Raw genomic sequence first — 144,179 nt, forward strand, 5'->3', positions numbered from 1 at the left:
AAGCTGCCACATTACCATCCATAGGGCTGTGTTCAGACTGTAGTGTTAGCTATAAGCTGCCACATTACCATCCATAGGGCTGTGTTCAGACTGTAGGGTTGGCTATGAGCTGCCACATTATGATCCATAGGGCTGTGTTCAGACTGTAGTGTTAGCTATAAGCTGCCACATTACCATCCATAGGGCTGTGTTCAGACTGTAGTGTTAGCTATAAGCTGCCACATTACCATCCATAGGGCTGTGTTCAGACTGTAGGGTTGGCTATGAGCTGCCACATTACCATCCATAGGGATGTGTTCAGTCAGTAGTGTTAGCTATAAGCTGCCACATTACCATCCATAGGGCTGTGTTCAGACTGTAGGGTTGGCTATGAGCTGCCACATTACCATCCATAGGGCTGTGTTCAGACTGTAGTGTTAGCTTGGAGCTGCCACATTACGATCCATAGGGATGTGTTCAGTCAGTAGTGTTAGCTATGAGCTGCCACATTACGATCCATAGGGATGTGTTCAGTCAGTAGTGTTAGCTATGAGCTGCCACATTACGATCCATAGGGATGTGTTCAGTCAGTAGTGTTAGCTATGAGCTGCCACATTACCATCCATAGGGATGTGTTCAGTCAGTAGTGTTAGCTATGAGCTGCCACATTACCATCCATAGGGATGTGTTCAGTCAGTAGTGTTAGCTATGAGCTGCCACATTACCATCCATAGGGATGTGTTCAGTCAGTAGTGTTAGCTATGAGCTGCCACATTACCATCCATAGGGATGTGTTCAGTCAGTAGTGTTAGCTATGAGCTGCCACATTAGGATCCATAGGGATGTGTTCAGTCAGTAGTGTTAGCTAGCAGGTTGTGATCCATGGGGCTGTGTTCAGTCAGTAGTGTTAGCTAGCAGGTTGTGATCCATGGGGCTGTGGGCAGGGGAGCTGAGTCCTGCTGACAGATTTTACTCACGGATCAAAGATCTGTTAGCCTGGTCTCTGGCTCAGGGCTCATCCCTCCACACTGGGCAGAGCAGGGACTGCTCATATTTCCCTCCTCTCCTCTCCACTTTGATTCTCAGTAGCAGCTATCAGCTCCTATCAATGTCCCCAGCTATCAGCTCATATCAATGTTCATTCTTAGACAAATCACAATTACTTTCCTGCTGATTTCACTTCTTCCCTCAACTATTTATTTGAACTCTAGATCAGAGATGGGCTACTTTTGAAAGCGCTCGGATCACCCTCCCCCCAGTGTTTTTATTGTATTCTACTATTCTTCTAGTATTGTACTTTTTTTAAATAGTGGAATACACAAGGAGCAATTTCAAAGTTTGGTTGTGCATCAGCAGTTTTTCTCTTGTTATGTCAGTCAATTAGACCATGTCAGCTAACATTTTTTTTAGATTGCTAAGTTTGTTTAGCAGCCAGCTATCTAAGCTTGTTATTATGGTCGAATTACCGGCTGGGGGCCCCATTGATTTTGTTAGTCAGTCTCACTCAGATATCATATTAAAAACTGCAAACATTTCTCTCCGCCCCATGGCAAAATGTGTAGAATTGCACGAAATGAACACTAAAACTAATTATATCTGCTGTCAAAAGGAGGGGACACTAAAATATTTTGCAATTGTGGCCCCTCATGATGAGTTCAGATTTTTCGTGGCCCCTACCCCAATCAAAGTTGCCGATCCCTGCTCTAGATGATGAGTTTTATATTACAGCATAGAAGTATTACATATGCTGTGCTAGTGGCTATAGACATGTCCATTAGTCTGGAAACATATAGAAACTGCAGGATCTCGCCTACTCATCCTCTATCAGTGCAGAGCTCGCTCGCTCGCTCTCTCTCAATTCAATTTCAATTAAATTCAAGAGCTTTATTGGCATGGGAAACATATGTTAACATTGTCAAAGCAAGTGAAGTAGATAATAAACAAAAGTGAAATAAACAATAATAATTAACAGTAAACATTACACTCACATAAGTTCCAAAAGAATAATGACATTTCAAATGTCATATTATGTATATATACAGTGTTGTAACGATGTGCAAATAGTTCAAGTACAAAAGGAAAATACATAAACATGTATGGGTTGTATTTACAATGGTGTTTGTTCTTCACTGGTTGCCCTTTTCTTGTGGCAACAAATCTTGGCACAAATCTTGCTGCTGTGATGGCACACTGTGGTTTTTCACCCAGTAGATACGGGAGTTCATCAAAATTGGGTTTGTTTTCGAATTCTTTGTGGATCTGTGTAATCTGAGGGAAATATGTGTCTCTAATATGGTCATACATTTGGCAGGAGGTTAGAAAGTGCAGCTCAGTTTCCATCTAATTTTGTGGGTCGTGTGTACATAGCCTGTCTTCTCTGGAGAGCCAGGTCTGCCTACGGCTGCCTTTCTCAATAGCAAGGCTATGCTCATTGAGTCTGTACATAGTCAAAGCTTTCCTTAAGTTTGGGTCAGTCCCAGTGGTCAGGTATTCTGCCACTGTGTGCTCTCTGTTTAGGGCCAAATAGCATTCTAGGTTGCTCAGTTTTTTTTGTTAAATCTTTCCAATGTGTCAAGTAATTATCTTTTTGTTTTCTCATGATTTGGTTGGATCTAATTGTGTTGCTGTCCTTGGGCTCTGTGGGGTCTGTTTGTGTTTGTGAACAGATGCCCAGGACCAGCTTGCTTAGGGGCCTCTTCTCCAGGTTCATCTCTCAGTAGGTGATGGCTTTGTTATGTAAGGTTTGGGATTTGTTTCCTTTTAGGTGGTTGTAGAATTGAACGTTTCTTTTCTGGATTTTGATAATTAGCGAGTATCGGCCTAATACTGCTCTGCGTGCATTATTTGGTGTTTTACGTTGTACACAAAGGTTATTTTTGCATAATTCTGCATGCAGAGTATCAATTTGGTGTTTGTCCCATTTTGTGAATTCTTGGTTGGTGAGCGGACCCCAGGCCTCACAACCATAAAGGGCAATGGGTTCTATAACTGATTCAAGTATTTTTAGCCAGATCCTAATTGGTATGTCGAATTTTATGTTCTTTTTTATGGCATAGAAGGCTCTTCTTGCCTTGTCTCTCAGCTCGTTCACAGCTTTGTGGAAGTTACCTGTGGCGCTGATGTTTAGGCCGAGGTATGTATTGTTTTTTGTTTGCTCTAGGGCAACGGTGTCTAGATGCAAATTGTATTTGTGGTCCTGGCAACTGGACCTTTTTGGAACACCATTATTTTTGTCTTACTGAGACACTGTCAGTGTCCAGGTCTGATAGAATCTATGCAGAAGATCTAGATGCTGCTGTAGGCACTCCTTGTTTGGGGACAGAAGCACCAGATCATCAGCAAACAGTAGACATTTGACTTCAGAATCTAGTAGGGTGAGGCTGGATGCTGCAGACTGTTCTAGTGTCCTACCAATTTGTTGATATATATGATGAAGAGGGTGGGGCTCAAGCTGCATACCTGTTTCACCCCATGTTCCCGTGGAAAGAAATGTGTGTGTTTTTTGCCAATTTTAACCGCACACTTTTGTACATGGATTTTATAATGTCGTATGTTTTTCCCCCAACACCACTTTCCATCAATTTGTATAGCAGACCCTCAACCCAAGTTGAGTCAAAAGCTTTTTGGAAATCAACAAAGCATGAAAAGATTTAGCCTTTGTTTTGGTTTGTTTGTTTGTCAATTAGGGTGTGCAGGGGGAATATGTGGTCAGTCATACTGTAATTTGGTAAAAAGCCAATTTGACATTTGCTCAGCACATTGTTTTCACTGAGGAAATGTACAAGCCTACTGTTAATGATAATGGAGAGGATTTTCCCAAGGTTGCTGTTGACGCATATCAGACGGTAGTTATTGGGGTCAAATTTGTTTCCACTTTTGTGGATTTGAGTGATCAGTCCTTGGTTCCAAATATTGGGGAAGATGCCAGAGCTGAAGATGATGTTAAAGAGTTTAAGTATAGCCAATTGGAATTTGTGGTCTGTATATTTCATAATTTAATTTACAATACCATCAACACAACAGGCCTTTTTGGGTTAGAGGGTTTGTATTTTGTCCTGTAGTTCATTCAATGTAATTGGAGAATCCACTGGGTTCTGGTAGTCTTTAGTAATTGATTCTAAGATTTGTATTTGAGCATGTATATGTTTTTGCTGTTTGTTCTTTGTTATAGAGCCAAAAAGATTAGAGAAGTGGTTTATCCATCTCCATTTTGGATAGATAACTCTTCCTGTTTTTGTTTGTTTAGTGTGTTCCAATTTTCCCAAAAGTGGTAGATTCTATGGATTCTTCAATTACATTGAACTGATTTCTGATGTGCTGTTCCTTCTTTTTCCGTAGTGTATTTCTGTATTGTTTTAGTGATTAACCATAGCGAAGGCTCAGGTTTTATGGGTCTCTATGTTTTTGGTTGGATAGGCTTCTAAATGTCTTTCTTAGGTTTTGCATTCTTCATCAAACCATTTGCCATTGTTATACATTTTCTTAGGTTTCTTAAGATGTCTGTTTGAAAATTTTCGATTTAACAGGGAAGCTGAGAGGTCAAAAATACTGTTTAGGTTTTCTAGTGCAAAGTTTACACCTTCACTATTAGTGAAACGTTTGTCCAGGAAGTTGTCTAAAAGGGATTGAATTTGTTGTTCCCTAATTGTTTTTTGGTAGGTTTACACACGACTTTCCATCTATAGCATTTCTTAATATTATTCAGTGCCTTTGGCTTTGATGCCTCATGATTGAGCATTGCTCTGTTCAAGTAGACTGTGATTTTGCTGTGGTCTGTTAGGGTTGTCAGTGGGCTGACTGTGAACGCTCTGAGAGACTCTGGGTTAAGGTCAGTCTACAGTTCTACTGCCACTAATTAGCTATACTGTATGCGTATCTACCATAGGACTCCCCTCGAAGCCTACCATTGACTATGTACATACCCAGCATGAAAGAGCTGCAGGAGTTGTGACCCGCTTTTGTTGGTTATGTTGATGTAGCTGTGTCTAGGGCGGCATATTGAGGAGGGAATGCGGTCCCCTCCAGGTAGGTGTTTGTCCCCCTGTGTGCTGAGGGTGTCATTTCTCTCTGTTGATCATTTCCTTTTGAATTTCTAGCCAAATGTAAAATGTTCCTGTTTTTATTCATTTAATAGAGGTAGTTAGGTCTGCTCTATACCAAATTAGTATACCCCCTGAGTCCCTTCCCTGTAGTTTGGTGGATGGGACTACCAGCTCTCTGTAACCTGGAGGGAAACCAGTGGGTGCATCTCCTCTATACCATTCTTGTAGGATGACAATGTCTGTATTTCTGATTTCTTTGGTGAAGTCCAGGTTCCTGCTCTTCAGGCCAAAGGCAGACAACCTCAGGCCTTGGATATTCAAGGAGGAGATAGTGAAGGCTTTGTGTTTCATAAAGTGACCAATGTTGTTAGTCATGTGGTTTTGCCTAAGAACAGTGAGTGTGAACAGACCCTGCTGAGCATCTGATACATGTGTCCCAATCTCTCTCTCTCTTTCTCTCTCAGCTCTGAGGCCTTTCATCCAGCTCCATTCTGCTCTTCATCTCTGATCACATCAAAGGGCTGCTCTCCTTTAAGTCTCTCTGAGCCTGAGCCATCACCTGACATCATCTCGTCCAGCCCAGCTTTCAGCCATGAGCACACTGCTCCCCTCGCCTGCAGCTTCGACACATGACTACCCTGGTTCTCTCTTCTAGAGACCAACCCCTCTCCCTCTGTCTTTCTCTCCCTCTCTCTCTGGTCTATCCCTCTAGTCTCCCTCTCTCGATATCTTGTTCTCTCATTCTATCATTCATTAATTCTTTGTCTCTCTGATCTCTCCCTCTCTGTTCTCATTCAGCCAACATCTATCGCTCTTATTTTCTCTTTCTCTCCCTCCATCCTCTCACCTTCTGTAGACTACTGTAGCCATGATCACGTGCCTCCTTTCATGTTCCCTTCTCTTAAGTCTCCTGTTATATAAACCCTCAACCTCCTTTCCCTCTCTCTTCTTCTTCTTCTCTCTCCAACATTTCAATGTATCCCTTCCTCCCCACCACACAACTCTCATCCTCTCTCCAATCCCTGCCTCTCTCTTCCACTGCCTGGCTTCGATCCCCCTCTCCTTAGCCTTCTACCACACATGCTCTCCTGCTGTTGCTCCAGATATTAAAACAAATCAGCCGTGAAATAAGCTCCTTCCTCCATCCTTAGTCTAGCTGTCGGAGCTCATTCCCGTCCACATCAGAAACATGTACCCACCCACCTCTCTGGATCAGCCTCCTCCCATCTCCCGCTCCCTCCCTGGGCTAACTTTCCCTCACAGTCTCTCCCCCAACAGAGCACAGACTTGTGTAATGCTGCAGCGCCGGGTCAAAGCCTCACCTTTTTCATTATCGGGATTCATCGTTATACGTCAAGTACTGTATGTTATTTGTACACCTGCCTATACTGCACATACAGTATAGCTCGATGTTCACTTCACAATCACACAGCTCTGAACTAAACATATTTGAACAGAACATCTTGTCCCACCTGGGCTTATATCCAATTAAGAACACGTCAATCATTTTAATTAAGAACCTGTCCATCATTGGACTTGGTATTTAGTAGAAATTAGAGTGTGGAGGGATGAGAGAAGGAAAGAGAAGAGAGGGTGGTGTTGGAGGGGAACATATTTTACGGTGATGGTTGGCTGGACCCGTGTGCAATGGTTTGTATATCCTGGAGTGAATGATTTGTGATGCCAGCAGCGGCTAAATGTCATACTTTGGAGCACGTCTTTGTGATTTGTTACAGCTCAGTGTACCTCAGGGGATGTACTCTTACACAAAATTTCCATTAAACAAATCCTCCGTGGGGACATCATGGCCTAGCCTGAAGTGTCTGCTCCAATTCTTTTGGATGGGGGAACAACAGCGGCCAGGGGGCTCTGCCTCAGATTTACATTTTCCTCTAAGGGAATGGAAAAATACATTGTGAACCATCAGGGTGTATGTACGTCTTTATTTACTGTCGATTTATTCTGGACAGTCAGATGTCACAAGCTATGGTAGGTATTGTTGTATTTACACTACCGTTCAAAAGTTTGGGGTCACTTAGAAATGTCCTTGTTTTTTTAATTGTTTAAAAAAAAAAAATATTATAAATTTTATCCCATTTTCTCCCCAATTTTCGTGGTATCCAATCGCTAGTAATTACTATCTTGTCTCATCGCTACAACTCCCGTACGGGCTCGGGAGAGACGAAGGTCGAAAGCCATGCGTCCTCCGAAGCACAACCCAACCAAGCCGCACTGCTTCTTAACACAGCGCGCCTCCAACCCGGAAGCCAGCCGCACCAATGTGTCGGAGGAAACACCGTGTACCTGGCCCCCTTGGTTAGCGCGCACTGCGCCCGGCCCGCCACAGGAGTCGCTGGAGCGCGATGAGACAAGGATATCCCTACCGGCAAAACCCTCCCTAACCCGGACGACGCTATGCCAATTGTGCGTCGCCCCACGGACCTCCCGGTCGCGGCCGGCTGCGACAGAGCCTGGGCGCGAACCCAGAGACTCTGGTGGCGCAGTTAGCACTGCGATGCAGTGCCCTAGACCACTGCGCCACCCGGGAGGCCCTCGAAATGTCCTTGTTTTTGAAAGAAAATCACTTTTTGTTGGTCCATTAAAATAACATCAAATTGATCAGAAATACAGTGTAGACATTGGTAATGTTATAAATGACTATTGTAGCTGGAAACGGCTGATTTTTAATGGAATATCTACATAGGCCCATTATCAGCAACCATCACTCCTGTGTTCCAATGGCACGTTGTGCTAGCTAATCCAAGTTGATCATTTTAAAAGGCTAATTGATCATTAGAAAACCATTTTGCGATTATGTTAGCACAGCTGAAAACGGTTGTACTCATTAAAGAAGCAATAAAACTGTCCTTCTTTAGACTAGTTGAGTATCTGGAGCATCAGCATTTGTGGATTCGATTACAGGCTCAAAATGGGCAGAAACAAAGAACTTTCTTCTGAAACTCGTCAGTCTATTCTTGTTCTGAGAAATGAAGGCTTTTCCATGCGAGAAATTGCCAAGAAACTGAAGATCTCGTACAACGCTGTGTACTACGCCCTTCACTGAACAGCACAAGGTGGCTCTAACCAGAATAGAAAGAGGAGTGGGAGGCCCCGGTGCACAACTGAGCAAGAGGACAAGTACATTAGAGTGTCTAGTTTGAGAAACAGACGCCTCACAAGCTTCATTAAATAGTACCCGCAAAACTCCGGAACTTTCATTACGCACACCTGTCCTCTATTCCCACTGATTAGTACCTGTATAAGTGTGCCCTTTGGTTTGCATTGGGCTGTCCACAAATGTTACAATGTCCGTTGGTGCGTGTGAGTACCTGTGCTGTGTATTTTGGGATTTCGTGCCCTTGTGGATTGCGCAGATGATTACAGGTCTCATCCCGTGTGTTAATCATTGTGCGCATGTGTTATATATTTATGGTACTCCTCGCTCTTTTGTTTGGGTTTCAACCCTGTGTTTTTGTTATGTGTTTGTTTGGTCTTCGTCCCCGTGCCTTTACACGGCACTCCATAATTTGGGTACAATTTAAAACCCTATTATGCATTCCTGCGTCTGTCTCCCAAATCATTCATGCCAGCATGACATGTTGAGACTGGTGTTTTCCGGGTACTCTTTAATGAAGCTGCCAGTTGAGGACTTGAGGCGTCTGTTTCTAAAACTAGACACTAATGTACTTGTCCTCTTGCTCAGTTGTGCACCGGGGCCTCCCACTCCTCTTTCTGTTCTGGTTAGAGCCACCTTGCGACTTTTCTAAGTGACCCCAAACTTTTGAACACTAGTGTGTTTAAAAAAAATAGCTGTCTATTTTTCATGATAAGACTATATACAGTACTATTTCAGCTCAAAGCCCCCATTTACCTTTCTTTCTTTCTTTTAAACATAAGTCTTGAAATTATTATTTTTTCCATCCATGGCTGCCTCCGCTCTCCAATCTAGATGCATTGACCCTTTATGTAATAGTCTAATCCTTTGGTGCCAAACTGCATGTCTTTCAAATGGCTCCTTAGATGCGTAACAACTACCTCAAGCACCTCTGTCCAAAGCCATTGTCTGAGACTGCCCTATTTAACGAGGGCTTGAGCCACATCCCTGCCCTGCACTCAATAGGTATGCCTTGGGGGCGGGATTTGGAAACCATGGTGTAGGAGAATGGAGCTGTATCCCTCCCCATGAACTTTGCCTTTCAGGGGACCCATGGCTGCTCTGGGAATGTGAGGCCTGATAGGGGAACAAAGGCCTCCACTGTCTCCCAGGAGGAGGCTGGCCACTAGGTCCGAGCTACCAGCCAGCCCCTGGCCCTAGACAACAGTCCCGCTGGGCATACTTATGAGAGAGGACTACAACAAGAGAGCTATGCTACTAGGAGTGGGGAGCTGTGAAGGAGAGAGTGCATGGCCCATTGCCGTGGATGGGAAATGCCCGGCTGTCAGAGGAGAAGGAGGAGTCAAAGGACTCCAGGCAAGACGTCAGCTTGATAATAATGGGGAGAGCCTGGGCCTGGTCGTACTGACGAAGCTTGGCGTGCTGTGGTGGGATGGCCATGGGAGGGGATCTAATGATGAAAAATATGAACATTGTAAGACGACAAAAATGAACGGGATCATGCTAGAGACAAGAATGCTCTCTCTTCTCTTTTCTGGGGGGAAAGTCCAGCCAGGACCGACTCAGTGGCACCGCCAGTCTAGCCTTGAAGAGACAGGGAGCACAGACAGAATGAGACCACTGTGCACAGCAGTAGGGCGAGAAGAAAGTGTGGTGGTAATTGTTGTCTGGTTGAGGTGGAAAGAGAATAGTACAGTAAGAAAGAGATAGAAGTGAACATGACCCTTCCTGCAGCAGCCTGTGGCCAATTAAGCAATAAGGCCAGAGGGAGTGTGGTATATGGCCAATATACCACGGCTAAGGGCTGTTCTTAAGCACGACGCAAGACGGAGTGCTAGGACACAGCCCTTAGTCGTGGTATATTGGCCATATATCACAAACACCCAACGTGCCTTATTACTATTATAAACTGGTTACCAATGTAATTAGAGCAGTAAAAATCTATGTTTTGTCATACCCATGGTATACGGTCTAATATACAACGTCTTTCAGCTAATCAGCATTCAGGGCTCGAACCCGAACACACAGCAGTTTATAATACCTGACATATGTTGGTTCCAAGAAAACATTTCTAAAATGTATGGCACCTTGCTGACTAGTCATTTCACCATCTACCTCCAGCTACTGTCATTCCTGTGGCTCCCAATCCGAACAGCATGCTTCGCGTTCCCCCTCATCTCAGGGCTGCAAGGCAGGCAGGGAATGTGCATTTGCATAATATCTTTATTAATCAGAAAATTCCTCCTGCCTCCCCGCATTAAATGTTGTGGCACTGAGACGGAGCAGGGGGAAGGAACATGCCTGGGAGATGAGTGCTCAGACCCGATCGATATGACATCTCATGGCACAACTGTGTCACTCAACCTGGCAAATGTAAGAGGCAGAGGAAACTGGTATGGCCGGCAGTTTCAAAGAAAGAGAAAAGCTATATTAGCTGGATGAGTAATAGTACTTAAATTGAACTACCTCATAATCCTTACAACTGCCAGTATACCAGTCAATCACACAGATAGCTAGGTTGCAAGAATACCTTTTTCTAGGCCTACCACTACTATTATTACTACTACTAGTACTAGTAGTAGTAGTAGTTGTTGTAGTAGTAGCACTACCACCTCTGCTACTTCTTCTTGAAATAGTACAAAATATCCCAGATGAAACTAAGAGATTAAAACACTCCCAGCGTGGCATTAACATGTATGTTTTTAGGGAAGCCATTTTGGAAAATGAAGTGTTCTGCCTTGTGGGAGAAAGCCTTTCATGTAGGCAGATTGAATGAATGCTAGTACTATGCATGATTTCCATAGCCTATTCAAGTCTTATCTGTGGATTAAGTTGGGATCTGATCCCTTTTAAAAAGGCAAAAACATTTCATAATCGTCAATACTAATTGCCTTCTTTATGGCCAGGAGAAGGAGCCTGTAGAGACAGCACCACTGCAGTCCTTTGTGACACAAATAAATGGCCACAATACATACAATTAATGTAAGTTAAACTGAGCAAGGACTAATTTCTGTCTCCTCACCCCCCCCAAACGCTATTTCTGCGAAAAGAGAACTTTCTGGCAATTACCACTCGGTTACCATGGTTATTACAGATAATTCCAGGTTATTTATGCTCAAAGTGCCAATCACATCGAAGCTTCACCCGTTCATTATCTTAGCCAGGTTATTTTCTCCAACAGCAGAGTGATTTAGCCTTGCATGACTGTAATCACAATTTAGAGCCTGCAGTTCATGGTAACATGGAACTGTCTCTTTTGGGAGGGTAGATAGAAACACTGGCTTATCAGAGAGAGAGACTGGGGCACAACAGCCTCTGTCTGTCTGACATTGTCATCATGGACATCTAGCCTTATGTGAGCCTATAGCAAAATTATCTGTCTGTCCGTCACCAGTGGATCTGTACTGGCTGAGGCAGAGGATACAGGGCAGACATGGAACCCCATTTAGGACAGACAAAAGTGGGTGTAGGCTATTTGGATGTCAATCTTCCTCTACTAATATCAAGCTGGCAAGATGGAGGAGCAGAGAACCAATCATGACAGCATAATGAAGCAGTCAATCAGGTTTGCTTGTCTGCAAAGACAATGGGAGATTGCAGGCATATTGCAGCGCTCACTGTACAGCTAGTCTGCCTGCCCAAATGGCACCGCTGCTTGATATTTCAGTCTAATTTCCCAAGCATACAAGTATTTGATTGCGTTGATGTAACTTTTGGCAAGTGAATCTTCCCATTAACTTCAGAACAATATCTACCTTGGAGAGGGCTACAGTCAAAGCCAACCTGGATTTGACTGCAGCCATCAGTCTCCTGGAGCATTTTGATCAGTCGTAAGAGCTTTTTTCAAGGCCTCCCCAATGCAGCTTTAGTCTGGCAAATTGATTTTTACAATGTTTACCTTTCCCCATCTTATTAATTAACCCATACATTAGGGATTGCTTGCTTTTAAGTTCCTCTGAGGTGCTGTGGAAATTAGCTGGTTAATTAACTTATTGTGCCTTTGGCTAGGAGCCATGGATTAGGAAAATATTGCTGCGGAGGCTGAGAGAAGACAAACAACTGGTCTGTCTGATTTGTAGGGAGCCCCTGGTGACATCTCCAGTGGTCTCTCAGGTATTTATTCCCACAGCGATGAGAGGGATTGATTTCTGATCACCCAGGGTATTGGTGAGCCAGTGATTCACGGAGATTCTTGGAAGGTTATGATGCAGTGGGAGGACCATAGGGCTGGGTAGACATAAATGTGATGGAAAGGCAGAGAAAGAGAGAGTGGCAAGGCAGGGAAGGTGAGACAATTAAATACTGCATAAATACTCTCTCTTTCTCTTTGTTGGCCAACAGTATAACAAATTCAAAAGGTTTTAATGGAGTATTCCTCGAGGGGTGCATGGCCGACAGAATGACCATGATTCATTGAGCAGAGCTGCAGAATATGATGATAATTACAGCCCAACAGAGGGTTGGTATGGTCACACTGACTAGCTCCTGTGTTCGCCTTCCTTCCCAGAGTTCAGCTCACCCTGAGGGGGAACCGGCACCCCCATCCTACCCCCATTCTGCATGCTTGGAAATCTCTGAAATGTTTGAGTCTCCCCCTCTCTCCGAGGCTACATTCTTCAGAGGCCTCCAGAGCTCCCAGCATTGATATTGCACCATGTAGAAGTTGTGACACTGTAGCAACATGATAACATCACTGTGCCGTTCCCGAAACCATTCCTGACATTTCTTCCAAGCCCACAGTAATGCATGACACAGAGACAGACGTGTATAGGTAGCTTGGAGAAAAACAGCAATTTGAGAAGCATGGAGTGCGTCCTAAATGACACCACATACAGTTCCAGTCAAAAGGTTGGACACACCTACTCATTATAGAGTTTTTCTTTATTTTTTTTACTATTTTCTACATTGTAGAATATCAAAACTATGAAATAACACATATGGAATCATGTAGTATTTGAGATTCTTCAAAGTAGCCACCCTTTGCCTTGATGACAGCTTGGCATTCTCTCAACCAGCTTCATGAGGTAGTCACCTGGAATGCATTTCAATTAACAGGTGTGTTTTGATAAAAGTTAATTTGTGGAATTTATTTCCTTCTTAATGCGTTTGAGACAATAGTTATGTTGTGACAAGGTAGGGGTGGTATACAGAAGATAGCCCTATTTGGTAAAAGACCAAGCCTTAGAAAATGCAGCCCAAATAAACACTTAACAGAGTTCAAGTAAAAGACACATCTCAACATCAAATGTTCAAAGGAGACTGTGTGAATCAGGCCTTCAGGGTCGAATTGCTGCAAAGAAACCACTACTAAAGGACACCAATAATAAGAAGGGACTCGCTTGGGCCGAGAAACACGAGCAATGGACATTAGACCAGTGGAAATTTGTCCATTGGTCTGATGAGTCCACATTTTGGTTCAAACCACTGTGTCTTTGTGAGACGCAGAGTAGGTGAATGGATGATCTCCGCATGTGTGGTATCCACCATGAAGCATGGGAGAGGAGGTGTGGTGCTTTGCTGGTGACACGGTCTCTGATTTATTTAGAATTCATGGCACACTTAAGCAGCATGGGTACCACAGCATTCAGCAGCGATATGACATCCCATCTGGTTTGCACTTAGTGGGACTATCATTTGTTTTTCAACAGGACAATGACCCAACACACCTCCAGGCTGTGTAAGGGCCATTTGACCAAGAAGGAGAGGAATGGAGTGCTGCATCAGATGACCTGGCCTCCACAATCACCCAACCTCAACCCAATTGAGATGGTTTGGGATGAGTTTGATCGCAGAGTGAAGGAAAAGCAGCCAACAAGTGCTCAGCATATGTGGGAACTCCTTCAAGGCTGTTGGAAAAGCATTCCAGGTGAAGCTGGTTGAGAGAATGCCAAGAGTGTGCCAAGCTGTCCATCAGGGCAAAGGGAGGCTATTTTGAATAATCTAAAATCTATTTTGATTTGTTCAAACACTTTTTTGATTACTACATGATTCCATATGTGTTATTTCATAGTTTTGATGTATTCACTATTATTCTACAATGTAGAAAATAGTAAAAAAGTAGTAGGTGTGTCCAAACTTTTAACTGGTACTGTATGGACCGTGGTCAAAAGTAGTACACATAGGGAACAGGGTGCCATTTGGGACATAGACATGGTTGTATGGGCAGCAATGAGACACAGAGGGAGGCTTGTGCTGCGGCAATGCATTACAGTCTTTTTCCTCTGACTGGAGACTGTTATTAATGGCTCAGGCCAGATCGTTTTCCATCGCTCCTCCTCCCCATGAAGAAACCCTGTGCTTCCTGTATCCTGCATCTCTCTGCTGGTGTCTAGTGGGGAAAGGTCAGGCTGTGATGCAGTATTTACGTCCCAAATGGCACCTTATTCCCTATATAGTGCACTGCTGTTGACCAATGCCCATAGGGCTACGGTCAAAAGTAGTGCACTATATAGGGAATAGGGAGCCATTTGGGAAGTAGACAGTAATGGTCAGCTGATAGTGTGTCTGTGATGGTCATGCAGCAGAGCAGTACATACCCCACAGTGTATGTGAGGACAAATGAGGAGACTGGTCTTGGTTGACCAAAACACACAGCAGGTTCTGTCTTTCTTCTCCTGTCTTGTCTTGAGTAGGTGGAGGGGATGGAGGTTGGAGCCTTCATCCAATCAGCCTGCTACCCGGCCCGCTTCCCCTTCCCCCTTAAGCCGCTCCCTGTCCTAAGAAGAATGTTTTCTTGTAAAAAAGTAGCTGGAGATGGAAGAAAGATTCTCAAGACAGATTTTATTTTCTTGCGAGCGAATCATAAAAAAGGATTTGCTGGAGAAATTAAAAAGAGCCCTTGATATGCAGATCAGCACCCATTAATCAAAGAAACGAGATTAGGATTCCAAATTGAGATGAAAAAAGGCTCATTATCTTGGTTGAGTGTCATGTTTAATAACGTGGAACGGCTGTGTAATTCACTGGCATGGCAGGCTGAGGAGCGGGCTGAGGAGAACACATTGCGCATAACGGGTCCTTGGCGGAGTTATTTTAAGTGCTAGGTGACCCAGGGAGCAGTGGAACAGGGGGCTAGAGCAAGCAGGGGGCTGGGGGAGAACCACTCAGCAGAGAGTAGAGGGAGAGGGGGGAAGAGAATCAAAAGAACGCGCTCCTACGGGAGCCAGGCGACCATGTGTGCTGGCTTTGATGATAAAGTGTCTTGCCGTGTTGCGGGGAGTGGGGTCTCCACAACGCATGAATAATGGTTTGTATAAATGTTGCCACTGCAGTACACTCTGACTGCACTCACGCACCAGACTCTGCTGCCATCTTTCTGTTCTGTTTTGGCCTGGGGATGGAACTGGTAATACAACAGAAACACACACGTAAACCAAGACAAACTTCAACAAAAACACAACAGACTGTAGCATCATATTTTAATAATCCCCCACATATGAGCAAAAGTGCATTTGTGAAATGTAATTCAAAAAATTCTGCTGTTTCTGGGGCGTCTCAGAATTGATTTTGACAATCTCCTTGCCTTTGGGAAAAATACTGAAGTCACTGATGACTACACGGTTGTACTCTCGTGCTCCTTGGGACTCGAGAGCCTGCGAAATTATGCTGGCATTAATATTTAATATTACGAGGGGCTGGGGAGAAACACGTGCCAGATCCTTTGTCTTTGTGTCAATGAAATGTGCTTGGATGCAGGCCGAAAATCATTTGAAATGGAAGACATGGGAAATGAGCTGCACCTTGGTGTTGTGTCTCTGAATAATGCAGAGAGAAGGCCAGCCGAAGCTGGGCGGTGGAGTGAGGAGGTAGACAAAGAGGGCCAGTTTAACAATCTGCCCTACAACCACAGAGGCCAACTGAACACTCACTGTTTATGTATGATGAAATATGCAATAACCTTTGGCATGGATTGACGTGAATACATCAAAGGGTGAATCTGCAAAAGCAAAGTAGGCTATGTTCATGTGTAAGTACAAATAGTAAGTTACAGCCCGTTTCTCTGTCCATGAATGAAATCCTTATATCTATTCTTAGTATCACTTCAAACATACTAGCAGGTAATCAACAGATCATTTGATGGTTAAATGGTTACTGGATAGTGGAAATATAAGTGCCTATTTCAGACGTCCAATCACAACTAATGTCATGTGGTCAGTGTCAGTTAAGCCTTCTCAGATCTATCACACATAAGAGGGTCAGGGACCTCCACTAACTGACTGTGTGATCCCACTGAAAATGAAGGTCACAGGGACCAGGCACAGAACTTAGTCCTCTGGATATGTCATGTTAGGCTATCAAGCCTTCAGACTGACCTTAGAATTACCTTGTGATGAAGGACACAGAGATAGTATTCCCCTCAGAGTATGTTGTAAAATAATGATTTGATGTACAATCACAATGTTATGGTTGAGTTTATAGGACTAGTTTATAGGCAGGTATAGACCACTAGTGCCATTCAAATGAGCTTGGTATGGGCTGATCTCACTAGAGGGCAGTGACGAGATGCATTTGACGAACATATCTGAACCCCGTAAAGTGTTTATATCAAATAAGGCCCACTGTGTCTGTGGCGTGAGGCTCTGCATCACGGTGGGTGTGACAATAACACCACGAAGGAGCTGTGTCTGTTTGATGGTGATTTGGTAAGGCTACAGGGTACATAAAGGACCACTTTAAGAACTACGCGTGTGTGTGTATGTATGTGGCGTGTGTTATGTGCGCCTGTGTATGTGTGTTCCTGTTTGTGTGTGGGTGTGTATGTGAGTGTGTGTGTTTGGGGGAGTGTATGTGGCAGGCAAGCTGTCTGCACATTGGAATTGAACCTGACAGCACAGCTGCTGATGAAAATTTGAACACAGAGGGATGCCAGGCTGTGGACAGCATTAGAGCACAACTGATAAAGGTCAACTCATCTCTAATTGTCCATCAGACCCCCCCATAAAAGGTACAACCTGACACCTACATAGTGTATTAACACAAATGTTGATAAGGAAAAAACAAAACCCATAAATGAAGCTTGTTGGTACTTCCTAGGTTTATAATGGGGTGGGGTGGGCGGGGGGTGCTTGAAACAGATGATGCTTCTCTTTTTACAAACAAAGGGTCAACCCCAAACACAATTCAAGTGCATGTCCAGTGAGATATAATGCAAGCAATGAATGAGTGATAAGCTTCCAAATGTCACACCACATCAGCTTGAGCATGACTTATCAGAACATTCAATTGCCAACCCTTTAATAGCAGGGGGAAAGTTTGTGAGTAAAATGTTCTATCACAGTCACATCGACCCAAGCCAGAGTAGTGAGAATGATCCACACCTGTTTTAAATTCAGTGTTGTGATTACAAACAGGAAAGAGTTAAGATGGAGCGAATATGCCTCTCAGGTCTGCCAAGTCTGTCTGTGTGTGTGGGATGTTGTATTCAGACTGGTGCTCTCCTCTCCCAGACACATGAAACATGCCTTAAACGATGACTGCAGCATCCCCAGTGTGTGCCTTTCAGCTTTCACATACAGAGAGACTGACTCATCCGCGTGTGTGCGCGCGCGTATTTGTGTGTGTAGGGATATCCATCTTAATCCACTTCCAGTAGGAACCAAAAAGTCTTGTTTCAACAAAACAATTTCCATCCTTTCCTTCCATGTCTATATGGATCTCTTCAGCACGCTCATACATACCTTATGCCCTGTACTGACCCCTTTTACGAGTGCTAGCTGGTTGGCTGGCTGAAACAAGAAGCTGAAATGAATGCACTAGCTAAGATTTCTCACCCTCTTGTTAACCCTCTTTGTCTGAAACCAGTCGCTCACCTCAAGCACCATCATCAGCTGCTCGTTCTCCAGCCCCTCTCACTGACTTTATGATTACTGGCTGGCCCGGCTAAGGAGGGCTCACCCCCACTTTAAGTGATTACTAATTACAGTGTACAGACAAGATGCTACTTGGTGTTACTGGGGAGACTACCAAACTAACTTACAAGTGCCTCTACATCATCACTTTTCCTTGCTGTCAGTGGTTGTTTTTCCCCTCTCATCGTCGTAAGTGGTGTACGTTTGTTGATCTGTGAGTAATTTTATTCAAAAGATAATGTCGCCATGTCTAGATGCGAGAGAGACTTGTGAATATGAGTTCTTATCTTGTTTGAGATTTAGGCTTTTAGCTTGTGCAACAAATACGACTTTTTCGGTGCATAGTGGAATGCATTTTTAGTAGACAAACATATTTGAGCAAATATAATGAATGTTGTTTTTGAAATGTGAAGCGTAGTTATGTTTGTTTTACAGTATACCTACAGTGCCTTCAGAAAGTATTCAAACCCCTTGACTTATTTCACATTTCATTGTGTTACAGTCTGAATTCAAAATGTATTAAATCAATATTTTGGAGTGCCATAGCAAAGGGGTGTGAATAAATGAGATATTTCTGTATTTCATTTCATTTTCAATAAATATGCAAAAAAAACTTCTAGAAACGTGTTCACTTTGTCATTATGGGGTATTGTGTGACGATGGATGAGACATTTCTAAAATTTTATTTAATGCATTTTGAACTCAGACTGTAACACAACAAAATGAGGAATATGTCAAGGGGTATGAATACTTTCCGAAGGCACTGTACATGTAGACCAGCATAGAGTAGCTGAGGACAGCACACACATTTTTCAAATGACCCCCTTCTCAATCACAAATCATTTGGCACCAGCCACTGAAGGTAAGATGTCTCCCTTAATATGTCACAACCGTCACATGCTAAACTAAAGAAATGGCCAAACAAAGAGAGGGAGAAACAGAGGAGGGACTTAGGGGAGAAATTCTCATTCCGTCCAACCTCTCTCCATCACAAAGTAATGTGCTTTCATCCGCTTTCAATTCCCCTTATCAATCGGCAGCAGGAGAGGAAGCCGTCAATACTTAAAGTGACAGTGGCATTAAAGGATGGCCTTCATCTCCCGTCTCACGGGGAAAGTGACATTTAACTGCACACCCAGGAACCTGTCACTTGTTTATTGCACAAGACAGTCAGTGGATGAACGTTAAGGAGGGGTGGCCTCTGCTGTAAATCACTGCGGCTGTAGACCACTGCATTCTCCCAGACGAGTCACATTAAAAGACAAGTTCCAAGAGGACATCTTGTCAGATAATATGTAACAGGCTTAGGGAGCCAAGGAGGAGTGTCGGCTGTGTCAAACTGATTAAAATGAGAGTGGTGGAAAGTACTAGCTATCATGTATCTACCATTTGCGTCAACACAATGCACAGACAGACAATGTGTTGTAAGGAGACTCAAGGGTTTGTTTTCAGACTGTAAACTCAGTGGCACCAGCACAGCCATGGGCATGTGGTGTTGGATGGCTGGGATTGAAGACCGACAGCAATATATTGCTCCTCTCAAATATCTCTGGGAGAGGACACATGCCCCCAGAGCAATACTACAGAGCTGATTCCAGTGACAAAACATGTCCAAATGTGCTTCTGGCAATCAGCTGTGGGGTATGAGATGTGACACTCATACTTGCGGGGAAAACAACGGTCATCTCACCAGCAGCATATGGTCTGTAAATCTACACAGCTGTATCTATGAGAGACATTTACAACTGGCTACTTTACATGGGGCCACTAAGCCCCTCTGTCCTTGGTCGTGACACGTGTCACAAAGACATCACAGTGCCTGTGCGATTGTCCTCGCAGTGAATGCTGTTGAGCTGCTTTTTAAGACATCTGGCATGCAATTCAAAACAACAGACTGAGCACTGAGCTACGTCGTTTTCCAGCATCCATGAATGGTGATAGAATGAGAGTTACACACCCAGGTTCAGGGACGGCCCGGGAGTTTTTTAGTGGGTGGGGGTTCAGTCAGGGTCTCAGCTTACTGTTGAGAGTTAGAATAGTAGAACACAAGGTGCAGTTTCGATATGTGGTTGTGCATTAGCAGTTTTCCTCCTGTTGTGTCAGTCACTGACAGTCAATTATCCAATTTCAGCTAACATTTTTTAGATTATAGTCTAGTGTTTCCCAACAGCACTCATTTTTGTTGTAGCCCTGGACAAAAACACCTGATTTGACTTGTCTAGGGCTTGATTTTAATAATATATTTTTTATTTATTTAACTAGGCAAGTCAGTTAAGAACAAATTCTAACAAAAGGCAAAAGGCCACCTGCGGGGACGGGGGATGGGATTAAACATATAGGACAAAACACACATCACGACAAGAGAGACACCACAACACTACATAAAGAGAGAACTAAGACAACAAGGCGGTGAAGCCAATTGATGAGCATGTCACGCCCTGATCTGTTTCACCTGTCCTTGTGATTGTCTCCGCCCCCTCCAAGTGTCGCTTATTTCCCCCAGTGTATTTATCCCTGTGTTTCCTGTCTCTCTGTGCCAGTTCGTCTTGTATGTTTGTCAAGTCAACCAGCGTGTTATTCTCATTCTCCTTTGCTATTCTCTTTTTGATAGTCTTCCCGGTTTTGACCCCTTCCTGACTATGGACTACTTTCCTGCCTGCCTGATCATCCTGCCTGCCCTGACCTTGATTCTGCTTGCCCTTAGGTACCTTTTGGACTGAACTGTTTTTGACCCTTTTGCCTGTCCAAGACCATTCTCTTGCCTTATCCTATTGGATTATTAAATATTGTAAGACTCCCAACTATCTGCCTCTTGTGTCTGCATCTGGGTCTCGCCTTGTGTCATGATAGAGCATCTAATATTGGGTCCCTGGTGTACTGTCGTGAATGTTGGGGGAACGGGAGGGCGGATGGGACAGGGGGTGATGGGTGAGGAAGGGGGGTTACTGGGAATCCTAACAGAACAGAGACCGGGAGGGAGTGGCTCAGGGTGGCAGTTGCAGGCTGCCTGCTGACTGGCGATTGGCTAACCTCCCAGCCAATGACTCCTAAAACAAATTAAGTGCCACAGGAGGCCTGCTCGGGTTTATTTCAATTTGGCAGAGTCACCAGTGAGATTTCATTCCTAATGACCAAAAGGGGTCTGGGAGGGAATGGGAGAGGGCTTGCTCTGGGTGTCTGTGTGTGTTTGTTATCCCACAGCTGGGAGGGAACGGGAGAGGGCTTGATCTGGGTGTCTGTGTGTGTTTGTTATCCCACAGCTGGGAGGGAATGGGAGAGGGCTTGCTCTGGGTGTCTGTGTGTTTGTTATCCCACAGCTGGGAGGGAACGGGAGAGGGCTTGCTCTGGGTGTCTGTGTGTTTGTTATCCCACAGCTGGGAGGGAATGGGAGAGGGCTTGCTCTGGGTGTCTGTGTGTGTTTGTTATCCCACAGCTGGGAGGGAAAAGGAGAGGGCTTGATCTGGGTGTCTGTGTGTGTTTGTTATCCCACAGCTGGGAGGGAACGGGAGAGGGCTTGCTCTGGGTGTCTGTCTGTGTTTGTTATCCCACAGCTGGGAGGGAACGGGAGAGGGCTTGCTCTGGGTGTCTGTCTGTGTTTGTTATCCCACAGCTGGGAGGGAACGGGAGAGGGCTTGCTCTGGGTGTCTGTGTTTGTTTGTTATCCCACAGCTGGGAGGGAACGGGAGAGGGCTTGCTCTGGGTGTCTGTGTGTGTTTGTTATCCCACAGCTGGGAGGGAACGGGAGAGGGCTTGCTCTGGGTGTCTGTGTGTGTTTGTTATCCCACAGCTGGGAGGGAACGGGAGAGGGCTTGCTCTGGGTGTCTGTGTGTGTTTGTTATCCCACAGCTGGGAGGGAACGGGAGAGGGCTTGCTCTGGGTGTCTGTGTGTGTTTGTTATCCCACAGCTGGGAGGGAACGGGAGAGGGCTTGCTCTGGGTGTCTGTGTGTGTTTGTTATCCCACAGCTGGGAGGGAACGGGAGAGGGCTTGCTCTGGGTGTCTGTGTGTGTTTGTTATCCCACAGCTGGGAGGGAACGGGAGAGGGCTTGCTCTGGGTGTCTGTGTGTGTTTGTTATCCCACAGCTGGGAGGGAACGGGAGAGGGCTTGCTCTGGGTGTCTGTGTGTGTTTGTTATCCCACAGCTGGGAGGGAAAAGGAGAGGGCTTGCTCTGGGTGTCTGTGTGTTTGTTATCCCACAGCTGGGAGGGAAGGTTGGAACAGAAACATAGGCCAGCAGATAGAGACCTGCTTTACTTGAACATGATTGGTCAATAAATAGATCAATATTTTTTACAAAATACAGTATTAATTACATAAAATGTGTAACATTTGCCTCTGCATTCCTTTCAAGTCTGTTTGCTGTTCTTGGTGAGCTAGCTCTGGTAGAGGTTTTGCAGTCAGTGAACAGGTTGGTGCTGGTGTAGATGGTCACTATGAGGAAGTGGAGCTGGGGTCATAGAGGGTCAACATAACCAGTGTCAATAAGAAGAAATCTTAGTTGTGGAACTTCTAGTGTGACTACATTGAAACTATACAGTTGTAGAGCCCATAGAAAGAGTACAATAAACCACATCAGGACCAAATGAGGAAACTAACAAGCAAAGAATGAGTTGGCACTAATGCTCAATAAATATTATCGTATTGTCTTGGTACACCAATAATACACTGGCCACTAGATTTCAGCCTGTTTTGGTGGGAGGGAGTTGTGGCCTTGCATGGTGACATCAACATGCTGTAAAATTAGTTAATAGACCAATAAGAAAGAGTTCAAATCCTCATGTTCAGTGTTCCCCACCCAACTCAAACCACTGACAGTCGTAGCAAAACTCTTGCTTGAGAAATAGCTCTTTGCTAAGAAGGCGTACTTAATTGTTGCCCAGAAATGATTTGATATTGCGATAAAAATGGCTGCATTGGACCTTTAACAAGGCTTCTTCCAATGACCAGATCATCCACAGGCTAATTAGCCCAGCATCCTGACAACACTGAAGGTTAATGCACTTTAAGGCGCGAGGAGAGGGTTGGAAAACCCTGCTTTTACATGATATACAATAAATGTAAATTAGTAGGGCAAAATTTGTGCTCTAAAATAGGTTACAGGGTGCCATTTGGGATGTAGACATACTGTAGCAGAGGCTCTGCATCAAGGCCACTCTACTCACCAGCTGCAGGAAGGTGAGGTAGCGCTACCACCACAGATATCTCTGCATGTGAGGCCCTAGAGCTGCTAGCCCGTAGTACAGATACTTTTGGCCATGTAGTGTATGTGGACACCCCTTCAAATTAGTGGATTTGGCTATTTCAGCCACACCCGTTGCTAACAGGTGTATAAAATTGAGCATACAGCCATGCAATCTCCATAGACAAACATTGGCAGTAGAATGGCATGTACTGAAGAGCTCAGTGACTTTTAATGTGGCACCTTCATAGGATGCCACCTTTCCAACAAGTCAGTTCGTCAAATTTCTTCCCTGCTAGTGCTGCCGCGGAAACTGTAAATGCTGTTATTGTGAAGTGGAAACGTCTACGAGCAACAACGGCTCAGCTGCGAAGTGGTAGGCCACACAAGCTCACAAAACAGGACCGCCGAGTGCTGAAGCGCGTAGCGAGTAAAAATCGCCTGTCCTCGGTTGCAACACTCACTACCGAGTTGCAAACTGCCTCTGGAAGCAACGTCAGCACAAGAACTGTTCGTCTGGAGCTTCATGAAATGGGTTTTGATGGCCGATGCAGCCGCACACAAGCCTAAGATCACCATGCGCAATGCCAAACGTTGGCTGGAGTGGTGTAAAGCTCACTGTCATTGGACTCTTGAGCAGTGGATACGCGTTCTGGAGTGATGAATCATGCTTCACTATCTGGCAGTCCGACAGACAAATCTGGGTTTGGCGGATTCCAGGAGAACTCTACCTGCCAACAGTAAAGTTTGGTGGAGGAGGAATAATGGTCTGGGGCTGATTTTCATGGTTTGGGTGAGGCCCCTTAGTTCCAGTGAAGGGAAATCTTAACGCTATAGCATACAATGACATTCTAGACGATTCTGTGCTTTCAACTTTGTGGCAACAGTTTGGGTAAGGGCCTTTCCCTAAACAGCATGACAAAGTCAGATCCATACAGAAATGGTTTGTCGAGATCGGTGTGGAAGAACCTGACTGGCCTGAATAGAGCCTGACCTCAACCCAATCGAACCCCTTTGGGATGAATTGGAACGGCGACTGTGAGCCAGGCCCAACATCAGTGCCCAATCTCACTAATGCTCTTGTGGCTGAATGGAAGCAAGTCCCTGCAGCAGCCTTCCCAGAAGAGTGGAGGCTGTTATAGCAGCAAATGGCAGACCAACTCCATATTAATGCCCATGAGCATGTGTCCACATACTTTTGGCCATGTAGTCTATATCACCACATGCACCAATGAGTTGATAAGGCCTATAAGGAAGCCTGGAGGGAGGAAGACACAAAATACCCAGAGAATTTGCTATTCCTTCCGTGGTATGTTTATAGTTATTCACTGTTTTAATACAAGGTCAGTTGTGTTTAACTTGTTTCTAAAGCTGGGTTCTTTAATTGAATAGCAACATCTTGATTTAATCTCAAAGTGTGACTAACCGCACATCTGTCTGTCTTAGGACATGCGATGTGAAATAAAATAGCCAGGCTGTGTTTACTATCTTTAAACCAAAAGGAGGGCAAATGCTGCACTAAGATGCACCGCCAGCTGTTTTCTGCAAACTCACTGCCATTTTAAACAAATTATAGAGCATCTCAGTGCCAAAAGCTTGTCTTAATCTTTGCCATTCTGTTCCAATCCTTGCTAGTCTAGTTTGATCACCGCTGCTTTCACCGTGGCAAATGTATTTTTCAAATAGCAGGGGTATGAAACAGTTCCAAGGACACTGTGGGTATCGTTGCATGTGTTCCAGACTCATTGAAATGTCAGGTGCATTTCAGTGCGTGGGTGTGTGCACTGTATATCTCCAGAAGAACAAGTATGAAAAGCATAATCATTCTTTCAACCAAGACCGAGCAGGAAGCAGATACAAGAAATAGATTGTGCAGTGTCATACTGTTACAGACAGGAGACTATTGTCTGTGTCTAATACCGGGTAAATTAAACACTGGCCCTGCTGTAGTGATGTGAATGGGACGTACTCCTGCCATGTACTTGACCCTAGCCCACCAGTTGAAGATCATGGTGCCGTGGCGGTAGACATGTAGGAAGGTCAAGTGACTGTTCTTCCTCAGGATGAAGAACACCAGGAAGAGACATGTCATATTTGTGTAATTAACATGACCGTTATACAAGAATATGACAAGAAATACCGAAAACAAATCCTCAGGAGTTAGATAGATTTACAGACATTAGTCACATAGACAGCACATAAAATGTATTAAAAGAAGAGATGTAAATATAGTCCAAGTGGTGCGGCTTACACCGTTTTTGCTTCAACCTGGGATAGTAGAATCGCCAACGTGTACTTACAATATCACTGAGCTCGATGACTTGAGGAGTAAAACCACCAGCAGACCTTGGCCATCTGTTCAGAACACAGAGAGGAGACATTTCAGCAGTAGGTTTAGGTTAGAAATCATTTAGATCTGTATATCAAGGCAATTGCAATGCACTGCAGTGGATGATATGAGAGAAACTTTGTTACCCGCATTTAAAAAAAAATGTATTTCATCTTTATTTAACCAGGTAGGCTAGTGGAGAACCAGCTCACTGGCATTGCCAGTGCTGTAGTGCTGTAGTCCACAGGCTGACATAATAAACTATAGTTTGCCAACCAGGATGACGCTGTGAACTGAGGAAGAATGAAAATATGTTTATCTTTTGAGTTAAAGCCTATGTGTACATGTTTTATAAACGTATAATTTTAATTGGATAATGTACCTGTAACCCCCCCCCAACCCAAAGAATTACTGAACAAATACATATTTGCTCAACAACAACAAAAATAAAGAAGACTTTTATGTCCTGAGCATCCAGATAAGACTGTTCCCTGTGAAGAGGGTGAGAAATGTACAATCCATAGCACAGTTATGATTTCAATTACGTGATTCATTGGCGAAGGGCACAGTACAAATCTAATTATAGGCTACTTTTCTGAGCAGTTTCCGTGGAAAACATTGCCAAAATCTTGAAACACCATGCTGTAGGCAGCAATATTAAGTAACCTTGTTGCAACTGTTGAACAAGAAGCTATAATATGACTGTTAAACAGCCATCACTAACACAGAGAGACTGCTGCCTACATAGACTTGAAATCATTGGCCACTTTAATAAATGGATCACTAGTCACTTTAATAATGTTTACATATCTTGCATTACTCATCTCATATGTATATACTGTATTTTATACCATCTATTGCATCTTGCCTATGCCGCTCGATCATCGCTCATCCACATATGTATATATTCTTATTCCATCCCTTTAGATTTGTGTGTATTAGGTAGTTGTTGTGAAATTGTTAGATTACTTGTTAGATATTACTGCACTGTCGGAACTAAAAGCCCAAGCATTTCGCTACACTCGCAAAAACATCTGCTAACCATGTGTATGTGACCATTAAAATGAGATTTGATTTATAATATTATTTGTGAATCTGTGAATAAATAAACAATCCAATTATAAAATAAAAAAAGGAAGAAAAACATGTTAAAATACTATACGTTTACAGGTAGAGAAATGGATAATCATCATCACATATTTGCACATAGAGTATATAACAAGGATATAGATAGGTACTGTGTACAACAGATCTAAAGCATTCAAGATGGGTAAAATAGCTACAAGTTGTCCATGCGTTCCCCTGTTTCCATACCTCATAGAACATGCAGGCAGACATGCAGACCATGGCAAAATTGTAAACGATGAGCACAGGCTGAGGTTGACTGGCTGTCTGAGCCATCAGCTTGGGGCCCACCCTTATGAGGAGCAGGTAGCACATGAGGATGCAGGTGATTGGCACAGGTGAAGGACATAGAGACAGCATTACTATAGTTTAAGAAATTGGTATTGTACTGAGAACTTCAGTGAGCACTGTGTCTGGTTTTAGAAGCACAGAAGACTTAGTTACCTCCATTCTCTAGCACTCATTGGTAGAACAGTTGGATTTTCTGCCATGTTGTGGCCATACCTAAACGCTAAACGCTGTGATTAAATACCTAAACGCTGTGATTCGTTATATTCAGTTACCAATTTACATTATATAAAGTCAATCCTGACTAATGAAACTACAATAAATGACTCCTAGAAGTTTACCCCATTTCACCACTCATATACCATTCCTCATATGGAAATGTTTATGAACACGACAGTACTGCCATCTAACGTCAGATTGGTACATTATGGAATGGGACACAATTGTAAAACCTGCACAGAAATATCTGACAGCTACTTATAAAAGATCCACTGAAGCATGGCAGCCGTTTTGTTGATAGTCTACTCAAGTCAGTTGGCCAGCTGGATTAGCTTCTTGCTTCAGGAGGATTTAGAAAATCCCTTACACAACCACACTTATTCAACATCCAACCTTTTCTGTTTTAATTCCCTGTCGCCTACAAAAGATTTAACATACACTTTCTATGAAGATTTCTTTCACAGAAGAGTAACACAGCCCTAAATCAAATAACAAGGTGTTGTTGGCATAAATAGTAGTGATGATGAAGGCATTTCCCTTGGCTATACCACTAGAGTCTAGACTAGCGGGGCATTCATTTTAACACAACTTTAGAAATGACAAATGATTTTGTCATACGACAGTAATTTATAATAGGCTCTAATAGTCTATATTCCGGTGCAAACTGAATAGAACGTACTTCGTAGCCTGCACTCATCGACCGGTTTGCACAAATTGCTGATCTGAAGGTCGCAGACCACCGAACCATGGCATGGAGATTGTTGAATTTGTCTGCCGTCCAGCGCGCCATTTTCCCAGTGTTGACGATGATATCTGACCTGAGTTATCGCGTACCATCACCCCGCGCGGCAATAAAGTAATCTGCTGCGCATGGTGTTTTAGCCTATCTATTTAATGCCTTGCCCACTTGTGAGCGCTTATTTAACTTGAAAACAATTAAGGGTTTTAAAGAATGGTGAATAGATTAGATATAGGCCTAGGCCCAAACATGAACATTAATATTGTCCTATTATTTGGGAAATTCATTAGTTGACAAAAGTGAAACACTACTGACACTGAGATGTAGCCCTGCTGCTAATTTATAATATATGGCTCACAGATCATTAGGAGCAAGGTAAAACTAATTCAACTGGGAATGCAGGTCACCAACCTCTCTTCTCTGGCACATCAGTAATAGAGCAGCTGAGTTGTTCCTCAGTTTGAGGTCAGACTAGACCCATATTCTCAAAACAACATTTGGAATTCCCTACTTCTGGCTGCCCCCTCCCCACTGTCCTTGATGCCTGTCTTATGTCACTTTATTCTGGTGATGTATTCATATTCGGTTTCCTCACTGTATCCACTGACAGTAACTGAAGACAAGCAAAATAAGTCCACCCTTTATGAACACAACATATTGAACTTATTTTGATTACATTCATACATCATCATAATCATACTTTTAATTGTGCATTTAGATTAGTTATATAGAATATAGTAGGCTTAGGCTACATGCTTGTGAATAACCAGTATCTGACCATGGAACAACCAGCAACCTGGAACCTACATTTTGGATGCCTAAGTATACCCTGAAGTCCAGGACACTGCCCTGCATGGGTTCAGTGACTGTCAGTCCCGTTTTCCTCAGGACAGCATCTGTCTACAGACACCTCAGTAAGGTTTGCCCTACAGACTTCATAGCAGAGAGTAGAACATGTCACCTGACCACATGTAGGGAAGACATACTGTATTCCAAGGGCCAAATGACTCCAGTTTACTGTACAGGTTTACTTTATCAGATACAATTGACAGGCACAGACAAAATCGAACTGAATTCATACAAAACTATTTATCAGACAGTCAAGTCACTGACACAAGCCCCCACCACCATGCTAACTAACTATTACTCGTCTCAGCAACTACACAGACGGTGTTAATTGGAGTCCTGTTTATCTGTCTGACCCATGGTTGTGGTGGTGCTGCTGCTGCTGATGTATGTTTGGCATGTTACCACCCCCCCTCAGACAACATCTGGAACTGGGTTGCTTCAATCTGCCACTGTACTGTCTGTCTCGTTAACAGCCATTCCTGCGCTGCTCAGAGACTCGTTTCGCTGTCTGCTATTCCACCCAGCTGAGTAACTCCATTTGGATTCCTGCATAACAGTAGAACGCACTAAAGTTAACAAAATAGGTACGAGCTAAAAAGACATCACCTGGGAGAGCCACAGAGCGATCTCATTATTATTCAGAATCAGTTCCCATTATAGGTAGGGTGTGTTCCTGTTCTAGACATTCTATTCCAATGGGGCACTACAGCAGACAGTAGTGTTTTCTAATGACGAGCCAAACAGAAATGAAATGTCTGTCATTCCCTTTAGAAGTGTGCTTTCACTCATGGTGCAGTTGCCATAGATGTCCTTGTGGTAAGTGGCTCTGACAGCTGCATCTATATAGGGTAGTGGAGGAAGCTGTAGGGCAGAACTATGTGGCACGTCAGTCTCCCACATCTGTCAGCGAGAAGAGAGAGATCCATGGCCACATGAATAAGGTGTCACACCAATTACAAAGATCTCTGTAGATAGAAAATATCTAATTTAAACCTGACAGATACTTCATACCATTAAAGTCAAAGAGCAGTGGTAAGCTTTAGATTAGTGCTGACATGTTGCCTTCAATCAATACAATCCCATTCCTTATTCATGGAACATTTATAATTCTGAGAAATAATATGGACTTGGGCTGTCCCACAGAAGGACCCCTCTGTGATGGCTCTTACCTGTCGTATTGAAGTGAAGAGGTTATTCAGCAACTCTTGGAGGACAGTGGAAGTTGATAAAAGTGCTTCTTTATTGTTTGAAGTAAAACCAAGGCATTTCGGCCCTAAGCCTTCATCAGGGTTTTTGCTCCTCAATCCCTGCACCTTGGTTGGAGAGCGATGTAGTGGCAGTGTTTCATTCCCTTCTTACCTGTCATATACCAGGAAGTCGTCCATGTTTTCATATAGGGCCTCCCAGACGTCATCCTGTAGGTAGACAGGGATACCCGGGGGGGCCCTCCTCTTCCGTTCCCAGTACATGGCTTCGGACTGGACCTCCCACTCATTCACAATGAGGAAAGACATGTCTGTCAGGTTGCTGCGGAGCAGCTTGTCATGCAGGCCTTCTAGTCTACTCAGCGGGACAAAGATAGGGCAAACGTGATACAGATGGCGATATTTACTCCTCCCCATTCTATCATCATTTGAATATTGTATATTTGGGTAGGCTGCTCTTAACAACTTTCTGAAATGGATCACCGGCAGCATTTCATCAACATCAATTTGTTTGAAAATACATTACCACATCATTAGGATTTCCCCCCCAAATCTTTCCACAGTGGTATAATAACAGTATGTTATAGTAGGCCCACAGTAATTATGCCAGGCAGATTCTGAAGACTTCTCTCTTACTTGGAGGCCTGTGTGAGGCAGAAGTGTCAGCTGGCTTTCAGTAGAGCCAGAACGACTACATTTCCAAGCGGCCCCTTCATGGGGGTCCCATGGCCCTTGATCTCCCAGCGCGGTGCCGGCTTGCAGATCTTGGAGGCATCATTGTCCCATTCTACTAACAGAGGCGATGCCCATAGGAGCCCTGGCAGAGCAGCAAACAGCCTCAGAGTAAAGAGACCCTGCATCATCTTCTCCCAACCTCACCTAAAAAGAGTTCCAGGAGAGAGAGGGCAATGTCAGAAGTTCATTTTCAGATTTGATTCTCATTGCAAATCTTCAAATGCATCTCTAGCAAGGAAAATAGCTATTGTCTCTGCTAAGTACAGTACTCAATTAAAATAAACGACTGAACGACATAACTGGACTGACACAACTAACCAAAAATGTTACACTGCTGTTTTTAAGCTTTCGAGTCTCATAGCAAAGGGTCTGAATATTTTAAATAAGTTATTTTGTTTAATTATTTATAGATTTGCAAACATTTCTAAAAATCTGTTTTCGCTTTGTCATTATGGGGTATTGATGAGGAAAATGTTTTATTTTATGAATTTTAGAACAAGGCTGTAACGTAACAAAATGTGGAAAAAGTGAAGGAGTCTGAATACTTTCCAAATGCACTGTAGTTCCTGTAACATGAATCAGTTTGATAGAATCTAGTCATTACAGTTCTATGAGTAAGGTATTGTCTCCTATGCAAAATAATGTTACACCCTTTATTGGAGTGATACATGTGAATGCTTCAACACCCCCAAAAAATAAAGTCACAAGCAGCCTACTTAAAATATAGATTTATTCTTCTTCTACAGTACCATTGTTTTGATCAATCAGGGTATGCTCGCCTGCCCCTTTAGTATGTTGTCTACAAACCTCCTCCCACCAAGAGGTGCTGCTTTCTAGCAAACATCCCATTAGTGATTGTAACAAAATAAGCCTCAGGTTATTCAGCCTGAGTTCAGGGGACGCAGCCAGTATATAATGCAGGTACCACAGTTCTCCAAAGGCTGTATACTGCACTGCAGTTTCCAAATGCAGCTAAACTGATTCCCATGACAAAATATAACCTACTCCTCCAATTTGTCCACTTAACATAAGTGACAATGGGGGGGGCAAATAAAAACTCTGGAAACAGTGGTTAGAATTCTGCTCTTCCTTAGTATTTGTCAAACATTCTCAGCAATAAAATAAATGGCCATCTGCAGTACAGCAAATGATTAGCTTCTGAATTATGGCCCCATATTGAGCACAGAAAGGTGGCTTGATATTGCAGCTTTAAAGCATTAGGCAGACTGCTGCTCTTTATAGTTTTGATGGAGCTTATGTTTCCTTCACCAAAATAAACACCACATTTTTTAGCATAAGTAAACCATTCTGAAAACCACTTATGTGAAACCAAGTCCAAAACCAAGAATGCCAAAATCCTGAAGTATCCCTTTAAAGCAATGAGGCCCTTTATCTATTTCCCCATTGTCAGATGAACTTGTGGATACCATTTGTATGTCTTCGTGTCCTGAAGTATCCCTTCAAAACGTGTTCTTGGTTTCTCATTTTGTCCTGGGAGCCACATCTGGTCTTCATCATGGCCTGGTGGGCCACGCTGAAAATTTGATAACATAGTCCTCAATCCATAATTTTTGGAATTTTCAATGCTCCCTAACTATCTAGCTTTTATTTGTTGTTTTTTTATTAGCGAGCTAGACAGTCATAAAACTGTATGAATGTAAAGGTCCTTTATAATAATTTAAAATTGGTTTTAGTCATTTTAAAGTATATTTAGTTTGTTACCCCCCAACAATTTAAAAAAGATATACTTATTTTTCCTCAAACCCCCCGGGCCGTATGTTTGACACCTCTGCATTAACACACACATCTCCCATTGTGCATATGCTTCCACATTTTCTTCACCACATAGGCCTACTAGCTGTCATACAGTCAGTCTTTGCTATATTGTCCTGTAAAATGAAACACACACTGAAATAAATTAATTTAAAATCTCTCTTTCATGAGATCACTCCAATGAAAGCCTCATCGTCCCCATCTCCCTCTGGACTATCACATGTGGATATGATTCCTAGACCTAGCTCTGCCAGCTCATCACACCCCATGGCTGTTGTCAACATGATTTTGTTATCCAGGCGGTTGCATAAAGTTCTATAAGAGGGCAGGGGGTAGCCAAACTCCCGGAGGAATTCATAACCTTTGCCACCGACCGCACATCGGATCTTACGGGCCTTCAGCACTGTCTCGTGGGACCACACAGCTCTCCGGGAACGCTTGGTCAGTGTCAGGGCGCGGACCTGGTCTTCATACAGAAATGTCTGGAGGCCCCTCTCTATTCTGTCCAGTCTGAACATTCGCTTTTTCATTTCCTCTACCTACACAAAAGAAGAGAACATACATGTTGAAGTGTTGTCTTTTCAAAGATTTTCCCAAAACGTTGTTGTTCTTACCTGTAAAATCATTCTAATAACTGAAAGATTGAAGGGTCCATTGCATAATTGCGCGTAACAATAACTTCCACTGAAAAAGTTTGAATGGAGAAAGTTGTTTCATCTAATATGAGGCAATATTTTGAAATTGTTGAGAAAAAGGAGCTAGCACCACACCTCTTTCTGTAATCTGGCTGTGTGTTGCATTTCTTGTTCCAGCAGTGTTCTGTAATGTTGACAATGGATGCAGGGACGTTCCTCTGCCTTGTGTAGTTCATCAGCATCATCTTCCTCCATGCCCAGAGTTGTTTGCCGTCGTGCGTAGCCATGATCCCCCACATTGAGATCCCTCTCCACTAGATAGACAGAGCATTAACAACACATTTGACTCAGTCATTTGATCCACTGTTACGATCAGGAATGAACAGTTGTGTGTTAGATCAACAGGACCAGCATTTGCATTAGGCTTCTATCTGACAATTGTGTGCTATCTGGTAATCTATCAATATTTAATTTCACATATGTTAATGTGATTGAGAAATAAATAAAAAGTTAAGTTACCTGGCTCTGGCTTGAGTGGTAGCACTATCTGTGGGGTTACGGGATAAGGTGGATCTCGCACATTGAAAAGAGTGGGGATGGCATTTGGTTTCAGCTTCTTTCCCCCTGCTGGCGACCTGGCGATTTCTTCAAACTGACTCAGCTCAAAATGGTTCTGCAAGACATAGCTGTATGATTAACGTTAGCTGGCTACATATTGATGTATTTTCTCTTGGTGCATTATATTGCACTACAATTAACTAATAACGTTATGGTATTAAATGTGTAGGCAAACTTGTCAACGTGTTTTGTCCTAATTTGGAGTTAGGAAACTGTTCACTGATGGACCTAGCTAGCTAGCCAGTAATGTTAGCCACCCATAATAAACTTGCCTGACACAGTCTGGAATGTGGAGTTGGTAGAAAATTACGCCGGCAGTTTACAAGCCATTTCTTCTTACGTATAGGCTCTTTTGGAAAACGAAACAGTTGCTTCCCAATGGTTGTTGAGTTTGAGCAATTTGGAGCGGAGCACCCACCCATATCTAGCGAGCTAACAAGTCAAAACAGCTAAATGTAGCTAACAAGCTAACCATCAGCCAGTGTTGTTGGCGATGCAATCGAACGACACAGCTAACTAGCATGTAGCTTGGTGAGGCTAATGCTACCAGAACGTTACACTTGTTCTCATAGGAAACAAAACACTAAATACAGAATGTGGTGAAACATGATCTCATCCCAACAATTAACAAAAATATTAAGCGATGTTCGCAGCATGCCAAAAAAATATGAAATTGCAAAGAAAGTAAATTCTGACTGTTTGAGCCAAAATGGCGCACCTGCCCCAACGGTTGTTTGCTGGCGTCACCGGTATGCGCTATCCAAGTAACTGCCTGCTTCAAATATTTATTCAAGAGAAGTAAATACAACATCTCACGCATTAAAATTCGATTTATGGGGACTAAGAAAAGACACCATATATATTTAGTCGAAATTGTCCCCATATTGAAAATTAAGTGATTACAGAAAGGTAAAACAAATATTTTCAACAACAAAAACGGTCCACGCCTACTGTGGTCCTTTGTGTATTGACGGAAAATCTGAGAGGGCCTATTCAGACCACGTTAGAATATTTGCAGGTTAAGTTACGCTTCATATTCTCCATTAATTTGGATCTTTCCAACTGGGACATCGTGAAGAATATCGCATACTAGTGAACAGAACGCTTTCATTGGACAACCGAAAACACCATGCAATGAGCTCCCCGGCCATTCAATAAGTCTAGTTACTCGATCCCACTGTCTTTAGCTAGCTAGTTAGCTAACATTAGGCTACAGACGTTGAACATTTTGGTTGTGCTCAAATATTAACCAGGTAGCTATGACATCCTCCATGGTGGTCCCTGTTATTGATGTGCAGAATGATAATTTCAAAGAACTGTGGCCTACTATGGTCCTTGCAATCAAGGCGGCCTCCTTCATTGCACTGGATACGGTAAGTGTCGCATCAAGCTACAGCGAGTTTAGTAGACAGAAATAGCTAGCTACGTACATTGGCTTCTATATGTAATTATATGGGCCCAACAACCGTTATGTAGGTCTGTTGACACTAATAATGTCATTCTGTCTGTCTGCATGTTTTGTTTCAGGAATTGAGTGGCCTTGGAAATAGAAAAGCTTTGCTGGCAGAGTGAGTATGGCTGTTTATTAATTGAAGTTTAATATGTTTTTTTCTCATTATGTATTGTACTTTCACCATGGTATCTCAATCTCAAGTGTTGCATTGGATCTATCTCTGTTTTAATTTTTAAGATGCATAGAGGACCGTTACAAAGCCATATGCAATGCAGCTCGCACACGCTCCATTCTCTCCCTTGGGTTTGCTTGTTATAAGAAACTTGAAAACAAGGTAAAGGTCTCCTTTGCACATTGACATTCAGAAAGCTAAATATACAGTTTGACATTAATTGATGTCTGATCTCTTTCCAGGATGATGATGATACGTACCTTGTGCAGGTGTACAACCTGACATTGCTCTGCAGTGAGGAGTACGTAATTGAACCACAGTCCGTGCAGTTCCTGGTGCAACATGGATTTGACTTCAACAAACAATATGCTGAAGGTGTCCCTTATCTCAGGGGCAATGACAGGGTGAGATCAAGATTTTGTTGTTAATCCCTCAGATCCACAGAGACAAATGCACAGGTTTAAACGATACTAGGCTGCAGCTTTTATTTTGTGGACTATTCCTAATTGTTACCTTTAAGTGGTGAAGTGATCCAGTGTTCTATTCCTTTCTTGTATCCAGGGAGTGGATGCCCATGGAATGAACATGAGGATGCTGTTTGTGGAACTCCTACGGGCTCGCAAGCCTTTGGTGCTGCACAATGGCTTGATTGACATAGTGTTCCTTTATCAGTGCTTCTATGCCCAACTGCCAGATAAACTAGGAACTTTCACTGCTGACTTGTCCCAGATGTTCCCTGCTGGGATCTATGACACCAAGTATGCTACAGAGTATGAGCTGCGCTTTGCTGCCTCTTACCTGGAGTATGCCTACAAGAAGTGGTTAGTATAGTAAATACTAATATATTCAGGGCTCAATTCAATCACATCCACATAGCGATTGTTTTGACATGTCGGAAGTGAAAATGCATTGGAGCGCACAAATCCACAAGTGGCTCCCGGCATTATACCTAAAGCGGACATTGCCATTGGCTGCACGTAGTCGCATTAACAAAAATCCCCATGCAGCCTTGTTTATAAGTTTGAACGCTGGAAGTTGATATGTAATATACACCTAGATTAGGCTGATAGAAATCTGTATTATTTACTGATTTTTCAATTAGATTGTAATTATTTCTATATAGCCTATACTTTCTCGTGCTGAACTTCTAACGGGAGTGGGGCGGGTGTGGCTTTGAGACAATGACTGCAAGAGTAGCTGCTCACAGATTTTGACTGAGCCAATGCAGTTCCACCTCTGACAACGCCAAGACATCCGCTATGCAGGTGTCTGCTATTGCCAGTTAATGCTTGATCTGATAGACTAAGGCCTAAATTCAATCTGACCGTAAAGCTGTGGTAGTATATCAGTGCTGTTTGCCACAACATTTTTATAAGTACAGTGCATTCTGAAAGTATTCCCGACCCCTTGACTTCTTCCACATTTTGTTACATTACAGCCTTATTCTAGAATGGATTCCCATAATGACAAAGTGAAAACAGGTTTTTAGAAATGTTTGCAAATGTATTAAAAATAGATATCTTATTTCCATAAACATTCAGATCCTTTGCTATGAGACTCAAAATTGAGCTCATGTGTGTTTCCATTGATTATTCTTGAGATGTTTCTACAACTTGGAGTCCACCTTTTGGTAAATTCAATTGATTGGACATGATATGGAAAGGCACACACCTGACTATATAAGGAGGTCCCACGGTAAGGTCTACACTGGTTGTATTCGGTGCATGTGACAAAATTTGATTTGACACTGCATGTCAGAGCAAAAACCAAGCCATGATGTCAAAGGAATTGTCCATAGAGCTCCGAGACAGGATTGTGTCGAGGCACAGATCTGGGGAAGGGTACCAAAACATTTCTGCAGTATTGAAGGTCCCCAAGAACAGTGGCCTCCATCATTCTTAAATGGAAGAAGTTTGGAAACTCCAAGACTCTTCCTAGAGCTGGCCGCCCGGCCAAACTGAGCAATCGGGGAGAAGGGCCTTGTTCCGAGAGGTGACCAAGAACCCGATTGCCATTCTTTTTTTTCTCTTTTCTTTTTTAAATAAATTTTATCCCATTTTCTCCCCAATTTCGTGGTATCCAATCGCTAGTAATTACTATCTTGTCTCATCGCTACAACTCCCGTACGGGCTCGGGAGAGACGAAGGTCGAAAGCCATGCGTCCTCCGAAGCACAACCCAACCAAGCCGCACTGCTTCTTTAACACAGCGCCTCCAACCCGGAAGCCAGCCGCACCAATGTGTCAGAGGAAACACCATGTACCTGGCCCCCTTGGTTAGCGCGCACTGCGCCCGGCCCGCCACAGGAGTCGCTGGAGCGCGATGAGACAAGGATATCCCTACCGGCCAAACCCTCCCTAACCCGGACGACGCTATGCCAATTGTGCGTCGCCCCACGGACCTGCGACAGAGCCTGGCTGCGACAGGCTCTGCCGGCTGCGACAGAGCCTGGGCGCGAACCCAGAGACTCTGGTGGCGCAGCTAGCACTGCGATGCAGTGCCCTAGACAACTGCGCCACCCGGGAGGCCCTCCGATTGCCATTCTGACAGAGCTCCAGAGTTCCTCTGTGGAGATGGGAGAACCTTTCAGAAGGACAACCATTTTTACAGCACTCCACCAATCAGGCCTTTATGGTTGACTGGCCAGATGGAAGCCACTCCTCAGTAAAAGGCACATGACAGCCCGCTTAGTTTGCAAAAAGGCACCTGACCATGAAAAATAAGATTCTCTGGTCTGATGAAAACAAGATTGAACTCTGGCCTGAATGCCAAGTGTCACGTCTGGAGGAAACCAGGCACAATCCCTATGGTGAAGCATGGTGGTGGCAGCATCACGCTGTGGGAATGTTTTTCAGCGGCAGGGACTCGGAGACTAGTCAGGCTATGGGTAAAATGAAGAGTAACCTAACAAAATGTGGAAAAAGTCAAGGGTTCTGAATACTTTATGCACCACATTTCAAGAGGTAGTTAAGTTATTTGTGGTGGTCATTTTTGTCACAGCAAACTGGACAACAGCAAGTCGATTGAGGCTGGTGGTGGACGCCATCTGTTCCTGGAGTTCTGCAAATACTCAGGCCCCCTGAGCAACTATGTGGACTATAGGCCCTGTCTGGCTGGGTTTAGCCCGGATGGACTTCTCAATGTTTGCCAGCGCTTCTCTGTAAGTAGTAGTACATCACTTCTCATAAACCAGGTTCTGTTTTAAAGGATCCCTAAAATGTCTGTGCCAGGATTTTTCATATACTATTTTTATAATGGTAATGCAGTAATCAGTACCATGTTTACCACTGAGCTTGTGTTTTCTGTATTTGCCAGGCTTATGGTTGGTGCCCCAATGGGTCACAGTGTCCCTTGTCACATGACACTGACCTCATCATCCAGCACAATGAAAAGAAAAAGAAACGGAAGAGGAAAAGAAAGAACTCTTCTCAGGGGAAAGTTGAAGGTGCCCCCATGAGCAAGCAGCCCCATATGGAGCTAAAGCAGGACCAGGTAATCCCTGACAAAGACACCAAACCTCCCCCTCTCACAGAGCTGGTAGATGGGGCTCAGGCACAGGGGCCAGAGAGCGACGAGAAGTTGAAGACTAAGGTGGAGGAAGGCAACGGAGTCAGAGAGCCACAGGCTGTGTCTCCAGATGAGGAAATGAAGACACAGGCTGTGTCTCCAGATGAGGAAATGAAGACAGACAAAGAGGTGGAAAGAAATGGAGTATCAGAGCCACAGCCTCTGGCCACACCGGATGCAGAGAAGAAAGAAGAGTCCAAGAGGAAGAAGCTGGAGGGAGGTACCCACCGGGCAGGGTTTGACGCATTCATGACGGGCTACATTTTCTCCTATGCTGCCACTTTGACAGAGAGAGTAGGTAAGCCACCGAGCTCAGAGTCCTGGCTCCCTGAGTGTCTGAACAAGGTTTACCTCAGTGGCAAGTCTGTCCCGATGCATATCGTTAAGAGCACATTCTCCAAGTCCTTCAAGGCTCACTTGCACAAGATGGATGTCGTGTGGGGGAAGGGTGTGGTTAGCAAAGTAGAGGGAACAGTATAAACATTAAATGGAACCAAACCTATTCCTTGTTTATAAAAGCCTTTTTTAGTTAATGTACTTTGTTGTACATTTTAGTTTAATTTCATTCAGTATTTTGATTGCAGTATTGTTTCAATAAAGGCTTTTCCTTGGTTATGACAAACATGGTGATTTGTGTCCTGAAAACCACTTGATGTTAGGCAGGCAAGCCCTTATTTCTGATGAGTAAAGTATGACTACGTTTAGAGTCACCGAAAGAAGCAAAAGTTAAACATTTATTTAAGCGATTGGGAACACGTTCCTTAAACAATGTACAACAAACCAGATTTGGATTAAAACAAGCTTTTTGCTAATACATGTTCATAAATCAGCCAAGACTGGGGGGGAATAACAAAATAAAGAATTCGAACAATAAATATCACAACATTGCATCCAGACAAACAGCACACAAAGCAGTAAGATGTCAAATTGATCTTTTTATAAATATCAAAATAGATCCCTCTATGCAAAACAATCCTGACACAGTTTACATTTATTGCATAAAAATGTAGTGATAAACAAGAGAAGGTTAACGCATTAACATTGTTCTTTTCAAGTGCAATTTCCTATTAAAGTAGTTACTGCCTGGAGTATTTCAGTATATTAAAACAGGTGCCAAGGGAGTCATGAACCAAAGCACGAGTGAGAGCCATCCACACAGCTTATACCCAACAGAGCTGCTGACCAAAATAGGACCCACTGACAAAAGTGTGGTGGATCACACATTCAAGCCCCACTTGAAATATTCAACACATTCCTCTATACATAGCTATACATTTTTCATGATGGAGGACAGACATACTAGTTAAAACCAAAAATGTGATACTTTGGTAGATTCTGAACCAGTTTCTCTCTAAACAATCCTTAAACATTTTCACACCAACATATAGACCTGCCAAACATTTCAAAATGTTAAAGGTACGTACAAACGATCACATTTCCAGTGAGAGTGTACATTTAAACAAACTATTGTTTTACTGGTAAGTTCACTGTTTAAGTAAGTGCTCTGTAATGTACATTTTTATTAGTCTCCATAAGAAACCTCAGTAGTCTGGTAAACCACTCATTAACTAGCCCTTTAATAAAAATGGTAAGGATCTATTCCCTACACCTTGGCTTGGACTCGTTCTTCTGAAACGCACAATCGTCTAGTACAAAAATACTACCAGTCACAATGAATCTTAAGGCAGGGATCTCAATGTTGGGAAGGCAGTGAGTATGCCGTTTTCCCATTCAGACCACAACCCTTTCCCCATGTTAAGAGTGTTAGATGTCTTACTTTCATATCATGTACAGTTGAAGTCGGAAGTTTACATACACTTAGGTTGGAGTCATTAAAACTCGTTTTTCAACCACTCCACAAATTTCTTGTTAACAAACTATAGTTTTGGCAAGTCGGTTAGGACATCTACTTTGTGCATGACAAGTAATTTTTCCAACAATTGTTTACAGACAGATTGTTTCACTCCCACTGTATCACAATTCCAGTGGGTCAGAAGTTTACATACACTAAGTTGACTGTGCCTTTAAACAGCTTGGAAAATTCCAGATGCTTCTAAAGCCATGGAATTTTCTGATAGCCTAATTGACAATTATTTTTATTTTTTTATTTTATCCCCTTTTCTCCCCAATTTTCGTGGTATCCAATCGCTAGTAATTACTATCTTGTCTCATCGCTACAACTCCCGTACGGGCTCGGGAGAGACGAAGGTCGAAAGCCATGCGTCCTCCGAAGCACAACCCAACCAAGCCGCACTGCTTCTTTAACACAGCGCGCCTCCAACCCGGAAGCCAGCCGCACCAATGTGTCGGAGGAAACACCGTGCACCTGGCCCCCTTGGTTAGCGCGCACTGCGCCCGGCCCGCCACAGGAGTCGCTGGAGCGCGATGAGACAAGGATATCCCTACCGGCCAACCCCTCCCTAACCCGGACGACGCTAGCCCAATTGTGCGTCGCCCCACGGACCTCCCGGTCGCGGCCGGCTGCGACAGAGCCTGGGCGCGAACCCAGAGACTCTGGTGGCGCAGTGCCCTAGACCACTGCGCCACCCGGGAGGCCCTAATTGACAACATTTGAGTCAATTGTAGGTGTACCTGTGGATGTATTTCAAGGCCTACCTTCAAACTCAGTGCCTCTTTGCTTGACATCATGGGAAAATCAAAAGAAATCAGCCAAGACCTCAGAAAAGAAAATGGTAGACCTCAAGTAGTCTGGTTCATCCTTGGAGCAATTTCCAAACGCCTGAAGCTATCACGTTCATCTGTACAAACAATAGTACGCAAGTATAAACACCATGGGCCCACGCAGCCGTCATACCGCTCAGGAAGGAGACGCTGTCTGTCTCCTAGAGATGAACGTACTTTGATGCGGAAAGTGCAAATCAATACCAGAACCTTGTGAAGATGCTGGAGGAAACAGTTACAAAAGTATATATATCCACAGTAAAACGAGTCCTATATCGACAACCTGAAAGGCCACTCAGCAAGGAAGAAGACACTGCTCCAAAACCTCCATAAAAAAGCCAGACTACGGTTTGCAACTGCACATGGAGACAAAGATCGCACTTTTTGGAGAAATGTCCTCTGGTCTGATGAAACAAAAATAGAACTGTTTGCCCATAATGACCATCGTTATATTAGGAGGAAAAAGGGGGAGCCTTGCAAGCCGAAGAACACCATCCCCCAACCGTGAAGCACGGGGTGGTAGCATCATGTTGTGGGGTGCTTTGCTGCAGGAGGGCCTGGTGCACTCACAAAATAGATGGCACCATGATGACAGAAAATTGTGGATATATTGAAGCAACATCTCAAGACATCAGCCAGGAAGTTAAAGCTTGGTCGCAAATGGGTCTTCCAAATGGACAATGACCCCAAGCATACTTCCAAAGTTGTGGCAAAATGGCTTACGGACAACAAAGTCAAGGTATTGAAGTGGCCATCACAAAGCCCTGACCTGAATCCTATAGAAAATTTGTGGGCAGAACTGAAAAGGCGTGTGTGAGCAAGGAGGCCTACAAACCTGACTCAGTTACACCAGCTCTGTCAGGAGGAATGGGCCAAAATGTACCCAACTTATTGTGGAAAGCTTGTGGAGGGCTACCCAAAACGTTTGACCCAAGTTAAACAATTTAAAGGCAATGCTGCCAAATACTAATTGAGTGCATGTAAACTTCTGACCCACTGGGAATGTGATGAAAGAAATAAAAGCTGAAATAGATATCTGCTTTTATTCTGACATTTCACATTCTTAAAATAAAGTAGTGATCCTAAGACAGGGAATTTTTACAAGGATTAAATGTCAGGAATTGTGAAAGACTGAGTTTAAATGTATTTGGCTAAGGTGTATGTAAACATCCGACTTCAACTGTACATGTACTCCCATGCATTTCCCTATGGGGCAGAATATAATCACAATAAAACATTAAGGAGTAGGCAGTGATTTAAAACCAGCATACACACAAATAACCTCAAGGAATTAGAAGACCCCTGGTTTAGGGACACCTTTAAGAAAAAAAGACTTTTCAGTATATTAAATAAAAACAAGCTTGAAAAAATAACCTCTATCTGCAAAGCATCGATTACGATGATCTGAGGGTCTCTCTGAGGAGTGTCTCTCTCAACGCGCCTTTTCTCCATGACCTGTTTTAGTCCTAGATGTCACACTTAAGATGGCAGTTCTGTGGAGGCGTGTATGGCCGTACATGGCACCAGTACAATGGGACTCAGATGGCCTCCGTTTGTGGCTGGGCTGAGGGTGACAGTGGAACAGGAGGTCTGTTGCTGCTGCTGCATGCCCTCCTGGTCCTCAGCCTCCATCTCCTCACACATAGACACTACGCCCCTACTGTCCTCCACTGGGCCTCCATTCTGGGCCTGCATGGGGTAGAAGAAGTGTTTGTCCTTGTCCTCCACTGGGCTCCCTTGGCTGCTGGAGCAGTCCATAGCCTCTGCACTGTCACTGGGCATGGGAGAGGGAAACCAGCTCTCATCTACTCTGTTCTCCTCCTCTTTCTTTACAGTTTCTTGACCTCCATGGTATGGCGGGATCTCCATCACAGCATATTTCCTGGCCCAGGCGCTGAACACCTTCTGCCTGACCTCTTGGCCCAGCTGGGCCGGGTCACACTTGTAGACAGTGGCAGAGAGGGTACAAGAGGCTGGGGGGCAGGAGCCATCTGAGAGGGCCAGCTGCGGGGAGGCGGGCAGAGAGCGGCACTGCCTGCCAGTGAACCAGGTCTCCTGCCACATGCCCGGGTGGACGGGGGCTCCAGAGTGGGTTTGGGTCCCAGAGGAAAACACGCTGTCCTGGAGAGAGTGCAAGTCGAACATCAGGGAGAACACTGACTTGCTTGGCACGTCAAAGAACTTGATTTTGCCTCCGCACAGGTCCTCACGGGCATTGAAGGGGTTGATCTTGCGGGCCCCTGGCATGGCCCTGGGGCCCGGGTTGTAGTAAGGGTCATGGACATTGACTTTCCTGCCTGGCTTGCGGGAGAAGATGTCTGACTGGCTGCGGGAGAGCCAGATGTTGCGACGAGGACGCGGCGATTTGGGAGGGATCTTGTCGTCCTGCAGACCCAACGAGTTTAACCTCTTAATCCCCTGGACCTTTTCACCTGGACCTGGAGAGAGAGGGAGAGAGAAGCAACAGTCAAACATCTCTTCCTCACAACACATGGGATTGTTATGAAGTGTAAGTTCCCAATGTAAACACCAGGGGGCAATATAAACCAAGAACAACAGTACAGGCAAGAGAAAAACAAGGCACAGTCAAATTTTTACATTGAAGTAAATTGCATAGGTGGAAACATATGCAAATCATTTATAAGATATAATGTAGAAATACTAAAATGGACTGGGAAGCCGAAGGTAAATAAACAGTGAAGAGGGAGTGACTGGCCGAGGAAGGATAACTAGCTAAACAAAAGCAAAGTCCAGACCCAATACTCCCATGAACCAAATTAGAAATGAAATAGAATCCAACATACTCTGTGTATAAATGGTGGTTCCCACTTAGCAACATTACTGTAGCTTATTCTTTGTTTCACAGAATAGGGTGTTTGAGAAACACTTAAGAGCTTAGAAATGTACGTCATGTGAAATTGTAGTAAGGCAACTTGAACCTGCAAGCAAACACTATCATAACAGTAGAGGAAAGGACTGGGGAAAGTAAATTACTCTTTGGGACAGAGCTGGGAGGGAAAGGACAGCCCTGGCTTGCCACTGGAGCTATTTAGAGTAGGCCTGAGGTACATCCAAAATGGCAGCCTATTCCCTATATAGTGTGAGCCCTGGTCAAAAGTAGTACACTATAAAGGGAATAGGGTGTAATTTGGGAGGCAACCCTAGGGGATACGCAACAGGCAGATTACAATGTGGAGCAGCTACTGGCAGCCTCACTGCTGCTTGGTTTACAGCTTCTTCCTGGTTCCAAGAAACCATTTGTCTGCACTGTGCAGTCTTGACACTGTGCAAGAAACTGGTTGTCAAGTGGTGCAGGACTGCAGGTGAACACATGGCAGTCAGGGGGAGTTGCCGCTATGAAAACCAATAATGTCAGGCGAGGTTTTAATGCCTGTACAATTGCAACACTAGATCACAGACTTGGAGATTCAAAATCATGTGTAATGGACATTGAAGGGAAAGTGGTAACTGAGGGGCATATTTACACTGTTGTAACTGTTTTAGGGAGTTCATCTGGTGGTGATGTTTATGGTTTTGATAATGCTAATGTTATGCTATCCTCATAAAATTCAACTCGAGAATGAATAAAACAGTCCCACTGCCTTGGCATTCAGGCTTCTGAAGGGGCTTTAGATATGAGGTGATTGGAGACATCACCTTTGGGGATGGTCTTCTTGTCATTTTCCCCACTGAGGGGGATCCTCTCTCGTCCAGACTCCTCTGCCTTCAGCCGACACAGGATCTCCTCCAGCCTCTTGACGAGCTCAGGGAATGAGGGCCGCAGCTTGGGGTCCATCTGGAGAGAGGGGATAGAGTAGCCAGGTCAAACAAGATAAGGGGGTACTACTAAATCAGATTCATTCTAATCAGATTATGTTACTAGTTTCTATTCCACACAATCAAATACACATTTTGGAAGCAGTCGTGTGTTTTGGAATAATTAAGAGATTGAGGGCCGACTCACGTTGCAGCAGTTGAAGGCCAGCTGTAGGAAGTCATGAGGACAGTCTCCTACCATGTGCTGGAAGGCATGATAATCCAGGCCAAAGTTCTATCAAGGAGGGAGTAGGGGGAGAGGTCAGACAGGAAATCCATACTTTGGGATGTTATCCATGTTCATCTATTTTTGGCATCTAACCCAACATATTGAAAGAGCTGTGCTCTTCTAAACCACCCCTGGTGCCAACATCATGTCAACTAGACCAGACATGAGTGTAATGAGTGTTAGTCTTATGTAATGTCAGGATGTATCAAGGTGATAGAGGACAGAGGAAACGGAGCAATCCTCACTTCAGTGCGAGGAAGGTAATCGGGGTCAGCCTGTATTCGGGCGATGATCTCACAGAGGACAATACCGTAGGAGAACACATCTGCCTGGAAATGGAAGAAAACAGACACAGACATTTAAGATGAGTTCTTAGCTTGGGTGGGTTGATGTGTAGGAGACAAGTGGTCCAGTTTAGTTCAGGGAGAGGTCAAGGTTTAGAGTTCAGAAGTCAGGGACCTACCTTCTCATTGTAGGGTTCATCTCTCAGCACCTCGGGAGCCATCCAGAAGGGAGAGCCCACCACCGCCAGCTTCTCCCCCTCAACACTGCAGGCACAACACAAGTACAGAAAAGAAAGACGTTAGACTGGAGGTTATGTCTTTTGGGTTAGAGAATAATGCAATTAATTACTTCATTCAATTTGACAATTTTTATCACAACAATTAGCAGACAAACCAAACATTTGATGTTCCTTCTCCATGACTGTTTTGAGGAACAAGTTTATTCATGATCAGGTACAGTGCCTTGCAATTTTCTTTCCAGTCCCCTTTGGAATTCTTCACATTTTATTGTGTTACAAAGCAGGATTAAAATTGATTTAACTGTAATTTATTGACAACAATCCAGACAAAATATTCAGGAACGTCAAAGTGGAAGAAAAAAATATTTTGTTTTTTAAAGAATAAAAATGTAATAACTAAAATATAGTCGTTGCATAAGTATTCAGCTCCATAAGTCCATACATGTTAGAGTCACCTTTGGCAGCAATTATAGCTAAGAGTCTTCTTGGGTAAGTCTCCAAGAGATTTGCACACCTTGATTGTGCAATATTTGCCTATTATTCTTTTCAGAATTCTTCAAGCTCTGTCATGATGTTGGGGATCATGCTTAGCCAGCAATTTTCAAGTCTTGGCTTGCCATAGTATTTCAAGCTGATTTAAGTCAATACTGTTACTTGGCCACTTAGGAACCGTCACTGTCTTCTTGGTAAGCAACTCCAGTGTAGATTTGGTCTTTGGTCGTAAGTTATTGTCCTGCTGAAAGGTGAATTCCTCTCCCAGTCTCTGGTGTAAAGCAGACTGAAGCAGGTTTTCCTCTAGGATGTTTCCAGTGCTTAGCCCTATCCAGTTTCTTTTAATCCTGAAAAACTCCCCGGTATTTTCCGATGTCAAGAATACCCATACCATGATGCAGCAACCACAATGCTTGAAAATAAGGAAGCAGTTACTCAGTGATGTGTTGATTTGCCCCAAACATAGGGCTTTGCATTTAAGCCAGAAAGTGTATTCCTTTGCCATGTGTTTTTGCATTATTACTTTATTGCCTAGTTGCATACAAGATGCAGGTTTTGGAATATTTGTATTCTTTTCACTCTGTCATTATTGTGGAGTCACTACAATGTTGATCCATCCTCAGTTCTCTCTCATCACAGCCAATGAACTCTAGCCATTTTAAAATCATCAAATGGCCTCACATGCTGAGTAGACCGGGCGTGCGCATGCGTCCACGTGCATATTGATTTTGTCCAGCCACAGATGCACGCGATCAGGACGCGCAGGTTGAAATATCAAAATGAACTCTGAACCACCTATATTCATTTGGGGACAGGTCAAAACGCATGAAACATTCATGGCCATTTAGCTAGCTAGCTTGCTGTTGCTAGCTAATTTGTCCAGGGATATAAACATTGGGTTATTATTTTACCTGAAATGCACAAGGTCCTCTACTCCGATAATTAATCCACAGATAAAAGGGTAAACCTAGTTCGTTTCTAGTAATCTCTCCTCCTTCAGTCTTCTTCTTTGGATTTTATATGGCGGTTGGCAACCAACTTTAAGGTGCATTGCCACCTTAATGCAGAAGAGCAGTTTGGATGAAATGATTGAATAACATGTATGTGTAAATATATTTTGCAACGCTCGTGCAAGTAACGCGAGCTGTGTGGTCAGCATGTCATGGTAACATCCCTAAGCAGTTTCATTCCTGTACTGCAGCTCAGAATGATGACTATCTTTGATCTGTCTAGGTGGTTTAATACATAATGCACAGCTTAAAGAGAGTCAATGTCTGATTTGTTATTGTTACCCATCTACCAATCACTGCCCTTCTTTATAAGGATTTTGAAATAATCTGTGTTTGAAATGCAATACTTGACTGAGGGACCTTACAGATGTATGCATGGGGAACAGAGGAAGGGGTAGTCAATTTTTTTTATGTCAACCCCTATTATTTCACACAGAGTTAGTCTAGGATTTCTTGGGGGGTGATTTGTTAAGCCAAATTTTACTCTTAACTAATTTAGGCTTGCCTAAACCAAGGGGCTGAATACTTATAGAAAGGCTATATTGTAGTTGTTTAATTTTGTATTAATAAAATCCTCCACTTTGACAGAGAATTGTGTATATTGTTGAGTTACAATTGACATATAAATACATTTTAATCATCCTACTTTGTAACACAATAAAATGTGAAGAAATCCAAGGGGTCTGAATACTTTTGCAAGGCATATGTAATAAGTCCTAGCCAGAAGAGAGCGGGGCCTTCTTAACCTGCTCTGGTATTATTAGCCTAGCGCTCCAGTTTATTCCTGACCTGAACAGTACTTCATGTTCCTTCCTAATCAAATGGCCCCCTCCTACTGGCACTTGTCCATCCCTTTACCTCCCAGTACCACATTAATTTCGTACAGAGAGATTTAACTGGACTGACTCAAAGGAGCAAATCTGATTTAAAAAAAATATATATATATATATATATATATATATATATATATATAATATACACATAGAAATTGAAGTCGGAAGTTTACATACACTTAGGTTGGAGTCATTAAAACTCGTTTTTCAACCACTCCACAAATGTCTTGTGAACAAACTATAGTTTTGGCAAGTCGGTTAGGATATCTACTTTGTGCATGACAAGTACTTTTTCCAACAATTGTTTACAGACAGATTATTTCACTGTATCACAATTCCACTGGGTCAGAAGATTACATACACTAAATTGACTGTGCCTTTAAACAGCTTGGAAAATTCCAGAAAATTATGTCATGGCTTTAGAAGCTTCTGATAAGCTAATTGACATAATTTGAGTCAATTGGAAGTGTACCTGTGGATGTATTTCAAGGCCTACCTTCAAACTCAGTGCCTCTTTGCTTGATATCATGGGAAAAATCTAAATAAAATCCGCCAGGACCTTGGAGCAATTTCCAAACGCCTGAAGGTACCACGTTCATCTGTACAAACAATAGTACACAAGTATAAACAGCATGGAACCACGCAGCCGTCATACCGCTCAGGAAGGAGAAGCGTTCTGTCTCCTAGAGATGAACGTACTTTGATGCGAAAAGTGCAAATCAATCCCAGAACAACAGCAAAGGACCTTGTAAAGATGCTGGAGGAAACCGGTACAAAAGTATCTATATCCACAGTAAAACGAGTCCTATATCGACATAACCTGAAAGGCCGCTCAGCAAGGAAAAAGCCACTGCTCCAAACCCGCCATAAAAAAGCCAGACTACGGTTTGCAACTGCACATGGGGACAAAGATCGCACTTTTTGGAGAAATGTCCTCTGGTCTGATGAAACAAAAATAGAACTGTTTGCCCATAATGACCATCGTTATGTTTGGAGGAAAACGGGGGATGCTTGCAAGCCGAAGAACACCATCCCAACCGTGAAGCACGGGGGTGGTAGCATCATGTTGTGGGGGTGCTTTGCTGCAGGAGGGACTGGTACGCTTCACAAAATAGATGGCATCATGTGGAAAATTATGTGGATATATTGAAGCAACATCAAGACAGTCAGGAAGTTAAAGCTTGGTTGCAAATGGGTCTTCCAAATGGACAATGACCCCAAGCATGCTTCCAAAGTTGTGGCAAAATGGCTAAAGGACAATAAAGGCAAGGTATTGGAGTGTCCATCACAAAGCCCTGACTTCAGTCCTATAGAACATTTGTGGGCAGGACTGCAAAAGCGTGTGCGAGCAAGGAGGCCTACAAACCTGACTCAGTTGCACCAGCTCTGTTAGGAGGAATGGGCCAAAATTCACCCAGTTTATTGTGGGAAGTTTGTGGAAGGCTACCCGAAACGTTTGACCCAAGTTAAACAGTTTAAAGGCAATGACCCACTGGGAATGTGATGAAAGAAATAAAAGCTGAAATAAATAATTCTCTATTATTCTGACATTTCACATTCTTAAAATAAAGTGGTGATCCTAACTGACCTAAGACAGGGAGTTCTTAATATAATTAAAATGTCAGGAATTGTGAAAAACTGAGTTGAAATGTATTTGGCCAAGGTGTGTGTAAACTCCCGACTTCAACTGTGTGTGTGTGTGATTTACAGTGGGGCAAAAAAGTATTTAGTCAGCCACCAATTGTGCAAGTTCTCCCACTTAAAAAGATGAGAGAGGCCTGTAATTTTCATCATAGGTACACTTCAACTATGACAGACAAAATGAGGGAAAAAAATCCTGAAAATCACATTGTAGGATTTTTAATGAATTTATTTGCAAATTATGGTGGAAAATAAGTATTTGGTCACCTACAAACAAGCAAGATTTCTGGCTCTCACAATACTTTTTTGCCCCACTGTATATATATATATTTTTTTTTTAAACTTTGGGATTCAATTTGAGTCTTGATCATGTCATGATCATGTTTGATAAATAAGTGTTTCCGTGGAAATTACTTACTCTTGGTTGGGAATCTTCTCAGCAAGACCAAAGTCCCCTACCACTGCCGTGTAGCCATTCTCCTCAGACTTGATCAGGCAGTTCTGAGGATAAACAGTGAGTATACATTCCATCATTAGCTTCCATCAAAGCTCAAGAAGCCGATTTAGCCAGATAATCACATCTTACAATAACATATGTACTCTGCAGAAAACCAGTTTCCAACTCCCAAGGTTTGAAGAACAGAAACGGAAGCGTGTGTTGCTGTATATAAAGGCTGACTAGATCGATGATTCTTATCTCGGTTGTAGAAAGGAGACACAGGTGCATCTGAAATTGCAACCTATTCCCTACATAGTGCACTACTTTTCTGGTGCACTATGTAGGGAATAGGTTGCCATTTTGGACGCATACATCCACAGTTAACAGCCACCCACTTTGGAGGTTAGGTCCCGGTGGAAAATGCCTTTGGAGTGCAGGTAGCCCAGGCCATTGGCAATCTCACAGGCCAGCTTGAGCCTGGTAGCCCAGCTCAGAGGCTTGTCGCTGTCCAACAGCTGCTCCAGATTCCCACCGTTGATGTACTGCAGAAAGGTCGAGAGAGAAAGCACAATGCTCCCATTATTAAAATGAGGCTTCAGTACAAAAGTACACATTACGAGTAGGCCTAAATGCACATTATCTCGAATTCAATTCCCATATATAGGCCTACTGTGTGTACCCTATATAAAAAGGTAGAGATAAGGTACTGCACTATAAGTCAAGTCATTGTTACAGCATCCTGTCGGTCATTTGGGGCTACTCTACACACCACTCCATTCCATTCCGAAAGACAGGTCAAAGAACTCAATTGAGTTACTCTGAGCGCTCTAAACATAGCATCAATCTAATGCCAGGCACATTTGGGGACAGTGACAGACACAGACGGGACTGTGTGCAGGGAAAGCAAAGTGAAGTGGGAATCTGCTAGAAAGTAGCTCTCTCTTTTATGTTGTGCATGTCAGCTTTAATCATGACAGGCTTGGCTGTCCCATATACAGAACTACTATGTAACAATTAATTACAGAGAGAAATGAAAGTTGACAAGAGTAACGAAGAGTGTAAGACAGATTGACTGACCTCATTTCTCTGGGCCTCCCCAGTGGTTCTAGACTGTTGTGTTTTCTTGGCAAACTGTCACAATGACTTCATTGATGGCTTAGGAAAGTTAACATTACTCAAAAGTGTCTGTGTTCACACAGCTGGAACTGTAAATATCACAATATATGAACACAGCCTATACCTTTTAATGGGATTAGTGAGCAGAATTGGGTCTGCCCAAAGTGAAGAGGCTACAACGTCACTCACTTTTGACTTGTGCTTCAGTCTACCTTTGTTCAGGTAGAATTTTTGAAGTAGGCCTGCTAATAGGTCAACCTAGACAATATACTGTCCAGGTAGGCCTATAGTTTACCACAGGACATGCATGCGATACCAGTGAAACAAATTGTTGGATATGCATGTCCATGAGTCTAAGCTTAGGCACTAAAAGCCCCCCACGCTGTAAGGCTCTCTACACTACCTCCTCTGTCTTCCCTCCCCCTGCCCTGCAGACCATTCCCAAACCCAGACGCAGGAGAGGATTACCTCAGCTTTACCTTACAAATTCCTCTGTAGCCCCCCTGCATCTGTCGTCTGCATGCCTAATGCTCCACTAGGAGCCTCCCCTAAATGGGTGAAGCCCATACAAATCTTGCTGCCAGTCAGTCAGTGTGGATATGATCCACTCCATGCATGCAGTAGGTTTATAGACGAGACTCTCCAGATTAGAGGAGTGAGCGAAGCAGCGTAAACCAAAGCTAGGCACACAGGGAGACCCAATTTAGGTTATAAGGCCACATCACCTCACCTCACCTCCACCCCAAACCCTGACACTGTCACCCAGAGAAGGGAGTGTGAGGCCATTGACACGTGATCACAGATCAGAGACAGCAGGAGCAGTGGACAATAGGAGAAGAGGGGCAAAACCCAGGAAGTTGAAATGTCTTAACATGATAGAGTAACAAATCTACACGGATGCTATTCTTAGAATTTCTCAACTGATATTATTGACCAGCTGAGGAAACTTTCCTCAAACTAAAGAAAAGCCGGGGGACTATGGGGGGAAAAAAGCTAAGAAAGATGGAAAGAAAATGGGAATTTCATTGTCTCGTGACCACTGCAAACATCTTCAAATAATGTTGTAATCCCCAAGTGGGTCATGGATTACCCAGATTATAATGCTCCTAATCGGTATTTGCCTAATGTGTAGGCTATATCTATCAAGCAGTGGGAAAGCAGTGCAGAGGTTACTGTGCCAACCCAACGGGCCCAAGGAGCTTTATACGGAGGAGTGATCGTATCTAAGCCTGTGGCTGCACAGTAACTTGACTCTTCATTTCCTACCATGGAGGTCTGTCAGGCCCATCGCTAAATTCAGGATCCAGTCAGAGTAAACATCACTGGTAGCTAGCAGCTAGTTCTGATAACACAGCAGTAGCTACAAAACATAACCACATGATGCAGTGTTTTCAGTATTCACAGCCTGTGGCTTTAGGCTGCTGACATCAAAGCCCAAGAGACTGGGGGTGGGGTGAGCAGAACCGATAAACTGCGAGAGCGGCATCAGAGACCTTTCCCTCTCTCCCTCCCTATTCATCTCCATGGATCCACATATTGGATAACTTCCTACTATCGCTCACTTGACACGAGTGCTTGGGTGAATGTGATGTGGCAGACAGTCGTAAAGCTTTTTCCCTAACTAATCAACGCTAATCATTAGCAACAAGAGAGCATGGACACACACACGGGTTAAAAATAAGATGAGCTTGAAAACAAACCTTAGCCCTAATGGAACCCATCCCCTGGCTGCTCATTGAGAACATCAACACACACAGCTTTATTTGTGCACATGTAAACTGTGCCTTCAGGCGAACACAAGGTTCTTTCAATTACAGGTCCCTGTACTGGGTGATGTGTCAATGTTCACCTGAGAAAAACCCCTGGGCACACAGTCAAACACCTTTTCATTATATTCACACTGCTAGGTCACCTTTTAGAGGGTTCTACTTGTCTGAGACTTACTCATGTAATATAACATCAAACTGACTGTCCTGCAACATGACTCAGAGAGGAATATGACAGTATTAGCTACATTAAAAGTAAAACACATCTCGGCCTATACTGATGCTTGAGGACCCATCACGTTTCTAGAATCACATTCCATTATCGAGTGGACAGAAAACTGAATAAGAAAACAGAGTGTCTCAACGTTCCAATCTGAAACGTGACAGCCAGCGACACAGTCAGCCTACACCTGAGATACCCATCTATAGGAGGCTCTAAGACACAAAGGAGAACAGCGGTTCCTCTTACCTCAGTCAGAGCATGGAGCTGGCCTTCTTGAACACACACACCCATGAACCTAGAGGAAGACAAAACAAAGAAAAAAAGATTGGTCATGTTTCCATGTAACTACCACAGTGATACATGTGGTGGAGACATATTTCCTGTTGTGCTTCTCTCACGTTGCCAATTTCTTTTTGAATCTTGATCTATATTGACATGACTAAGCTATGGGGGTCCAGAATAAAACATTTGAGTGGGCCTAATATATATATATATATATATATATATATATATATATATATATATATGTCTGTGTTTACACAGGCAGCCAATTGCGATCTTTTTTAAAAACTAATTTGTCTTTGGACCAATCAGATCAGGTCTGAAAAAGATCTGATGTGATTGGTCAAAAGACCAATTAGTGGGAAAAATATCTGACTTGGGCTGCCTGTGTAAATGCAGCCTCGGTAGTACAAAATGTCAATCTGGCCGAAGGACAACATAGTCCTTTTGAGAGAAAAATTACAATGCTCTTGGTGTGGAAATGGTTAAATATTTCTGCACTGGTGGGCTGCAAGACAAGACCAAACAAGAGGTGCAAACAAGAATGTCATTTTCAGGGGGAAAAACAAGGTTCACTCTCTTGACCTGCATTCAATCTCTTTTTCCTCTCTTTTGAGGTACTGCTTACAAATCTTAACAGGCCGGAGTCACAGTCAAGTCTATTTTTTCTAAATGACACAAATTGCCTGTATCAATATCCTAACACACGGGCCAGGCCGCACAGCGAGTGTTGAAGCCGCTAGAGTTATGACCCAATAAACGTGAGACTTTGTGGGTCCTCGAAGGGTTCCTCAGACAAAGACCCCCCTCATGCTCGTCTGCCCACCCCCACAGAACTAGCTGCAACAAAGCTGTGATTGTAACACAGCACATACAGGCCCTCTCTCTTTCCCACCCACCACCTACAGCAGAATGTGAGCTCTGTAGAATATCATCCAGTACAGAGACACATCGGGTGTTGAGAATGGCAGAAATCACGGAGAAACTTGAACAACCTCAAGGATCATGCAAAGCCTCGGTCAGCCTAATCCATGAGGTTATTACATTCACAGATTAGAAATAGTTCAATATTATTGTCCATGACAACATAGTCATACAATTATGTATCCAAAACAATATGTCCCATCATGATGGGTTTGGTCAAATATTGATGCCCATTTTGCAGGCTCACAACGCTATACGAAAATAAAACAGCCTTGGTGAGAAGTGAAAAAGGAAAGGGCGTGCATGTCAATGAAATCCAAACTCAGGATGTCGTTCTAGAAAATCCATTGTTAATAGGTTTCTGATCTGCTTTCTGCGGAATCAGGGAGATCAAGGTCCCCCAACTGATTCCATTACAAAGGCGAATGTCATTTTGACAAAAAGCTACAGATCCAAGTCTCTTAAAGGATGAAGTGTTAAAAAAATGACTGATATTTAGTCACATTCTAAAAAAAAATATTATTATTTTTTTAAGACAGATTAGGCTAGAAGTCCATAAGAAAATAAGCCTATTTATGAATACGGCACCATAACTCAACTTTACTAGCCCTGTATTTTACCCAATTTTTTATATCCCCTTGAGATATAATTAATTCAACACCATTGCACAATATTGCAGAAGGAATTTTATGTTTCTTCAATGGACAGATCGCTATACAAACTATACAAAATATTGATGATGGTGGTGCGCCGAAGAAAAATTATGCCGGATATAGTTAGTGGTAGACATCATTTTGTTTCCTGGAACTCACCGGAGGATATTGGGATGGGACAGTCTGTTCATCAGTTGGACTTCTCTCAGCATGTTGGCTCGATTACTGCTCAGTTTGTTCATCTTCAGAGCCATCACCTGGCCCGACACTCTGTGGCGCACCTGCAACAAACACAACAATCCGGTCATTTAGGCGATATCTAGGAAGTTACACTGAAAATGAACACTTCTCTCTATAACCATACAGCTCCCTTATCAATATTCCCTTCTAATGAGAACACTATTCTCAAAACATGATCAATATTCCAAGATCATGGAGCATGGCTTGCTCTACCCTTGCTCTAACCTTTCATTCCAAATCCAGAAACCATAGCAATAGGGAGTCAGCAGGCCTATTTCTACTGTGAACTAGGTCAGTTACTGGACTTCCTTGCAGCATTATCTCTGATGTGATCAAAGATAAGTGGCTGACTGTCATCCACAGTTGTGCACTAGAAAGAACAGTGAACCGAGGCTAAGGAAATGTAGGCTATGCTTTGGTAGAGAATACATAGCCGAACACCTACAACAATACAGAACTCTCTGTATATCCCTAAGCTTAAGTCGGATTGATATGCTTTCTCAGAGGGCCATAACCACAGGAAGTTATGCATTAGGGTGAGAAAATGGTGAGCTTGATCTGCTACTGCTCACTTCCTCCAGCTGAAATATTAAGACATTGAAACCAACAGTCACTAAGAATATACTAAATCGCTCCACTCAGGTCAAAGTCTGCAGGTACAATAATAGATGCACAGTATATAACCATTTATATGCATTGTATGTTATATTTTTCATAATCACTACAACCCCTTTCCTACAGATATGAGTGGTTGATATACACTGTTGGAGAGAGGAGATAAAAGGAAGTTTGAGGTACAGAAAAAGGAAGCAGACCGATCTAGGCCTTATTTATATAGCATTTGGATGAGTCTCTCCAGTGACTAATGCTTCTTCAGCCACTCTTGAAGTTCAAGTACAAAGGAGGAGCTAGTCTTCCTCTTCCCTGGAGTAAAGGAGCAGGCAGCAGATGGCCTCCTCTAGACCCCCCCACTCACACTCTTTCCCCAACAGGAGAGAAAAGAGAACAGTCTGGCTCAAACAAAGACCCATAGGCTGCTCCAGCAATGTAGATCTATTGTCCCCTTGCTTAGACAGATATGGAAACCTCATTACACAGTAAATATTTGGGTCCATTAAGCACTTACAGATGCAAGTATTCTATGTCGTCAGTGAGATGACAAATCAAACTGACAAGCAACGAGGGTAAATATCGTTGCACTCATAAAGCCGAAGTCATCACATGAGCCAGAACCATAGTTCCTGTCTGCATTGTATCTCGAGTGGAAAAGACTGGAAACAGCTAGTGATGCACGATATATCGGAATCGGCCGATATTAGCTAAAAATGCCAACATTGGTATCGGCCCGATGTCTAGTTTCACACCCCGATGTGCAAAACCGATGTCAAAGCTGACGTGCATACCTATATAACGTAGGTACATGACGTAATGACGCCATTACGGGGGCGGCAGGGTAGCTTAGTGGTTAGAGCGTTGGACTAGTAACCGAAAGGTTGCAAGTTCAAATCCCCCAGCTGACAAGGTACAAATCTGTCGTTCTGCCCCTGAACAGGCAGTTAACCCACTGTTCCTAGGCCGTCATTGAAAATAAGAATTTGTTCTTAACTGACTTGCCTAGTTAAAAAAATGTAATGTAAAATTTTGCGCAACACAGCATTCCTAACCTAGCCCACAATGTCCGTTGTGTGGATCGAGCAGTCAACAAGTCAAGCAGTCATTTGAAAGAGTAAGAACATTTCAGCAAGACAACTCAAAGGCGAAATCCATTAATGCCAAGATAATGGAATTCATTGCCCTTGACAATCAACCGTTCTCTGTCGTGGGCTATGTTGGCTTTCAAGACTGGTCGAGCACCGGTACACACTACCAAGTGCGCTACTTTTCAGATGTTGCCCTACCGGAGTTACACAGTAATAGCGTCACTGCTATTAGCTTCACTCCACATTTGGACCAGCGATATCAGCCCCATGAGCATGCTGAGTCTGACAGCAGTGGGTCGTCGAGGATTTCGTACTGGGGAAAGTCGTATTGTATGCTCATGAATGTGCTGGTTGTCATACCGCTGCTGCCATTTCAATGCCATTTGAGAACATGTTTGATACTTGGAAACATGAACACACTAGCTAGCTCCATTCGAACAACTGACTCGAGAAATAAGCTCATCAACTGTGCCTGCAGCAGACGTGATACCCTCGGTCACGGCACTGAAATGCCTGCTCAACAAAACTGCCGACACAGGCTGTGAACAAGCGAGTCGGTGGCATTCTCTCTTTACTGTGTCGCCGCCATGCTCGATGCTATGTACAAGGACCGCTACGTCGATGCAGACAAGAAACAGGGTTTACATGAAATGTTACATACACAGCTGGACAAGATGGAAACGGACACAGTGACAGTGCGCACTGAGGAAGAGAGGCCATGGACAGACAGAGCTGAAACTTCACTGCTTGACATGTATGATGAAATCCTGGTTGAGAATGAAACGACTGAACAAATTAACAACAAAACAGCACAGCAAGTAAGTGAAAGAAATAGGTTTTGATTATGTTTTACTGTTAATACGTAAATGCCAACAAAATAAATTTGTCAGTGTGGTGTGTGTGTGTAACCTTTATTTGACTAGGCAAGTCAGTTAAGAACAAATTCTTATTTACAATGATGGCCTACCCCGGACGACGCTGGGCCAATTGTTCACCGCCCTATGGGACTCCCAATCACGGCCAGATGTGATACAGCCTGGATTCGAACCAGGGACTGTAGTGACACCTCTTGCACTGAGATGCAGTGCCTTAGACCGCTGTGTCCATGTGTGTGTTTTAACTATTTAACTGTACTAGAATGCTTAAAAGGCCGGTAAAATGTTAAATATCGGTATCATTTTTTTTTGGCAAGGAAAATATCAGATATCGGTATCGGCCAAAAACGTAATATCGGTGCATCACTAGAAACAGCTGATGCTATAACATTATAATGGCCCCAAGGATCAAACAACAGCGTTTATAACATGGGTGAGCGTTCAGGTGAATGGAGGAAGAAATGTATTTAGCATATGTTCAACAAGAGGAATACATGTAGGGCAGCAGGCCATAATCATGTTGAAGTTGGATGGGCATTCCCTCCCTAAAATACATGGTGTAATTACTTCCCCTCAGACAGCCTGGGGCAGGAGCCTACACGCTGCCCTCCCCCCCACCAAGTCAGTGATCGGTACTGTGTGAGTGGTGTGCATTAACCCTTTGAATTCAATGAGCAGTGAAGGAGCGGTCCGGTCCCAAGGCAGACTGCTGTGACCATGCTCGGAGGCAGGCATTAGCCTACACTGTGCCGCATGGCTCCAGACCTAGCAACACCTTCACTTCTTTCAATTTAACTGAGGTTATCATTTACTATTAGATATGTAAACTGCTCAGCATTCTATTTCTGTTCCATCTGCATGTATGACTAAGATGCAAGACATGGGACATGGGTGGGTGCTGACATTATTGTGGTACTTGTGCAATCAAAAATAGAATACTCAGACTGACTTCAGTAGGTAGGGCTGAATTCTATAGTCTACACCTAATTGCATTGAAAATAAAAATGCAAATAGGCTTAACTTCCAAGAGCGCTGAGGGTGGAGGAAATGAAAACGGGAGTTACAACAAAAGTGAATGTAGGCAGTTTACTGATGTTTTGAGGTTAGGTTAAGGACTTGACCTATCAGATGTCAACAGCCATCTCTGTGCGAGTACCAACTCTGTCAGGTTGAGTTAGTGTAATTTACGATACAGCACTTACCCGAGAGCCATTGTAGCCCAACTACCAGTCCCATCACTAAACCTCTTCAGAGGGAGCTCTCCGAGTCGTAACCACACCGACATGGAAATATATAAGGGCTTTTCGCACGTCCCAAATCAGTCCATTGTGAGAGAACCGATCAATGTAATAGGGAGAGGCCACATGAGTATCTGCATGCTCTAAGGGCATGTCTGACCTCAATGGGGGCTGGTCCATAACCTAACATCTCTGGGTGGTTTGGAGGAAGGTGCAGGGTTTTCCTATTCTGCACAGAAGTCAATGTATTAGCTAACTGCATTGCGGACCACTAACATGTTTAATTATAGAATGAGGGCTGAACTCAGTGTATGAGATCATAGGTTTCTAAGTAATCCGGTGTGTGTCCAAATGACACACCATTGCTTTACAGTAGGGATGGGCAACATTGCGGGGGGTGGGGCCACAAAAAAAATCTGAACTTATCATGAGGAGCTACAATGGCTCACGGGACTGTGTACCCACATCCATACCCACACATGCAGTCAGAGCCAGCCCTAGCCTTTTGGGGGCCCTAAGGGAAATGTTGTTGCAAGGTTTTAGAGTTGATTTCCTGCAATTCTACAAAAATTTCCAATGGGGCAGAGAGAAATGTTTGCAGTTCTTAATATGATATCTGAGAGAGAGTGACTAACAAAATCAATTTGCCCCCCCGGGCAATAATTCAACCGTTTTTATGACTACAAGTTTAGATGGCTGGATAGACTAATTTACCAATCGATTTTTTGTTGTTGTTGCCGACATGGGTTAAGTGACTGAGAAAAACTACTGATGCACAACCAAATCTCAAAATGTCAGCCCAATATTTTTCCACTAATTCATCTTTTGACCAAACACATCAGATCTTTTGACCAATCATGGTCAAAAGGCCAATAAGTTAAAAAAATATATAAAAATGTGTCTGCCTGTAGAAACGCAGCCTACGTACTGTTTGACATTATTTTTTAGGTACAGGATGCAATTTAGGACATATAGGTCTCACAGGGTTAAGCTTAGATTAATTTAATGTAGGGATGCATATAATCTGAGATTTGTTTTGGTACAAAATCTCTTTCTCTGAGCAATTGTATTCATATAAAATAATTTCATTTTTTTTTAGCATACAAGATAGCTTGGTATTTGTGTTCTTTATTTTATAGTCTGTTTTTATCATCTTTATCAAAGGTACCAATCATTTGGGGTGACTGTGTTGATATGAATTAATTAGCTGTCCTCAGACAACAACACCTACCAGCCATAAACCTCTTGCCTTTCAGGTCAAGCATAACAAACTCACCCTGTAGACCTCTGAGAAGAAGCCAGAGCCGATCCACTCGCAAATGAAGTCATCAAGGCGCGTCAGGCAGGAGAAGGCACTGATCAGGGCACGGTAGGATGAGGGGCACACTCTTCCCAGCTGAGACGGGGCCCATTCCCCTCCTCCACCATCCAGGTCATTGAGCCGGTCAGGCCTCATGGAGGGGAAGCCGGCGATGGAGTTGCGCTTGTTCCGATCCATCATTGCCTCTTCACTGTGAACTCTGTGGGGGACTCCTCGATGAAAGTTTCACATTTTCGACAACTCCTTTGCAACTCTTTACAGCCCTAAGGGGAAAGAAAAACAAAAATCCTATCACAGCAGGCAGACTGAGAAAATGGTGTGTTTGGGTGGTTTACAGGCTGCAGAAGACCAGCCAGAAAACACAAAAAGATGACAATTTTCAGCTGTTATCCGTAGCATCTGTATGGGAAAAATGGTGATGTATGTACCCCTGAAGTATTGTAACTCATAAGCGTGTGTGGTGTGATCTTATACGCATGTCGTTCATTTAAGATGGAATACGTCGTGTTGCCATGAGGGGGATAATGAGCCTAATCTATTTATCACATTCCTCTGACATTTGCTACATTTTTCCCCCAACAAGACAAAAAATAATGACAAAAGCATTACTTTAGATAAGGTCAATCTTCTTAGACACACACGGCAGGGCTCCAACCCCACCTCTCTCAACAAGTACACAAATAATGGCTCTAATAGGGATTGATTGTCCAATTATATGAGATTAAGCCAAGATAAAGCTAAAGTCCAAGACTGGGATCCAAAACAAACCAGGGAGCCATGAACAGGAACAAAAGGAGACATAAGAACCCCATAGTAATGATCATAGGAAGCAGCCCTTTGATTTAAATTATTCAGGACCCCTGATTTTCCCAGCATGCACAGGTCTACTGAGTTTACTCAAAGGGCTGGTTGTACTCCCCTTTTCTTGAGTTAGAGACTTCATTAGAGAGGATCTATTAAACTCTGGGAAAATAATTATATTTATTTTTAATTCAGCCTCCTGCGAGATTCCCATCCCCCATCCAATCCCAAACAACTGAAATCAAATCGTCCAAAGTTACTGGACTGGTTCAGGGATCTTTTTGCTGCTTGAGCCGTATCCTTAAAAGGATGTTATCCTCCTCTACTACTAAAAGCATCTTTGCCATTTAGCATTTGTATGACAATGATCAAACACCCACTGCCAAGAATGAGTAAAATAGCCACTTGAAACAGTCAGCTTTTCAGAAGCAGAATGAATGTAGAACATATGAGGTAGTTCTTCCATTTCAATTGCTGCTAGGCCTTGTCTGGGTAAAAAAGAAGATGCATTTCCCTTCATTCAAAGCAGAAACAACGTATGTAATTTCAACCCTCCCACATTGTGGCTACTGTATACAGGCAAAGAGGGATTTCTCCAGTCTAAACACTAACTTCCCTCCCTAGCATCTCAGCAGTAGCTACACGTCATAACTGGTGAATAACAATAAGGCCAGTGTGGACATAATGCATGCTTCCAAAGTGATACATCTAAGACTCAACTATAAGGAACTCCGCAAGGAAAAGTGGAGGAATTTTAACAGAGGAATTGGTACAGAGGGCTGGGCCACTAATAAAAAAAAAAAACATACGGGACATCCCTGTGGTCCCCTGAGGCAATGTTTTTTTTTAACCCTATACAGCTGTGTAAATGGGCTACAATAAAAGGTGTATATTGTAAATCATCCTAACAGGAGGGTCAACTGGTTATGAGGAAGTGCAAGATTGATAATCCCCATGAAAAAAGGGATGAGTGGATGAGGGTAGAAAACATAAAGCATTATGTATATGCCTATAAATGAAAATCTTGTTAGGTTTCTGTTGTGAAATAGATAGTCAACGAATTGCATTCACCACATGAGTTATTCTTAGTTTCACTATCTGAGCCCTATCTGTTGTAAATGGTGTGTATTAGGGACGGCAACAGCATACCTGACATTCCTGAGATTTTAAATAATGACCCAGCCTTGTTCATAGATGAGGGCCCAATTTCTCCTGATCTGGAATCATCAACCTATAACCTAGCAACTAAGATATCTTGAGCTTGGATACAATATGCTGACCAAATGATTGTCTAGTTAGTTACTAAATGGTCACATTACTGTTAGTTAATTTGAATGGCTGGCTTCGTTAACTAACGAGCTTGCTAAATTAGCTAGCAAACTCGCAGGCTGGCAGCAGTGGCAGAGTTATCAAGAGTTCTTACCTTGCCGTGTGTCATTAAAATGATGAGATGATGGACTCTTCAACAACTTGATGAAACAGGCCAAACTTAGTTCCATCTCATTGCAATAATAGCTTGCAGGCTATTTGATATACTCACCATGCACGAGCTAGTAGAGTAACGTTATCTAGCCGGCTAACTTTATTGTGGTTAGTTGGCTAGCTCGCTGGTATAGCTAGATAACGTTAGCTAGTTTAGTTTGTCAACAGTCCAAGACAAGATGCTAGCTAAAAAACTAGAAGTTATGCAGCCAACGCCGAAGTAACTCTAGCTAACTACACGAAGTATAGTTGACCTTAAACCGTAAACTCACAGTCCCCCTTATGTGGTATTTTGTTTTCTCATTAGTAAGACACAATTGCCGTCTGCCGTGGTTAGATATTTCAATATTTTGACAGCTCTGCTGCGCAGTGTTGGTTGGCTCCTGCAACACTCCCACTGAACTGCCCTCCTCCGCCTTTTTACGTCCAGATTGACAGCTGAAGCTTCCATTCACGGACGAGCCAGCGACACTGTTTTACTTTAATGGGGTGGTGTGTAATGTACAGTATTTTATTATCTACTGTGTTAGCTCGAATATTGATATTAGTGTGAAAGTATATAATCATTTTACCAGCTGTGAATACTAATTTACCTCTACTATGCATTGACTCTAGTCTACAGTTATTTCACATGTCACTCTACTACAACACTAATCACTTAATTTGAAACATCGATTTTGTTCCAATTAAATAAAGTAATAACATAATCAATTGTTATTCCACAGATTGCGTAATGTTGTCAAATAATTCCCATGTTAATATGTCTAATATGGACATTGTCCGCCATCTCATGGAGGAACATGGAACTGAATGTCTCGTGAAGGAAACGCGAACCAATGAACGAACTACAACCCATTGATTTACGTAGCGAGTAGCGACTGGCGGCGAGTAAACCTGCGAAAACGTTAAATTCCAACTAACACATGAGCCAAATGAATCGTATAGCAAAACTGAAAGAGAGATTATAACCGGCTACAGAATGGCAAATGATGGCGTGGACTACACGATTGTGTTTCCAGATGCAATGGTCTTGGGTGAGCAATTTGTTATCGATAGCCTTGCTAGGCTAGCTAGCTAACGACACGCATCTAGCTACGTTATCTGTCACCTGAGTGTCACCCAGAGCCATGGCATGAGCTATTTAGTCAACGTTGGCCCTGGCATGTTTGTCCATAATTCAGTGACAGCTGAATTGGACAAACTCAAAGGCTGTTTGCTAACGTTAGCTAGCTAAATTAGTTGTCCTTGTTAGGTAGCTAGCTAATTTACTACGTTAATCAGATAACTCTTTTTTTTCTTCTCTCCTTTCAGATAGACACTGGCATGGAACAAAATAACCAGTTGTCATACTGCTGGTATGGGCTGGATGCAGAGACAAACATCTTGCCAAGTACAGGTCAATTTATAACGAACAGGTTGGAGTTAAACTATTGTGGTGGTTAATGATTCCTGTCATTTCAATAAATTATTAATCTACTTCATTATTAATGTGTGACTTACCTTTTCCCCCTTTTTGTTCCAGGGTTGTGTCACTATTTGCTAACAGGGCCCTTGAAGACAGTATTCATCTCTGAATCTTTTGGCTACAAGGAGCTGAGTAACACTGCCCACAAACTGCTTGAGATACTCTATGATTACGAGGTGGAAAACAGTCCCATATTTTTTCCATGTGTTCAGCAACGGGGGATTCATGCTTTACCGCTACATTGTTGAGCTCTTGCACAGTCATAAACAGTTCAGCACCCTCTGTATAGTTGGGGCTGTGGTGGACAGTGCCTGTGAGTGGGGCATTACGGGCTCTTACAGCCACTCTGGGACCCAAAATCAATGTGATGTTGAGGTATGTTCTCTTGGCACTGTTTTCTGTAACAGTTTTCCTGCTTAGGGTGGTTCTATACCCTGTGACCAAGTACATCCACAAGAACCACTACGATGCCGCCCGGGAGTGCCCTCCTACCTGGCCACAGCTGTACCTGTACTCCAGAGCTGATCGAGTGATTCGGTACAGTGATGTTGAGCTCATGGTCAAGGCTCTAAAGGAGAAAGGCGTGTCTGTTGAAAGTTTTGACTTCAAAACCCCTGCCCATGTGAGCCACTTCTGTGACTCCAGAGGAGTACTCCAATCGATGCCTGGCTTTCCTGACCAACTGCATGAAGGATTCAGAAGGGACCCAAACAAAAAAGCGATACTTGATCCAGCATTGAAAGCACACGACTGTAACATTTCTCAAAAGTCTATGTTACTTATGTTTTTGTGATTATACTGTAATGTTACACATGTACACTACCGTTCAAAAGTTTGGGGTCACTTAGAAATGTCCTTGTTTTTTAAAGAAAAGCACCTGTTTTGAGGGCCATTAAAATAACATAAAACTGATCTGAAACACAGTGTAGACATTGTTAATGTTGTAAATGACTATTGTAGCTGGAAATGGCAAATATTTTATGAAATTTCTATATACTGTTGAAGTTGAAGTTTACATGCTTCTACACCTGCATTGTTTGGGGTTTTAGGCTGGGTTTCTGTACAGCACTTTGAGATATTAGCTGATGTACGAAGGGCTATAAAATAAATTTGATTTGATTTGAATTTGACATACACTTAGGTTGGAGTCATTAAAACTTGTTTTTCAACCACTCCACAAATTTCTTGTTAACAAACTATAGTTTTGGCAAGTCGGTTAGGACATCTACTTTGTCCATGACACAAGTAATTTTTCCAACAACTGTTTACATACAGATTATTTAACTTATAATTCACTGTATCCCAATTCCAGTGGGTCAGAAGTTTACATACACTAAGTTGACTGTGTCTTTAAACAGCTTGGAGAATTCCAGAAAATTATGTCATGGCTTTAGAAGCTTTGAATAGGCTAATTGACATTATTTGAGTCATTTGGAGGTGTACCTGTGGATGTATTTCAAGGCCTACCTTCAAACTCAGTGCCTCTTTGCTTCACATCATGGGAAACTCAAAAGAAATCAGCCAAGACCTCAGAAATTTGTAGACCTTCACAAGTCTGGTTCATCCTTGGGAACAATTTCCAAATGCCTGAAGGTACCACGTTCATCTGTACAAACAATAGTACGCAAGTATAAACACCATGGGACCACGTAGCTGTCATACCGCTCAGGAAGGAGATGCGTTCTTTGATGCAAAAAGTGCAAATCAATCCCAGAACAACAGCAAAGGACCTTGTGAAGATGCTGGAGGAAACAGGTACAAAAGTATATACAGTGGGGAGAACAAGTATTTGACACTGCCGATTTTGCAGGTTTTCCTACTTACAAAGCATGTAGAGGTCTGTAATTTTTATCATAGGTACACTTCAACTGTGAGAGACGGAATCTAAAACAAAAATACAGAAAATCACATTATATGATTTTTAAGTAATTAATTTGCATTTTATTGCATGACATAAGTATTTGATCACCTACCAACCAGTAAGAATTCCGTCTCTCACAGACATGTTAGTTTTTCTTTAAGAAGCCCTCCTGTTCTCCACTCATTACCTGTATTAACTGCACCTGTTTGAACTCGTTACCTGTATAAAAGACACCTTTCCACACACACAATCAAACAGACTCCAACCTCTCCACAATGGCCAAGACCAGAGAGCTGTGTAAGGATATCAGGGATAAAATTGTAGACCTGCACAAGGCTGGGATGGGCTACAGGACAATAGGCAAGCAGCTTGGTGAGAAGGCAACAACTGTTGGCGCAATTATTTGAAAATGGAAGAAGTTCAAGATGACGGTCAATCACCCTCGGTCTGGGGCTCCATGCAAGATCTCACCTCGTGGGGCATCAATGATCATGAGGAAGGTGAGGGATCAGCCCAGAACTACACGGCAGGACCTGGTCAATGACCTGAAGAGAGCTGGGACCACAGTCTCAAAGAAAACCATTAGTAACACACTATGCCGTCATGGATTAAAATCCTGCAGCGCACGCAAGGTCCCCTTGCTCAAGCCAGCGCATGTCCAGGCCCGTCTGAAGTTTGCCAATGACCATCTGGATGGTCCAGAGGAGGAATGGGAGAAGGTCATGTGGTCTGATGAGACAAAAATAGAGCTTTTTGGTCTAAAGACCTGAACCCAATAGAAAATCTTTGGAGGGAGCTGAAAGTCCGTATTGCCCAGCGACAGCCCCGAAACCTGAAGGATCTGGAGAAGGTCTGTATGGAGGAGTGGGCCAAAATCCCTGCTGCAGTGTGTGCAAACCTGGTCAAGAACTACAGGAAACGTATGATCTCTGTAATTGCAAACAAAGGTTTCTGTACCAAATATTAAGTTCTGCTTTTCTGATGTATCAAATACTTATGTCATGCAATAAAATGCAAATTAATTACTTAAAAATCATATAATGTGATTTTCTGTATTTTTGTTTTAGATTCCGTCTCTCACAGTTGAAGTGTACCTATGATAGAAATTACAGACCTCTACATGCTTTGTAAGTAGGAAAACCTGCAAAATCGGCAGTGTATCAAATACTTGTTCTCCCCACTGTATATCCACAGTAAAACGAGTCCTATATCGACATAACCTGAAAGGCCGCTCAGCAAGCAAGAAGTCACTGCTCCAAAACCGCCATAAAAACGCCAGACTACGGTTTGCAACTGCACATGGGGACAAAGATCGTACTTTTTGGAGAATTGTCCTCTGGTCTGATGAAACAAAAATAGAACTGTTTGCCCATAATGACCATCGTTATGTTTGGAGGAAAAAGGGGGATGCTTGCAAGCCGAAGAACACCATCCCAACCATGAAGCACGGGGGTGGCAGCATCATGTTGTTGGGGTGCTTTGCTGCAGGAGGGACTGGTGCACTTCACAAAATAGATGGCATCATGAGAAGGAAAATTGTGTGGATATTTTGAAGCAACATCTCAAGACATCAGTCAGGAAGTTAAAGCTTGGTTGCAAATGGGTCTTCCAAATGGACAATGACCCCAAGCATACCTCCAAAGTTGTGGCAAAATGGCTTAAGGACAACAACGTCAAGGTATTGGAGTTGCCGTCACAAAGCCCTGACCTCAATCCTATAGAAGATTTGTGGGCAGAACTGAAAAAGCGTGCGTGAGCAAGGAGGCCTACAAACCTGACTCAGTTACACCAGCTCTGTCAGGAGGAATGGGCCAAAATTCACCCAACTTATTGTGGGAAGCTTGTGGTAGGCTACCCGAAACGTTTCACCCAAGTTAAACAATTTAAAGGCAATGCTACCAAATACTAATTGAGAGTATGTAAACTTCTGACCCACTGGAAATGTGATGAAAGAAATAAAAGCTGAAATAAATCATTCTCTACTATTGTTCTGACATTTCACATTCTTAAAATAAAGTGGTGATTCCAACTTACCTAAGACAGGGAATTTTTACTAGGATTAAATGTTAGAAATTGTGAACTGAGTTTAAATATATTTGGTTAAGGTGTATGAAAACCCTTCTGCAATTGTTAGCACAGCTGAAAACTGTTGTCCTGATTTAAAGAAGGAATACAAGTATCTGGAGCATCACCATTTCTGGATTCGTTTACAGGCTCAAAATGGCCAGAAACAAATAACTTTGATCTGAAACTTGTCAGTCTATTCTTGTTCTGAGAAATGAAGGCTATTCCATTTGAGGAATTGACAAGAAACTGAAGATCGACTGAAGATAGACACCTCACAAAGGAACTCTGCCTAGAAGGCCAGCATCCCAGAGTTACCTCTTCACTGTTGACGTTGAGACTGGTGTTTTGCCGGTACTATTTAATGAAGCTGCCAGTTGAGGACTTTTGAGGCTTCTGTTTCTCAAACTAGACAATCTAATGTAGTTGTCCACTTGCTCAGATGTGCACCGGGGCCTCCCACTCCTCTTTCTATTCTGGTTAGAGCCAGTTTGCGCTGTTCTGTGAAGGGAGTAGTACACAGCGTTGTACCAGATCTTCAGTTTCTTGGAAATGTTTCGCATGGAATAGCCTTAATTTCTTAAAACAAGAATAGACTGACGAGTTTCAGAAGAAAGGTCTTTGTTTCTAGCCATTTTGAGCCTGTAAATGAACCCACAAATGCTGATTCTCCAGATACTCAGTCTAATGAAGGCCAAATTTATTGCTTTTTTAATCAGGACAACAGTTTTTAGCTGTGCTAACATAATTGCAAAAGGGTTTTCTAATGATCAATTAGTCTTTTAAAATTATAAACTTTAATTAGCTAACCCAGCATGCCATTGGAACACAGGAGTGATGGTTGCTGATAATGGGCCTCTGTGTACGCCTATGTAGATATTCCATTGAAATCAAATCAAATCACATTTTATTGGTCACATACACATGGTTAGCAGATGTTAATGCGAGTGTAGCGAAATGCTTGTGCTTCTAGTTCCGACCATGCAGTAATATCTAACAAGTAATCTAACAATTTCACAACAACTACCTTATACACACAAGTGTATAGGAATGAATATGAATATGTACATCTAAATATATGAATGAGCAATGGCCGAACGGCATAGGCAAGATGCAGTAGATGTTATAGAGTACAGTATATACATATGAGATGAGTAATGTAGGGTATGTAAACATTATATAAAGTGGCATTGTTTAAAGTGACTAGTGATACATTTATTACATCCAATTTGTTATTATTAAAGTGGCTAGAGATTTGAGTCAATATGTTGGCAGCAGCCACTCAATGTTAGTGATGGCTGTTTAACAGTCTGATGGCCTTCAGATAGAAGCTGTTTTTCAGTCTCTCGGTCCCAGCTTTGATGCACCTGTACTGACCTCGGCTTCTGGATGATAGCGGGGTGAACAGGCAGTGGCTCGGGTGGTTGTTGTCCTTGATGATATTTTTAGCCTTCCTGTGACATCGGGTGGTGTAGGTGTCCTGGAGGGCAGTTAGTTTTCCCCCGGTGATGCGTTGTGCAGACCTCACTACCCTCTGGAGAGCCTTGCGGTTGTGGGCGGAGCAGTTGCTGTACCAGGCGGTGATACAGCCCGACAGGATGCTCTCGATTGTGCATCTGTAAAAGTTTGTGAGTGTTTTTGGTGAAAAGCCACATTTCTTCAGCCTCCTGAGGTTGAAGAGGCGCTGTTGCGCCTTCTTCACCACGCTGTCTGTGTGTGTGGACCATTTCAGTTTGTCCGTGATGTGTACGCCGAGGAACTTACAACTTTCCACCTTCTCCACTACTGTCCCGTTGATGTGGATAGGGGGGTGCTCCCTCTGCTGTTTCCTGAAGTCCACGATCATCTCCTTTGTTTTGTTGACGTTGAGTGTGAGGTTATTTTCCTGACACCACACTCCGAGGGCCCTCACCTCCTCCCTGTAGGCCGTCTCGTCGTTGTTGGTGATCAAGCCTACCACTGTAGTGTTGTCTGCAAACTTGATGATTGAGTTGGAGGCGTGCATGGCCATGCAGTCATGGGTGAACAGGGAGTACAGGAGAGGGCTGAGAATGCACCCTTGTGGGGCCCCAGTGTTGAGGATCAGCGGGGTGGAGATGTTGTTTCATACCCTCACCACCTGGAGGTGGTCCGTCAGAAAGTCCAGGACCCAGTTGCACATGGCGGGGTCGAGACCCAGGGTCTCAAGCTTAATGATGAGTTTGGAGGGTACTATGGTGTTAAATGCTGAGCTGTAGTCGATGAACAGCATTCTTACATAGGTATTCCTCTTGTCCAGATGGGTTAGGGCAGTGTGATCGCGATTGCGTCGTCTGTGGACCTATTGTGGCGGTAAGCAAATTGGAGTTGGTCTAGGGTGTCAGGTAGGGTGGAGGTGATATGATCCTTGACTAGTCTCTCAAAGCACTTCATGATGACGGAAGTGAGTGCTACGGGGGCGATAGTCGTTTAGCTAAACAGGAACAATAGTGGCCCTCTTGAAGCATGTGGGAACAGCAGACTGGGATAGGGATTGATTGAATATGTCCGTAAACACACCAGCCAGTTGGTCTGCGCATGCTCTGAGGACGCGGCTAGGAATACTCGTCTGGGCCGGCAGCCTTGCGAGGGTTAACACGTTTAAATGTTTTACTCACGTTGGCTGCGGTGAAGGAGAGTCCGCAGGTTTTGGTAGCGGGCTGTGTCGGTGGCACTGTATTGTCCTCAAAGCGAGCAAAGAAGTTGTTTAGTTTGTCTGGGAGCAAGACATCGTGGTCCGCGACAGGGCTGGTTTTCTTTTTTTAGTCCGTGATTGACTGTAGACCCTGCCACACACCTCTTGTGTCTGAACCGTTGAATTGCGACTACTTTGTCTCTAAACTGATGCTTAGCTTGTTTGATTGCCTTGCGGAGGGAATAGCTACACTGTTTGTATTATAAAAATAAGCCGTTTCAAGCAACAATAGTCATTTAGAACATTAATAATGTCAACACTATATTTCTGATCTATTTTATATTTGAATGGACAAAAAACTTGCTTTTCTTTCAAAAACAAGGACATTTCTAAGTGACCCCAAACTTTTGAACGGTAGTGTATAAATCTGTACTAGTAAATCTGCAACTCCACTGGACACCTTATTTCAAATGCTTAAGTTTTTGGAGTTGAAGACAACAAATCAAAATTATACAGGTGATAACCAAATTGGTACTATTTGTGAATCTTAAATCTTTAATCCACTTGTTGATGTTTTCAAGAGAATGTGATTGACTATGAATGAATGTGCTTATTAAACATGTGTTTTTCAATTGTGCATTCTATAAATTAAAAAAGCATTATGTCATCATTTGCCTTTCATTTGGTCTACTTGGTTAAAAATGTGGAACTGTAGATTACTTTGGAAAATTGACAATTCAAGTTTGCCCTGGCCCTTACATGATTTTTTTTTTTTTATGATAGGTTTAAAGGGGCAATCAGTAGTTGCTACATCTGTTTTTCAAATTATAAATGAATGATATGCACCTATTGATTCTTGAAGAATAGAACTTATAAATGCCTCATGAGCTTGTGAACTCATGAACTGTCATACCCCATCAGAACCCAAAATGTATGCTTGTTTTACTCCAATGTTTGTAAACAAAGTAAATGATTTAAAAAACTCTGTATAGCCTCAAAACATGGTTCAAACTATGTTCATCATGGATGGTCAGTCCTTGCATCCTTAGCTCTGTCTATGAATTTGATAGTGGTTACATTTCTCCAGCCTCATCCCTCTGCTTTTTATCAAAATGGGTGGAGAGGCGCTTTGTTATTGTTTCAACTGCTGATTGCCGCTTTAAACAGTTGATTACAATTAAATAACATGTCTCAGTTGTGGTAATGCAGTGTAGCATTCATAATTACTTTATGCTGAAATAGTAAATATTGCATCACACAAAAGGTAATTTGTAGGTATTATTTCTGACTTAAATGTTTATATTTATATCCTCTTCCACTCAACCTAGCACTGCAGATTGTGCGTGGCTACCTTTGGCCTTGTCTAAAGAGAGATATGTTACCTCAAGGCAGACAAACTCAGTCTTTGCCTCACCAGACATCAGCAATAGTTTGAAGAGCAGGGCTCTGAGTTGGTCAGGCAGATATGATTATTGAATGTCTCTGACTGTCATGTTTGACATTTTGAAGCGAGTCATTGGCATTTGTCTCTCCGGAGGGCTCACCCTGGCACTTCATACATCATTTAGAGCCACTCGAAGGAAAATGAGAAGGGAAAAGTTTATATATCTGCAGAGACAGATGAACATCGCTTATTGGAGTGCATAGTAGATTTTTTTTGTTCCCTTGGCTTGGGTTGGGTGGCTGCATGGCTCATGTTGCCAAATGGTTGTTTTGGAAATGTTTGACAGCGATGCAGACACTTCCTGCTGACCTGATTTAAACCTAACTGACTCTCTGAGTTTAAGGTTTGAACTTTTCTTTTAACAGAAAGAAAAATGTAAATGTACTGTTAGAATGCTGGAGGTGGTTAACAACGCAAGGAGACAACATGTCTGGATAAAAATAATGAGATGAAGAGCAAGCATGAATAACCATTTGGATTGTGTTCCCAATTAATGAAAGTCTGAATTGCAATATTACAAAAGACATTAAATAATTCCTGAGGTGATTTGTGGGTAAACTATGGCCAAGTCTATGACAATACAGACACACACAGCGGCTCCTAGTTGGAATGGTTTGCCAAATATACAAACCTTAAAGGGGAGTGTGTGTGTGTGTGTGTGTGTGTGGTGTGTTCTTTGTCTTTGTATACATTTATTTTCTTTAACTTGGACGACCTTAATATTCCTGCCTTATTTTCTCAAAATGTTGATATGGGGCATAAATGGGGGGATTTGTTCTAATTACACAAAAAAAATGTTGATGACATGCTTTGTTTAAATGGTTTTGCATATAGTCTCAATCAGCTGACACGAATGAGGTAAAGTTGACACTAAAGTTGAAATAGAGATCCAGTGTAGGATTGGTTGAAATTGGAGCAAAACAATGTCAGGTGACAATTGAAATGTCAGCTGAAGTTGTCACAAATACACTAGTCATCTGTAATTGAAACCCTCCTCATCTGGTGTTTTGCATCTAGTTTATTCATTATTTTGTTAACTTAAAAAAGAGTAAACAATAACCAAAGACGTTGTTCTGTGATTTTAGCAGTACATGAAAGGGACTATTCAGAGATTCTCTGTTGGTCAGTATTCTATTTGAGTGATTCACCAACATTTGTCTACGAGCAAAAATAAATGGGCAATAATCTTCCAAAAACCTGTCACAAACCTCCCAAAAACGGTCAAACAATTATTCATATACTCATCCAAGTATAAATCTATTCAATCTGTTCACTAACAGGCAAGGTCTATAGGCTATAATGGCAGCATTGTTGTGAGTCAAATTCTGGAAAACTAGGCAGGGCAAATCAATGTGTTCACATAGGCCTATAGTAGTTGTTGAGCTGTGTTGTGGCCACACTGAACCACAGTAACATTCCTATGCCTGTGGAGGGCAGCATTTAACCATTATTTTCAACAACAGTATTTATTCAGCGTCTCACCACATTACATACAAAGACTACACAACATATTATTTTTATTTAAGTGTGTATAATTACTGTAATCTTTCTCATTGCTATTAAAATATAGAAAAGGTCATTGTTCACATTTAGTTGTGTATTTTACAGTATCTTATTTTACACAATTTTACCATCCAATGGCCTTCAAAAAACCGCAATGCCTTTATGATAGACTTTCATTGAGGTAACACTAGTCAGGCTGTTACTGACAGTCGAAGCTCTAAAGAGGTTGCTCTGATCTGAAAATGCACTGAAATTGACCCAGAAGTTAATGAAGTCTCTCGTCACAATGAGGGAAAATTGTGGTGAAGAGGAGTCAATGGGCCTCTTTAGCCTCCTCTTCCATGGAAAATGGCCACTGTCAAGCTCCTTAAATTAGAAGATGCTCAGCGTTCATACAGCAAGCAAGGCAAGCACCAAGATGAATGGTGCTAAGTGGTAGAATTTGGCAATAAAGCAACATTTTCTCAGTTTAGTATCATATACAGTACCAGTCAAAAGTTTGGACACACCAACTTATTCAAGTTAATTTGTGTAATTTCTGTCGTTCTTAATGCGTTTGAACCAACCAGTTGTGTTGTGACAAGTTAAGGGTGGTATACAGAAGATAGCCCTATTTGGTGAAAGACCAAGTCCATATTATGGAAAGAACAGCTCAAATAAGCAAAGAAAAATGACAGTCCATCATTACTTTTAGACATGAAGGTCAGTCAATGTGGAAAATTTCAAGAACTTTCAAAGTTTCTTTAAGTGCAGTCGCAAAATCCATGAAGCGTTATGATGAAACTGGTTCTCATGAGGACCGCCACAGGAAAGGAAGACCCAGACTTACCTCTGGTGCAGAGGATAAATTAGAGTTACCAGCCTCAGATTGGAGCCCAAATACATGCTTCACAGAGTTCAAGTAACAGACACATCTCAACATGCACTGTTCAGAGGAGACTACGTGAGTCAGGCCTTCATGGTCAAGTTGTTGCAAAGAAATCACTACTAAAGGACACCAATAAGGAGAAGAGACTTACTTGGGCCAAGAAACACAAGCAATGGACATTAGAGAGGTGGAAATCTGTCCTTTGGTCTGAGATTTTTGGTTCCAACTGCCGTGTCTTTGTGAGATGCAGAGTAAAGTGAACGGATGATCTCCGCATGTGTGGTTCCCACGTGAAGCATGGAGGAGGAGGTGTGATGGTGTGGAGGTGCTTTGCTGGTGACACTGTCTGTGATTTATTTAGAATTCAAGGCACACTTAACCAGCATGGTTACCACTGCATTCTGCAGCGATACGCCATCCCATCTGGTTTGCGATTTGTGCTTGTTTTTCAACAGGACAATGACCCAACACACCTCCAGGCTGTGTAAGGGCTATTTGACCAAGAAGGAGAGTGATGGTGCTGCATCCTATGACCTGGCCTCCACAATCACCTAACCTCAACCCAATTGAGATGGTTTGGGATGAGTTGGACTGCAGAGCGAAGGAAAAGCAGCCAACAAATGCTCAGCATATGTTGGAACTCTTTCAAGACTGTTGGAAAAGCATTCCTCATGAAGCTGGTTGAGAGAATGCCAACGGTGTGTAAAACTGTCATCAAGGCAAAGGATGTTTACTTTGAAGAATCTCAAATATACATATATTTTGATTTGTTTAGCACTTTTTTGGTTACCACATGATTCCATATGTGTTATTTGATAGTTTTGATGTCTTCACTATTATTCTACAATTTAGAAAATAGTCAAAATAAAGAAAAACCCTTTTCGGTGTGTCCAAACTTTTGACTGGTACTGTATGTCTCGACCATCAACCATGTACTGTAGCACTAAATCTAAAATGAGTTCCTGTTGTTCCTTTTGAACAATAATATAACAATGAATTAACAAAAGTCAATGAAACATTTGGAAGGCAATTACACACTCAGCCAAATACTCAGGTGTAGCTAAACAGCAGCCAAGTCCACATCTTATTGTACCATTGCAGTGGAGGTTTCTGAGGGGAGCTCATAATAATGTGTTTGATGTATTTTATACCATTCCACTGACTCCGCTCCAGTCATTACCACGAACCTGTTCTCCCCAGTTAAGATGCCCCCAACCTCCTGTGGTACAATGATAATATCAAACAATCACATCTTATGTAATACCCTGTTGAAACCATATATTTGAAAACTAAGTTTAACTACAGCCATTGCATTGGAGCCTATGTTGGTTTGCATTGCATCAAACACTTACTTTAATGGGCAAATGTCAAAGAAACCACATGTCAATCTTTTAAAGAGTCACTGTTTAGTTGAATTATTTAATGTGCTGTCCATTTAATTATTTTGTGGCTCATTTGACTTTCAGGTCACTCGGACTCTTGATGTTGCTCGAGATGTGAGGAGAAGAGAGATGGTGTCACGTTCTGACCTTAGTTTCTTTTTTATGTCTTTGTGTTAGGTTGGTCAGGGCGTGAGTTGAGGTGGGCAGTCTATGTTCTTTTTTCTAGGTTGTTTGTTTTCTATGTGTTTGGCCTGGTGTGGTTCCCAATCAGAGGCAGCTGTTTATCGTTGTCTCTGATTGGGAGCCATATTTAGGTAGCCTGTTTTCCATTGTGGGTTGTGGGTGGTTGTTTTCACCATTCGGGACTGTTTCGGTTTTATTTTTGATTCTATTGTTGATTCTATTGTTCTTTTTGTATTTTGTATTCATTCTATTAAAAGATATTATGGATACGTACCACGCTGCACATTGGTCCGATATTTCCTACTCCTCCTCAGACGACGAGGACGAAAGCCGTTACAGATGGACACTATCTGTTGAGCTGGAACTTCTAAATCTGTGAAGATACAAATTGCATTTAGCAAATAAAACTGTTGCGTATCTTACTTACCTTCCTAGAAAGTCTCGTTAAACATCTATATATCAAACTTAACTGAATTCGCCTGCTGTGGAGAATATAGCCATCGTCGCTTCAACAAGAGCTTGTCTAGGTTTTGTTGGATCAGGAGTTGGGGAGGACGGCCTGTTCCAAGCAAGCTGAAGACCTCTTTTGTGACCGTGAACATCTCTTCTGTTGCATGCAGGGAATTTTACACAATAGATTAAAAATAGGCATCAGCCTTGGAATTATTGTTTCAGGGGGTCTCGAGTATTTCCATATGTCTCAAGCATTTCTTGTCTTGCTCTTCAGCATGCAGTGCCTGCTCAACAACATGAGATTGGATGATGTGAATCAATGCTGGACACAGGAGCGAATGGGTTTTCCAAAGTTTGTTGGAGGACTCAGTACAATGGCCGTCTTAAATACAGATGGATGTGTGACCTGTACACTGCCTGCTGTGTAGACCATCAACTGTGTACAGTAGCACTAAACCTACAAGAGAGAATGGTCTCTCTTCCACCAGAGTTATGTCTCTCAGAGGCTGCTTTTGCTCTGAGTTTAATGTCAGGCTATATGTCTGATTTAAGCAGAGGCTTTTTGAGGTGGAACACTGTATTTTGATTTATTACATTTTGCAAGCTATAGGCCAATGCATTGCCCAATTTTATATCAGTGGATGATGTAGATTGAATCGTTCACATATGTCTGTTCTCCTCAGATGATGTGTGCAAAAATGATGAGGCAAAATATGATATTTAGATTTATTATTGAAGTCATGATTTAGGTTCACTGAGTTTGATTTCCATTCAACATTCAGTAGGTTAAATACCAAATCAGGTTCCTTCTTTTCAAACAAAATAACAACAACACCATGCATATAGCAAAGTGTTATAATAAATGTAGTATAGTAATACTGCTCCTCTACCCACATTTAGGGCCAACCTCCCTATTCAACCCGCTACATTCCGTTTTAAAGGTTGAATGTGAACAGATATGTTTGGTCACCTTTTCCCTCTTCCATCTGGCTCTTGTAAGCTCATAGGCTTTTGTTTTCCAGCCTTGACTGTCTGGAGTCAGGAAACAGACACTAGACATCATCCCTGGTTTGTCCTTCCGTCTCTACTGCCCTCACACTACTCTGGCACAGAACACTGACGTTTACTGAAAACACACTAAGGGTTGTTCCTACTTCCTGGTCCTACCCTTTCCTCTGCAGCTGTTTTGGCTGACTGACTTGTTATGAAGTTGAGCAGGGAGCCACGAACCAGTCCCCTCTTCCCTAATGAGCAAAGTGTCCCGTGGAACATGCTGGTGACAGCACGGCACCCTCCCTCGGTTTCAAAGCCAGGGAGCTATAGGGACCAAAGTCAGCTCTGCTTTGAGACACTTTAAAAGGTTTCCCTGGTGCTTGGATTGAAGAATGAAGAGAGTGAGAGAGAGAGAGAGAGAGAGAGAGAGAGAGAGAGAGAGAGAGAGAGAGAGAGTGGGGAGTGGGGGTGTGTGAGCTGGACTAGACATGGAACCAACTGTCATCATCAGAATCCCCATCTCCCATCAGCCCTCCACTTAAGAAGGGAAATAAAGAAAGAGACAGACACGGAAGCCCTCAGCGTGTGCGCAGCCCCTCCCAGCACACAGGGCGAGCAGAAGCCAGCGCGGCCTGTTCAAAGGGACTCTGCTGCTTCACAGATGCCCTTCAACTGAACACCTCCTGTTCAGCTGTGTGCTGCTGCCGCATTTGACAAGCAGCAGGCTCTCTAGTTAAAGCACTGTCAAATTAGATGTACAAAACAAACTGTGTGTCAGCTAGGCGTCGCTGGTGTGATGGCGGTGACGGTGTACTGGGCCATGTGTGTGTGTGCTCACGCTTATGTGTGTGTGCTTGTGTGTTTAATTTGGCTCGGAGCGGGAGAGAGGCACACGGGGAGTGGCACTGGCGAAGCGTGTCTAATGAGGGGGAGAGCAGTGCCTGTGTCTGACAGCCAACCAGTGTGGGACTCTCAAAAGCCACAAGCCACACAGGCCCAGGCACAAGCTAGAAGCCTTTTGATACTGCCTCACGCCTTGTCGTCCAGCCTCCTGTCGACATGGACTGTCTTTGTGTGTTTTTGTTTTATTCCATGCAACCTCTAGGGTATAGGTTTCATACGTTTTAAAATACAGGGGCACAAAATACAGTTCTTCTCATTGTTAAATGAATGTGATAATCATCAACGGTGAGTAATGAACCTCTATTTTGTAGAGTATGAATACAATCTGAGGTATGTGAGTCCCTATGGGAATGTCATGCAGTTTCATAGACTATTTGTAGGTTAATAAAATAATTGAGAATCATATCATATAACCCATTTAAGTTTATTTTAATAGTCATCTTAATAATCCACATTTTCACTTACACTATTCTCTCTATCTTATTATATAATCTTCTCATGAGAGGTAAACACACGGTAGGTCAACACTCTACCATTAGTATTCGTCCTATGCAGAGGCAAACATTATTAATTACACTATGATAATGCAGTAGTTAATGGAAATAAATATCAATGATAAATGGCTTCATGCTTATGTAAAGCCAGTTTCCCTGTGGGCTGGGTGGAACTCCACATATACGTCCCAAATGGCACCCTATTCCCTTTATAGTGCACTACTTTTGACCAGGGGCAATTGAGCTCTGGGCAAAAGTAATGCACTATAAAGGGGATAGGATGCCATTTGGGATGCATACAGCCCATGTAAATAAAGAAGACCTTTGCTTTCCTTGGAGAACCAACGGCCATGGCAGCATCATCATAATCCTCCTCCATGTGCTTTAGGAGGTTGGAGGAGTGTTTAACTTTGCTCTCATTAGTAAAATGTTATGATTTATGCAGTTGCCGGCAGACTAATATCTTTAGAATTTTGCCTAGAAGCCGATTCATCTTTAAGATTGATGAGGGGATGTTGCTCTCTATGCAAAACACATTAAAGCTAAATGAGGAGTCTATTACTCAAATGTGGCTGATAATTCGTTAGCTAGACCCCACTAACTAAGCAGATTTAGAAATGACATGGCGATGATAGCCCCACCTCTGAAGTGCAGTACATGAACTTAACTTTCCCCCACCCCCACAATTTTCCCTGACACACACCACTTATCTGCATACAGTACAAGCTCACTTTATATAATTAATTCTCTCTCCTCGTCCCCTGTACCAGTTGTGTGGAAAATGCACAAGGGACTCTTGATGTGCCTGTGTTTGTGTGAGCATGACCTATACATCATGGCTTGATTAACATACAAGGCTTTATCTATCTTTCATCTAACATGGTCCTCCTAGTCTCTCAGCTACTCCGCCAAGGATTCCGATCATGCTTTTAGTCTCCGCTGTTCTCCTCTTTTCTGGTTGTAAGAATCCTTAAATGTAACTACTAATACATTTAATATGGTTCATTGGTATTCCCCGTATAGACCTGACAAGTATAATGTTTTAGTTACATTACATTGTAATTTAGTTCCCTTTGAAACATGATGTTGTTTTCTGGAGAAAAAAAAAGCTCAACATAAAATAGAAGACAGATTTTGAATGTTTTCATCATTATAATTGAATGGAGAAAATACAGCTTAAGAAAAAATATAGCAACACAGCCAAATAAATAACATTGAACAATTAATTGTAACACAGAGAAACTGCAGAAGGGAGATAGGTGTTGTTGTCTGCAGCCTCTGCAGTAATAACTGGGTTCTTGGCATGAAGAGATGGTGGGAAAAAATACAGAACAAAAATATGTACTCTATCTTTGGGGAGGAAATTGCACTGTGGGTGGATCAATTCGGCTTTGTTCCCCAGGAAAGGAGAATCCTGTCACAAGGGCCCATCTGAATTAGTCAACACTGTTCTTTTGTCTTTTTAATTGTAATAAGTTCATTACATTTATTGTACCTTACAAAATGAGTGATAATAGAGGTGGATTATGGTAGATTTTCCTCTTCTGTGATGTACCACTTTAAAATGGACAGAAAACCATGATGTCATGCAGTTTTCTAAGCATCATTACTTTCTTATATTCCTCTATCGTCGGTGCCTTTATTTAAGTATTTTCAGTTGTTCCTTTTGAATAATACTATAATAATGAATCAACTAAAGCCAATGAAACATTTGGAAGGCAAGTACACAATCAGCCAAATACTCAGGTGTAGCTACACAGCAGCCAAGAGACAAATCACAAGTGCACAGGACATCTTATTGTACCATGATAATATAAAACAATCATAATCTTACATAACAGAATTTGCAGTTCAATAATTTTAATGATGACACTGTTCAGATAAGTGCTTTCTCATAAATTACAGCTGCAATGCATAATTTGGCAGCTATCTGAAAGTGTATTGTGGCATATTCCAGCTACAGCGGGCATGCAGTCAGCAGGACTCCTGCTCTGAGCCTTGGATGTCCACTCCACTCCAGCCAAATGAGCAAGGCAACACTAAAGCGCTGCAAACCTGCAAAATGGCCGACCTATACAAGGCAGATCTTGTTTTGAATGGTCGTTTGGTACTAATTAATGGACTAGGGCCCATTCCTGGCTTCGAATGAAACACCAACGGTATGAATTAAACATGGTGCATCCTTCATCTTGGCACTGCAAACTCAGGGAGACAAAACAGTGTGGAATGCCGGTGACCACGGCTGCCATTGAGGGCTAAATGCGTCACGGAGTGCACTTCACTTCACCCTATCCCCCGAGCACAAATTGCTATCTCCACGGTTGCCAGTGGCATTAGCACCCAACAGGATCAGCTTAGCTGACAAAAGTTCATTTGCACTAATGATGCTTTATTCTCCCCATTACATTAAATCATATTGTTCCTCCCTATTCACTGTCTGCTGTGTGTGTGCCAGCTAGGCCAGCATGGTTCCTTCCTTCCTGCTACAATGTCATTTAAATAATATAAATCTTATCTGGAAAATATTACAGCTCAATTACCTGAACCCTGGCTAACGCCTCTACACTGTAGTAGAGTCAGTGTTGCTATTGCCATTGCTGGACCTTACAGTTCATGATCCAATGTTAGAATTAGCTGGTCCACCCATTACGGACACATTGACTTAAATGGGGATTCCCGTTCTAGTGACTCTATTTCTATGGATCCAACAAGGCCTTACTTAAGCGCAGGGGCGGTTTATTACTGTGATAAAAAAAAAGAAGGTAAATTTCAAGGTTTACCAGTAAACTACCAGCTTTTTGGTAACTTTCAAGGAATATATGGAATATTATCAGATGACATCTAGTGGGGTTTTTGGGTACTTCAGATTATCACAGGCGTCTACAATGATCTCTGGCCCTCTGTGCATCCTTATCACATGTCATTGTAAAATAGAATGACAAAGCTGTAAAACATTATCTTAAATACAAACCATCAACTTAGTGAAAACCAATGGATGTTTAATATGAGGGTTTCAGCACGAAATATCTTTTATATATTTTTATAAACTTTTATTTATTTGACTATGACAATATGTCTTTGTTGTGAAAGTTTTGGAGAAAAAGTTAATTGGAAATAAAGCCTTTGTTGATTAGATGCTTTTTTCATTAATTAGGCTACTCTGGCACTGCACGGCAAGCGGTACCGGAGCGCCAAGTCTAGGACCAAAAGGCTCTTCAACAGCTTCTACCCCCAAGCCCTGAGACTGCTGAACCATTCATAAAAAGCTTCTACCCCCCCTCTTGTACACTGCTGCTACTCACTGTTTGTTAGTTACCTATGCATAGTCACTTCGCCTCCACCTACATGTACAGATTATCTCAACTAGCCTGTATCCCTGCACACTGACTCGGTACCGGTGCCCCCTGTATATAGCCTCGTTATTGTTATTCTTATTGTGTTACTTTTTATTATTACTTTTTATTTTAGCCTACTTGGTAAATATTTTCTTCTTCTTGAACTGCACTGTTGGTTAAGGGCTTGTAAGTAATCATTTCATGGTAAAGTCTACACTTGTTGTATTTGGCGCATGTGGCAAATAAAGTTTGATTTGATTTGACTGTATATGAATAAAAATAAATTCAAGTATAAATGACCAAAGTTACCATAGATTGCCATACATTACATGTCAATTACCAAAATTACAGAAGATTCAGGTAACTTTGATAAATTATCGGTAGCTTTGCAACCCTACTTAAATGTTTGGATTGCAGTCTTGTGTATAGAAATATATGTGACACCTTTTCTTCTGGAGTTTAATCCCGGGCTCCAATAGTCGATTCAGGGGACTTTGACACTGTCTCCACTTCCTCTCTGAACCTACAAGTTACCTCAGGAGGAGAAAAACATAACCCTTTCAATTTGAGGGAAACCACATAATAACATTTCAATAATTATATGAATCTCTCATCAGGCATTTCCCCCTACAGCAGCATAACAAAGGACTGGTGGAAAGAGAATATTGTGGAGCTACTGTTCTCTATTTTCTTCTGAAACCTTTGTTAGATATTGTAAATTAACAAGTAATTACTAGTACTGCAGTTTGATTTTGAGAGAGAACATGTTTACACATGGGCACTATATGCACTTAAAATGTTTAATGATGCAACACAAACATGTCTTGTTTATGATGCATGCTTAAGTGGGGGATTATGCAGTAGTCATTGAGCCTAGTAACGAATAGAGTTAGCATTAATGAATACATTAAGGCTTGCTTTTGAGATTGTAAAATAGTATTTTACACCCTTTCTAAACATTTGCTTTATCTCCCTACAGTCCCTATCCATCCTATAGTATAGCATCATTTGCTTTCTACAGGAAAAAGTTGAGTGCCCCAAGTCTGAGTACACAGGCCTACCATCACATCAACTCTAACTTCATTGTCATTAACGTCTGATTAATGAAATAAATGGTTTTAGTCCGAAACATTGCAGTACACTCTGCAGCACATTCGTTAGAAGTAATTTTGCAATTGGTTTAGAATTATGGATGCTGCATAGGCTATGACATCTGTTTGAAATAATAGGCAATATTCATTTGTTATCTTTAATTGTTCTCCAAGAGAGGCTTTTAGTACAGATGACATATGAATCTATTAGAAAACTTTGCTTTCCCATTTAAACAAAACAGACATGAATAATTCCATTTGGACTGTTTTCAGGACCATGTTGGATTACAGTGTGTGTGTGTGTGTGTGTGTGTGTGTGTGTGTGTGTGTGTGTGTGTGTGTGTGTGTGTGTGTGTGTGTGTGTGTGTGTGTGTGTGTGTGTGTGTGTGTGTGTGTGTGTGTGTGTGTGTGTGTGTGTGTGTGTGCGTGTGTGTGTGTGTGGTGGGGGGGTTTAAAGAGCCTCTCTATTTCATGGTAACATTTGAGGACAACGTAGGGAAAGAGATTAGAAAGATGTGGCTTTTTATATCTCCAGTACCATGGTGATATGAAGGACAAAGTGGATTAAGCTTTGACGTGACCTTTCATAACAAGTTCTGTTGTTGTGCAGCTCATAAATCTATCTGCTTGAATACAAGCATGCTCCCACTTTCAAAAGGAGGTTTTGTGGAAATTACATTCTTGGCCATGATTCAACTTTTTCTTTGTTAAGACTCTGGACTGGAGTAGAAGTGTTACTTTGCTGCTATGTCTTATATGTTAAACATATTTCAACATTAGTTGACGAACTGTGTCTGTGTACTTGTATGATACTTGCATTTTTTATATACAGTATTGCACAAACTATCCATTGATGGGACAACAGAGATTTTCGGGAATCTTAATCCAGTACAGGACATTCTCCACAGTAAACATTTAGGGTTAGTTGAGTTAAAAAACATATATATATATGGTTGTGTCCCAAATGGCACCCAATTCCCTATATAGTGCACTACTTTTGACTAGTACCGGGCATAAGGCACACGGTGCCATTTGGGACTTAAACTATGTCTGCAGCTCTGAGATGCATCCTATCTTTTTCCCCATCCTATAGGCAGCAACAGAAAGTCTGATGTCACCAATAAGACAGTAATCCAGTCGTCCATTAGTGGCATACAGTTGAACTGGGGGCCAAGGATATCTGACATACAGTGGAACTGGGGCCAAGGATATCTGACATACAGTGGAACTGGGGCCAAGGATATCTGACATACAGTGGAACTGGGGCCGAGGATATCTGACATACAGTGGAACTGGGGCCAAGGATATCTGACATACAGTGGAACTGGGGCCAAGGATATCTGACATACTGTACAGTGGAACTGGGGCCGAGGATATCTGACATACAGTGGAACTGGGGCCAAGGATATCTGACATACTGTACAGTGGAACTGGGGCCGAGTATATCTGACATACAGTGGGACTGGGTCCAAAGGATATCTGACATACAGTGGAACTGGGGCCAAGGATATCTGACATACAGTGGACCTGGGGCCAAGGATATCTGACATACAATGGAACTGGGGCCAAGGATATCTGACATACAGTATCTATGAAAGAAAAAGGTCACGAGCTGCTGGATGATGGCTCAACAGTTCAAATGACAAGCCCATTATTAGTTCCTGCCTTGACATCTGCCCCAAAATCATGGCCGTATCGAGCTTGACATTTTGCTTCTTAAATCTGAGACAGTCTCTCTCCAGTATGAATTTGATGTTTGTTGAAGGTCTATCCTTTCTGATTCTCTGTAACAACACTCATGATGAATGGTTGGAAATATTCCAGTCAGATGTTATTAGTGATATTCAGAAAGCTCTCTTTGGTCTGGGAGTCAGTTACCACAGAGCCTTTTCTCTGGTATTTTTATAGAAGAGATGCACACAAAATGATGTGTATCTTAGCCTTGTATAAATGTTTTCAGGGTTCTGCTCTTTTAAACATTAGTTTGATTGTTACGGATCCCTCCGGTACTGTTGCTCATTCGGAGGTCTATGTCATCGGCCTCTAGGAACTGAACTGTGTCATTATGCACATCTGGTCTCCATATTCTCCCCTGATTATTAATTGTACAAATGTGCCCTTTGGTTCTCCATTGTCTTGTCAATTATTGTTACAATGTCCGTTGGTAGTGTGAGTACCTGTGCTGTGTTGTTTTGGCTTTCGTGCCACTTCTATTACGCAGATGATTACGGGTCTCGCCCCGGTGTATTTATTCGAGGTACTCCTCGCTCTTTTGTTTGGGTTCAACCCTGTGATTTGTATACGTGTTTCTTTGTTCTTCATCCCCTTGCCTTTACATGGCACGCTGTAATTTGGGTCAATAAAAAACCCTATTACGCATTCCTGTGCCTGTCTCCCGATCCCTTTATACCAACGTGACATTGATAGCCTACATATTTAGGCATGGGCGCAACTTGGGTTTTAGAAGTGGGGGGGGACATCATTTTTTTATTTGATTGATTTATTATTTTTATCCGGTCGGATAAACACTCCAAACTGCCTGTCCAACCGTTCATTGGCATGGTGATAAAAAAAGGTACTAAAGCACACCGTTGCCTCGGACATGTCCCCCCGTCCCCAGTGAAAGTTGTGCCCCTGTATTTAGGCATTTGCCGATCCATCACATGATTTAAAGTCAAATAAGACAGAGTTACATTAACCGTTAACACCATTGCTCTAGAATCTCTTGGCTCTTGACACCCAAGGAGTTAAGGAGCCTTTTGCATGGGTGACGTGAATGAAACGTAATAAAGGTAATTTACTGCAAGGCAAATTCCATAGCTAAAGGGTTCTTATGTTAAATAGCTCTGTGACCTTTAGCGGCTGATTTCATAAGGAAAGCACAATCAGATTAGTCCAGGGAGAAAAAGGTCAAGCGCGTTCACAGTTGTGGCCGTTCAGCTCGGCCAGGTAGAGATTATTTCAAAGTGGCATCCCGGAAAGAACCTATTGGCTCCAAGTGAGGGGACAGTTAACCTTTGTGGCCCCAAAATCTGTTTGCATAAAGGGCAACATCACAACATGGTTCGCATATTCTCGTTTTCATGTGCTCAATGGATACTTGGCTGAAAGCACCGTCATCCCCAGTGATTCCCTTTAAGAATATTTGTCTTAGTCTTTGTGTTTTATTAATGAGCTTAGAAGATGGCTTTATTGAATTCTATCGACAAACCAGACGCTGACTATCCTCAAAACTTATCACGTTGTCTGTCTCCCCAGTCTCCACCATCTCAAGCCTTGCCATGATTGTATCCTGCTACCACTGGACTTTAAATGACATGTCATTCTATTATACTCATCCCTCTTACACCTCTCAGGTGTCCCTTTTACACCAAAATCAAGTCACATATAACCTATAAATTGCTGAGGGGCACTAATCGTGGTTCTGGGAGAGATGGAGAATGGCCTGTTTTATCTAAGTGAAGGGCAGAGGCAGCAGACACAGTGGATGCATCCCAAATGGTGCCCTATTCCCTATATAGTGCACTACTTCTGACCAGAGAACTATGGACCCTGGATCCTGGTCAAAAGTACTGCGCTATATAAGGTATTGGATGCCATCTGAGAAGCATCCACACGGTGGCTGTGCAGGGGGATGATGCAATTGGTCGCCACAGTACAGATGACATTAACTCTGAGTTTACCTCACCTTCAGACATATCTCCACACCCCTCTTAGGCATGTCTCTGAGTTTACCTCACTTTCAGACATATCTCACTCTCAGACATATCTCCATACCCCTCTTAGGCATGTCTCTGAGTTTACCTCACTCTCAGACATATCTCCACACCCCTCTTAGGCATGTCTCTGGGTTTACCTCACTCTCAGACATATCTCCACACCCCTCTTAGGCATGTCTCTGGGTTTACCTCACTCTCAGACATATCTCACTTTCAGACATATCTCACTTTCAGACATATCTCACTTTCAGACATACCTCACTTTCAGACATATCTCCACACCCCTCTTAGGCATGTCTCTGAGTTTACCTCACTTTCAGACATATCTCACTCTCAGACATATCTCCACACCCCTCTTAGGCATGTCTCTGAGTTTACCTCACTTTCAGACATATCTCACTCTCAGACATATCTCACTTTCACACATATCTCACTTTCAGACATATCTCACTTTCAGACATATCTCACTTTCAGACATACCTCACTTTCAGACATATCTCCACACCCCTCTTAGGCGTGTCTCTGAGTTTACCTCACTTTCAGACATATCTCACTCTCAGACATATCTCACTCTCAGACATATCTCCACACCCCTCTTAGGCATGTCTCTGAGTTTTTCTCTACAACTTCTTTGTAATTGTACGAAATCAGACACAGCGCTGTTGGAGGATATTCATCTAAACAAACATGATACATAATATGTAATGCAGTTTTAATGCCTTCTATCAAACCTTAGTGTAATGTGAGACTTTCCACAGGCATGTATAACAGCTCACGGGTACTTCATAACGGTCTATAATGCATAAAGAAATGCACAGACCACGGCTCCTTACAACATGTGCTTTCATAATGCACTATTGACAGGTGAAACCCAACATTCTTTATCAGACTGACCCATGCAGTGCTGAGGTACTAACAAGGAAATAACACACAGCATTACAAACAGTATTATGAGGCGACTTGTTGAGAGAAAGATGCATAGCAGCATAGCACTATGCTGCTCTAATTTGTACAGGAATCGTATCCCACAGCCTTCAGTGTGTGTGTGTGTGTGTGTGTGTGTGTGTGTGTGTGTGTGTGTGTGTGTGTGTGTGTGTGTGTGTGTGTGTGTGTGTGTGTGTGTGTGTGTGTGTGTGTGTGTGTGTGTGTGTGTGTGTGTGTGTGTCAGTGTGTGCACTATGTGTGTGTCTCTATGAGTGCGGCACATCTGTATACGTGTAGTGGAGGAGGCAGTTTGTCTTCCATGTGAATCCACAGTGCGAGGCCTGTCAGTGGGTTTTACAGCGCTCCCATTAAGGGCCTGACATGGTTAATGCTGATTGCGTAGGGCGCAGCGAGGACCTGACAGTAACGGTGCGCTGAATGACGGAGATGATGTTAACAAGCTGGAAGAAGCGATCGGGGCCCTTGTTTACAATGTGGGGGTGCTAAACCTGTCTAGAAGATAGGAGATAACCACCTTCCAGCAATGCCTCCTGCCTGCCTGCCTGCCTGCCTGCCTGCCTGCCTGCCTGCCTGCCTGCCTGCCTGTCTGCCTGTCTGTCTGCCTGTCTGTCTGTCTGTCTGTCTGTCTGTCTGTCTGTCTGTCTGTCTGTCTGTCTGTCTGCCTGCCTGCCTGGCTGCCTGCCTGCCTGCCTGCCTGCCTGCCTGCCTGTCTGTCTGTCTGCCTGGCTGCCTGTCTGTCTGTCTGTCTGCCTGTCTGCCTGGCTGGCTGTCTGCCTGCCTGCCTGGCTGCCTGCCTGTCTGTATGCCTGTCTGTCTGTCTGTCTGTCTGTCTGCATGTCTGTCTGTCTGTCTGTCTGTCTGTCTGTCTGTCTGTCTGTCTGTCTGTCTGTCTGTCTGTCTGTCTGTCTGTCTGTCTGCCTGCCTGCCTGCCTGCCTGCCTGCCTGTCTGCCTGCCTGCCTGTCTGTCTGTCTGTCTGTCACACACCCAGAGAAAGAACAGCATAGCAGGATAATTAGGAAGCCGGAAAACAAAACATCCGAATATGATTCTTTCTCCTCAGAAACAGTGGGTACCTTGGATAAAACTGATGTGCCGTTGGATACAAAGTAAGGTGTGTGGTGCCCTTCTCTGTTCAAATCAGATCAGGCTTTGTGACTGTCAAAGCAGATGGGTTGCTATAGATTAAAGATGTTTTTGAACCCTTACAAACCAATGTTGAATCTAAAGATAGGTTTGAAGCATGTCTGATTGTTTTTCTGTACCTTGATAGTGTTGCCCTATCTTGGATCAAAACAGAAGGACGAAAGAAAACTACCACACACAAATGAAACATAGTAGGTGACACTTTCTACATGTTGGCCAAGTTTAGTCTGTTAAAATGGGCCTAATTTCGATGATGATCAAGGGACAACATGCTCAAAAACAATTACTGCTGAGAAATCACGTTCCAAATGAAGCTGTAAGGCCATTGTATAAATAAGTCCTCTTGTCAGCCCAGTGAAGTGACAACTAATGAGCTTCATTAAAATGCTAAACAGGCCTTTTCCCCTCATTTTGCACTTGCTCTGTCCACTGCAAAGTGACCAGCTCAAGAATATTTCTAATTGCAAGTCAATTATGTCATTGAGCCCATTTAGAACTTCATTTGTATGCAAATGTGGGGTTGTGGAGAAGGAGAGGGGTTCACCACTTGACAACGTTAAAGGCACGTTGACGTTTATTGTCATGAGTCTTATCCTGGAGGCAGACTGAGCTATTTTCCTGCAAAGTCAAAGTTGGCTATAATATATTAATATATATATATTGTGAAAATGTATGAAAACTAAACATTTTCTTTATGGTCTAAATTTAAGGTTAGGGTTAGGCATTATGGTTAGCAGTGTGGTTAAGGTCAGGGTTAGGTTTAAAACCGGATTATGACTAGTGACCACTCTGTACAGCTGCCTCCAGAACAAGATTCAAGATGAAAAACGCTAACAACTGGATAGCCTATCTCTGGGGCTAGTTAAGGATGTCAATAAATTACGCAATATAAATTGACTATATTTTCATGCTTAGTTGTCTCATTATATGCTTTCAATATTTGTATATGAATGTCTACAATGTATAGTTGGCTTGAGGTTTTTAAGCCATTGACATTTTGAGCTATTGACCTTACATTGTGTAATTATTTGATGGTCCCTACCTAGCCGCATAAGAATATCTAATGTCCAACATAAATTAACCATGGGCATTACGATCGGGTCGGGTCATGTGCATCTGCACTCCGAATTTATGATGACTTGGGTGCTACCAGCTGTGGGCAGGAATGAAAGAGACCGCGCATTCAAAACAACTGGGAACTCGTGCCGCGTTCAACTGGGAACTCGGAACTGGGAACTCGAAAACCTCTGGACTTCCACCTCAGTGCGTTCAAGACAACTAGGAACTCGGAAATAAAACAGCTTCGACTGGGTAAAATCGTTTGAATGGTCATCCAACTCGGAATTCGATCATCCAACTCGGGAACTTGGGCCTCTTTCTAGAGATCCGACTTTCCGACCTGAAGATCACTGACGTCAGGATTTGACCTTGTAGTTTTCCGATTTCCCAGTTGAATTGAAAGCACTATGAAACGCACCAATAAACCCAACCTAAGGAAAACTGTTACGGTACCCTTCATTCCATGACATACATTTTTTTCCTATTATCTCGCAAATCTGCGTTTTGGACGAGATAAGACCAAAATGATCCTATTTACACTTTAATAAATGTTTCTGACTCATATCAATGCCACATAAGCCGTTTTCGAAACGAGAAGTTGCTTTTTAGGGGCAGTTGCTCTTTAAAGTGTAGAAATAGTAACCTACATGATCTTACACTGGGTTGCATAACTGGGCTATTGGATAGTGCGGATGCATACAGCAGAGAAACTAGGATTTTATCACTAGCAAACTAAAATAACGGATCACGTCAACATTTAAGAAGGTAGAAGATAAGTTACTCTCCTGCTGCTGTCGCTCATTTAGTTACAGTCTGCTCAGAGGCATGAAGCAGCCTTGCTTACTGTCTGAAACATGAGCTCATCAATTCATCAAATGATCATAAATTGTGGTTACTGGAGTGGGGTGGTCCCAGTAAATGATTTCCCTATGCATCATCCTGCTTTGATCTTTTTCTGTTGAGTACAGGCTTAGCGGAGTGTAAAGCCGTCTCATCAATAAGTAGAGGCGAAGAGAAGACCTGGGAGAGAGCTACAGCGGTACGCCCTCTAGTGGTGTTGACTGGGAATAGGCAGAACGCACAATAGACAGTTTGATTTGAATGAGTCATTTTAAAGCTTTTCTTTTTATTAAATGCATGCTCCTGTTGTGCGTTTGATTCAGTCTTAGCTCCAGCTGTTGATGAATATTGCAAACATAAAGGAAGTTCATTGCAAACATATTTGACAAGCAGGGGTAGTGCAGTGACTATGAGTCTTCGTGTGGCCTACAGATGAAGAAATTGGCCATCCACACACACATCCACACACACGACAGCTAGTAGGTTGGGAAAGTTAGTTTCAAAGGTGAACTCCAACTTCCAGAAACAGGGCTATTTGCGACATGGAGTCAGATGAAGGGTGCTGTATTTCCCCTCCATCAGGCTCCTTAAAGATGATCAAGCTTCAAGCTCCCCCTGTACACTTTATTAGCACATGGTGGAGCTCTGCACAAGAGACAGGGTTGTACATTTGCTGCCAGAGCTGGCGTCAATACCAGAGAAAATCCTGTGACATTGTGAAGTCTGCCACCCATCAGCAGTTAATGAATGGATGAAGTTAAGACCATTTTTAGTAAATTCATTACTGTATTGGACTTGACAGGGCAGATTAATAATTGGTTTGTCACCGTTTTTTTCTTCCAAATGATTAATATGCTTATTGATTAGGGTCCAGCAAGCGTGCAGATAATATGGAGAGAAATGCATGCACAAGCACTAGGTTACAAAAATCCAATGGGCACTTAAAGAGTGGCCAGCAGTCAAAAATACTGCATCCATCTTAAAGTGATGCTCCTGAACTTTTGTATAATTTCAGCCAGTAGTTTTGAAAGTGGTGCTCACGAGAAAAAACGGGTCCCCGTTTTTTGTGTACTTCGTCATCCAATTGTATACAATGTCATCCATTTCGTAAGATATGTTACGTCCTGTTGCAATTCATATGATATGTTATGAATCCAATTCATACAATATGTTACGAATTTGTTGTGCTAAAGATCCTTCACTTTTTAATCAAAAATGCTCTGAGCCATGGTGACTTTCAGTAATGGAATCCATACTGTCTAGATATACAGTTCAGGTCGGAAGTTTACAAAAACCTTAGCCAAATACATTTAAACTGCGTTTTTCACAATTCCTGACATTTAATCCTGGTAAAAACTCCCTGTCTTAGGTCAGTTAGGATCACCAGTTTATTTTAAGAATGTGAAATGTCAGAATAATAGTAGAGAGAATGATTTATTTCAGCTTTTATTTCTTTCATTGCATTCCCAGTGGGTCAGAAGTTTACATACACTCAATTAGTATTTGGTAGCATTGCCTTTACATTTTTTAACTTGGGTCAAACGTTTCGGGTAGCTTTCCACAAGCTTCACACAATAAGTTGGGTGAATTTTGGCCCATTCCTCCTGACAGAGCTGGTGTAACTGAGTCAGGTTTGTACGCCTCCTTGCTCACACACACTTTTTCAGTTCTGCCCACAAATTTTTTGAAGGTTTGAGGTCAGGGTTTGTGATGGCCGCTCCAATACCTTGACATTGTTGTCCATAAGCCATTTTGCCACAACTTTGGAAGTATGCTTGGGGTCATTGTTCATTTGGAAGACCCATTTGCAACCAAGCTTTAACCTCCTGACTGATGTCTTGAGATGTTGCTTCAATACATCCACAGAATTTTCCTATCTCATGATGCCATCTATTTTGTGACGTGCACCAGTCCCTCCTTCAGCAAAGCACCCCCACAACATGATGCTGCCACCCCCGTGCTTCACGGTTGGGATGGTGTTCTTCGGGTTCCAAACATTACAATGGTCATTATGGCCAAACAGTTCTATTTTTGTTTCCTCAGACCAGAGGACATTTCTCCAAAAAGTACGATCTTTGTCCCCATGTGCAGTTGCAAACCGTAGTCTGGCTTTTTTATGGCGGTTTTGGAGCAGTGGCTTCTTACTTGCTGAACAGCCTTTCAGGTTATGTTGATACAGGACTCGTTTTACTGTGGATATAGATACTTTTGTACCTGTTTCCTCCAGCATCTTCATAAGGTCCTTTGCTGTCATTCTGGGATTGATTTGCGTTTTTCGCACCAAAGTACGTTCATCTCTGGGAGACAGAACGCGTCTCCTTCCTGAGCGGTATGACGGCTGCATGGTCCCCTTGGTGTTTATACTTGCGTACTATTGTTTGTACAGATGAACGTGGTACCTTTAGGTGTTTGGAAATTGCTCCCAAGGATGAACCAGGCTTGTGGAGGTCTACAATTGTTTTTCTGAGGTCTTGGCTGATTTCTTTTGATTTTCCCATGATGTCAAGCAAAGAGGCACTGAGTTTGAAGGTAGGCCTTGAAATACATCCACAGGTACACCTCCAAATGACTCAAATGATGTCTATTAGCCTATCAGAAGCTTCTAAAGCCATGACATCATTTTCTGGAATTTTACAAGCTGTTTAAAGGCACAGTCAACTTAGTGTGGAATTGTGATACAGTGAATTATAAGTGAAATAATATGTCTGTAAACAATTGTTGGAAAAATGTATTGTGTCATGCACAAAGTAGATGTCCTAACCGACTTACCAAAACTATAGTTAGTTAACAAGAAATTTTTGGAGTGGTTGAAAAACGAGTTTTAATGACTCCAACCTAAGTGTATGTAAACTTCCGACTTCAACTGTAACTGCATCCCAAATGGCTCATTTTCCCCTATATAGTGCACCACTTTTGACCAGAGCCCTATGGGGAATAGGGACAAACACATAGAGTTGTGTGTTCCATGTGCATAGATTAGGTATAGACCAGAGATGTGTGATTCTTGGAGGATGCAGGTATCATTCAAAGTGAAAGGGATGCCCATTTAAGTCTGCAATTAATAGCATAATAATTATTTTTCTTTAGTGGAAATATACAATAGGTTTTGCAGACATGCATACATTGAATACTTTTGCAGACATGCGTACAGTACATTGAACCTGTATGCCATTTGGATCTACAATCAGTTCTACATGGATTTGTTTAGTTTTTTTGTGAAGAGGATATGACTGATTTCACAGGGTTGTCCTTATGAAGTGTTATATTGTTCATCAAATGTCTGAAGTACAATTTTTGTACCAGACATGGATTATCGTATTATTATAACCCAATCATGTAATATAGTTATAATTTCCCACCTTAAATAATCTGATGTGTCCAGTTTTTTCTTTATAGAACATTGTTTGATGCAACACTCATACCACATCATCACAGTGTGGAGATAAAGTGCTCAGCTCCATTTCACTCCAGCCCAGATTAAGAAAAACCCCAGCTCCTCCTGAAAACAGAGCATTACCATATGAATATGGCTAGTCTTTTTAGCCCATCAATCTCCGCCTTGTGCAGGAGATCCAGATAACCTCCAGGATATCCCCTCTTAACCTCCATTTGGTGGGATGTATTAAGAAATCGCTGTGAGCCGGGGTGTTTGAGCAGCACGGCAGCACTGCCATTATTCTTCCCAAAACGAGTTATAATGCAATTCATCTTGTCCAGGAGGAAAAATATGGCACCTAAGTGAATTTTACATGAAGATCCACTCACTACTTCTCCACCACGGCCCATGACTGGTTGTTCAGTAATTGTGTTGTGACACAGAGGATGACTGGGGCTGCGGGTGAAGGGAACTGAAGTAATGTATGTTCATACTGAGAGAGGGTTGTGGCATCAGGGGCCTTGTGCACCACTGGCACTAGTTCGGAAGTTGAAAAAAGACATACTGAAGAGACAGTCACATAGTCCAAAATGACAATGTGTGGGTAAAATAAAGGAAAATACGAGACAATCAAATAGTACAAAATGAAGAAAACAATGCTGCGATGTTCTTTTTTCTTCTGCTGTGCTGCTGACCATAACTTTCCAAGGTGTCTGCAGTCAGACAGTAAACTAGCCAGGTGCCGTCCTTCTCCTGCTCCGACAGACTGGAGCTGCTTCCCCTCTGTCTCCGAGCAGGAAGTGACTCTCTTCCTGCCAGCCAGGTGCAGGAGACACCAGCTCTATCATGATATTATATGTACTCTCCGCTTTATATTCAACGACAATAAGACGAAGTAAAAAAACATGACATCATGTAAAAAATCCCTGGGTCAAGAGAACAATGAATGATGTCAGTTTCTTCTTCTGTGAATACTGTTGCTATCTCTTATGATTTGTAGTAGGTCTGAAAACCTTTCTACTTACTGTTACACAAACATAATGTATGATCTAACAGGATTGTATTGAATTAGACAACGGTAATACTTGTCCTTTTGCAAAAACAACATGATTCACTCTATTCAAGTCAATTAAAGACCAGCCAATATCTAATCTTTTTTTGTTCATATTTTTTTGAAAGTCTAAAGAGGCTTCATGAAGCGTTGCAGTAATCTTCTTGAACAAATGTATGTTTACAGGTGCCTGCTGGCAAGCTTTTTTTATAGCTCTTGACAAATAAATTAAAACATGTATTTGAGTTTCCCCAATTTTCAGAAATGTAAAAAAGAAACATACCTATAGAAGACTATTTAAATGCTCACATAATTATTGAATTGAATGGTTCATCAGTACGTCACATATTGTAATGTGTCAGACAGTGAAAGACATAGGTAGATACATTCCCTTAAAGAGCCAGGAGTTGTATTCTGTGGTAGACAGGGGCAGAGAACACAGGTGAAATTGATTCCTGGTGTCTATACTTCATGTTGAAAATTGGCTCGTACATCTAGTGGTTTGATCTATGAGGCCGTCGTCTTAAGAAAAAACCTTAGTAAATGTGTAATTTCTCCCTTGATGGAACACGGGCGAAAGGCGATCCTTCTTATTCCTCTGCCTCTTTCTCTCTCCTTCTCTCTCCCTCACTCTCTCTCTCTCTCTCTCTCTCGTTCCCCCTCTCTCTCTGCCGGATTGCTACCCCCTCCCTAACTCCCGTTCTCCTCTCCTTTTCATGCTCCTTGATGTCTCCATTTCATTACTGCCCCTCCTTTTATCAATCCTTTTTTTTTTTTCTTTTAAGGAGTGACTTTCCTCATGCACAATTTTGGGGGACTGTGATTGTGTGACTATCTGCCTGGTAGTGGAGGGGGGGGGGGGGGGGGGGGTATTTATTGGTTGACATGATAAGTTCTCTGGGTGATGATGTTCAATGGTCTCATGGAGCCAGCCCTGTTAGTGTTGCTGGTATGGGTAATAGGCCGGAGGGAGATGGGCTGCCCTCTATGCAGACTGGAGGATGTGCATAGAGACATAGCATACAATAGGTATAAACAAAAAAAAAGGGAGTCAAAATAAAGGGGACAGACTGGGAAGCAAGCATCTACCTACGGCCAAGGGAAGAAAGGAAGAGCGGAGGGCAAATTTTAGAGGGACGGAGGATGAGAAGAAAACCTGGAGAGTGCATTATAATCAAGAGATGGTGATAATAATAATAATAATAATGTGAAATGAGTTCTCTCTATTAATGGCAGAGTAGGCAGGCCTTTTAATCATGGTCTAAGAGGTGTGAATGCTCTTTATCATCATTGAACTGTGTCCGGGTCTAATTGTGGCCATATTTCACTGTCCGGGAGCCCGGGTGGCGAACGATTTGGCCTGCTGGAGCGGCGGCATGATTGAACGCAGATAAAGTCGAGTCACAGGGAGGGCTCAGCTGGGAGCGAGGGAAGAGACAGACAGTAATTGAAACAGAGGGTCCCCCTCCTCTCCTCTTCTTCCACCGGTCTTCCACCCCTCTTCCACCCCTCTCCCTTTTACTAAAGCAGAATGGATCTCCCTGGAGTTCAGGCCTGGGCTGTGTAGATCAGATGAGGATGTTGAGTCTCAGGATGGTCCTTTAGCTTAGCAGGATGGGATGGTCAGATCTTTACCGTACACTGAGTATTCAAAACATTAAGAACACCTTCTCTTTCCATGACACAGACTGACCAGGTGAATCCAGGTGAAAGCTATGATCCCTTATTGATGTCACTTGTTAAATCCACTTCAACCAGTGTAGATGAAGGGGAGGAGACAGGTTAAGGAAGGATTTTTAAGCCTTGAGACAATTGAGACATGGATTGTGTATGTGTGCCATTCAGAGGGTAAATGGGCAAGACAAAAAATGTAATTGCCTTTGAACAGGGTATGGTAGTAGGTGACAGGTGCACCAGTTTGTGTCAAGAACTGAAATGCTGCTGGGTTTTTCCACACTCAACATTTTCCTGTATGTATCAAGAATGGTCCACCACCCAAAGGACAGCCAGCCAACTTGACACACTGTGTGAAGCAATGGAGTCAACATGGGCCAGCATCCCTGTGGATTGCATTCGACACCTTTTACAGTCCATGCCCCGACGAATTGAGGCTGTTCTGAGGGGAAAAGGGGGGGTGCAACTCAATATCAGGAAGGTGTTCCTAATGTTTGGTGTACTCAGTGTATGTAGGCATAAGACTGCAAATCAGAGGAAGGATTGTAGTTGATTGTTGGCCAAATTCATTAATGGAAAGTATGGAGAAAAGCATAAACAGACTCACATATTGAGTAGCCTTGTGTGAGACCTGGAGAGTCGTTCAGATGTCTATGGTCTAGCAGTATGTACAGTATGGTTGATTTTAACACAGGGTTAAAATGTCATGTGAAATGAAAATCTTCAACACGGATAAAATCTGTGTGATTTTATGTCACATGCATGTACTTACTTACTTCAACATTACTACACATTTCTAAAAAAGGCGCTATCTAGAACCAAAAAGGGTTATTCGGCTGTCCCCATAGGAGAACTCTGTGAAGAACCCCTTTTGGTTCCAGGTAGAACTTTTTGGGGTTTCATGTAGAACCCTTTCCACAGAGAGTTCTACATGGAACCCAAAAGAGTTCTAACTGGAACCAAAAAGGGTTCTCATATGGGGATAGCCACAGAACCCTTTTGGAACCCTTTTTTCTAAAAGTGTATAGTTTCATTATTCATGGATGACTCAAACATCCAAATTAACAAAAACATTTGTTGATTGCAAAAGAGGTACGATGCTACACCATTTCCATAAGTCCCTGCAGTAAGCCAGCTTGTCCAACGATCTTTCCCTTTCACTCCTTTCATTACCCCTGTCCTTCTTCTTTAATCAGTTCTGTCACCTCTCCTGACTCTCACCCACCTTGGCAGAGAACATAGGGCACCTAGAAGGAAAGAAAAGTTTAATTAAACTTAAAGCTTCAGCAACGGTTTGAAACCTCGGGACGAGATGGGGGTAGAATGGATAGGGGTTAGCAGTGCCCCTGCCCCCCTCCGCTACCCTCCTCCACCCAATCTGGGCACTAACATCACGGAAGAGGGGAGGTCATTTCCATGAATTTTACCTAATGGACAAGGTTATGTCCTTAATAACCAACAATGGAATGAGAAAGTGAGCGTGCTTTTCCCCGCCCCAAACCTCCACCTACCCACCTACACTCTGCATCTGTGCGGGTGACACAATGATATATGCAGTGGTGTTGCTTGTTTGTGGAAGCTTAACCGTGTTTGTGGCAAGGTAATGTGTAATTCTATCTGGGTCTGTAGCATTCTCTAGTTATGAGTCATTAAGCAGCAAATGTGTACATCATCTACTCTGAAGGGATAACAATTTTACACAGGCAAACAGCCATGTTACCTAAAAGCATTTTACAGACAGAATCCAAATATCCTACGAGCGTGGCTGTTATCCGATAGCCCTGTGGCTGTCAATGACTCTCTATGATGTGCTGGATAGCCTGGTGGTTTTTAAAGACACCGCGGCTGAGGATGTGTGTGTGCCTCTTATGACGTTTCTTCGGCGACTACCTCCCTGAGGTGGATCTGGTTTCAGACACACTACAGGACCAAGCACCTGATACCAGGAACACGCAGCCAACGTTGGCTGAGGTGGATCTGGGTTCAGACACACTACAGGACCAAGCACCTGATACCAGGAACACGCAGCCAACGTTGGCTGAGGTGGATCTGGTTTCAGACACACTACAGGACCAGGCACCTGATACCAGGAACACGCAGCCAACGTTGGCTGAGGTGGATCTGGTTTCAGACACACTACAGGACCAAGCACCTGATACCAGGAACACGCAGCCAACGTTGGCTGAGGTGGATCTGGTTTCAGACACACTACAGGACCAAGCACCTGATACCAGGAACACGCAGCCAACGTTGGCTCCCAAAGTAAAATGCATCGTCTAAAGAGCCACATAACACAATTAAGTAGAGGAGCTGTTAGCTAGTTGCTGAGAACCAGGCTGACTGGATCAGTGTTCCTGGTGTAAAATGACACAGCTATTTGAGGGGGAAACCATTCAGAGAGGGGCATCTATCTTAAAATGGAACTCAATCTCATTTCCATGATGGACACATCATCAAATCAAATATGAGGGTTGAACATGGCTCTGGGTGGCCTCAAAAATAGGATAGAATAAAATGTTGGGAAATTTTGGTTTTGCCGGTAATTTTACAACAACAATAATAAACAAAAATCCTTACCCATGTTTGAGTTATCCATATAAAATATTTACAGTCAGAGCAGCCCAAAGATTTACCAATGCACCATTGACAATGCATTGTTTAAGTGGTGTACAGTACCATGTGCGATACAGGCAGGCAGGAATTAGCTGTAGAGCCCCCTGCATGGCTGGAACACCGGAAGCATTTTGTATGGAGATGGATAAAGGCAATCCATGGCAAGGATCAACAAGCCCATTAAGCCTGCTCCATAAATGTGTCTCATCAGGGGCAGCTGTCATAACTCACTTTACTACATTGATTTTAATCATATGAAATGTAGACATACGTATTATCAATATCAATGCAGAAAATAACTTTGTAATATGCAATTACAGGGTGGCATTGATTTTTTCCTCTCAATGTAATCATCCCCAATTGATTGAATAAAGCCGTTATATGGGCAGGGCTTGGTGAATATTAGAAACACCATTTTCATAAATTTCAATGCACATGGAGATGGCTGTATTTCCTTCAGGGGGAAAACCTGAACAAAGCAGCTGGTCTCCATGGGATGTTTGTGGGGGTTATCACAGACTGCATGCTCACTAAATCAATCTAGCTGTCACCACTTAAGTTGTCACTGACCACTATCTACCGCTGTGTGTTTGTGTGTGTGTGTGCGTGCGTGCGTGCGTGCGTGTGTGTGTGTGTGTGTGTGTGTGTGTGTGTGTGTGTGTGTGTGTGTGTGTGTGTGTGTGTGTGTGTGTGTGTGTGTGTGTGTGTGTGTGTGTGTGTGTGTGTGTGTGTGTGTGTGTGTGTCCAGTGCTCTAAAATATCCCTTGACAGGTGTATTGAAGACACAGTGGACCACATTGCACATGACTAGATCTTCAAAAGCCCAACTCTGATTATGTCCTCCTGTCTATACATCATACAGGCTTGAGCCAACAGAGAGCAAAGAGGGAGACAAAAAAACAAGGGTGGGCAGTCTAATAAAAATGCACTATGTTTTTCCTCTTCATGTACAGTAGCCTACATCTGTATTCAGAAAAACACACTCTTGAATGATTTGCAACGCTTGGCAAAGCATATTTTATTACAGATCTCCAGGCGATAAGTTTGGGAGAGAATGAACTGGATATCTACTTGAGTCAATGATTAACAGTTTCACTGACTCTAAATAAAAATAATTAATCTACAGTGATGTACTGTATATCCCACATCATGCATTCGGCATTTACGAAATGTGCCCAATCAATAACAATAATGACAGCAAGACAACATGAATGTATGTACTGTATATCAGGATATGGCTGCTCTATACGATAATTCTCATATTGGCTACATATCACTGATGTGGAGTCGTGATAACTTCAGTATTCACTCTGGAGAGATATGATTCACATCTCTCTCTCTCTCTCTCTCTCTCTCTCTCTCTCTCTCTCTCTCTCTCTCTCTCTCTCTCTCTCTCTCTCTCTCTCTCTCTCTCTCTCTCTCTCTCTCTCTCTCTCTCTCTCTCTCTCCCTGTATCCCTATCTCCTTCTCTCTCTCCACACGGTGAAGAAGACACACATTCCTGACTCATCCGGCAACACGAAAGCAATTTCTCCACACATTTCCGCTGTCAAAACCTGGGCAGATTGATTTTCCACTCTGCACAGTGCTATGTTATCAGATTGTGTCCAACAACACGAAGACTAGTCCTATTCTATTCTTCTATTCAGATGTGGTTCTAATGAGGACAAACTACCACCATGACATCACTATGGATCCTCACCATGCTCAAGACAAAATGGCAGCATTGAAATGAGAGGACAAAGAGGTCAGCTCACCACATCAATTTTCATATTACCAAACGCGTCTCCCCAAATTACTTTAGGTGTTATAATGGCGTGGTGGATGGTGGTTGAGGCCCATTGGCACATAAACATGGCAGTGGCCATCTCTCAAACTATCACTTCTCTAATATAATCAGTTTAATAGCTAGCAGGGCCTGATGGGAAACACTGCCATGGATCACATTAGAGAAGTTTTTATTTGGAACCTCAAATAACTGACCGCTAAGATAATTAAGATGTCCACAAAATCATTTCAGGAGACAAGCTGGGTGTGGGGGAGAGTTTTTACTGGGCTTGACAGCCAGGGGAAGAGCCGAGGCTGTACAACAACATAGCAGACAAGGCATTTAGGGAAGAGACAGCTTGGTTATTCACTGTCTGTCTGCTGGTCTACGTGACTTGACGCTTGTTGTGGGAAAACATTTCCAAGGTATTCATTTAAGTCTTTCACGCCAGTCAGTCAGCATTCACCTGGAGACAGGCAGGAGTATTAGTCTTTCAGCTTAATGCAGCTGACCAAAATGTGTAAATTAAAATGATTGTGAGCCAAAGTTGAAAACCAACGGAAGCTGTAAAGTGGGCTCTATAGTTTCAAATGGCAGCCAAATTGAGCTTGCATAGTCCAAATCATAATCATAGCAATTACTGATAATATTGTTTTTATTCATAGAGTGTGGTTACAGTCTAGTTAATGATAAAAGTAGGATAATAGCTGCATTGTTTAAGTAATCTCTTCTAACCTTGAGCTACAATGCTTGAACAAATGTAACTAAATACATTGTTTGCATTCCAGCATGAGGTGTAGTGTAGTGTAAATACTACTTCACCTACTGCTCCCCTTTGCTGTGTTCTCAAACAGCACAACTGAACCTAGCCATAGACATATTCTGCCTTTATTCCCTGGTGCTCCCTCCAGCCTCCCTGTATCATCACCATGCTGCCGGCCTGCCAACCCAGTGCTGCTGTTTCCTCTCCCACTGCCTGCCTGCTATTGACCCACTAGGAATCATAGAGCTATCAAAGGTGCCGGCTGCTGGAAATGTGTTCATTTGCAGCGCACTGGCGTGGCACCTGAGACTCTGGGGTAGTGACGGAGGGGGTAGGGCGGGTTGGGGGCCGGGGGCCGGGGGCTGGGAGACGGATAGCCAGTCAGCCCCAGCCCAGCAGGTCCATATTTAAATAGGCCCTGTGTTTTATAGCCAGGGATGTGAACCAGTGGCTCTGAAACCAGGGGGCCATACATCAGTGTTAAAATGGCAGATTACTGTTAATGAATGTTATTTGTGTTGAGTGTGTATGTCAGAGAGGAGGAGCAAAGCACCAAAACAAGACCCCTCCTCCTCTCCTCACCCCGCCGCTGTCTGCACACACACCATGCAACCTCCCTGCTCCCCGCCATCACTTTTTATATGACAGTGCTGAGAGTGGATTTCATTTAGTGAGTGATATTTAACTGTGCTTAATAATGCCGGGCTAGCGGAACACTAAGGCAGGCTATGAGCTGTGGAACCCTACAACCTGTTATGAGGGGACATTCTATGTACAGTCCTAGCCAGATTGTGATGATAGAGTTCCTGATGATGTAGGAATAAGAGAAACTGGAGGGACGAAAAGGGACTGTTCGATACAATAACAGACCTGTCATTAATGGTAAATATACATAAGTCATACCCCCCCCCCCCCCCCCCAAGCATCCCCTCACCCTTTACTGAGCCTATGTAGCCTGTTTTAGTTTAATCCTGTTGGTTTGACCAATCCAGACCCAGATGTGTATCTCTAAACTTGAAGAGTGTCAGGGAGAGTGATAAGGCTTCCTCATAAAAGTCCCCAGCAGATGTCACTCACCCATAAGTAAATGTGCCAGACAATTTGGACAGCTAGGGTCCTCAGTCAGCCATCAACTCATGACAGGAGGAAATATTCCCTCCCTCCTCACTACTGAGAATGCACAAACACCAAAATACACTAGATCACACACAAACATTTATAAAGGCTATAGAAAAAATAATGTATTTCTTGTAAGTCCGTTAGAAACAATGTGACACCTGTTTTACTCATGCTCTTCATACTCAATAGGAATTCTCTCTATTTATGTACAGTAGATCTCATTCATCTTGACCAGCATCTGTTGTCAACATCATATTAATCACTCAGGAAACGGCGTTACCTCAATGTGATGGAATTTCCTGTGACCGCACAGCGCTTTAATGAGACTAGAGGAGGTTACATTAGACTCAGACATCCTCCCATGTGATGTCTCATCATCAAACTCTGAGACAACTTCCAACCAACTCCTATCCCCGAGCCTGACGCACACGTACACGTGCCCTTACAAAAAAAAGACATTGTGAAAGTAGCGCAAAATGATATTTTCACATGTATTAAAATTAGATTGCACATGTTAACACCACATTTTCTCATGTGAGGAGAATAACATGTTTTCACCTCATATGTGAATTGCAATTTCACATGTGAAATTTCAAATTCACATGTGAAAAACAATCAAATGTGATTATCACATTTGCAGTTTTACATGTCAGAAAACTCCACATGTGAAAATTGCCCTTTCACATGTGGGGGTAAAATAGTGTTATTCCCCTCAAATGTGAAAAGGTGGTGTTGACATGTTTCAGTAGCATTGTTTCCACATGTGTAATGCCATTCTGTAATGCCATTCTGTACAATGTTTACTTAGCCTACCTGAGTATATTAATTAAAATGCATTAAAAATAAGTATTTCTTATTTCTGAGACAACCACTCCATTGTTATTGTAGTCACCATGGTGTTACATTGATATACACACATGTATACTTAGCGCTGCCACTAGGGAGCATTCCGTGTTACTGCTGCAGGGTCCCCTCACTTCTTGGTATGTTGGTCCGTGACCGTTGGAAGAAGCCCAGTGAAAAGAACAGAGAAGCTAGCTCTCCATGTCGCCTTATTTTTTTATCCCGTACTCCGTTTTGTACTGTGTTGAGTTTTCTGGTCATTTTGATGTATAATTGAATTGTTTTGACCAAGTTAAAAAACGAGTGAGATTTTCCAATTTACATGACTGTAGCCAAGCTAAGTAGCTAGCTAGCTCACTTCTGTATGCAAGTCAGCTAGCTAAGGTATAGGCGATTGCTAGCCTTCCATTTCATTATAGCTAGCTATTTTTAGCTTTTGTTATTGTTAGCTGTCCATTGGTTTTTGTTACATTTAATACACAGGCCTAAAACTGTATTTGTATTTGTATTTGAAAATATATAAATGTGTTTGCTATTGGAATGAATGTAAACAGATACTCTTCTACAAAGGAGAATTAGGGCTTTCAGAGTTAATCAGTTAACTTGGGTTAACTTTTTGGAATATTTGTTGATTTTGTTTTTATTGTGATTAATCGCATGGTCTGAAAGTGTTCAAAATACACTGAAAACATCCAAAATGCACAATCTATACAGCTAAAAACAACAAGATGATGTGAAAACAAATTGACATTGAGGTTAAAGAAAGTGTGCTTTATCAATTGACCTGATTTTGCTAACCGTTACTTTGGACAAATTCAAGACGTCAATATTCTTGCAATGCATTTATATAAAAAAATCTTAAATTACAGATCGATTTCATTTCTGAATTTGTTATTAATCGTGATTAAACACAGCAAATCATTATAAACCTATTTCGAATTGAACAGTGAATATTCTGAGAGAAAGAGAACTTGAAAAGACTTTGGCTTCTCCCATGGGAGACACAGGTTCTAAAAAAACATAGGTGAAATTTAGAATATCACATGTGAAATGTTGGTAAACCACGTGTCTAAACCATGTGAAAAATTTATGTGAAACTTTTTTTTTTTTTTACATTTTATTATACTTAAAAAAAAAAATATATATACAGTACTAGTCTGTACACCTACTTATTCAAGGGGTTTTCTTAATTTTTACTATTGTAGTGGTTTCTTTGCAGCAATTCGACCATGAAGGCCTGATTCACACAGTCTCCTCTGAACAGTTCATGTTGAGATGTGTCTGTTACTTGAACTCTGTGAAGAATATATTTGGGCTGCAATTTCTGAGGTTGGTAACTCTAATGAACCTCTCCTCTGCAGCAGAAGCAACTCTGGGTCTTCCTTTCCTGTGGCAGTCCTCATGAGAGCCAATTTCATCATAGCGCTACAAGGTTGTTGCGACTTCACTTGAAGAAAGGTCTTGACATTTTTCATATTGACTGACCTTCATGTCTTAAAGTAATGATGGACTGTCGTTTTTCTTTGCTTATTTGAGCTCTTCTTGCCATAATATGGACTTGGTCTTTTACCAAATAGGGCTATCTTCTGTTTACCACCCCTACCTTGTCACAACACTACTGATTGGCTCAAACGCATTAAGAAGGAAAGAAATTCCACAAATTAACTTTTGACAACGGACAGCTGTTAATTGAAATGCATTCCACTCTCATGTGATCTCAGCTCATGAAGCTGGTTGAGAGAATGCCAAGAGTGTACAAAGCTGTCATCAAGGCAAAGGGTGGATACTTTGAAGAATCTCAAATATTACATTTATTTTGATTTGTTTAACACTTTTTAGTTTACGACATGATTCCATATGTGTTATTTCATAGTGTTGATGTCTTCACTATTATTCTACAATGTAGAAAATAATAAAAATAAAGAAAAACCCTTGAATGAGTAGGTGTGTCCAAACTTTTGACTGGAACTGTATATTTTTTTACCTCAAGACAAAAACAATAAACAACTTAACATTTACATACATTTCCACAAACATTAATGACATAACACAATTTGAAGTCATATGGTGCAGTCTTACAAGTATTAGAAACAACATTGGGTGTGGATACGGTGGGAATGTGGTTCTGACTAAGTGTGAAGACATTGTTTGTGCCATTTTTCACATGTGATTTGTTCACAGTGAAAAATATATATTTGAAAAAAATCCATGTGAACCTTCACATGTCCGTAAACCACGTGCCTGACTCATCCCACCTGCTACCTCTCCCTGCTCCCTGACTGTGTGTGAGCTGAATTGGGGGGAGTGCGTGGGAGTAGAGGGGGGTCTGTCGTGTGTTTTTATGGGCATGGCCCCACGTGGCCCAGAGGGTGGACCCTGACTGGACCATGGAGCAGGACGCAGCAGGACACACAGGGCAACAGGAAGAGGAAGACATTAGCCAGACTGTCAATCTATTGAAAACATGATGCACTTTTACCTCATCAACACTCTACCTTCACCTGCACTCCCACACCGAGTGAGTGACTCCACACAGACCTTTCCAAAAGACATCCATTATGACGTGTTGTTATGCAAGATCTCTGCCTTTGTGTGTAGTGATTTACAAATTCACTCACTGTATGAGTCACATGTCTGTTAACTACATGTGCTTGACTGACCTCATGTTTGGGCTGACTGTCAGAGTGACCACATGCCAATGCTGACAATTTTCTTTTCCTGAATGACACTGCTCTGATACTGACCAATGACCATAGGACACTCTCTCGCCTGCTATGTGCATGCCATGCTGACAGACCGCAAGGACCCTGGCATTCCTCTGTGGTGGAAGCACCTGGCTGATGAGCAGTCTAAATGGGGAGCTGTGAGGGGACTCCACCATCAGCTCCAAAGCCAGCCCTAGAACCCCAGACACAAAGCAGCAGCAGGCACCTGTTTCCTCTGGAACACTGTTGTTTGTTTCCCTGTTTGCCTGTTGGCTCTGGCTCCAGTCGGCTTCCTGTGGTCACGTGACTCAGCTGTCTGTAGAGGCTCTTCTACTGGGCCTACTAGGCAGATCTCTTCCACTGAGCCTACTAGGCTGATCTCTTCCACTGGGCCTGCTAGTCTGATCTCTTATACTGGGCAGCATAGTCGGCAGCAGGTAGCCTAGCGGTTAGCGAGGCGAGCCAGCAACCGGAGGGTTGCCAGTTTGAATCCTGGGTCTGACGTAAAAACTGGAGGGTTGCTGGTGTCAAATCCAAGATGCTGTTGATCCCTTGAGCAAGACACTTATCCCCGCACATGGGACCCAGTGTGGCAGAACTCCCGCACCTCTCCAAACACCTGTACGTGTGTCTTTCGGATGGGTTGGGTTAAAAAGTGATCTCAATCTAAACTTACACTGGGCCTACTAGTCTGATCTCTTATAGTGGGCCTACCACTTCTAGTATGGTCTCTTATACTGGGACTACCACGCCTAGTCTGATCTCTTATAATGGGCTTACCACTTCTAGTCTGATCTCTTCTACTGGGCCTAACACTTCTAGTCTGATCTCTTCTACTGGGCCTACCAATCTGATCCCTTACACTGGGCCTACCACTTGTAGTCTGACCTCTTATACTGGGCCTACCACTCTCATCTGATCTTTTATTATGGGCCTAACACTTCTAGTCTGATCTCTTATACAGGGCCTACCACTTCTAGTCTGATCTCTTATACTTGGCCTACAACTTCTAGTCTGAACTCTTCTATTGGGCTTACCAATCTGATCTCTTCTACTGGGCCTACCAATCTGATCCCTTACACTGGGTCTACCACTTCTAGTCTGAGCTCTTCTACTGGGCCTACCAGACTGATCTCTTTTACTGGGCCTACCAGTCTCATCTCTCATACTGGGCCTACCAGACTGATTTCTTATACTGGGCCTACCAGTCTGATCATTCCTACTGGGCCTACCAGTCTGATCATTTCTACTGGGCATACCAGTCTGATCTCTTATACTGGGCCTACCCGTATGATCTCTTACACTGGACCTACTATTACTAGTAGCCAGGCTCAGGCAGAGAGCCAACCATCCACCGCATCCGAGTATATTACTCTCTAACGTTCAGTCCCTGGACAACAAAGTAAACAAGATCAGGGTGAGGATTTCCTTTCGGAGAGACGTAAGAGACTGTAATATAATCTGTTTTACGGAATCATGGCTCTCTCTGAATATATTGTCCCTGTCCAAACAACCAGCGGGGTTCTTAGAAAAGAACTCTGTGGGAAAAACAGAGGTTGAGGGGTATGTTTCATGATAAAAATGTGTGGTGAGATTATGGTAACGTACAGGATCTTAAGTCCTTTTGTTCTCCCAATCTGGAATACCTCACCATCAAATGCAGACCGCATTACCTCCTGAGATAATTTTATTTGGTTATTGTCACTGCCCAGTATATTGTACAAACAGACCAGCTATGACCTCCGTAAGGCATTCAAAGAGACAAAACGACAGTACAGGGACACAGTGGAGTTGCAATTCTACAGCTCAGACATGAGACGCATGTGGCAGGGACTCCAGACACACACAGACTATAAAAGGAAATCCAGCCACGTCGTGGACACCGACGCCTCGCTCCTAGACAAGCTAAACACCATCTTCACCCGCTTCGAGGAAAAAAACACAGAGCCACTGACATGGCACTGGTCAAAAAGGGTCAATATCAGGGGATATCTTTATCTATATATTTCCGGATATCTGACATTTTATTAGATATAAGGAAATAGATACTCATGTCATATTTCATATACAGAGCTAGGATATTCTCCATTATGGGAGAGTTTCTACATGCATCCAACCAGACCTCTCCCTGCTACCGTATTAGTCCAGGAAGATATTTGGGGTGAGATACGTTCAAGACACACACCTGATATGCGTGCACCTGCTTACATATTTGTAGAACATTTGAACTCCGGAAAGGTTATGTGTCAACATGCTGACCTATCTAAGCATTTATCATTTATCTATCCGTTTTTTTGTTTTTTTTAAAATCATAATTTCAATAAATATCCTGACATCATATATAATATTGTAATACAGGGCACGGAAAGGCAAACATTGTCATATTTAATCCAAGTTGCTATTTCCAAAGCACATTTCTGCTACAGTATTTCTGTTAAAAAATGTAGCATAGCAAATACAGAAAATCACAACACATGTTTTCTGTAAAGATACAAACGCAGGCTAATCTTTGCAAAATATATATTTTATTTATTTAACAGAAAAAAAGTTGCACACCCTCAAAACCCCTGCGTGCCCTGTTTGTTATGGACGATGGATGTGATGGGAGAAGATTGCGTCGTCTGTGGCGGTCCCACAAAGTTTTGACCCAACGTGGTGGTAATGTTGGTCTGTGATCCATTCCAAAATGTCAATGCATAAGTCGGTAAAAAGAAATTGTATCGATACTGCAAGAAAATATTGTCATTTCACATAACCATACCACAAGGTAGCTACCCAACCTGCTTCATACATGGCGAGAAAACAAACTGGAACAAGCTAGCTAGCTAGCCAAGTTGCTAGTTAGCTAGCTATCTAAAGTAGTTAGCTAGCTAGCTTATATTAACCAGTAATACAAAATATGCCTAAACGTTTTAAAACATTATCTGTCACCATGAGACTTGATGGGGGTAACAACAAATCCTTGAAGGGAAGGCAATTTTGTTATTTGTTAGTTAGCTAGGCTACCAACCAGTTAGCCTTTATCCCTCTATCAAGCCTAGCTAGCTAGCCTTAAAGGTCAAATTAGCCAATGCTCTTGAGTCTAGTTACTAAGATTAAAAATACATCTTAAATGAGCTGAACTTCTTTGAGGTATTTTCTGAACAGCTTCTCACTTCTTTCCTTCTCCAGTTGTTTGTTCGACCACACACTGTTTACACACTCATTTATGGCGCCAAAATTAGAAAATGACAGTTGGAACGCCAAAGCAGAAAATACATGAAAATACATACCAGTTACAGTGCTTTTAGCTTGCAGTTTGCACACCTTTATGCAAAGGGAATAAATGTTCCTAGACCATCATTGAAAATAAGAATTTGTTCTTAACTTACTTGCCTAGTTAAAACCTGTTATGGCTGCAAGGGGCAGTATTGAGTAGCCAGTTAAATCGTGCCCATTTCAAACGGCCTCGTACTCAATTCTTGCTCGTACAATATGCATATTATTATTACTATTGGATAGAAAACACTCTCTAGTTTCTAAAACCGTTTGAATTATTTCTCTGAGTGAAACAGAAGTCATTCTGCAGCACACTTCCTGACCAGGAAGTGGAATGTCAGAAATCGATGCTCTGTTCAACTTCATGCCTATACATGGGCGTGATACGTAAGAGTCTACATACACTTCATACACCTTCCCCTGGTTGTCAAGAGGCGGTGAGAGAAAACATTTCGTGTTTATCTTGGTCTGAGGTGGAATTAAAGCTCTTTGTTTGACGTGACCGTCCATTTCCTGTTTCTGGAGCGCGCGAAAGAGGACATGAATTTGCCTTCTGTTTTGCTCTCGTTATGGACGACTAACATCTCCGTCTTAGATTTTATTTGATACATGTGACCATATCATCGTAACGTATGTTTTTTCAATATAGTTTAATCAGATTATTGAAATTTTTTCGGGAGTTTTGCCGTGTTCCGTTCTCTGACTTTGTTGACGTTGGAGAGATCTGTAGCACTTGGCAAGTGCCCATGCTAAATGAAGAGGGAAATTTGCCGTTCCAGATCCAAACAACGACTGTTCTGGACAAAGGACACCTTGTCCAACATTCTGACAGAAGATCACCAAAAGTAAGAAACATTTTATGATGCTATTTCTAATATCTGTCGTGCATGTGAACTGGTCGTGGGCGCCCAAGTGTTTCTGGCTATTGTGGCTACGCTAATATAACGCTACATTTTGTTTTCGCTGTAAAACATTTAATAAATCGGAAATATTGTTTGGAATCACAAGATGCCTGTCTTTCAATTGCTGTACACTATGTATTTTTCAGAAATGTTTTATGATGAGTAATTAGGTATTTGACGTTGGTGTCTGTAAATATTATGGCTGCTTTCGGTGCAATTTCTGATTGTAGCTGAAATGTAAACTATGATTTATACCTGAAATATGCAAATTTTTTGAACAAAACATATGCTATACAATAAATATGTTATCAGACTGTCATCTGATGAAGTTGTTTCTTGGTTAGTGGCTATTTATATCTTTATTTGGTCGAATTTGTGATAGCTACTGATGGAGTAAAAAACTGATGGAGTAAGAATAGTGGTGTCTTTTGCTAACGTGGTTAGCTAATAGATTTACATATTGTGTCTTCCCTGTAAAACATTTTAAAAATCGGACATGTTGGCTTGATTCACAAGATGTGTACCTTTCATCTGGTGTCTTGGACTTGTTAATGTGTGAAAGTTAAATATTTAAAAAAAAATATCTTTTGAATTTCGCGCCCTGCACTTTGAGCTGGCTGTTGTCATAAGTGTACCGGTATCGGGCTGCACCCCAAACAGGTTAAATAAAGGTAAAAAAATGTATTTTAAAAATCCTCAAAACTGAAATAAGCATCAGAAATAGGGTTTCACCTGTCTTTGTGATTCTCTCCACCCCCCTCCAGGTGTCGCCCATTATCCCCTGTGTATTTATACCTGTGTTCTCTGTTGCCAGTTCGTTGTTTTTTGTCAAGCCTACCAGCGTTTTCCCCTCTGCTCCTGTCTCTCGATTGTTCCTGTTTCCTAGTTGTCCCGGTGTTGACCCTTCTGCCTGCCCTGACCCTGCCGTCCTGTACCTTTGCCCCACCTTTCTGGATTACTTAGCTTTGCCTGCCCTGACCCTGAGCCTGCCTGCCGTCCTGTACCTTTTCCCCACCTATCTGGATTACTGACCTCTGCCTGCCCTTGTCCTGCTTTTTGCCTGCCCCTGTTCGATTAATAAACTGTTGTTACTTCGACGTTGTCTGCATCTGGGTCTTACCTGAAACGTGATAAATAATCCTTATTTAGCATATCAAAGAGCATATTGAGATCCTCATATACACCTAAGTCAAAAGCATATGCATTGTATGGGCTGAGAAAATATACTATGTAGGCATACTGTCAGTATTTGTCATCATATAGAGAAAATAAGTGTCACGAGTTACTAGGTGTGGAAGGTAGGAGTCAGGCGCAGAGAGCAGAGGGTTCAATAATAGACCATTTATTTTCTCCGTCACAAAAACGGTCACGCCAAACACAGGGCGCAGCAACACTGACCCGCCCAAACACACAGGGCAAAACGATCCGGAGAGAAAATACATCCAACACCGACAGTGAACACAAAATAATCCCGCACAAACCCCAGCGGGCCTAACAGGCTTACATAGACCAGAAATCAAGAAACACAAAAGAAACAGGTGCAACTAATAAGACTAAACCAACAGACAAGAGAAAAAGGGATCGGTGGCGGCTAGTAGGCCGGTGACGACGACCGCCGAGTGCCGCCCGAACAGGCAGGGGAGCCACTCTCGGGGGGTCGTGACAGTCCCTCAGAAGTCCCTCAGAAGTGAAGGGTCCAAAATGTCCCCCGCCGGTACCCAGCACCTCTCCTCCGGACCGTACCCCTCCCAGTCTACGAGGTACTGTAGGCCCCTCACCCGGCGTCTCGAGTCCAGAATGGCACGTACTGTGTACGCCGGGGACCCCTCGATGTCCAGAGGGGGCAGAGGGACCTCAGGCACCTCACCTTCTTGCAGGGGACCAGCCACAACCGGCCTGAGGAGAGACACATGAAACGAGGGGTTAATGCGATAATAAGTAGGAAGCTGTAACCTATAACACACCTCGTTTATCCTCCTCAGGACTTTAAATGTCCCTACACACTGCGGCCGCAGCTTCCGGCAGGGCAGGCGGAGGGGCAGGTTTTGGGTCGAGAGCCAGACCCGGTCCCCCGGTGCGAACACGGGGGCCTCACTGCGGTGCTGGTCAGCGCTCTTCTTCTGCCGTCCACTAGCCTGTCTTAAAGATTCCTGGACGGCTCTCCAGGTGTCCTTCGAGCGCTGCACCCATTCCTCCACCGCAGGAGCCTCGGTCTGGCTCTGATGCCATGGCGCCAGGACCGGCTGGTAGCCCAACACGCACTGGAAGGGAGACATGTTAGTAGAGGAGTGGCGAAGGGAGTTCTGAGCGAGCTCTACCCATGGGACGTACCTCGCCCACTCACCAGGCCGGTCCCGGCAATACGACCGCAGAAACCTACCCACATCCTGGTTTACTCTCTCCACCTGCCCATTACTCTCGGGGTGGAAACCCAAGGTCAGGCTGACCGAGACCCCCAGCCGTTCCATGAACGCCCTCCAATCTCTGGACGTGAACTGGGGACCCCGATCAGAAACGATGTCCTCAGGCACCCCGTAGTGCCGGAAGACATGGGTAAACAGAGCCTCCGCAGTCTGCAGGGCCGTAGGGAGACCGGGCAACGGGATGAGACGGCAGGACTTCGAAAACCGATCCACAACGAGAAAGTGAGAAAGTCCACCGACAAGTGTGACCACGGCCGTTGCGGAACGGGGAGGGGCTGTAACTTCCCTCTAGGCAGGTGTCGAGGAGCCTTGCTCTGAGTGCACACCGAGCAGGAGGAGACATAATACCTCACGTCCTTCGCCAGCATGGGCCACCAGTACCTCCCCCTAAGACTCCGCACTGTCCTCTCGATGCCAGGATGACCCGAGGAGGGTAGTGTATGGGCCCATCGAATCAACCTATCACGGACACTACGCGGCACGTACTGAACCCCTGCTGGACACTGAGGGGGTGCAGGTTCCAGCCGTGACGCGCGCTCGATCTCTGTGTCCACCTCCCATACCACCGGTGCCATCAGACATGAAGCTGGAAGGATGGGAGTCGGCTCAATGGACCGCTCCTCGGTATCATAGAGGCGGGACAGCGCGTCGGCCTTCGTATTTTGGGAGCCTGGCCGATATGAAATCGTGAAACGAAAGCGGGTAAAGAACATGGCCCACCTAGCCTGACGCGGATTCAATCTCCTCGCTGCCCGGATATACTCGAGATTACGATGGTCAGTCCAGATGAGGAAAGGGTGCTTAGCCCCCACTAGCCAATGTCTACACACTTTCAGGGACTTGACTACAGCTAACAACTCCCGGTCCCTCACATCATAGTTCCGCTCCGCCGGACCAAGATTCTTCGAAAAAAAAGCGCAAGGGCGGAGCTTTGGTGGCGTGCCCGAGCGCTGTGATAGCACGGCTCCCACCCCAGCCTCGGACGCGTCCACCTCCACTATGAACGCCAAAGAGGGGTCCGGATGCGCAGGCACGGGTGCGTCGGTGAACAGCTCCTTCAGACGACTGAAGCTCTGCCCGCCTCTGCTGACCAGCACAAACGCGCCGGCCCCCCCTTCAGCAGTGAGGTAATGGGAGCAGCCACCTGACCAAAACCCCGCATAAACCTCCGGTAGTAATTGGCAAACCCTAAAAAACGCTGCACCTCCTTTTCCGTGGTCGGAGTCGGCCAATTACGCACGGCTGTAACGCGGTCACACTTCATCACCACCCCAGAGGTGGAAATGCGATAACCCAGGAAGGAAACGGCTTGTTTAGAGAACACACATTTCTCAGCCTTGACGTACAGGTCATTCTCCAGCAGTCGCCCAAGTACCCTACGTACCAGAGACACGTGCGCGGCGCGTGTGGCAGAATAGATCAGTATGTCATCGATGTACACTACCACTCCCTGCCCGTGCAGGTCTCTGAGAATCTCGTCTACGAAAGATTGGAAAACGGCTGGAGCATTCTTCAACCCATATGGCATGACGAGGTACTCATAATGGCCCGATGTGGTACTGAATGCGGTCTTCCACTCATCCCCCCCCGGATACGCACCAGGTTATACGCACTCCTAAGGTCCAGTTTTGTGAAGAAACGCACCCGTGAAATGATTCCACCGCCGTGGCGATGAGAGGTAGCGGGTTACTAAACCCCACTGTGATTGAATTTAGACCTCTATAATCAATGCACTGGCGCAGACCTCCCTCCTTCTTCTTCACAAAAAAGAAGCTCGAGGAGACGGGTGACGTGGAGGGCCTAATGTACCCCTGTCCCAGAGATTCAGTGACGTATGTCTCCATAGCCACTGTCTCCTCCTGGGACAACGGGTACATGTGACTCCTTGGAAGTGCAGCGTTCTCCAGGAGGTTTATCGCGCAATCCCCTCGTCAATGGGGTGGTAATTGGGTCGCCTTCTTCTTACAGAAGGCGATAGCCAAATCGGCATATTCAGAGGGAATGCGCACAGTGGAAACCTGGTCTGGACTCTCCACCGTTGTCGTACCGATGGAAACTCTTATGCACCTGCCTGAACACTCTTCTGACCACCCCTGAAGAGCCCCCCGTCTCCATGAAATCACCGGATTGTGATGATCCAGCCAGGGGATCCCCAGCACCACTGGAAACGCAGGTGAATCAATAAGGAAGAGACTAATCCGCTCCTTATGATTCCCCTGCGTTACCATGTCCAATGGAACCGTGGCCTCCCTGACCAGCCCTGACCCTAATGGTCGGCTATTTAAGGCGTGCACGGGGAAAGGTTGGTCTAACGACACCAGGGGAATCCCTAGCCTTAACACGAGCCCACGATCCATGAAGTTACCAGCTGCGCCTGAATCGACTAGCGCCTTATGCTGTAGAGAGGGAGAAAAAACAGGGGAAAAAATGAACAAAAACATATGGCCGACAGGAAGCTCTGGGTGAGTCTGGTGCTGGAACCTCCTCCTCCAGTCCCCCTCGCAGCGGGCCCCCCTAACTCCATGGGGATGGGAGCAGGGGGGCCTGGAGGTGGAATCGACAGGGCCCATTCTGGACGCCCGCGGGCAGCCAGCAGGTTGTCCAGTCGAATGGACATGTCGATTAGTTCATCGAGGGAGAGGGTGGTGTCCCGACACGCTAGCTCCCTGCGGACGTCCTCCCGGAGGCTACAACGATAGTGGTCCATCAAGGCCCTGTCGTTCCACCCCGCCCCTGCGGCCAAGGTTCGGAACTCCAGGGCAAAGTCCTGCGCGCTCCTCGTCTCCTGTCGCAGGTGGAACATCCGTTCACCCGCCGCTCGGCCCTCTGGTGGGTGGTCGAACACGGCCCGGAACCGGCGGGTGAACTCGGGGTAGTGATCCCTCGCCGAGTCTGGGCCATTCCACACTGCGTTGGCCCACTCCAGGGCTCGACCCGTCAAACAGGAGACGAGGACGCTCACGCTCTCCTCCCCCGAGGGAGTCGGACGAACGGTAGCCAGGTACAGCTCCAGCTGTAGGAGGAACCCCTGGCACCCAGCCGCCGTCCCTGGGGAGCGCTAGACGCAGGCCACCGGATCCGGACGCTGAAGAAGGGGTAGGTGGTGTTGGTGAAAGAGGCGCTGGGGTGAGGTAGGAAGGCCACTCCTCTCCCATCGGTCAATCCTCTCCATCATCTGGTCCATAGCCGATCCAATCCGGTGGAGAATGGTTGTATGATGGAGGACCCTTTCCTCCATCGATGGGAGAGGAGGTGTGGCTGCTCCTGCTGACTCCATAAGAGGTGCGGGATTCTGTCACGAGTTACTAGGTGTGGAAGGTAGGAGTCAGGCGCAGAGAGCAGAGGGTTCAATAATAGACAATTTATTTTCTCCGTCACAAAAACGGTCACGCCAAACACAGGGCGTAGCAACACTGACAGGGCAAAACGATCCGGAGAGAAAATAAATCCAACACCGACAGTGAACACAAAATAATCCTGCACAAACCCCAGCGGGCCTAACAGGCTTACATAGACCAGAAATCAAGAAACACAAAAGAAACAGGTGCAACTAATAAGACTAAACCAACAGACAAGGGAAAAAGGGATCGGTGCGGCTAGTAGGCCGGTGACGACGACCGCCGAGCGCTGCCCGAACAGGCAGGGGAGCCACCCTCAGCGGGAGTCGTGACAATAATATGTCCACATAGGCCTATCTCAGGATATCTAATGAGTCAATATCCGGCCATACCATGTACGATATCCAGAGGGAATCCAAAAATAATTTGTGAATGAAAGAAAAATATGGATTTAATTTTGTCAAATTATTGAGCATGTGCTGAAAACTCAGAAATGCATCAGAAACTATCCTTATTTTCAGCATATCAAAAAGATTAGCAAGATCTGGATATGGACCTCAGCCAAGAAAAGCCTCATATCTTGAATGTGCTGAGAAAACAAAGATATGCAATGTATACAGTCAGTATTTGTCAACATAAAGAGAATATAGGATGTTACATATCCCAGGATATTGAATGAGCCCATATCCAGCCATAGGAAAGATCCATGTGTGATATTCGTGTCACGCCCTGATCTGTTTCACCTGTCCTTGTGCTTGTCTCAACCCCCTCCAGGTGTCACCCATATTCTCCACTTATCCTCTGTGTATTTATACCTGTGTTCTCTGTTTGTCTGTTACCAGTTTGTCTTGTTTGTCAAGCTTACCAGCGTTTGTCTTGTCAGCTCCTGTCTTTTCCCGGCCTCTTTTTATCGTCCTCCTGGTTTTTGACCCTTGCCTGTCCTGACCCTGTACCCGCCCGTCTGACACTCGGCCCGTCAAAGACCTTGAACCTGCCTGTCATCCTGTACCTTTGCTCCACCTCTGGATTACTGAACTCTGCCTGTCCCTAACCCTGAGCCTGCCTGCCGTCCTGTACCTTTGCTCCTACTCTGGATTTTCCACCCCTGCCTGGCTTGACCTGTCATTTGCCTGCACCTGTGGTTACAATAAACATTGTTACTTCACACAGTCTGCACTTGGGTCTTACCGTGATTACTAATAATTCAGAGTAATCTCAATATCATATATGTCTAAAAGACACATCTGGATTCAGAATTTGTCAGGATATGGTGCATACACAAAACTCAAAATATGCATTGGAAATGGTCTGTATTCTGTAGAATATCAACAACGTGTCATGTAAAGATACCCCCTGATATGGACCCTTTTCCCCCAGTGTGGCGCAGGACTATGTGCTCCCAATCTCTGTGACTGATGTGAGTAAGACATTCAAGCGTGTTAACCTTCACTAGGCTGCCGGCCCAGATGACATCCCAAGCTGAGTTCTCAGAGCATGTACAGACCAGCTGGCTGGTATTCAATCTCTGCTTATTCCAGTCTGTTGTCCCCACTTGCTTCAAGGTTTCCACTATTGTTCCTGTACCCAAGAAGGTGAAGCTAATTGACCTCAAGGACTATCGCCCCTTAGAACTCACTTCTGTCATCATGAAGTGTTTTGAGAGGCTGGTTAAGGATCATATCACCTCCACCTTACCCGACACCCTAGGCCCACTAAAATGTGCATACCGCACCAACAGATAAACGGATGACGCACTCGCCATAACACTGCACTCTGCCCTATCCCACCTGGACAAGAGGAATACCTATGTAAGAATGCTGTTCATTGACCACAGCGCAGCATTCAACACCACAGTGCCCTCCAAGTTCATCATTAAGCTCAGGGCCCTGGGTCTGAACCTCTCCCTGTGCAACTGGCTCCTAGACTTCCTGACGAGCACGTAAAAACACCTCCGCCATGCAGATCCTAAACATGCGGGCCCCACAGGGGTGCATGCTCAGCCCCTTCCTGTACTCCATGTTCACCTATGACTGTGTGGCCACACATTTCCAACTCAATCATCAAGTTTGCTGACGACACAACAGTCTTTGGTCTGATTACCAACAACGACAAGACAGCCAATAGGGAGGAGGTGAGAGCCCTGGCGAATTAATGCCAGGAAATTAACTTTTCCCTCAACCTCAAAAAAACAAAGGAGCTGATCGGGGCCGCAGTGAAGAGGGTTGAAAGTTTCACGTTCCACGGTGTGCACATCACTGACGACCTGAAATGGTCCTTTCACACTGACAGCGTCGTGAAGAAGGCGCAACAGCAGCAACCTCAGGAAGATAAAGAAATTCGGCTTGGTCCCTGAAGCCCTAACGAACACCCAGTGCCACAGGAAGGCCAAGAAGATCATCAAGGACCCCAGCCACCCAAACCATGGCCTGTTCACCCAGCTACCATCTAGAAGGCGGAGTCAGTACAGGTGCTTCAAAGCCAGGACAGAGAAACTAAAACAGCTTCTATCTCCAGGCCATCAGAGTACTAAACAGTCATCACTAGCCGGCCTCAGCCCAGTACCCTTCCCTGAACCTTAGTCACTGTTCTAGCCGGCTACACCCGGTACTCTACCCTGCACCTTAGAGACTGCTGCCCAATGTACATAGAGTCATTGAACACTGGTCACTTTAATAACGTTTACATACTGTTTTACCCACTTTGTATCTATACTGTATTCTGTATTGTAGTCATGGCTCATCCTGTATAACTCCTGTACTGCTGTACACACATTTTCTTTCCATATACTGTCCATATTGTCTATATATATACACACCATTCACGTTCCAGGCTTTGACATTGCTCATTCTGATATGTCTTAACTTTCTGTTCTTTTTTTATGTTTATGGAAAGGAAAGGGGGATACCTAGTTAGTTGTGTGTGTAGTTGTGTGTAGTTATGTGTGTAGTTATGTCTGGTTATGTGTGTAGTTATGTGTGTAGCTGTGTGTAGTTATGTGTGTAGTTATGTCTGGTTATGTGTGTAGTTATGTGTGTAGCTGTGTGTAGTTATGTGTGTAGTTATGTGTGGTTATGTGTCTAGTTATGTATGTAGTTATGTGTGTAGTTATGTGTGGTTATGTGTGTAGTTATGTGTGTAGTTATTCGTGTAGTTGTGTGTAGTTATGTGTGTAGTTATGGGTGTAGTTATGTGTGTAGTTATTTGTCTAGTTATGTGTGTAGTTATGTGTCTAGTTATGTGTGTAGCTATGTGTGTAGTTGTGTGTGTAGTTGTGTGTGTAGTTATGGGTGTAGTTATGGGTGTAGTTATGGGTGTATTTATGGGTGTATTTATGAGTGTATTGTTATTGTATGTCTAGATATTGCTGCATTGTTGGAGCTAGAAACATACGCATTTCACTGAACCTGCGATAAAATCCCCAAAGCAACCTTTCCTCTTCTCTCCTCAATCTCTCTTCTATTCTCTCCTCTCTTCTCTTCTCCTCTCCTGTCCTGTCCTCCCCCTCTCCATCCCCATAAGCCTGATCGTTTTAATTGAAAGTCAGAGGAGGGTACTCTTGTGGTTTCATTATTAATTTATTAAAGTGCAATTTTCACCCACATGTGAAACAGAAAAATCAATGGAAACAACAGCGCAAAGCATCAAGGTTGATTACAGATGGAGGAGCCATAGATGGTGGTGCTGAAGGTGTTTTTCAACCGTGTGTCTCCTCCTCACAAGAATGTTTTGACACTGTCTCTGTAACACAATGCATTGGGTAAACAGTACCGACTGATAAATAATTACATTTGATTGTTGTGTCTTATTAGGGGAGTTTGCACTACTACATTACATGGTAAGTATTAAATATTGCTCTGTAATGCAATCTGTCCAGCAGTGAGAGATGAGAAGCATGCCCTTTGCGCTAAGCGAAGTCTGAGATGATTTAGGTGGAGCAGATGGGAAATTCTAATCTGTTAGCCTAACCCTGAATGGCTAAAAGCCCACTCAAGAATTACATTTTCCTCCCATGTTTTTAAACCTGATAATCCTGATAACTTTAACATCTCTGAAAAGGTTACTTATTTCCAGTGAATGGAAATGCACCATTTCAGCTCCTTTTTAAAAACCTCTCTGATGGAATTTTGATAATAAACATTCAAATATTCATACAATTTCTTTACACATTACATGTGCTTTTCTTTAGACTCAAGATTTGATACACAAAAAACAAAGTGTTTACGAATGACAAATGAGATAGCAACAACATCAAATCAAGCAATTGAATAAGATTTGAAGCTATATGGATTATGACCAGAGCCAGTTCTAAATAAGGAAAGCTGAACAACAAGCAGGAGATTATTTTGGTCCGAGCCATTTGTATACAGGGGAAGTGTGGTGACGCTCTACTTGAACCGATAGTCATAGCTGTGGGCTGAGCAACAACAATCCTACGACTCGAGGAAGACAGGCAGGATGTAAACAGCATTCCCTCACTGGCGGTAGTGGGGGAAAGAACTGAATCCACATGCCAAAACACAAGACAGATCTGGATATTTCTGTTTAAATGAAAACATTTAGAATGAGTGGTCTTGGACTCTTTAGGTAGCACGGTAAAAAGCTGTTTTGAAATGTTGTCTCATAATAGATAAAATAACATTGACCTTTTAGGAATTAGATGTATTAATAATAATACAAATAAGCAAGCTCTGAGTCCATCCACATGATAGAGGACCCTTGGGCTAACCAACACTGTACTGTGGCCAATAATGTCTACACAGTGTCTAAATGGGCTCTGTCTGCTTACTCACACTAAGGCTGGGAGTGCAGCTTGGCCAGCCACTCTCACTGTAATTAGTACAACATTTTTGCCAAGCACCACCCCACACTCTCACACAATTAGTGTGCTTTTCGTGATCATGAAATTATGGAAATGGAAGACACTTATTCAAACAGGTCCGGCATTACCATATTTAGAAATATTTGACTTAATTAGGTGGTCCCGGACCTGGCGATAAGAGACAAAGACTTTTAAAGCAGCGAGGCTCATAAAGTCCTTGTTAAGAGAGGAGAGCGAGGTGGACCTAATGATGTGTTTGGAAATTAGGCCGATCAAACAGTTAATGCAAGGTCCTCCTTCCTGGCAAAAAGCATCCAAATGAGACAATTAGACAGCCATTATTCTCACTGCTGGGCTACATGTGGAGCCTGATATGCATAAAGTGTTTATCAAGACAGACAATGTCCACTTAGAAAAAAATCCACTAAAATGCTGAGCCACTGTGAACCTGGATAGAAAAAAACAGCTCTGTAGCTAAGATTTGGGGGGTTGGGAAGGAGTGTTATCAGTGGTCCTCAATCAAGGAGTAATTCAGTATTATCTGCATAATGTTCTATCACAAATTAGAATAACTGAATTAACGGGGGAAAGCGCTCAGAATTGGCTAAAATAAAGTACATGTATAGATCATGACTAGATGAAAGGAATGATAAGCTAAAGAGAAGATGTACTTACTGTAAATTCTAATTTTATTTCCTATACATGCTTTTACCTTTATAAGCTAAGAGGAGAGAAGTATATATTCAGTTAATTGCCACAACATAAAAAGTAACACTTGACTTCAATCAATACATACATTCTCTATGTGGAGTTCTACTGTTTTTGTTCTTTCTTCACATTGAAAACATATGGTGTTCCCACAATTAACAATCTATTTCACAGAATCCAGAGGACACGCATTCGTTAATTACACCCCTTAAAGGTGTCTAGGTCGAGCCTGATCTTCTTACACATCTCTACCACCTCCATCTCCATCTCCACCTCCATCTCCCACCCTGTCCCTATCCCTGCATGCAGCGACATGGGGATCTGTTTGTAGACGAGAGGTGGCCGTTGCGGTGGTGTAGGATGATGCGGGATAGGGATAGCTGTTACGTGTCTGCCATTTTGCAAATGGTTATTAATTGCATGGCGGGATGAGGCGAGGGTTGGCGGGTGGGCGGTGACGTTGGCGGCAGCAGGGCAACAGGGCGGGCGGTCTCCGCGGCCAGGCTCCGGCACATAGCTCTTCATCAGCCCCCAGCCGTCAGAGCTGCACAGACAATTACAGCCCTCTGATTGCTATCAGACAGGGAGGGGATTTTTACAAATTAGGGGATAAATAGAATTTTCCACATGCCTAATGGCAGGGGCTGGGGAACAGTAATGAAAAACTATACATCACAATCAAGCCGACAATCCTATTCATGGCAATGCATTATGCTCACTATTCATAATAATGGCATAGTGACAGAGACTGCGCTGGCCCCGGCCAGAGGGATGCCGGCAATCCTACATAGGTTCGCTAACGCTGGGCCATTTCTGAACTCATACAGACTCTACTTCATTGCATCCTGCCAATGTTTGATTTAATTTTTTTTTTTTAATTTTTATATATAGATTTTCTTCTGTTTTTTAAAATTCATGTTGGTTTTCCAATAATTCAAGGGTGGTTTATTGTTTCAATACTTTTCAGCTCAAGCAGATTCTTCTTTCAAAATAATAAAATACTAAATGTTACAGAATATATGATCATACTATTTACTGATTTGGCAAGTTAGAGAAAGTTGTCACAGTCAAAAGCAGTCATTCTTTGCACTAGTGTCTCATAAGTGTAGATCTGCAGGCTACTTCTATCCAATCACACACACACACACACACACACACACACACACACACACACACACACACACACACACACACACACACACACACACACACACACACACACACACACAGTAAACACACACACACAGACTCAACGAACACACTTTCATTTACCACAACAATCCAACCAGAGAGATCCAATTTTCTTCTGATTTACACATGCGGTGAGCCCGGACGCTACAGGCAACTCCTTATCAGCGGAGCTAAAAGTTATTGCACATAGATAACAATACAAACCAACCAACCCCAACTATACAAGCCCTGGCAAGACTTTACAACATATACTATAGGTATAAAAAGATAAACTCCCAGCCAAAATCATATTCCAGTCGTTAGGTTTAATTTGAGCTCTAAACTAGCTTGTTTGACAGCTCCTACGCTGACCCAATCCTATTCCTCTCCTTCCCTGTCCCCATCCGGAGGACACTGTAAATAGGGTCTCTACTGCAGTGGTTTCCAGCGGTGACAGTCAGTGAGCTAAAGTAGCACAACACATCCTTACCCTGCCCCAGTCTGACACAGGATGTGCTCCTAACAGGCATCCATCGTTTCATCTCTATGTAAAATGATTGTGGTCTCCCCTCAGGGCAGGAGGAGGACAGGGTTGGTCTCAGAGGCAGGAGACAGAGATCAAGGAGTGTTGTGTGTGTTGCAGCTACATGGTAAAGTTCCCTAGTACATCGGGCAGGCCTAAATGTGTAAGTTTGCGAGCGTGTGCGCCAGCATGTGATGTGTGTGTGCTTCTGGCAGTGCAGCCCTTTGATTAAAGCGGTGTGATTGTGAGATGGTACAGCAGAATGAGAGATAACCTCTACAGCAGTGTAGAGCAGCACAGTCCTGTTCCTGTGGGAGGCTTTCATTAGGATGAACCTGCGTGGCTAAACGACCCAGCCACATTATCACTGTCACTACACAGGGAAAACATGACTGCTAGAAGACCCTTGGGGCACACAATAGAACTTCTGCCATCAAAAACAGCCTGCCATGGCATTCTCTTCTGAATGAGTTCAGAGAAGAAGCCCCCCCCACCCCACTCTACTCAGGTTTACCACACACACACACACACACACACACACACACACACACACACACACACACACACACACACACACACACACACACACACACACACACACACACACACAAAGACACAGACACGAGTATGGCTTCATCTCATTAGTCCAGCTGTAGTGGGATTAACAACAGCACTGACATTTAATGCCTTGTAAGGGACAAGTCTATAAAAACAGCTGATGGTGGTGATGGTGTGTGTGTGTGTGTGTGTGTGTGTGTGTGTGTGTGTGTGTGTGTGTGTGTGTGTGTGTGTGTGTGTGTGTGTGTGTGTGTGTGTGTGTGTGTGTGTGTGTGTGTGTGTGTGTGTGTGTGTGAGGAAAGTGACGGTGGTCTGATGCACTTCCTCCACCCTCCTCGCCTTCGCCCACGTTTCATTCCGTCTCATTAAATATGGATATCTCATCACACACCCTCAGCAGGCAGGCGCTGGCTGGGTCCTATTTGCATGCAGTAAATTCCTGCCATCGACAGGGACAGGGAGGGGATAGGGATGGCTGAGGTGTTCACAGGGTTAGGACTGGCCTGCTAATGGGCTCCCATGCACAGGCCAGGATAGGCCGAGACAGGGGGAGAGAGGGGGAGAGAGAGAGAGACGGGAAGAGAGAAGCGGGGAGAGAGAGATGGGGAGAGAGAGATGGGGAGTGAGAGATGGGGAGTGAGAGATTGGGAGAGAGAGACGGGGAGAGAGAGATGGGGAGAGAGAGAGAACACCCTTGGACCTGGGATGGAACACCGGCAGAGGGCTCCAGAATAATGAGGGTCAGGCAGTCAGTCTGTAGACAAAGGTAGATGTTGGAGGATAACACGTTATACACTACTGTATCGTCAGTGAAGAACTAGAGGGCTCATGTCTTCAAGTCCTGTCAGAACACCTCTGAGACCAGCCCTATATCAGTGAACTGAGCTGAAAGTAAGGTACAGTAATGCCAAGTAGCAGCTCCAAACTATTCCTGTTTTTATCCTTTCTCTTGGAGCACCATATCTCTCTGCACACACACATGTCCCTAATGAGAATGATCTGCCCCGCTGATAAAACGACAAGCGTTTGTTGTAAAAAATGTACCATCCTAACGACAATTATTGACTTGATTCTCATTGCCCAGGGCTTTACAGGGAAAACATTAAGCTTGCAGCCTGCTCATTAATCATTGCTGCAGAGGCATAACTAGGCTGTTATGGCTCTGTTATTCTAGTTAGAGACCAGCTCCACTGGATCCTGCTACACAGGCGGCGGAAAATAGATTCAATGAAAAACCAAACCATATCACAAAGATATAAAGTATTATTATACATTCTCTGTGGTTGGATGCAAATTAGCGTGTTGGGGAAAATGTTGTGTATCATCTGTAGTGTGGGCTCTGGACAGAGGAGGCTGGTGAGGAGAGGACGGCTCATACTAATGGCTGGAAGGGAAAGAATGGAATGGTAACAAACACAAGGAAACCATGTGATGTGTTTGATACCATTCCTTTCATTCGGTTCAAGCCATTACTATGAGCCTATCCTCCGATTTAAAGTGCCACCAGCCACCATTGGTTCTAGGGCCTTGGTGCCCATTGGGAGGTGTAGTCTCAGAGCGGGTAGCCCTGGTAATTGAGCGTCAGTGGGTGCGTGGCACGCCACATTGTGTCTGTCCTCAGGCTCACTTGTCTGCCTTTGTTCAGTGGACCCCAAGATCAATCACTGTGGATCAAGTTTAAAGGAAGTGTGGGAGGTGAGCTCTAAGACACACTCACAAACACATACAGATATGCACACGCATGCACACACACAAACACACACACACACACACACGCACGCACGCACACACACACACACACACACACACCAAGGTGACAAACAGGCCGGCGAAGCCACGATCGATGGCAGACCAGGGAATCAGCAACAGGGAGAGGGAAAAAAACAATCACCTATCAGATTGAAACGGACTTCTCCTTGTATCTTTAGGGTCCTGTGACAATAGATTGGACAGGAAATCCAATGGCAAGTAGAGACAAAAAAAATGAAGCAGAAAAAACAGATTACTAATACGCTCCAGCCGGGGCCATTTTAATCTGTGACAGTGCAGGGATCTGGTGAAAACCATTATCACGTACTCTCTGTCTCTGATAAGAGGCCTCTAATCTGTTTGCTGGAGGTATTGAACAAATGCATTTGTGCCACTGACAGAGGGAGGGATTGAGGGAGGGATATGGGGATGGAGGGATGGGGACGGATGGAAAATGAGAGGATGAGGGAGTTGGAAAAACTTGTGTGGAGTTGATGGCTGTTTCTTGACAGAGAAAAGAGAGAGTGAGGAGAATGAGGAAGAGTGTACTGTAAAGCTAAATGTTTACTTCAGAGGTAGCGGGAAGGTTGGAGAACTTGGACAAAATATCTTTAAATCCTACAGCTCTGTGGTAAATGCAGCAACAGTATTACCTGTTTGAAATAGGTTGGAGGATGAGGATAGGATGCTTCAGTAAAGTAAAACAATTACTTACAATGAGAACAGCATAACACATACATGAAACATGATATGTCTATCTGGTAAACAGGGTTGGGTATAGGGTACTTCAGAAATGTAATTTGTTACAGTTACTAGCTACCTGTCCAGAATTGTAATCAGTAACTTTTGGTTTACCAAAACTCAGTTATGTCATCTGATTACTTTTGTATTACTTTCCCCTTGGAAGAGGCATTAGTGATATCTGACTTGTGGTTAGAAAGGTGGCATAATGTATTTTTTCATAAACACACTTTCTGAATTTGAATGTAATCCAAGGAGTAATCATCTAGTTTTTCCAAAGTATCTGTAATCTGATTACAATATGTTTTCTGTTAACATCAGTCATTACAGTTACAGGACGTAATCAGCTACTCCTCAAACCTGGTGGTAAAAACTAGAAATCAGGATAATACTTAGTGTGTTTCCTATCTTCACCAGAGAGTCAGTGAGGCCTAGGACCTGATAGTGCAGTCGGCAGGCTGTGTCAGTTGGGGGCAGTGGGCGCCATAAAATAATCACATTGCCTGGTTCCCCCGATGGCCCTTAGAACTCCAGCCATTGACCTTCGACCCTGACAGAGCGTCCATGTTCTTTACCTACCTGGTTAAAGCAATGCAACCAGAGAGATTTATCTGACTCTTTCAACCCTACCTCCCTCCCTCCTCCAGCTCCACCCCTCCACCCCCCTTTTCAACAGACCACTGATCAGCCCACTCCATCCATTTCCCCTGGACCCCCCCCCCCCCCCCCCCCCCCCACCCCCTCCTCAGCCCTGTCCCACCCCTCCCCCTTCCACTTCCCCATTCCAATTGACTGTCCCATTTGTCACATAGAATTCTTTTAGCCCCTGGCTACTAGTTAACCTGCACTCGGAGACCCTTCTGTGAAATGCTAAAGATTGCAGAACCGTAAAAGAGTGGCGAAATGATGTGCAATATGTCAAACAGAAGGACATTTTCACTCTTTCTCTTTCCCCTGCCAATGCACAGTGGAAGCCCAAGGGCATCATCCACCTCCAATCGCTAACCCTTGTATAAGTTTCCAATTCCAGAGAGCTGGGATTATGGTGTTTTTTTTATTATTTATTTTATTTTATCGTCAAATTATTACAACGCTGATAAGATGGAGATGCTGATGTCCCAGTGTGTCGGACCTTAACCTCTCTTCTGGTTGCAGAGATCCTCTTTGCTACTCCGACTCATCCTCACAGTGACCCGTGGACACACATACCAGGTAGTGCACACATACAAAGAGTGCGCAAGTACACACATTTATATACTTGAGCTATACGCAAGCATACACATTTATATACTTGAACTATACACAAGCATAAACACACACCCTTCTGTATATACTTAGTCACACACTCAACACTCAACACACACACACTCAACACACACACTCAACACACACACTCAACACACACACTCAACACACACACACACACACACACACACACACACACACACACACACACACACACACACACACACACACACACACACACACACACACACACACACACACACACACACTCTCATCCACCACATGCTCATCCAGTACTCAGCACAGCACAGCAGCCCTCAGGTAAGGGCCCCCACTCATAGACATGGAGATTGGTTTTTAGTTAAATGTCAGTGGAGGTGCAAGGATAGCCCAGGGGTAGTGCTCTCTCTCCTCTCTCCTGGCTGGCTGCTGTCACAACTGCTAGTGTTGTGTCAGTGTGACACTTTGGGAGGGCTCTGGGTCACTCTGATTAAAGGTAAATAGGGTGGGGCTGGACATCAGACAGGGCTTTCATTACACACACACTCAGACCTATAGTACATATCCCTGTTGTTACTCAATATGTACAGTAATATGTTGAGCTACACTTTAATGTGTTAACTAAATATTCCCCCCCAAAAATAAGAAGAGATAAGAAAAATTTGAACCTCAAATAACAAAATAGACATCCTGTTTATCATATTTTTTTCATCATAATTATTTGACTAAATAATGTAGCAACTGAAGTCTTGTGCATTGTTTTTATTGAGTGATATATACCTTCTGTGTGTGTCCAAGACTGAGCATCATCATCATCCATTTGTGTGTGACAGGATCCAGGCTGTCCTAACCCAGATGTACAGCTGTCAATCAGCCCTGGGTGACGCCCATCATGCTGGTATTCAGAAACCATGTCTGGGGGGTCTCCTTCCTCCCTCCCCTGCCTTATCTTAGCCATTCTTCCATCTATCTCGCCATTAGATCACACGGCCCACTAAGTTTTAACACTTGTGACGGTTTCTTACCCCAGTGGCAGCAGTGAGGGCAGAGGCCGGATGAGTGGCAGGTGCCATTAGCTGTGTGCTGACCATGCGCTGGGCCGCAGGACAGTGGAAAGGTCAGCCTCTTACCCACGCCAGCTGATTTACAGACAGACTAAACGCTCCAGATGGAGGGAGGAAGGCCTCAGAAAAACCAACAACCAGCCAGGGTTTTACGATGAGTTAAAGTGTAATTATGACTACTAAAGACCTTGGCAGAACATCATTAACCCCTTACACTTGTGGAAATGGGCCTATATGGATGTGACCAAAGGTAAATGTTTCTAACAGAAGAACTATAAAAAGCATTCCCATGGCATGACAAAACCTATTCCCCCTCAGGAGACTGAAAAGATTTGGCATGGGTCACACAAGACCGAATCATAACATTACACTGTTCATTTACTGTCATTCTCATAGCATTTTGTCAATAACAAAATCTGAAAATTCTCTGGATACATTCAGTAACATAATAAGAATATTAATTTACATTTTGGAGTAGGTGCAAGATAAGAAAACACTATTACAAGGGTTTAAGTGAGAGGTAGTTCAGTTTTGAGATGTCAACTAACGTGAATTCAATGTGAAATCACCAAGAAAAATGACAATGTCATTGGATTTAAGTGAAAAAATGTTGTTGAAAAAAGTGACAAAAGAAATGCCCTTACGTTGATTACTTTTAGCAAATCCAATTCGTTTTTCAACATCATTACATAGATTATTTGGGTTGAAATGATGTGGAAACAACCTTGATTCTACTAGTGTTTGCCCAGTATTGCCAACATGACTAGCTAAATGACAAAATGTGATCTTACAGTTGTAGGCACTTCAGACAAACAGATGGTAATTTTGGTGCGCATAGAATGGAGTCATGAGTGCATTCAAGCGTGTGTTGCGCGACAAAATATTCTTCACAATACGACAAACACTTATTCTGTTCAGGACAACCCAGGGTATAACGCATGCCATCCTTGTAACTGAGCTTCAAACATATCAATCAAAAATGTTGATCCCGTAAATGTTATCAAATATGGAATTGTGAATGCACATTTGGACTAATGGGTGTGTGGTTTGCTGGTATGACATCGACCCTCAGCGTCTCATCTTTCAGAACACATGAACTCCTCTTGATTTACAACATTTCCCTCACTCAGACAACAATAAATGTGCAAAAATAGCCCAATTAGCAGGAGAGATGGGCGCATCTTCTTGTCGCGCGCTGTGCTCATGTTTATAACGGCTGTCAGTCAAAACCCATACAGAGCTTTGAAGCGGAGAACCTGAGCTCTGACATGTATAGCATGTTACTGTACAGTCACTGCGTTCCAATTTAGGTGCTTATCAATGACTAAATCTGCCATTTTCAACCTGTATATGGGATAACAGGGGATGTGAGTGGAAAGGGCTGCGTTATGAAACACACATGCCATAAACAATCAATGAAAAATGTGTGCTGTCTTTGATTATATTCATTTCGAGCATTTCTTCCCTGAAGGCCCATACACTGTACAGTACAACAGTTCTACAAGGCAGTGGGTGAAATAAAATCCTTTTGCCAGTAAGCAGAGATGTCCATGTTGTTGTTGTGAATGAGGTCGCGGGGGGTTTTAATCAAACAGAACAGCATGCTCCAGGACCACCCCTGGTCCTCTTCTCACAGCCAACCCTCCTCTCCTCTCTGTTCCACCAAACAGCACAGTCTGATAAATGGATCTCCCCATACACATAAACAACATCCCACATAGGGCCCTTCCCTTCTCCACTCTTCCCCACTAATTCCTATTCATTTAAACGCCACATGGGCAAGCGCCACAGCCAAAGACATTTATTATTTAGCTGTTTTGTTTATGAATAGCTTACAGGTGGACGCCCGAGCCCAGCAGCACTCGTAAATCACAACACCAAGTCGTTTCTCCAAACCAGAGGAACGTACGATTATGTGCAAGTGTGTCTCAGAGGGTGTGTGTGTTTCACTGTGAGTGTGTGTGTGTGTGTGTGTGTGCCTGCATGTGTGGTGTGTGTGTGTGGATATGTAGTCGTCAATTTCCATCTGTGCTCTTCCTCTCCCTGTTTAATTAGTAATGAGGACATATATTTGTTAGTTCCAAAGGAGAGAGAGAAAAGTGCTAGAATAAGCCCCTCTGGACAAAATGAAAACTCGCACTCTGTCAGAGGCAGCCTGTTCCACACTGTAGGCAGCACTATTCCACACTGTAGGCAGCCTGTTCCACACTGTAGGCAGCCTGTTCCACACTGTAGGCAGCACTGTTCCACACTGTAGGCAGCCTGTTCCACACTGTAGGCAGCCTGTTCCACACTGTAGGCAGCCTGTTCCACACTGTAGGCAGCCTGTTCCACACTGTAGGCAGCACTGTTCCACACTGTAGGCAGCCTGTTCCACACTGTAGGCAGCCTGTTCCACACTGTAGGCAGCCTGTTCCACACTGTAGGCAGCCTGTTCCACACTGTAGGCAGCCTGTTCCACACTGTAGGCAGCCTGTTCCACACTGTAGGCAGCACTGTTCCACACTGTAGGCAGCACTGTTCCACACTGTAGGCAGCCTGTTCCACACTGTAGGCAGCACTGTTCCAGCTTTGAAGAAAGGCAGTGATAGAGAAGCGCAGGGTGGCGGATAAACATGTAGGAACATCAACAACAGTAAGCAGGAAACTGCTACTACCTCACTTCCCCTGGCCTTATTTATCACTGCGCTGCCAGAAGATTTACCTCTTCCTTTTAAAAAAATGAGGTGAGAAAGTACACAGAACAAACCCTGGCTGTTTAACATAGTCTCTGTTCTAAATAATATCTCACCCTGTACATTTGTCAACTTGACACTTTCACCTTTATTGAGTTACACTCTGGGGATTCTCTATCTCTCTCTCTCTCTTCCTCTCTCTCTCTCCCACTCCCCTGCAGCCAGAGCAGACTGAAGTGCTTTTGTCCTGTCCTGTAAAAGCAGTGTGCTGGAACTCCTCACACAAACCCAGATTAATGGGACGGGTTGGATGTCCTATCAGAGACCAGGACACTTCAAGAGGCTTTAAAATCCTCTGGACTCCATGCAAAGATTCATTAACATCAGCCTATATTCCCTGCTACTTCCCTTTCCCAAAAGGTAGACCCGTAAAGAACAGTTGTTCTATCTCTATGGGTGGACTCCTCCGCTTTTCCCACCTGGATGGGTATATTTGGCCTGTGCCTCTGAGTTAGTGTTTGTGAACAGCTGCACTGAGGGTAGCAGAGCTCTGATAGTGAGTCAGTGCTGCTGTCCAGGGTGCTGAAAATGAAAGGGGAACCTACCTCTCAAACAAAAAGCTGGAGCCATTTTCTGTAGTTGCAGCAGAGCAGGCCGCAGAGGAATGAGGAGAGAGCACTGAGCACCAAAGGTGATGAACTAGGGTGTCTCAAATGCCACCCTAATCCGTCTAGAGTGCAATTCTTTTGACAAGAGCCCATCAGACCACACCTGGTCTGTGGACCCAGATGTTTGTTGTCCAGGCATGGCCAGGGCAGATAGGAGATCTCATCAGAGCTCAGTGCGTGGAGCGGTCAGAGCATTGCAAAATGATTGATGTGCCCTTCTCCTGTGCACAACTGCTTCCACTCTGCTTGTCTTTCATCTAGGGACTTTGATTCTGTTTCCAGTCCGTCAGGCACGCAACATATACCGATATGACAACAATGTGTGACACTGCATTGAGAGGCATTCTCAGACAGCCAGGCTACCTTTGTTTTGATGTGTTTTTCCAAACTGACCTCTTACAGAAAAGACAGCGTATCTGCCTATTTTTTTCTTTCAGATGGTCAAGTAGCCAGATCTATCAAACCGTGGGTCAGTGGGTTTTTGTAAACACAATAGAAACCTGTGCATTATACAACAACATATAATCGTAAGTACATTTGCAATTAGTTAATGCCACCTTGATTGAAGAAAGTACTTGGTTTGGGGAAGTACTTTGGTGAAAGTACATGCTTAAGTACTGAGTTTATCAAAAGAGGATGTCAATTCTCTGCCCAGTTCTCTCCCTCTCCTGTTGTCACATTACTTTGTACTGTACGGTCATTTTACTCCCCGTTTGAAAAGCCCTGATCATAAAGCCTTCCTTTGTTATGTTGAGTCTGTAGGTAGCATGGTTAAATAACCCCTGTAAAGCCAGTGAGCAGAACAGACAGGGTTTACTAGCCGGCACCACCTGAGTGTGTCTCAACCCTTTAATCATCTCGGCTGCTGTGTAACATATTATGCATACTCCACATGGCATGATTCACAACCTACACTGCTGCCTTTTGACACAGAGCAATACAAACAACAAACTCTAACCTGGTTCTTTTATTTCTTTCAATTTGTCTTGCTTAAAAAACGAACAGGCCGTGAGCAGATGAATAAATAAAAGCAGGAGAATGGATGACGGTAGTGGTGTAGCGTTGAGAGGGGTAGCAGGTTCCGGCAGGGCTTCCACAGTTAGGTAGGGCCTGTCCCTGGGCTATCTGCAGACATGGTGTTCATCATGGTGTCTACCCAGAGAGTGGGGCCATCCATCAGGACATACGCATCACACATGAGGACCAGGGAGGGTGGCTGGTGGCTGGACTGGAGAGTGGCTCAGTCTGGAGAACTCTGGGTGGTATTGCAGGGACATTTTTAGAAGCTTTTGAACACACTGGGTGGGAGCTCTTGTTGGCTGGGGCACTTCACTGGTTGGTGATGGAGAATAGATTAATGAAACCCCACTGGGCACAGACTCTTCTTCTGACGAGGAATATGAAAAATCGGACCAAAATGCAGCGTGGTACATGTCCATGTTAAATTTATTAAACTGAACACTGAAATACAAAATAACAAAGGTGAAACAACGAAAAAACGAAACAGTCCTATCAGGTGACACAACACAAAACAGGAAACAACTACCCACAAACACAGGTGGGAACAGGCTACCTAAGTATGGTTCTCAATCAGAGACAACGATTGACAGCTGCCTCTGATTGGGAACCATACCAGGCCAAACACAGAAATACAAAACATAGAACAAAACATAGAATGCCCACCCCAACTCACGCCCTGACCAAACTAAAAATAGAGACATAAAAAAGGAACTAAGGTCAGAACGTGACAATATCATTGGAGTTGAGTTAAAAACTGGGTGAAAAAAAGATTAAATGCCCTTACGTTGATGACTTTTTGCAAATCTAATTCGTTTTCCACGTTCATTCAGCATCATCACATTGATTTTGGGGGTTGAAATGATGTGGAAACAATGTTCATTCAACCAGTTTCTGCCCAGAATGACAGGGAAGAAGCCAGATCTGTGTTGGAGCCTGATGGGGTGAACCACCAATCTATCCTGGTCCAGGAAAAGTCAAGTAAGATGGGAAGCTTTGAAGTTAAAGGAACTGTCTGACGTTGGGGGGCAAAATGTACCTCAGATAAACAAAATATTATTTTATAGGTAAAAAATGACACACGGACACTATAGATTGTAAGTGCTGGATGAAAGGGAAATTGCTTATTACTGTAAAGATGCAGGTAGATGGACATTTTATTTTGAAAATAATAATTTTGCCAAGATCAGCGAAGAGAAGCTAGCGTAATGAAATGATAAGCAATGAAGATCATGCTGATAAGGCAGAGCAAAGTTTACAGGCTAAGAATAGCAGAAGAACCTGAACCATGGGACATGGGACATGGGGAGCTGGTCAAAGGAACACTATTGGAGAGAAAAACCTAAGATGAAGTTAATCTATTGTAGAATCAAGATTTACCATTCTCAAATCAATAGTCCTTAAGTAAAAGTCTGTGGGTGCATTCTATTCTTACATGTGTTACTTGATCTGTAAGCAATAGGTACAGAACATTCAAACAAATGGCAAACTCTTAGAGGGATCTGAGAGGGAAAGAAAGATAGCATTGCATTCTGTAGATCTACTTTATAATGCCCCTCCATCACTAGAAAACCCCACCTATTTATCTAGTATTTCTGTCCCGCAGGCATTAACTGTCTTAGAATAAACTAAGAGTTACTCACAATGAGTTATGGCAAATAATGAAAACATAGGCAAAAAGACAGGGAGTTCTATTGATTGACAATATGCTAATGTGACAATCGGAAGATCAATTGATTGATGCTTGGTCTATCGCTCTTCTCCATACAGTGTGTGTTCGCATTCCTTTATGGTCTGTGCCTCTCCTATACACTTTGGGATGTAGTTAAGGACCCTATCATTTCCCGGTCCTGTCATAATACTCAACATAATAAAACATGCTGACTAAACAACCGTCTGGCAGTCAGTCAATCCACATGGATCCATACCCCAGCCCTCTCCCAAATGGGAAGGTAAAAGGATATAAAACCGGGGATGAGTCAAGTGCCTTGGTTGAGTGTATAGTATAGTGTCGAAGGAGATGGGAATAGGAATTGTACTCGACGGTCAATGGAGCAGACCCACTAAATTCCCCACTCAGTCCCCTCGCAGCTCCCTGTAGTTTAAATACACACATCCCTGACAAGCATTGATCCTGTTTCCCCGCTCTGCAGGAGCAGCTAGCCTGCATGTCAAAGCCCAGGAGATTGCTCTTAGCACCGGATTAAAGACGACTGGACACAAAGTGGAGAGATCGAGAGAGAGCGAGAGAGAGAGAGAGAGAGTGAGAGAGAGAGAGAGAGAGAAAGAGAGAGAGAGCGTGCTGCTGGGCCCAATGAAGAAGACATGCTTTATGACAGACAAAATGCCTTATAACGGCTTGTCTCATTCACACAGCTCAATACCTCATCTCACACAAATTGGGCTTTGTCGACGACCCAGGGAACAATAACCCCCTTGAACGCAAATAACCACACTTAGTCTCGAACAAGCATTGATAAAAGCAAAGGAGAAAATGGTGGAAACCAGGGGAGAGGCCAAGCTTGAGTCCCTAATGGCACCCTATTGCTTACATAGTGCACTAGTTTTGAGAAAAGCCCCATGGACCCTGGGCAAAAGTAGAGCAATATTTAAGAATAGTCTGCTATTTGGGAAACAACCAAATGCAGGGAAGAGATCTCACTGTGGTGCTCTGCTCCTTATCTGATGTCTCTATCAGGCTGTCTGTGGCGGTGGGCCCCAGTGCTGTAGGCAGCTCTATTGTCTTTCCTCCTCATTCCTTGTTCAGGCTGTAATTAAACAGTACAATGACTGACAGCCTGGGAGACAGCAGTGCTAATTGCTGGCAGTGTGAGATGGTGTGAGCTAGCAGGCTAGCAGCCCTCTTTGACACGGCTGACTGCACCTGAGAGCCTATAGCTGCCATTACAGCTTAGGCTACCACACCTTGAGCCAAAGGTAGTTCTAACCAAAATTCTGGGCTGTGAAGAACAAACATTTCAGATGTGAGTGGGTTGAAACAAAAACGTTTTTGTTTTAAAATGAGACAAAAATAATCTGTGCTGGCGTTAAACGTTCAATTTGTTAATGGTTTCAGAATCAGACCGTGGCATTGTCATGAGCATTGTCTTCCTCCATATGTTAACTCAGCCTGACAAAACGCTTTTGATAAGAAAAATAATGACCTATGTAGGTGCATCTCATTGCACTTTCTCCATCCATGCATAATATCATGAATTTGAACAGTCTTGGCCATTTTGCATCACTCCCTACACGTTGCCACCGCCGGGGCTTCGCAGGAGAGAGAAAAATAAAGGCCTTTGCCTCAGCAATTAGAAAAGTACAGTTGTTGCGCCCTGGCCTGATGGCTTCATCGTTAAAACAACATGCTCCAATTAACACCCCCTTAATGCTGCAGCCATAGACCCCCTACGCCCAGCCAGCCCTTTAGAACTGAGGAATCAAAGAGCCAGGAGGCGCTCTCGCCGTGGACGTAATTGGACCGGCCTCTGACCCCGCACCTTAAATCAGCCCATTTGGAACTGCCCAAACACTCCCCCTTGCTAACTAGCTGTAGCTCCAAGCTTTCATTATAAACAAATACCAGAGACAGCGAAGTAGGCATCGCCGCCACCGAGTGACACAACCAGCTAGACTGGAGCTTCTTCTATAACGCATCGGAGAAATCTAATAGGATGGTACAGCAATCAGAACAGAAATGTTAATAACAACATTTTCATTCATGCTTGTCATTTGCTTGAATGCATGTATTGCAGCTGCTCCAATTAATGTGAGAGGAATTTGGACAACAGGTCATTAAAATCTGACCATAGTGTATAACACAGGATGAACAAAACTTTAACAATGAAGGTTTTGTGGAGAGTTGGAGGTCACCAGATTTCATTTAATATCACGATGCATTAGATATAATAGATTTTTATGAGGAGGATTGTCATAAAAAGGCTGTTGGTTAACCACCAGAGAACCACTCAGAGAGGGTTTGTAACCCAAACAGGGTTACATGGAGACCGGCAGTATTTATGGTGACATTTACTTTTCCTACCTGGGCCCAGTGCAGTCAAAAACGTGATTTTATATATTTTTCCACATTAGGAGGTTGGAATAATACTATGAAATTGTGAAAATGATGATAATGCCCTTTTAGTGTAAGAGCTGTTTGAAAAGACCGCCTGAAATTTAAGCCTGTTTTGGTGGGATTGAGTTTGTCCTGTCTGGCGACATCACCAGGCGGTATGTATGAGTAAATAGACCAATAACAAAGAGAGTTTCAAACCTCTCTTCCAATAACAACATATTTTCAGGTTACATATTCTTCCCATTAGGCTCGTCCAATTAGGCCCCTCACTCAGACCGCAAAATTCTTGCTTGAGAAATTGCTCTTTGCTAAGAAGCTATTTTAGTTTCTTTTTGACCATTTTAATTTTAAAAAATCACAATAACGTACTTAATTGTTACCCCAAAATGATTTGATATTGAAATACAAACTGCTGCATTGGACCTTTAAATCATTCTCAGCCAGGCAGGCGACCTGGTGCATTGGGCACACTGGTCTGAGAGGAATGGAATAGGGAGGGAAAGAGGTGAGGGTGCGTTCCAAATGGCACCCATTTGGGACGAAGCGGTAATGGAACCATGGCTACAGCCTACAAGAGTATAGCAGTTAGCCGAGGAGAAGGAGGAGAGGAGGAGAGGAGAGGAGGAGAGGAGAGGAGGAGGAGGAAGCCATGGAAAAGTGTTTCATCAAGCCCAATGGCAGGTGCTTTATTGCACGAGGCATGCTAATGAAGCAGGCTTACTTTATCCAGGCAGCACTTCTCTTTTTGCTGAAGTAGCTCTCTCTCTATCACTCTCTTTCTCTCTTACGCTGTCTCGTCCTCTCTCTCTCTCTTTCTCTCAGCCCCACTGACTTCCAGTACCCAGTAGCACACTTAGGGTAAATGACCCTAAATGAGCTCACTCTCTCTGAGTGGTGGAGGGCTGGCAGGACACTCTTCAGGGTCTGGATGGACCACTGTACCCAGGGCACCAGAATGGCCACTTGGCCAGACTATGCTATACCAACACTGGGTGACTGACTATGGTTCTAGTCCCTTGGCAGATGTTCTGGTACACGAGTTAACGGTTTGATCATCTGTTTTGTCATCTGGTAGGATATCAGGGAAGATGTGTTTCTCCTCATGTCATGTGTTAATACTGTGGATGATCTCAGAAATTGACAGATACACCACATGTATGTGGTATGTGGACACCCCTTAACATTTGTGGATTTGGCTATTTCAGCCACACCCGTTATCTCGAGCATCCAGCCATGCAATCGCCATGGACAAACATTGGCAGTAGAAGGGCCCGTAATGAAGAGCTCAGTGACTTTCAACATGGCACCGTCATAGAATGCCACCTTTCCAACAAGTCAGTTCGTAAAATGTATGCCCTGCCGGAGCTTCCCCGGTCAATTGTAAGTGCTGTTATTGTGAAGTGGAAATGTCAAGGAACAACAACGACTAAGCCGAGAAGTGGTAGGCCACACAAGCTCACAGAACAGGACCGCAGAGCGCTGAAGCGCGTAGTGCGTAAAAATGGTCGGTCCTCGGTTGCAACACTCACTGCCAAGTTAACCTCCTTCTGTAAGCAATATCAGCACAATAACTGTTCATCGGGAGCTTTATGAAATGGGTTTCCATGGCCGAGCAGTCTCACACAAGCCTAAGATCACCATGCTCAATGCCAAGCGTCGGCTGGAGTGGTGTAAAGCTCGCCGTCATTGGACTCTGGAGCAGTGGAAACGCGTTCTCTGGAGTGATGAATCACGCTTCACCATCTGGCAGTCCGACGGACAAATCTGGGTTTGGCAGATGCCAGGAGAATGCTACCTGCCCGAATGCATAGTGCCAGCTGTAAAGTTTGGTGGAGGAGGAATAATGGTCTGGGGGTGTTTTTCATGGCACGAGCTAGGCCCCTTAGTTCCAGTGAATCTTAACGGTACAGCACACAATGACATTCTAGACAATTCTGTGATCCTAACTTCGTGGCAACAGTTTGGGGAAGGCCCTTTCCTGTTTCAGCACAACAAAGAGAGGTCCATACAGAAATGGTTTGTCGAGATTGGTGTGGAAGAACTTGACTGGCCTGCACAGAGCGCTGACCTCAACCCCATCGAACGCCTTTGGGATGAATTGGAACACCGACTGTGAGCCAAGCCTAATCGCCCAACATCAGTGCCCAACCTCAATAATACTCTTGTGGCTGAATGGAAGCAAGTCCCGCAGCAATGTTCCAACATCTAGTGGAAAGCCTTTCCAGAAGAGTGGAGGATGTTATAGCAGCAAAGGGCGCCCAACTCCATATTAATGCCCAGGATTTTGGAATGAGATGTTTTTCCTGTAAATACGCTTTCACTGTCATGGTCTTGTACGAGGCACATTTGAACATGAGTGACTGATAAAATATAAATGTATGGATTGTGAGTACATTAATGAATCATCATTACCATAACCAGTAGGGCAACGTCGAATGATTTATGCTAATTCATTAACATTTATATCAACGACTTGTCAATACCACAAAGAAAAGTTGTCAGCGACTTCGTATATGCTTTAGCTGTGTGTGCAGAATTTAAGTTCAAACCCAGACATATCAAACTAATTGTCATTTGGAGACATGACCTCTTCTTTAGCCTCTAAATGTTAAAATCTTGGCTTTCATCTCTGGGTTTTACTCTGCAGTGATACATGTTCATCAGAGAGACAGATCAGAAAAAGACTGGCTGTGGAAAATGATCCGGTATATACGTCTCATTAGTGAACCCATCTTTGTCATTCTCCCTCCCAGATCCAACTTAACTGTGATTTTAATTAGCCTTTTCCATTATTGCGTTATTGCCCAAGCCTTTAACTTCTCTGACTGCGGGACTTTCTAGCTAACCTTGAACTGACCACCCCTTTGCTAATGACTTGAGCCTGTTGAGGAGAAAGGCAGGGGTGCTGTGGAAGACATGACACATGTACAAATTAAAAGAGAGCAAGGGAGAAATGGAAAAAAAACTTTAGATGGGGTTCAATTGTCTTCTACCTCTTCTCCAGCCTCTGTCCTCTTAATCCTTATGGCCAGGCACAAATTAATACTGGGAACATCACCTTATCTGGGCTTGCCTTTCAGATATTCCCCCATCGCTGCTTTCTTCCTCTTCTATGTCTTTAACACAAACACACACACACACCACACACACACACTCACACACCACACATACACACTCACTCACAGACCACACACACCATTACTCCATGGGTCTGGCTGCCTGTGTCTCTAGGCAGAGTGATTAACATAATGCGGCCAGCGCTCTCTCCAGAGCTCAGACAGGGTCACGGAGGCAGGGGCCATTCCTGTGAGTGTTAATTCGACCTGTGTTGATCTCACCTCTTGATTTCCCTGTCATTATGTCGGCCCAGCGTTTGATTGCAGACAGGCAGAGTGTCGAGAGAGAAAGAGAGAGAGAGCTCTCACTATTCACCGATGTTGAGGTACGGCCAAAGACTTAATCAAAGAACGCAACTAGTCGAAGGACTTAATGATCTGGTCCCGATGGTGGAAAGATATGTTGTCTGCCTGTCTCATCATGTCTACATCATGTTCTTATATTGATACAATATCTGATGAAAACGAGTACAGCAAACTTACAGAACTGAACATAGCTTCCAAATGAAAATGACATCATGCGCTGTAAGTGTGAATTGAAAATGTGAGATCTTAAGTCACAAGTACACCATTGGCCCTACAACAATGAAAAAGCAATATCCTTCCTGCCATCATGATCGTGAAGATGACCCAACTATCAATGATACTTCCAACCACAAAAACAATGGCCAAACATATAATTTAGCTAAGGGACAAGACAAATCTCTCGACAGAGGGAGAAGAACAATAGGCCCCCACCCAACCACCCAGACAGGCAGAATTAGTCATTCAGTGCTCCGTGGCCTCGACGCTCCCGACGCGTGGCCCTGTCTATGGGGTGCAGTGACACAGCAGCGTCACTTAATTACAATTGTGTCACTGAGTAAATGTGCTGTGACCTGGCACTGCCAGCCGACGCCGTCTTCACCGCCGTGCTTGACCCTTTCAACTGCTCCTGGAGGGGCCCCTTGACAGGCCCTTCCCTGCCTGGCTGGGCTGAACCACGCGTGGCTGCGGACCGAGGGGATGGAGGGGGAAGGAAAGGGAGCAGAGAGGGAGCAGGTAGAAAGGGCCCTTGTCTCTCCTCGCCTGGAGGGCTCTCCAGTCCTGCTCCAGGCCTTGGACTGCTCAGGTGCCGACGACATCCCACTCCGGAGCTAGGGTAATGGGGCCAGGATGAACTCTTCAAGGGGCTTAAAAGCCTCTCTAGGCCTAGGCTTTCACTCTGCCGAAAGGCTGGAGATGGAGCGGAACAGTCCGTTTGGATGGAGAGGTAGACAGAGGAGACAGAGGGTGTCAGAGAGGGGACCCCGTGGGCTTTTAACGGGGCTTCCAGTTATTATGGCCCTCCTCTGGGGCCCTCAGATGACTGTTTCAAGGGGAGACAAGTGTGTGGCTCTCATTCTCTACTGTATAACCTCCAGCTCAACAAAGACTATAAAAAGAGAAAAGCTGGGAGGCTGGAAAGGACTGAGTGACGTAAAAGCTGCATCGCTCGATGGCTGAAGTGTAGGAGGTTAGGAGCACTTCAATTTGTTCTCCAATTATGTAGTAGGTCTACATTACGATTTGTTTTTTTATGGCATAGAATTATAATACATTTGATGACATTATTTAAGACAAATACAATGTTTGGTTATAAAAGGGATTCCATCCCCTGCATATAACGACTCACAGAACAGTTGGATCTGGACCCCAAAATACTGCAGTGTTTATGAGTCAACTCTTTGACGATGATCACGATAAGCTCTATAGCTGAAATACTGAATGTTAAAACTGAACGCAGCAAAACTGTGGCGACATAGGATCCCAATGAGAACGTTGTTACGGTTGTTATGTGAGTCTATTTCTTTACAGGAGGGGAGTTAACTACACCCTGTCACTTCACTCCTCTCTCCCCCACCTACCCACCCACCACCTGACTCACCAAACTCCCTCTCTCCCTCTCTCCCCCTCTCTCCCTCTCAATCTGGTGACACCACTGTAGCGACTAATTAGAATTCTGTCACTAAGTAAATGCATTGTGACCGGCGGATGACAGCTGTGCCTGGCCTGCCATTGGCTTTGGGGGGGGGGAGACAATCAACAGTGTGGCAGGCAGGCAGGCTGGTGACGACGGTGGCAGGCCCCCTTTTAACAGGAGAGGTGCTGCTCTCGCCACTGACCTGACAGTCATTTAAATGACACAGAAGAGTAGGGGAGGCCAGCCAAGCACTGGGGAATAATGCACTGACTGACTGACTGACTTCTGTTTGCCCTGACAACCAGCCACACTCTCTTCCTTTTCAATTAGAACAAGGAGAGGAGCGTGGGCCAGCATCGCCCTGCCTCAACCTTTACTCATCCCCCAGCAGGAAGGCAGGGAGGGAGAGAGGGAGAGAGGCAGGAAGGCAGGAAGGTAGGAAGGCAGGAAGTGATGAAAGATGACAGGCAGGCAGGGAGGGAGGTAGGAAGGCAGGGAGGGAGCTTGCAGATAGGTGGCCCCCCTCTCCTCTCCTCTCCTCTCCTCTCCTCTCCTCTCCTCTCCTCTCCTCTCCTCTCCTCTCCTCTCCTCTCCTCTCCTCTCCTCTCCTCTCCTCTCCTCTCGCCTGTCCTTGTCCCCAGGCTTGCTCTGCAGTGTTAAGGTATCCACCCAGCTAGCATATAACGTTCTGAGAACCATATTTTTCTTAGAGCTTGGTGAGAG

At 43.5% G+C, this 144,179-nt stretch overlaps 4 protein-coding genes and 2 pseudogenes across 4 annotated transcripts; 2 read left to right on the forward strand and 4 right to left on the reverse strand.

Annotated features, from left to right (window-relative positions):
- Window positions 1-9,393: 9,393 nt before the first annotated feature.
- LOC120019842 lies at window positions 9,394-27,011 on the reverse strand (annotated as a pseudogene).
- Window positions 27,012-29,036: 2,025 nt separating this feature from the next.
- LOC120020444 (selenoprotein Pb-like) lies at window positions 29,037-30,803 on the reverse strand. Its single transcript, XM_038964107.1, has 2 exons — window positions 30,553-30,803; window positions 29,037-30,271 (listed from the first exon to the last, which is right to left on the reverse strand). The coding sequence occupies exons 1-2, from the start codon at window positions 30,777-30,779 to the stop codon at window positions 30,067-30,069; spliced, it is 432 nt and encodes a 143-aa protein (XP_038820035.1). The 5' UTR covers window positions 30,780-30,803; the 3' UTR covers window positions 29,037-30,066.
- A 1,773-nt stretch (window positions 30,804-32,576) lies between these two features.
- LOC120020443 (THAP domain-containing protein 1-like) lies at window positions 32,577-34,406 on the reverse strand. The gene is made up of 4 exons (XM_038964106.1): window positions 33,950-34,406; window positions 33,579-33,732; window positions 33,195-33,373; window positions 32,577-32,963 (listed from the first exon to the last, which is right to left on the reverse strand). The coding sequence occupies exons 1-4, from the start codon at window positions 34,097-34,099 to the stop codon at window positions 32,589-32,591; spliced, it is 858 nt and encodes a 285-aa protein (XP_038820034.1). The 5' UTR covers window positions 34,100-34,406; the 3' UTR covers window positions 32,577-32,588.
- A 243-nt stretch (window positions 34,407-34,649) lies between these two features.
- Window positions 34,650-39,492, forward strand: LOC120020356 (target of EGR1 protein 1-like). Its single transcript, XM_038963951.1, has 7 exons — window positions 34,650-35,050; window positions 35,205-35,245; window positions 35,368-35,464; window positions 35,545-35,706; window positions 35,864-36,123; window positions 38,302-38,461; window positions 38,617-39,492. Exons 1-7 carry the CDS (start codon window positions 34,937-34,939, stop codon window positions 39,346-39,348), a joined length of 1,566 nt encoding a protein of 521 aa, XP_038819879.1. The 5' UTR covers window positions 34,650-34,936; the 3' UTR covers window positions 39,349-39,492.
- A 3,177-nt stretch (window positions 39,493-42,669) lies between these two features.
- On the reverse strand, window positions 42,670-63,524 carry tesk2 (testis associated actin remodelling kinase 2). Its single transcript, XM_038964410.1, has 11 exons — window positions 63,096-63,524; window positions 60,827-61,134; window positions 55,657-55,778; window positions 53,885-53,933; window positions 50,929-51,075; window positions 50,513-50,595; window positions 46,059-46,143; window positions 45,841-45,924; window positions 45,515-45,601; window positions 45,208-45,346; window positions 42,670-43,988 (listed from the first exon to the last, which is right to left on the reverse strand). The coding sequence occupies exons 2-11, from the start codon at window positions 61,049-61,051 to the stop codon at window positions 43,030-43,032; spliced, it is 1,980 nt and encodes a 659-aa protein (XP_038820338.1). The 5' UTR covers window positions 61,052-61,134; window positions 63,096-63,524; the 3' UTR covers window positions 42,670-43,029.
- Window positions 63,525-63,941: 417 nt separating this feature from the next.
- LOC120020072 lies at window positions 63,942-65,359 on the forward strand (annotated as a pseudogene).
- The last annotated feature ends 78,820 nt before the right edge of the window (window positions 65,360-144,179 follow it).

The sequence above is a fragment of the Salvelinus namaycush genome, chromosome 25 (assembly GCF_016432855.1).
Source record: "Salvelinus namaycush isolate Seneca chromosome 25, SaNama_1.0, whole genome shotgun sequence".
In the NCBI taxonomy this organism is placed as follows: Eukaryota; Metazoa; Chordata; class Actinopteri; order Salmoniformes; family Salmonidae; genus Salvelinus; species Salvelinus namaycush.

What these genes read in the sequence shown, in the direction of transcription:
- LOC120020443 (XM_038964106.1), bottom strand. Translation starts at nt 34,099, where the DNA reads ATGGGTGGGTGCTCCGCTCCAAATTGCTCAAACTCAACAACCATTGGG. An exon ending in CACATTCCAGACTGTGTCAG is followed by an intron (nt 33,733 to 33,949) that starts GCAAGTTTATTA and finishes TATGTCTTGCAG; the next exon opens with AACCATTTTGAGCTGAGTCA. An exon ending in CAGCCAGATTACAGAAAGAG is followed by an intron (nt 32,964 to 33,194) that starts GTGTGGTGCTAG and finishes TCTTTTGTGTAG; the next exon opens with GTAGAGGAAATGAAAAAGCG.
- LOC120020356 (XM_038963951.1), top strand. Translation starts at nt 34,937, where the DNA reads ATGACATCCTCCATGGTGGTCCCTGTTATTGATGTGCAGAATGATAAT. An exon ending in AGAAAAGCTTTGCTGGCAGA is followed by an intron (nt 35,246 to 35,367) that starts GTGAGTATGGCT and finishes TTAATTTTTAAG; the next exon opens with ATGCATAGAGGACCGTTACA. An exon ending in ATCTCAGGGGCAATGACAGG is followed by an intron (nt 35,707 to 35,863) that starts GTGAGATCAAGA and finishes TCTTGTATCCAG; the next exon opens with GGAGTGGATGCCCATGGAAT.
- tesk2 (XM_038964410.1), bottom strand. Translation starts at nt 61,051, where the DNA reads ATGATGGATCGGAACAAGCGCAACTCCATCGCCGGCTTCCCCTCCATG. An exon ending in GAGAAGATTCCCAACCAAGA is followed by an intron (nt 46,144 to 50,512) that starts GTAAGTAATTTC and finishes TTGTGCCTGCAG; the next exon opens with TGTTGAGGGGGAGAAGCTGG. An exon ending in TGGCCTTCAACTGCTGCAAC is followed by an intron (nt 45,347 to 45,514) that starts GTGAGTCGGCCC and finishes CCCTCTCTCCAG; the next exon opens with ATGGACCCCAAGCTGCGGCC.